The sequence below is a fragment of the Podarcis raffonei genome, chromosome 13 (genome assembly GCF_027172205.1).
Source record: "Podarcis raffonei isolate rPodRaf1 chromosome 13, rPodRaf1.pri, whole genome shotgun sequence".
In the NCBI taxonomy this organism is placed as follows: Eukaryota; Metazoa; Chordata; class Lepidosauria; order Squamata; family Lacertidae; genus Podarcis; species Podarcis raffonei.
This window is the reverse complement of record NC_070614.1, coordinates 53,710,363-53,850,601: the sequence shown is the minus strand read 5'-3', so window position 1 is coordinate 53,850,601 and position 140,239 is coordinate 53,710,363. Positions and strand designations below refer to the sequence as shown.

General features: G+C 48.7%; 4 protein-coding genes and 1 long non-coding RNA gene across 15 annotated transcripts; 2 read left to right on the top strand and 3 right to left on the bottom strand.

Moving 5' to 3' along the window:
• Positions 1-3,102: 3,102 nt before the first annotated feature.
• On the bottom strand, positions 3,103-15,926 carry EPO (erythropoietin). 2 transcript variants are annotated; one of them, XM_053361198.1, is made up of 5 exons: positions 15,746-15,926; positions 13,005-13,132; positions 10,711-10,800; positions 8,697-8,864; positions 3,103-4,946 (listed from the first exon to the last, which is right to left on the bottom strand). In XM_053361198.1, exons 1-5 carry the CDS (start codon positions 15,756-15,758, stop codon positions 4,818-4,820), a joined length of 528 nt encoding a protein of 175 aa, XP_053217173.1. In that variant the 5' UTR covers positions 15,759-15,926; the 3' UTR covers positions 3,103-4,817. The 2 variants fall into 2 exon arrangements, with proteins under 2 accessions (XP_053217173.1, XP_053217171.1); XM_053361196.1 differs by lacking the exon at positions 15,746-15,926 and having other exon boundaries at positions 13,005-13,318.
• Positions 13,058-61,143, top strand: TFR2 (transferrin receptor 2). Of its 6 annotated transcripts, none has more exons than XM_053361184.1 (21): positions 13,058-13,146; positions 14,059-14,200; positions 15,921-15,986; positions 36,141-36,200; positions 36,309-36,528; positions 40,103-40,292; positions 43,105-43,245; positions 43,319-43,430; positions 44,489-44,611; positions 46,016-46,132; positions 46,781-46,920; positions 47,841-48,013; positions 48,865-48,984; positions 50,457-50,539; positions 52,120-52,183; positions 53,756-53,823; positions 55,286-55,362; positions 56,406-56,490; positions 58,112-58,339; positions 58,429-58,569; positions 59,962-61,143. In XM_053361184.1, the coding sequence occupies exons 2-21, from the start codon at positions 14,180-14,182 to the stop codon at positions 60,202-60,204; spliced, it is 2,472 nt and encodes an 823-aa protein (XP_053217159.1). In that variant the 5' UTR covers positions 13,058-13,146; positions 14,059-14,179; the 3' UTR covers positions 60,205-61,143. The 6 variants fall into 6 exon arrangements, with proteins under 6 accessions (XP_053217159.1, XP_053217161.1, XP_053217160.1 ...); XM_053361186.1 differs by lacking the exon at positions 13,058-13,146 and adding an exon at positions 24,326-24,435 and having other exon boundaries at positions 14,170-14,200; XM_053361185.1 differs by lacking the exons at positions 13,058-13,146; positions 14,059-14,200 and adding an exon at positions 24,286-24,435 and having other exon boundaries at positions 15,922-15,986.
• A 1,860-nt stretch (positions 61,144-63,003) lies between these two features.
• LOC128400189 (phosphatidylinositol 4,5-bisphosphate 3-kinase catalytic subunit alpha isoform-like) lies at positions 63,004-95,286 on the bottom strand. Of its 4 annotated transcripts, XM_053362260.1 has the most exons (24): positions 94,871-95,286; positions 94,145-94,370; positions 93,263-93,396; positions 92,351-92,605; positions 90,490-90,652; positions 90,191-90,400; positions 89,114-89,364; positions 88,780-89,022; positions 86,835-86,920; positions 86,403-86,508; positions 85,515-85,667; positions 83,179-83,313; positions 82,045-82,169; positions 80,636-80,717; positions 79,689-79,853; positions 78,705-78,808; positions 77,268-77,439; positions 74,012-74,118; positions 73,720-73,841; positions 71,193-71,271; positions 69,564-69,734; positions 67,408-67,525; positions 66,752-66,903; positions 63,004-63,977 (listed from the first exon to the last, which is right to left on the bottom strand). In XM_053362260.1, exons 4-24 carry the CDS (start codon positions 92,537-92,539, stop codon positions 63,692-63,694), a joined length of 3,219 nt encoding a protein of 1,072 aa, XP_053218235.1. In that variant the 5' UTR covers positions 92,540-92,605; positions 93,263-93,396; positions 94,145-94,370; positions 94,871-95,286; the 3' UTR covers positions 63,004-63,691. The 4 variants fall into 4 exon arrangements, with proteins under 4 accessions (XP_053218235.1, XP_053218234.1, XP_053218237.1 ...); XM_053362259.1 differs by lacking the exon at positions 93,263-93,396; XM_053362262.1 differs by lacking the exon at positions 93,263-93,396 and having other exon boundaries at positions 74,012-74,112.
• Positions 95,287-100,550: 5,264 nt separating this feature from the next.
• Positions 100,551-102,082, top strand: LOC128400188 (uncharacterized). Its single transcript, XR_008327317.1, has 2 exons — positions 100,551-101,690; positions 101,785-102,082. It is a non-coding gene; the product is annotated as an uncharacterized LOC128400188 (long non-coding RNA).
• Positions 102,083-102,783: 701 nt separating this feature from the next.
• Positions 102,784-131,651, bottom strand: ZCWPW1 (zinc finger CW-type and PWWP domain containing 1). 2 transcript variants are annotated; one of them, XM_053362219.1, is made up of 16 exons: positions 131,572-131,651; positions 130,229-130,506; positions 126,739-126,817; positions 126,091-126,148; positions 122,852-123,000; positions 121,933-122,079; positions 120,107-120,223; positions 119,266-119,386; positions 112,119-112,194; positions 111,232-111,336; positions 109,575-109,658; positions 107,822-107,897; positions 107,623-107,720; positions 107,373-107,436; positions 104,002-104,139; positions 102,784-103,712 (listed from the first exon to the last, which is right to left on the bottom strand). In XM_053362219.1, exons 1-16 carry the CDS (start codon positions 131,594-131,596, stop codon positions 103,390-103,392), a joined length of 1,938 nt encoding a protein of 645 aa, XP_053218194.1. In that variant the 5' UTR covers positions 131,597-131,651; the 3' UTR covers positions 102,784-103,389. The 2 variants fall into 2 exon arrangements, with proteins under 2 accessions (XP_053218194.1, XP_053218195.1); XM_053362220.1 differs by having other exon boundaries at positions 126,091-126,145.
• Positions 131,652-140,239: the final 8,588 nt, after the last annotated feature.

Genomic DNA, 140,239 nt, shown 5'->3' with positions numbered 1-140,239 from the left:
CGGGTTATGTGGCCAGCATGACTAAGCTGCTTCTGGCGAACCAGAGCAGCGCATGGAAACGCCGTTGACCTTTCTGCTGGAGCGGTATCTACTTATCTACTTGCACTTTGATGTGCTTCCGAACTGCTAGGCGGACAGGAGCAGGGACCGAGCAACGGGAGCTCACCCCGTCATTGCGGGGATTCGAACCGCCAACCTTCCGATCGGCAAGTCCTAGGCTCTGTGGTTTAACCCACAGCGCTACCCGTGTCCCTCCTAGGCCGTATAGGGCAGAGTTAACCTATGGAACTCCGTGCCAAGAGAAGGCAGCAATGGCCACCGACTTTTAAAAGAGGATTGAACAAGCTCATGGAGGAGGAAAGGGCTCTGGAAGCAGAGCATATTTTCCACTGGAGCCCCTTCCTCCATGATTTTGTCCAAATTCTCGGGCGGCCCTCCCAACAGTTTGCAAAGTCCTGACTCTTGCAGACGACAGAGCCTGGCAACTCTGGAGGTGAGTTCTGTTTTCTGTTTTGCTTGGCAGCGGGGAAGCCACGTGAATTGGGGACTGGGGAAGGAGCCAGCCCATTCAGCCACCTCCACTTTGCAAGCCGTGTGTGTGTGTGCAGTCAGTGACCTCGCAGGCTCCGCGGGAAGGTCAAGGCTGGCAATCTGGGATGGCAACAAGAGCGTGGGCACGTAGCTTCTCGGTTGCTTCCAAGTCACAGGAAGTCACTGTTCCGCTTGGTTCTGCACCAGTCGGACCTTGCCTGCGAGTCGCTTGTCCAGTTCTGGGGGCCGCAGTGTAAGGAGGATGTCGACCCACTGGAAAAGGATTTGGGAGAGGGGCAACTGAGGTAGTCCGTGGCAAAGAAAGCTAGGGGAAAGGCTGAAGGAACTAGCTCAGTCGGTGGAGCATGAGACTCTTAAAACTCAGGGCTGTGAGTTCGAGTCCAGCATTGCAGGGAGTTGAACTAGATTGGCTCCCAGCACGTTTCCCAGCACAATTCAAAGTGTTGGTGTTGACCTTGAAAGCCCTAAACGGCCTCAAAGGCCCAGTAGACCTGAAGGAGCATCTCCACCCCCATCGTTCTGCCCAGACGCTGAGGTCCAGCGCCAAGGGCCTTCTGGCGGTTCCCTCCCTGCGAGAAGTGAGGTTACAGGGAACCAGGCAGAGGGCCTTCTCAGTAGTGGCGCCCGCCCTGTGGAACGCCCTCCCATCAGATGTCAAAGAGATAAACAACTACCTAACATTTAGAAGACATCTGAAGGCAGCCCTGTTCAGGGAAGTTTTTAATGTGTGACATTCTAATGTATTTTTAATCTTTGTTGGAAGCCACCCAGAGTGGCTGGGGAAACCCAGCCAGATGGGCGGGGTACAAATAATAAATTATTATTATTATTATTGATGATCCCTGTGGCCCCTTCTACAATTCAGATATGAACTGGGAATGTTTAACCTGGAGAGGAAAAGAATGATGGGGGAAGGGGGTACGAAACCAGTCTTCAAATCCCTGCTGGATTGTGCCAGTGCCCCACCTAGTCCAGAGTCCTGTTCTCACAGGGGCCAAACAATTGCCCCAGTGAGAAAACCACGAGCAGGATCCAAGCACGAGAGCCGCTCTCCCGTCCTGTGCTTTCCAGCAGCTGGCACTCAGAAAGGTAAAGGTAAAGGGACCCCTGACCATTAGGTCTAGTCGTGACCGACTCTGGGGTTGCGGCGCTCATCTCGCTTTATTGACCGAGGGAGCCGGCGTACAGCTTCCAGGTCATGTGGCCAGCAGGACTAAGCTGCTTCTGGCGAACCAGAGCAGCGCACGGAAACGCCGTTTACCTTCCCGCTGGACTGGTACCTATTTATCTACTTGCACTTTGAGGTGCTTTCGAACTGCTAGGTTGGCAGGAGCAGGGACCGAGAAACGGGAGCTCACCCCGTCATTGCGGGGATTCGAACCGCCGACCTTCTGATCGGCAAGCCCCAGGCTCTGTGGTTTAACCCACAGCACCACCCAGGTCCCTCAAAACATTACTGCCTCCCAATTGTGGAGGTGGAATGTAGCCATTGCGGCTAGTAGCATTGAGAGCTTCTCTTCCATCAAAATGTCAACAGAGAGAAGAGGACAACGGTTATTATTTTTTGTGCCCCCCCCAGAGGGTTTCAGTCACAAGAGGGTAGGTTTTGGGTGGACATTAGGAGAGAGGTTTTGATGGTAAGAGCTGCTGGGACAATGGGTTAAAATGGCTTTAAAGGGTGGTGGTTTCCCCTGGGATGGTAGTCTTCAAGCAGACTTCTTGAAGTCTCTTTTGGGGTAGTGGTGAAGCGCTGGATTTTCCTGCCCTGAGCAGGGTGGGGTTGGACTGGATGAGCTCTAGGTGCTTAATCATTTGCTTCTACTGTCCAGGCTTGTCTCTGGAAAATTTGAAGCTAATGGTGACAGAGAAAGGTGTGCCACTGGGCATATGCAGAGTGCCTTTTCCTTGCCATTGCAAATCCACAGCCGATTCTCACACGTAATTGACTTTGCAGTTGGAAGGTTATTCAAGGGCCAAGAGACGTCCTTGCAAGCCTGAATGCTCCGGTTTAGAAATTGAAACTCTAGATATTCTGGGAAGCACAACAACCTTTAATAAAGATAAAACAGAACTACTTTAAAAAAAAAAAAATCCCGTCCACCAGGAAATCTTCCTTTCCCAAACCCAGTATACAAACCAGCTGCTCTCTGAAGTCAACAAGATAAATATACAGGAAAACTGTACATGTTTAACTTAGTATCAAATATAAACTCTCATAAAGTCCCTTAGAACAAAAACTTTACATAGGTATATATCCTCTGTGGCACCGAAGCCCTTTCTCCCTCTTCTTGCAAGGAGTCGAACCTGGAGCCGTCAAATCTTCACCTTCGCTTTACAGAAATAGCGGAAGCAGCAACTTTTAACGCTTTGGAGAGGAGAGCGAAGGGACTCGCATCCACGGAGATCGTCTCAACGGTTATTACAGCAGGAATTTTGATCAGTCGGCTTCTTGGGGGGTTGGACTAGATGACCCCTGGGTCTCCTTGCATTTCTGTGATTCTAAGACTACAGGCCCCTTCAGAAATGCCCATTTCATTGAGAACTGGCAATGATTTGCTGCCCTTCCTTTGATATTCTTTGTGCCTGTGAATGTTTTGGGGTAGACACACTCTTTCGTTCCCAGTCCTTTCATATCCTGTCCTTCCTGCTGAAATCCCGTAACGTTTTACATACCACAAATGGGGGGAGGGCCTTTGGTGGCGCTACAGCCCCCCCAAATAAATAATGTGGGAAGTATCACGGAACAACTAATAAAGCTGAATAAATCAATTACTAATGCTCTGCTATTGTGTCAGGATTACAGAAGACACTTGCAAAAATAAAACAGCATCTGAAGGTGGCCCTGAAAAGATTGACACCTGCCAATCAAGTCTTTATGGCCTCCAGTGGTACAGGGTAGATAGATCTCGCTCCCCTCCAGGCGCATCAAACATTTTCGCAGTTCTTTATTTCCCAAGTTAGGTATGCTTTGAAGGACACCTGCCAGTCACCCTCACCTCTTCAGAGCATCTGGTCCCTTCTCAGATGCTCCCTGCAACTGATGCTTTGAAACCATGCAGCCCCAGCTTAACACACGTTTACTCAGAAGTAAGCCCCACTAAATTCAAGGCGTTATTGACTCCCAATTAAGTGCAGAAACGGACTGCGGCTTTCGAGAAACGACTTTCGACTCCCGCTTTCCACATTCACAGCAGAGAGCGCCCAGCAAATACCCAGACAGGACTGTGAAAAGGATGGAAGTGGAACCCCAAGGAACTTGCATGCTTTCTGACTTGCTAAGGTGCCGGCCCCCAGAAACCAGCTCTGGAAGGACACCAATATTAGCCTTGGGCCCTAGCTCAGCGTAAGGCCTCTCTTGATTTTCCTGTTTGAGGTTTCCTGGTGGCCGTGGACCTTCCTTTGCTGAAAGTGATCTCAGTTCCCCACCAAATCCTTTCATTTTGCTGCCCGCCAAACCTCCTTTCCATTCCTTCCCCATCAAACCTTTGCCTCTTCTCCATTCAACATTTCTCTCGTCCCTCCTAACCAGCCCCCACAAAAACGTACATCCTTACAGCCCAAACACAGTCCGTCACTGGGAGAGGGGGCACCGCTGGTCAACCAGCCACAGGCCCCCGCGGAGACCACCTTGTCCAAGATTTTTCTGCCGCCCACCTCCTTTGCCCCACAACAGAGGGATCGTGGGCCTTGCACCGCTCAGCTTGGGCCCCTTTGGGACAACTCAGTGTCTTGGGTTCGAAATTCTTCCCATCTTGGCTTTGCAGACTTCCTTCCTCTCCTCCGTTGCTCTCATTCTCTCTCTTTTTCTCTCCTCCTCCAAAACTGATGGTTGAAAAAGCTCCGCTTTTCTGCACCATCCTCCTCCAAGGTGGACCACCATTGCTCCCCTCAAAAACCCGGGGAGCGGCCTTGCTACCTGTTTGCAGACAAGGCACCAAACCTTCCATAAACCCAGCTCTTGTTTTCTCTTTCGGGGCAGGATCAGGAACCACAGAGGGCAGTGTGTTTGTGTGAATGTGCAGGGGTGAGTGTCACCGGCTCCTGGGCAAGCGAGTCAAAAGTTTCCCCCCCGGCTGAGAAAGGCAGTCCGCACGGAACCCGGGTGTGCACATGCATGCGTGCGTGCGTGTGGTTGACACCTGCCAATCAAACCAAGCTGTCACTCAGCGGGCAACACAGGGGCACCCATCCCCTCCGGCAGTGGGGGGTTGGGGGTGGCAGCAGCATGCGGAGTGGTATGCGTTCGTGGCGCCGGTCTCCCTCCGTCACCTGGCACAGGCCTCTGTAATGTACAGGCTGACTTTCCCCCGGATGAAACTCGAGTAAACGCTGAACAGCTTTTTCATGGTCTGGACGCTCAGGGTGCGGGTCGAGACGTCATCTTGGGGGGCTTCCTGCAAGAGACGTGTCTGTTTACTTAATGGGTATCTTTCTTTTCTTGTCTTTTTTTTGCCTTTCAGGTTTTATTTTTTATTTTCCCCCAAATACTTTTTATTGCTTTTTTGTAACAACAACAAATAAATACTCTTACATTCAAAAATCTGTATGTTTTCTTATTTACCCTGCGCCTTATTGCGCCCGGACTTCCTTCCATCCCTTCAACGGTTTTCATATCTCAAATCTTTTCTTACAGTTTCTTATTTACACTCCACCCGCATCACAAGATTTGCATTAATCCTGCTACAGTTTTTAAATTCTTACAATTACTCAACAAATTTACTCCAATCCTTTTCGAACTTTGCTTCTTTTCGGTTCCGAATCTTATAAGTCCAATTTCGCCAGTTCTAGGTATTCAAACATTTTTGTCTGCCACGCCATTAAAGTTGGGATTTCCATTTCTGAGCCACTAAGATTCTAGCGGCGGCCGTTGCGTACATGAATAGTTTGTAATCTTCCTTTTTTAATTCATCCCCTGTTATCCCTAGCAAAAAGGCTTCTGGTTTCTTTGGGAAAGTGTATTAAGGGGTATCTTTCACTGGAACAGTGTCCCCCAGCTGGCGCCCACTGGGTGCTTTGGACTACAACTCCCAGCCAGCCGGGGTGCCATAAGCATCATAAAAAAGGCCTCTAGCCAAGTCAGCCTCCCCGGGTGCCTTGGACTACCACTCCCATAATAATAATAATAATAATAATTTTTATTTATACCCCGCCCTCCCCGGCCAAGGCGGCTAACAAGCAATAATAAAAACAAGTTGAATGAATACAACTTAAAAACAAAATTAAAATACAACATTAAAATATTGAAACATCAGCATCAGCTAGGGTCAGATGGCAGCCATAGGTCGCATTCAGACCATATATTGCAACTATGATGCTGCTTTAAACAGTCATGGCTTGCCCCAAAGGATTCTGGGAGTTGTAGTTTGTTAGGGGTGCTGAGAGTTGAAAGGCCCCCTCCATTCCCCTCACAGGGCTACTATTCACAGAGCGGTTTAATCATCCCCCTTCGCAAGGGAACTTGGGGAACAACCCTCAGCACCCTGAACAAGCCATAGCTCCCAGAAATCTCTTTTTTCCCCACACGGAACTCGCCGGAAATCAGTTCTGGCACCTCTCATGTAGGCGCCATTGCCATCCTTGAGAGAAAAAGCCACAGCTCCCAGAATCCTTTGGGGGAAGCCATGACTGTTCAAACTAGTATGATAGTGTGCTCTGTGAGGGGAAGAAGGGGGTCTCCTCACAACTCTTGGCTCCCTTCACAAACGTCAGCTCCCAGAATCCTTTGGGGGAAGCCATGATTGTTCAAAGGGGCACCATGGTGCTCTCTGTGAGGGGAATAGGGGTCTCTGCTCAGGAATCTCAGCACTCTGAACAAGCCACAGCTCCCAGAATCCTTTGGGGGAAGCCATGATTGTTCAAAGGGGCATCATAGTGTGCTCTGTGAGGGGAATAAGGGGGGTCTCCTGACAACTCTCAGCTCCCTTCACAAACTTCAGCTCCCAGAATCCTTTGGGGGGAAGCCATGACTGTTTAAAGTGGTATACTGTGGTACGCTTTTGTGAGGGGAAGAGCGGCTCTCCTCACAACGTTCAGCATCTTTAACAAAGTACAGCTCCCAGAACACTTTGTGGGACGCCATGACCACTGAAAGTGGTATCACAGTGAGCTCTGTGATGGGACTAGGGGTCTCTCTTTAGGGGAAGCCATGACTGTTCAAAGGGGCATCCATCAAAAGGGCATCCATCAAAGGGCATCATAGTGCTCTCTGTGAGGGGAGATTTCCTCAGAAATCTCAGTACCTGTAACAAGCCACAGCTCCCAGAATCCTTTGGGGGAAGCCATGACTGTTCAAAGGGGCACCATAGTGCTCTCTGTGAGGAGAATAAAGGGGTCTCCTCAGAAATCTCAGCACTCTGAACCATAGCTGTCAACGTTTCACTTTTTTTAAGGGAAATTCCCTTATTCCGAATAAGATTCCTCGCAAGAAAAGGGAAAAGTTGACAGCTATGCTCTGAAGAAGCCACAGCTCCCAGAATCCTTTGAGGGAAGCCATGACTGCATAGATGTATCCAGGGCTTTTTTCCCCACATGGAACTTGCCGGAAATCAGTTCTGGCACCTCTCATGTAGGCGCCATTGCCATCCTTGAGAGAACAAGGGAGGTGTTCTTGGCGAGTTCCAGCGCCTCTTTTTTCCTAGAAAAACAGCACTATATAGTGCACTCTGTGAGGAGAATAAAGGGGTCTCCTCAGAATATCAGCACCCATAACAAGCCACAGTTCCCAGAATCCTTTGGGGGAAGCCATGATTGTTCAAAGGGGCACCATAGTCCTCTCTGTGAAGGGAATAAAGGGGTCTCCTCAGAAATCTCAGCACCCATAACAAGCCACAGCTCCCAGAATCCTTAGGGGGAAGCCATGACTGTTCAAGGTGGTATCATAGTACTTTCTGTGAGGTGAATAGGGGTCTTTCCTCAGAAATCTCAGAACTCTGGACAAGCTACAGCTCACAGTATCCTTTGAGGGAAGCCATTGTTCAAAGGGGCACTATAGTCCTATCTGTGAAGGGAATAAAGGGGTCTCCTCAGAAATCTAAGCACTCTGAAGAAGCTACAGCTCCCAGAATCCTTTGAGGGAAGCCATGATTGTTCAAAGGAGCATCATAGTGCACTCTGTGGGGAGAATAAAGGGGTTTCCTCAGAAATCTCAGCACCCATAACAAGCCACAGCTCCCAGAATCCTCTGGGGGACGCCATGACTGTTAAGTGTGGTCTCAAAGTGCACTCCGTGAGGGGAATAGGGGTTTCTCCTCACAACTCTCGCCGCCCTGCCCTGCCATTAAGGCTAGCATTTTTTCCAAACGAAACACACTTTCCCTCCCTCTTTACAAGGTCATAGGTGATCAAGGCATTTGCTGTGCATTCCCACTCCGTGAGGGAACCTGCCTTCTGGTGAGGGCGATCCAAGGGGCTTAACTTGGGCCATATTTCCAGGGTGTGAAGGGGAGCCCTTGGGATTTGCAAAAGCTGCCTCAGGAGGAGGCAGAAGGGTGGGGAAAGGAAAATTACTAGCTGATTCTGGTTGCCGCCGGAAAGGAAACTGGCCCAGGAGAGTCAGGGTTTGCTATATGCAAGGAGGTAGCAATATTTGCACCACCACGCTAGCAGAAATATTGGGGATTTTGCTCCCCTGTAGAGGAGACCAACTCTCTGCTGCTCCAGTCTAACGCTATTTCAAATTCTGCTTTTTTTTGCAAATTTTGCAGGCAAATCTGAATTTGCAGAACGGCTGCTTTGGCGATTCCGTCTCCCTTCTCCCGCTTTGTTACTAAGAAGAGTCGAACCGCCTCTACTGCGCTTCGTCCATGCGCTCCGAGGAAACTGTTTCTCTCTGTCTCTCTGCACATACTGGCTGCCAGGAGTGGAAGACTTCCTCTGCGCACGTGCAAAGTGCCTCACCACTTGGCCAACATGCGTGCTCCCGAGACAAAGCGCTGCTGAGCACACGTGCAAAGGCGTTTCTCTCGTCCTAAAAGCCACCTGGAGTTAAGGAGCAGGGCCGCGACTTGTCGTGATGCCAGCAATACAGCGGGTTGGACTAGATGACCATTGAGGGTCCCTTTTCAATTCTGTGATTCTGAGCAGGGAACTCCGGCCTCCTCGCCAACCAGCACTCCCTCCCCACAAATCTGGTGCTTCGCTCTCACCTGGGCTCCGTGGCCGCGCAAGATGTTTCGGATGCTCCGCAGGCAGCTTTCCATCACTTCCAGCTGGCGGACAAAAGGCTGCATGGCCGAATGATGCCTTTGGACTTGGCTGATGGCCCTCGAAAGGAGGGTCTGGCCTCTCCACACCTCGGACGCCTGCCTCGTCCTCTAGCAGAGCAGGGTGGGGAGAATAAGTCCATTAGTGATGTTACAGGAGTGGGCATATACGTCCCTTCCAGTTACTCTCAGTTTCTCAATTTCCCCCGTCTTAAACTGTCTACGTTTCTGCAGCAATTTAAATTTAAAAGACAAATCCCCGTGAAAGTTCATCAGTATGTGAGGGCAAATTTATTCCTAATACACACATTTTTGCAATGAATTTTCCCTAATACGGTCCTCAGTAGTAGTAGTAAATTGTTGTTGTTGTTGTTTATGCTCCACCCATCTGGCTGGGTTTCCCCAACCACTCTGGGCAGCTCACTACAGAGTAATAATAATAATAATAATAATAATAATATAATAAAAAGTGAGGGTAAAGGGCAGGTAACAAATAAATAAGAATACAGTGGTACCTCGGGTTACATACGCTTCAGGTTACATATGCTTCAGGTTACATACTCCGCTAACCCAGAAATAGTGCTTCAGGTTAAGAACTTTGCTTCAGGATGAGAACAGAAATTGTACTCCAGCAGCACGGCAGCAGCAGGAGACCCCATTAGCTAAAGTGGTGCTTCAGGTTAAGAACAGTTTCAGGTTAAGAACGGACCTCCGGAACGAATTAAGTACTTAACCGCAGGTACCACTGTAGTAATAATGCATTTTTGTGAGAGGTTTTCACCAATATGTGCATTCTTATGCCTGCTTTCCCCTAGCAGATGAGTTTTTTATTTTTGCACTCATTGGTTGGAGAATCGCATTGCAAAATTCGGAGAAGTGTGATTTTTAGGAGAATGCCTTTGTTTCAGTTCTCATATTGGTTTATTTCTCATTAAAATGCAGACAGAATTAATAATAATAATAATAATAATAATAATAATAATAATAATAATAATTTATTATTTGTACCCCGCCCATCTGGCTGGGCTTCCCCAGCCACTCTGGGTGGCTTCCAAAAAAATATTAAAATCCTCTAATACATTAAACATTAAAAGCTTCCCTAAATAGGGCTGCCTTCAGATGTCTTCTAAAAGTCTGGTAGTTGTTGTTCTCTTTGACATCTGGTGGGAGGGCGTTCCACAGGGAGGGCGCCACTACCGAGAAGGCCCTCTGCCTGGTTCCCTGTAACTTGGCTTCTCGCAGGGAGGGAACCACCAGAAGGCCCTCGGCGCTGGATCTCAGTGTCTGGGCAGAATGATGGGGGTGGAGATGCTCCTTTAGGTATACTGGGCCGAGGCCATTTAGGGCTTTAAAGGTCAGCACCAACACTTTGAATTGTGCTCGGAAACGTACTGGGAGCCAATGTAGGTCTTTCAAGACCGGTGTTATATGGTCTCGGCGGCCGCTCCCAGTCACCAGTCTAGCTGCTGCATTCTGGATTAGTTGTAGTTTCCGAGTCACCTTCAAAGGTAGCCCCACGTAGAGCGCATTGCAGTAGTCCAAGCGGGAGATAACCAGAGCATGCACCACTCTGGCTAGACATTCTGCAGGCAGATAGGGTCTCATCCTGCGCACCAGATGGAGCTGGTAAACAGCTGCCCTGGACGCAGATTTAACCTGTGCCTCCATGGACAGCTGCGAGTCCAAAATGACTCCCAGGCTGCGCACCTCGTCCTTCAGGGGCACAGTTACCCCATTCAGGACCAGGGAATCCTCCACACCTGCCCGCCTCCTGTCCCCCAAGAACGGTACTTCTGTCTTGTCAGGATTCAACCTCAATCTGTTAGCCGCCATCCAACCTCCAACCTCCAATTTAATTTCTCCCCCAGCCCTGGTGCTGAGCATGCCCCACAGTGAATTGCATCAGCCCCCCACACTGCTCTCAGCAACCCCCTTCCCTACCCCAGATCAAACTTACATTCATTTTTCTCCAGCTACGTATGTTGACTCCGGTGTCCAGCACCATGACAGGTTCAGGCAGGTTGCAGGAAGTTCTACAAAGTTCTACCTGTAAAGAAATCAGAGTCCATTCACATCTATGCTACAGATTTAAACTGCTTTGAGATGCGGTTTAGTTGGCACAAGGAATTCTGGGAGCTGTAGTTTTAAGACCCTTAGGTGAGCCCTGCAGCTGGATCAGACCAAAGGTCTGCCTCATCCTGCATCCTGTTCCCACACTGGCCCAGCTCAAACAATTGCCAACAAGAAGCCCACAAGCTTCCTGGCCCTTTGGGGCTTGCTTCCCCAGTGACTGGTATCCAGAGGGTCCTTCCTGCAGGGAAGTTATACGCCAATAGGATATTTATTTACTTCATAAAGTTCATACACCGTTTGATTGTAATGCACAAAAAATCCACCTCAAAGTGGTTTACAAAAAGGATAAAGCAATAAAAATATCAATAAGAAGAATTAACAACGATCATTTAAGACTTTCGAAAAGTTAAAATAACAGTAAAAACAGATTAAAATCTGCACTGGCTTACTAAAAAATCTGGGTAGGTTTGTCTAAACAAAAATGCTTTTAGCAGGATGCCTGCCTGGTGAGGGTAACTACCTAGTATCAATAGGCAGGGAGTTCCAGTGTGTAAAATACCCAGTTCTTACAAATGCCAAATGGGTATTATTTGCCATATTTGTCAAAATTGTCAAAAACGACACTGCCAACATGGGTCATTGTACGTCTGGATTTTCCTGGATATTTTTAGCGATTTCCACCTGGACACTGCTTCTGACTGCAGTATTCCGGCTATGTCCAGGAAATTCCAGATGTATGGCAACCTTATATTATGTGGCACGTGTAGCAGTGCCAGTTCTGCAGATCTAAGCAGTCAGGGAGGCACATTGGGGTAAGGTGATCTCACAGGTAAATTGGTCCCAGGTTGTTGTAAGGGCTTTGCATACCAAAAGCACTTGAGCTTGGCCTGGTAGATATAGAATCATAGATTCATAGAATTGAACAGTTGGGAGGGACCCTGAGGGTCATCCAGTCCAGCCCCCTGCAATGCAGGAAACTCAGCTAAAGCGTCCATGACAGGTGGCTATCTAATTTCTGCTAAAAACCTCCAAGGAAGGAGAGTCGACCACATTTCAAGGGAGTCTGTTCCACTGTTGAACAGTGCACAGATGCACCATTTAGCGTATATTTTGTCATGTATTTGTTTATTAAGAAAATATTTGTAAACTGCTTCCTTTCATAGCTGTCAAGCATCCCTTATTTGGCGGGACAGTCCCTTATCCCAGCGCCATGTCCCGCTGCTGTCCCTTATTGATGATGTCCCTTAAATAAGCTTCTGAAGGTAATGGGGCCCTTTCTATGTCCAGCTGTGCTTTGCCAACAACAAATTGTTGCTGTTTTTTTGTGTTGAATATATGCTATATGGTAATTTATGGACCTAATAGGTATCTAAAGCCATTTGCACGCAACAAAATATGTATTTTATCAAAGTATTTGTTGATCCCTTATTTTGGCTGCTGATCCCTTATTTTCGAAGCTGCTGGTCCCTTATTTTCAAATCTGTAAGTTGACAGCTATGGCTTCCTTTAGAAAACAACAGCAGCCCTCTGAGCAATGTACACAAAACAATATAAAATGATTACCAGTGCTACCCAGATAAAAACCAGCAAAATGCTTCAGAGTACTGTATGCTTGTTGAAATAAACACCCCCCTTTTTTTGGCATAGAGCTTTTTCTGATGCTATAAGTTCCCTCCCATCCTGTTCTCACAGTGGCCAAACAGATGACCCAAGCAGAGTGGACATGATGTCAGAAGTGGACATGGTGACTAGGTCCTGTTCATTTCAGCGGGTCTCCTCTGAGAGGGACACATCTTTGTTTATTTTCCAAAACCCCTTTTAAAACCATCCAGGCCGGGGTCCACCGCTGCAGTTTGTCAGAACAAATGCCATAGTTTTAACTAGTGCTTAGAGTGTCGGGCTAGGACCTGGGAGAGATCAGGGTTCAAATCCCCACTCAGCGGCCATGAAGGATGTGACTTTGGGGGGGCCAGTTGTTGCCTTCTCTCTGCCTCACCTACCTCACAGGGTTGTTGTTGTGGAGAAAACCATGAACGCGCCACCTTGAGCTGCTTGGAGAAGAAGGTGGGGTATAAATGCATTTGAATAAGCGAATGACTAAACCTTATGCCCTGTGTATGTGTGTTCAGGAAGGAAATAAAGAATGGGAAGGGAACAGAGCAAGAAAAGAGGACGTACGATTTCACTCTCAGCCTTGCTGACATCTTGGATGTACTTGTTCATGACACGCTGGTCGCACATGGGCTCGGGGGTCGTAAGGAGCACTGGGGCCAGGAATCCCAACATTAACAGGAGAGGAGTCAGCCCTGGAGAATAAAAGGTGAGGTTCCCCCTTAGATCTTTTGCAGAGCTGCTTTGCATCGTCATGCGCACATCATCCATCTGCCCATGACAACTGCAGTCATACCTTGGAAGATGAATGGAATCCGTTCCAGAAGTCCCTTCGGCTTCCAAAATGTTCGAAAACTAAATTGCGGTTTCCGATTGGCTGCAGGAAGCTCCTGTCGCCAATCAGAAGCTGCAGAAGCCCCGCCGGACGTTCGAGTTCCAAAAGAATGTTTGCAAATTGCGGCGTTTGAAAGCCAAAACGTACGAGTTCTAGGGCATTCGCAATCCAAGGTACGACTGTAGTCTAGCGGTGGTTTTGTCTGTCCACCAGCCCATCCACCCCCCCATCACCGTATCAAATATTAAAATTCAACGAAGTAAACAAAAACAAAACTATTTCCAAAATACCCATTTCCCCAGAAACCCATTAGGCTGATTATATATGTATAATAAGGCTGATTATATATGTATAATTAGGCTGATTATATATGTATAATAAATTAACTTAATCTTTGTTTTTTCCCCAATATGTTCATGTACAGTAGGAGATGTATCTTCTCCCCAATTGTTGGGTTTTAAAATTTAGCAGCAGTTATAAGATTAACACTTAATTCTCGATCACTTTCCTGGGATGAGAATAATAATAATTTATGATTTATATGCTGCCCATCTGACTGATAACATCCTTCAGATAAGCAAGCAGAAATATTTAAGGTTCTAAGAGTATATGATATCCTAACTTATCAGAAATGTTATCCTGGACGGATTTCCAAAATATTTACATTTGAGATCAGTTCCAAAAGATATGAATGTAATCCACTATTATTATTATTATCTTATTGGTGGCCTTTTTTTTTTTTGCTAATGCAACCCAAAGTGACTTGTCACAACCTTCCTTTCACAGAATCATAGAATTGCAGAGTTCAAAGAGACCCCGGGGGGTCATCTATCCCAACCCTCTGCACTGCAGAAACCACAAGCGCCAGAAATTTAATCTTGCCTGCCTCTGGAATCCCACAAGCAGGATGGAATGCAGGAAATTCCAGGTATGGCTTTTAGAGGTTTAGACAGCTCCAAATCCAGCTGTAAATCTCAGGGAGGGAAGAGACATTCTTTGGGTCCCCATCTTCCCCACCCCCTTCTGTCAGGGCTCCTGTCCTTCAATAACTGCCGGGCAGGCAGGAATATGAAATGTCCCCTCCTCTGTCATTCCTCCCCGCGCCCACAGTATACTTTTCAAGACCATCGATCTGTGCTGGGTGTGTGCGCACGGTTTCTTTCCATCAGCGTTTTGCGTTTTAGGCGAGTTGCTTAGTGATGTTTGCAATGTTGCAATTCCAAACTCCAAATTCGGCACTGCAGATCCCACTTCAAGCTCCCTTTTATCAGCTCGTGGTGTCGACAGAGCCCTTATCAGCACCTTCCACTTCTCTGTGCTTCAACTCATACAGTTTCTCTCTCTTCCACACACACGCATACCACAGTCCAGCCTGGGAATATGCATGAGATTTCCCCTACATTCTCCTGACACACAAAACAGAGAGAAATTCCCAGAGACCTCCGAGTCCCCAGAAATGTGGCTGTTCAGAAGGAAACCCACAGAGCCCCGATCTTCTACCTGGTGCGGCCAAACAGCTCAGAGTGCACTGCGTGGGTGGACCCTCGATTCAATTCTCACAGTTCTCTGCTGCAAACTGATTCATTGGCTTTTGACAAGCCTCACCTGCCCCCTAAGCTCCCCAATGCCAAAAGGGGATGCAAAGACTGGCCTGCCTGGGAGGGGTGACCTTCGGCAATGCCTGAGAAAATGCTCTGGTTTCCTCACTGCTGAGAAGTCCCCTTCCCCTGGGGCTCCTCTCTTCCAGAGGACCCAGGTGTCTCTCAAGGCTGCTGCACAAATCCTAGAGGCTCCATTTGCAACCGATCAAATAGAACAAAACCTTAGGGCTGCAATCCCAGTATCCCCTCCTTATCAGGCACCAAGTCTCCTGTGCCCCCATAAAAACACGGCTGAGTGGCTTCCAAATTGCCCTTCTTGCCAATAAAGAGGCCCAGGGCTACCTAGCCTAGGACTCCTGGGTTTCCAGAGCTCCCACTCCACCCCCGCAAGGCACCTGCCTGCTGCCACCTCCTGCCTATTATCTAACAGCCTGCCTAAGGAGGATTTCATAACCTCAGCGGACCCCTGCCTTGACTAATTTTACAACCTCCGTTTCCCAAACTTTGAGAGAGTCAAGGGACAGGGTGGGTGAAAAGTCACCCAGCAGCAAAGCATCTGCGTGGAGTGCAGAAGGTCCCTGCTTCAGTCCTCCCAGGCACCCCAGCATCAAGGAGCAGGCCATGGAGGAAAGGAGCCCCTCTCTCTACCTGAGACTGCTCCAGAGGGAGGGCAGCTATTGCTGCTGTCGCTGCTGCCAGTCAGGGCTGGGCTGTGAGAAGCAAATGGCCTGGCCTACAGCAGCTTCCTCTAGCCACCTTGCTGTGCTCAGCCAATTCCTTTGGCAGGGGCCCAACTCAATCGATTGCCGCAGCTGGCACCGTCCCCCTGACCTCCCCCTTGGCAACCGCCGGAGCGGACGGACGCTACTCACCAGGTATCCCCATAGCCAAAACTTCATGGTCCTAGAGACTAGCGGACCCCTTCTGCCCCATGGCTAGCCATGGACCGTCATTCCGGGGTGGGGGCGGGCGGCTGAGCAGGTCGACAGCGGCAGCTCCACGCGAGGGACGTCCAGCAGCTTATATTTCCCTCCTTTCTCTCTCCAGATCACGCAAATGTCCGGCTGGTTTGGCTCGGCGAAGAGGAAGAGGTCACAATCCGCACACGCCAAGGTGAGTTTGCAAAGGACCTTGTCCGAAACGGTGGCGCCCTCTTCACCTTTTGACCGGGAAGCCTAACTTTTCAAGAACTTGTTCGGCTGCTCCAGTGCCCTACTCTCTTTCTCTCTCGATATCCCAATTGCCACCTGAAGAACCTGATTTCTTCTCTTTTTGGAGGATCTGCTCCTAGCAGTGCCGGACACCGGCTTGCATTTTTGCACACACACACACAAATTCCCCACTGATGTTTGCTCGGAGGAGTGGGGGAAAGCGACCCCCTTTCCCCTTCCTCTGCAGACCCCAGATCTCGCGAAAGCTGTGCCACCGGACGCACGAGGCGCAGTTAATGTTTCATCCGCCTGATCCCTCTGCTCTCTGCCCGATGTGGCTTTTCTCCCGCTCTCTCTCTCCCCCCACCCCGACCTCCACCACGCTCCCTTCCTTCCCTGAGTGCAAGAATGTCACTGGACAGGCCAGGAGGGAGATGGACAATTTCCCTCTGCCGGCCGGAAGCCAAAGGGGGCTTTTTTCCCTTCAAGGAGGAAGGCCCATGCAGGACCAGACACGTCTGCCCCTGGCCGCAGGCCAGACACAGGTTAAGGCGTCAAGGTGGATAAGGTCACTGCCTTGGCAGGCCGCCATCCAGGGAGCCTTGGTGTGCCAAAAAAACGGCGTGAGGAGGAGCACCCCTGACTCACGTCTGGCCAGAGTGACGCTCCTCGGCTGGTGACGCCTTCTCCTCCACTGATGATGCACCTGGGTGTCCTGCCGGATCTCAGCATCCGTGGCTCTCCTCCTGCTCCAAGGCACCCCCGGCACCTGACTTTCAGCTGCCCCCTCCCCTAAAATCATAGAGTTGCCTGGGACCCCCAAGGGCCATCTATCCCAACCCCCTGCAAGGCAGGAATCGCAGCTGGCAGGTATGACCTTTGTTTAGAAACCTCCAAGGAAGGAGAGAGCCCACTAGCTTCCGAGGGAGTCCGTTCCTCTGTCAAACGCCTCTTGCCGTCAGAAAGTTCTTCCCGATGTTTAGGCGGAAGCTCCTTTCTTGTGCTTTGAATCCGTTTGTTCTTGTCCTGCCCTCCGGAGCCTTAAAAATTCTTCTATGTGAGAAGCCTTCGGAAGTGTGAAGGGGGCTATCTTATCACGTCTCAACTCTTCTCTTCTCCAAGCTAAACAGACCCAACTCCCTCTCCTAGAGAAACCAAGCTTCAGGCCTGAACTTATAGGCATAATAACCCTTTGCCCACGAGGGTGCAAACAACCCAGGCGTCCTTGCTTACACAATTTACTGCTTTCAGTCGAGCCAACTCTGTTCCTATAAAAGATGCACTTTATGCAGAGTTAGCGCATTGTCCCACTTAACCTCTTGGAACTCTGATGCTTCAAATCTGGCTCTCCAGAAACAGCTCCCCAAAGCCCCCAAAAAGCCTTTTAGGCAGAGACCCCTCAAGAATATAAGAACACAAGAAAGGCCTGCTGGATCAGGCCAATGGAGCAACTAGTCCAGCACGTCCTGTCCTCACAGGGGCCAGATGCCTATTATGGGAAACCCGTAAGCAGGATTTGACCGCAAGAGCCACTCTCCCTTCCTGTGGTTCCCAGCAACTAGAAGCATTACTGCCTCTGACCATAGAGGGCAGAGCATAGCCATCATGGCGGCTAATAGCCATCAATAGCCCTCTCTTGCTCCATGGATGTGTCTAATCCTGTCTTAAAGTTATCACTGCCTCCTGTGGGGCTGAGTTCTGCAGTTTAACTATGGGCTGCCTGAAGAAGGACTTGGTTTGGTCTGGTTTGGTTTGGTTCTGAATATCAGACCCCAAATGCCCCATAGCTGAGTTCTGGGTATTTTCTCCTGGCTCCAAAGCCCCCACATCCACCTTGCAGCTTAAGGCTCGCCACCAGTTCTCCTGCGCCCGCCAAAAAGACCTGCATGGCAGGCAGTAATCCAACAGGTGAAGCTTGCCCCCATGTTTTGCTCTCGCTCCTCTTGAAAGGTTGTTTTTTAAAAAGAAAAATCAGGCTGCATTTGCTTTCTATGCTGTATTATTGTGAGAATGTTCATTATTGCGGGAGCTTCAGATACCAATGTTTTATTTGCGGGAGGAGGGTGTTATGTGATAAGGGCACATTCCATGCTCAAGATTGAAATACTGTACTGAGTACAGTTCTGGTTGCCTCTGCAGAGCTGGAAAAGGTTCAGAAAAGGGCGTCCAAAACCATTCAGGGGAGGGGCATTTAGTGAAGCTGAATGTTGGAAGGTTCAGGACAGGGAAAAGGAAGGACTTTGTCATGTGATGTGCTCTGTTAACCTGTGGAACTCACTCCCACAGGAGGAAGCGATGGCTGCCAACTTGAATGGCTTTACAAGAGGATTAGACAAATCCGTGGAGGAGGGGGTGGGTTGTCTGTCAGTGGCTATTAGGATGGGCCAAATGGAACCTCCATAACCAGAGGCAGTAGGGCTGCAGCGCAACCACAGACACACCCATCAGATCCAGCAGGACTTTCTTACATTCTTATTAAAGAGTTGTCTGTTCTGTCCTGTTCTGCTTCACCTGATTGAAGCTGTCAAGAGCGCAGGATCCTGTCCCTGTGAACAAGGCCTGCTGCTCAGCGGAAGAGTCCAGGTTCAGCCTTCAATGGTATCTTTCAACAGAATGGGATACAACCTTGAAGAGCTGGTGCCAGTCAGTGTAGACAATACAATAGACCAAAGGCCTGACTTGGTGTACGGCATCCTCCTGTCTTGCTAGGCGGCAACCCGCTTCCATGTTTGGAATCCCTGCCCTCCAATCGCAGACATGTGGGGAGCTGTCTTGCACAGAGTCACACCCTTGGCCTATCCAGCCCAATATTGCTTGCACTGGTTGGCAGCAGTGGCTCTCCAGGGTCTCAGGTGCTGCTGGGGATTTACCCTGGGACCTTCTGCATGCCAAGCAGGTGCTCCACCACTGAGCAGCAGCGGCCCTTCCCCAGATGTGGCTTCTTACTACTGATGGAACATGGAATTGTGGAGCTGGAAGGGGACCAGAGGGTCATCTAGCCCACCCCCCTCCTGCAACGCAGGAATTGCAGCTAAAGAATCCCAGGTGTGTCCTTGTGGCACTGGAGCCGATGATCTGGACATAGGTCTCTGGGGCTGAATCCTGCCTCCTCTCCTAGCCACCTCACCTCTGCCCCAGAAGAAGCCCCCTTCCATCTTGGCATGGGACGCCCGCAGCTGCTTTTGGCTCACCCCTGGATGACGCCTGGCGCTATCTAAGCCGAAATGTCGGCCAAGCCTCTCGCCCTCGGCTCAGCTGCAAGCGCTCTGTGTTCCCTGCTATCACTGAGCAAACCCCAAAGCTGCCAAGACTAGCCTGGCATCCTTTTTTTCTGGAACCCCCATCCCATATAGAATCATAGAATTGTAGAGTTGGAAGGGACCACAGCATCATCTAGTCCAACCCCCTGGAAGGCAGGAACCTTTGGCCCAGTGTGAGGCTTCAACCCACAACCCTGAGATGATTATTATTTTTTAATAAAAATTTATTAGATTTTCCACAATAATAACAAAATCCACAAAGCAGAATGACACACAAAAACAAAGAAAAATACAGCAATGAATAAAAGAAGAAAAAAGGAACAATTAACAGATAAACAATAAGAACAAACTTAATTCTTTACAAATCCAACCTTTTAAACATCTTGGTTGACTTCCCCTACTCCCTCCCTTCTGAGTTTCCTTGTAGTTGAAAGTAACAGCTTTCCAATATCATTATTAAACTAAAACAATCTCCAATTATAGTCCATCTTATTCACAATTATTTAATTACAACTTAGTTTAATCCTAGGCCTATTTGTTTCTTTCAAGTAATTTCAAATTTTTTATATATTACAATATTTATTCAAATAGTCCTTAAATTTCCTCCAGGGCTCTTGAAACTCCTCTTCTTTCTGGTCGCGGATTCTTCCAGTCAGGTCAGCTAGCTCCGAAAAGTCCATCATCTTCACCTGCCAATCTTCCACTGTTGGTAGTTCTTGTGTTTTCCAATTTTTAGCAAGCACAACCCTGAGATTAAGAGTCTTGTGCTCTACCGACTGAGCTCTTAAGCAGAAAGGGGACAAAGGGGCATTAGCCAGGACAGGAGGGAAAGAAGGGTCTTCCTCTGGTTCAGTCTCCCCCATGTTTGGGCCTACAATTGCCCTCAGCCCCAGGCAGCACAGCTGATGGGAGTTGTAGTCCAAAACATCTGGAGGGCACCAGCTTGGAGTAGGCTGATCTCTGTGCCGCTGCTTTTCGTTGCAGACAGCGCGGAGCGATCCAGCTGCCCTTATGGGCTCCCGGAGGCTCCTTTCCTCCAGAGGGAAGTTCACATTCCTGAGCAGAGCAGAGGAGCCAGCCGCTTTCTCTCTCTGCTGAGTCATGGGATGCACGCAGAGAGTCACAGAGGGGCCAGGCCACTGGTCTGCCTTGCCTGGTACTTTGGAGCAAAAGGGCATAAGAAGAGTCTGCTGGATCAGGCCAAAGGGGGCCCAACTAATCTCCCAGGGGCCAGTGCGGCCGGAATGGTCACACTACTCTCAAGCTAGCGGCTTGTAGCTACCAGCCCTGGCTAGCCTGACCACTGATGAATCTGTCCAGTCCTCTATCTGTCCCAGCCTCCTGGGACACAGAAGAGCTTCATTTTGCCTGTCCTGGATCTTCCAAACATGGTCTCTCAGCATGGCTGATGGGGAGGCTTGCATTTCGGAAGGTAGAGGAGGTCCTCAGGACAGGACGTTCTGCCCAGCTCTGTGTTTGCACAGCACGGTTATGGGATCCGCACAGGGCACTCCCCCGAGACAAGCAGCCTTCAGACTTCAGGTGTCAGGACTAGGGAATCTATGATTAGGTCAGTTTCAGTTTCTCATCTTCCCAATCCTAAATCCACTTCTCTGTGTGTTTCGGTAGCAAATGATGGTTTATTTTTTAAATCTTCGTGAAGATTCCTCAGCATTTTGGTGCCAATTTCTCCTAGAATACACATTCTTGTGTGCTGTTTTGAGCAACAGATGCATGTCCCCTGCCATAATGCACTTTTGTACGTTATTTGCAGGACTCTATACATTTTAAGGCAAACGCTTTCCCCAGCATACACATGTTTGCACACACCATCGCAAAATTCAGAGAAGCATGGCTTTCAAAGCATAGTTGTGGTTTTGCTCCAGAAAACGCAAAGTGTTTAGTTTCTTATTTAGAGGCAAGCAAAATCAAACACCCCACCCCCACCATTCCCTAATCATAGCCACCAGCCACTTCTAGCAGCCATCTTTTAATCATGAAGCAGTGAGTTCCACAGACTGGTGGCGTACAGCGAGAAAGCGACGGATGTGTGTTTGTGAGGAGAGGCTGGGAAGCCCTTCCCTGGCCTTCTCTATATGCAAAACCACTTTTATCTGGCGAGTGAAACAAGGCTCCCCTCCACAACTAGGAAAAGGGATTCTTGAGCTGTGATCCCTGCATTGCCAGGGGTTGGACTGGATGACCCTCGCGAGCCCATTCCGACTCTAAGGTGAATAGCCTCTGCTTTTCCGAAAGCAGGTCACAGGCGCATGTGATGTGGTTAAAAAAAAATCTCTTTCATACACACACCGAGAGAAACAGGCCACAGCCAGCCAGACTGTCTGATCACACATCCCCATTGTTATGAGGCTTCCTCCTTCTAAGAGGCGATGGGAAAGCCGCTTTCATTTACTTGGCGACAAGATGCCGCCGTGCCGATTTATGGGGCCCCCAGGGACCACTTTCTGACGGCTGCAGATGCGACGGTCCGTGCCTGGGCCACCTTGCCTGGTGTGCGTACGTGCGACGAGTCCAACGCTCCGTGGGGTCGCTTCACATCACACACGCCACCGAGGAAGGGGGGCTGGTTGCAGGGGAGGTGGGGCGGAGCCGTGAATCAAGGGGGACTCGGAAGTCCTGGCTCCCAGCCCCATATCCCTGTCTAACTCCCTTCCCACTCTCTCCCACTTTGACAACCCAGGAGTCCTGGCTCCCAGTTTTTTCCCAGGCTCCTCCTGACTGAACTCAAATTGCCCAGAGCTGGAGCCTCTTACCCTGTCCACCTCCCGTTCTGTTATACCATTTACTAGTTTTCTGGAGAGGCCAAGAGTCCACCCCTCTCACACACTTCCTGCCATTAAGGCTTCACGTAGCCCTCATGGAGGAAACAGTGCTACGGTTTCAATTACGTCTTGATTGGGCCCATTTCACAGATGGCAAACCGAGGCCGAATGTCCGCGGGCAACATTGCAGGTGGAGAACTGGTGCCGAGTGTTCGCTGGCAAAGTCTGCCCAGCCAGTGCAGGTCTGGCCATATCTGTCAGAGGAGCTTTCGAACTCAGAGCCCTCCTCTGTTCCCATATTCAAGGCTGGGCCGAACCACTAGCTCTCGCAAAATGAAATAAAAATCCTTCCAGTAGCATCTTAGAGACCAAGTTTGTTACAGGTATGAGCTTTCGTGTGCATGCACACTTCTTCAGATACATCCATTTGCCCTCCAGCTGTTTTCTCTGCAGAAGTATCTTTTTCCTCTGAGAAATCAGGAATTCTGGGTCCGCCCTGTCACTGCTCTCAAGCCAGAACGAACTCCCTGCCTCAGGGGACCCAGGTGTCCTGGCTGCTAGCAGGAAACCCCTCTCTCCCCAGAGAACCCAGGAGTCCTACCTCACATCCATCCTGCACAAGTTTGGTTTGCCACTCCCCCCTCCAGACTTTTAAACAGCTGCATAACAGGCAGAAATCAGAGAGGTACAGCTTCCTTCCTCTCTAGGGGAAAAAGCTGCATTGGTTAAATTCCTGCCTGCAGAGCAGCTGTCCCCTGATCTCCCCCACCCCGCATTAGGTTTCTTTTCCTTGCAAAAGGCGCCCAGGAGAACCCAGGTGTCCTGGCCCCTCCCACCCCCCACTTGCTCCTCCGCTGCCCTCCCCACCCTGTGTGTGGCGCTGCTGGGCCCCGGCCAGAGCTCCCAATGGCTCCCGGCTCCTCATACGTGCCGGCCTGCACACGCCGAGGAAGCCTTGATCCGCCGACCCAGGCGGGCGGCTCCATCGATCCTGGCCGCGTCTCCAAACAGGGGATGAGGCCGGGCGGCGCCAGCGACGGTGACAGATCAACCAGGCCAGGCGGGAAGGGAGACCTCTGACCTTTGGCCATCGGCCTTCCCAGAGGAGCCTCCAGAGAATGGGAGCGGGGACCAGTGGTCACAGCAGGTGTGGGGAGCGGGGAGCCTCTTCCTGCCAAAGTCTCTGGCCAACTCCCGCCTTCTTCCTCCTGACTTATGGCTTTTTATTACTATTATCGGTTTATTAATTGCCTCCTGTCTCAAGGCAATTAGATAAAAAACAAAAACAAAACCCAGGTTTAAAGCCCTAACAAGCAGACGCTCGTGATGAAGGAAAACCCATGTTTATCCACCTTGATTTTCAGTTTTGCTTTTCTCAGTTTAGGAGGAGGTTGTAAAAGGATGTTTGCTGCGGTCCTGCGATGTGGGTTTGGGGTGGGGGTCGCTGTTAGCCCTCACACCCCATGAGAGCTGGAATTACTACAAATAAAAGGCTCAGCCCATCCTAAATGGCAGGCATCTGTCCACTGAGGCTTTCCTGAGCTGTGATTCCTACATTGCAGGGGCTTGGGCTGGATGATCTCTTTGGATCCCTTGCAACTCTATGATTCCACCATTATTGCTTCTCCTGGACAAGCTCCCTGAATGAATGGGCTTGGGTAACACTGAATGAGAGGCGCACGACTCCTCTCTTCAGCTCTTCCACCTGCTACATGGGGATAGTCACATTGCCAACCTTACAAGGTTGTTGTGGGAACAAAATAAACCGTAAGCACAGTATACGCTAAAGCACTATACTAGGGGTGAGCAAATTTTTTCAGCAGGGCAGGGGGCCGGTCCACCATCCCTCAGACCTTGTAGGGGGCTAGACTATATTTTGGGGGGAGAAAAAATGAATTTCTATGCCCCACAAATAACCCAGAGGTGCATTTTGAATAAAAGCACACATTCTACTCATGTAAAAACACGCTGATTCCTGGACCGTCTGCGGGCCTGATTGAGAAGGCAATTGGGCCGGATCCAGCCCCCAGGCCTTAGTTTGCCTACCCATGCACTATACACCATCTTGTTCTTAATGATTATGAGAAGAATTGTTGAACACAACACATTGCATATGCATTCTCAGGGAGCTGAGGATTGCAAAATGTTCACGCAGGAGCTGACGACCTCCGGGGGGTGGAGTAGCTTAGTTTAACTTCGATATTCTGTATGTGTGTAGAAGATTCAGGCCACTAAAAAGGAAGTCCTCCTTCGTGCAGCGCAGAGCTAAACTATGGAACTCCCCCCCCACAGGAGTCCGTGATGGCAACCAACTTAGATGGCTTCAGAAGAGGACTGGTGCATTTAATTCCCACAACAGCCTTGTGAGGTAGGCCGAGAGAGGCAGTGACTGGCCTAGGGCCATCCAGTGAGCTTCCTGACCGATACTCTAACCACTGCACCACACTGTGGCTCTCACAGTGCTGGGGTCGCAGCCCAGGGTGTAAAATAAATTGCACAGAAGGAATTCCAGCCTGTACGTCCTGCTCCGCATTCAGGACCCAGAAATGCGGCGTACGCCAGCAAGCCCTGAGACATTGTCAGTCACGTGACTTCTGAGAATACCTCCTGGAAATCTAGGAAAATGGGAAGGTGGGTTATCAAGTGTCAGGGATAACACACATACAGATCCCGGCAGGGGCGTTGCAAGGAGATGGATCTGGGAAATTGCACACAGAATTCTGGAGCGGCCAGGCCTGGTGGGAAGTCCCTGCCTCCACCAAAAGCAGGCCTTGCTGGTGCTCAGAGGACGTCTCTGGGCTAAGTGCAGCAACAGCCGAGGGTTTCTAAGCATGCACAGAGTTCCTTTCTCTTACCAGTAGAATAACAGAATTGTAGAGGACTCTAAGGGCCAGCCAGTCCCAACTTTCTGCAATGCAGGAATCCGAGCTGACTAACCACTGCCCACCTACAAACATCTAGGAATTTTTTGGTCTCTAATCCTATTTGAGTTATAGTGCCGACTTTTGAAATGTGGTGATGGCCATATTGACTGCATTCTGTTGAAATTACTCCTTAAATCTGAGCCGCCCTGGGAGGGCCTCGCGCTAAAGGATGGCCTACGTAAAATAAATAAAATCCTACAGGTAGTGGCGGTACGAAAACAGGGCCTTCTCAGCAGTTGCCCCCAGTTGTGGAATAATATGACTATGCTGGCTTGGAGCTTGTAGGAGTTGTAGTCTAAAACATATAGAGGGCACCTGGTTGGGGAAGACAGAATTAAATGGCTCAAAGCTATGATTTAGCTGTGATCTCTGCAATACAGGGGGTTGGACTAGATGACCCTCGGGGTCCCTTTGAGCTCTACAATCCTTTGAAAGCCAGGCATTCAGTCCAGCAGCCATTTCCCTCCTCACTGACCAGAATGTTTCAGACCTGGCTTCAGTTCTGTCTTTGAAATTCCCTTCCTTAAATCCTTAAGAATACACACCTTGGGCAGGCTTAGATCAGTGGAGCACCCTGCAGTCTTTTGACTTTCACAGAACTCTTTGTCAACATTGCCCCTGGATGAAGAGTTCTGTGGAGCTCGAAGGCTGGCATACACCAGCCTAACTCAGCTCGATGAAATAAACAGAGATAATTTTGCTGTGATAAACCTAGGTTCAAATTAACCTCTTTTAAACAACAACCACTTTTGGGCTCTGAGCAGCTCCCTCTCCAGACTTGGGAGATATAACAAGTGATAAAATAGGCTGTATATATACCCAGAGATGGAGTGGGAGGGAGTGAAGAGTTAAAAGAGGGTTGGGCTTACCACCCCGAGGGGGCGTGCCCTTCTTTGGCCACGCCTTCCTGGATGCCGCAAAGTCTGACAGCTTAGCCCTGGTAGTTCCTTATCTCTTCCTGCTTCTTGTGCAATGTAAACAGCTTCTCTGACCCCAGTGCCCTCATCGGGGCAGCGCTAGGGGGCGCACCGCGTTTGCCAGCCTATTCTGGGATCCTGCCTGGCACGCTGCTCGCTCTCGGAAATCAGCCAGGTCTTGCATCAGCTCCGGCAACTGCGTAGCAAATCTGACAGCGCTGTTTCCAGCGTTGAACAAGAGCCTTCTCCCCTCCTGCGGTTTCCAGCAACGAACATCTGGAGGCATCGCTGCCTGAGCCATGCTGGCAATGCACCATTGAAGGCCCTCTTCTCCAGTACAGTGGTACCTTGGGTTACATACGCTTCAGGTTACATACGGTTCAAGTTACAGACTCCGCTAACCCAGAAAGTGCTTCAGGTTAAGAACTTTGCTTCAGGATAAGAACAGAAATCGTGCTCTGGCAGCGCGGCATCAGCAGGGGGCCCCATTAGCTAAAGTGGTGCTTCAGGTTAAGAACAGTTTCAGGTTAAGTACAGACCTCCGGATCGAATTAAGTACTTAACCCGAGGTACCACTGTAGTTTGTCCTATCTTGAAAGCTTGGTGGCCTCCACTGCCTCCATATCAGGAATCACAAGACAGAGAAACCAGTAGGAGAACACTTCAGTCTCCCAGGACGTTCTATACAAGATCTCAAAGTAGCTGTCTTCTTACAAAAGAATTTCAGAAATAGACTGGAAAGAGAAGTTGCTGAATTGCAACTTATTACCAAACTTAAAACCATGGAGAAAACCTGGTCTGAATAGAGACATTGGATTCTTATCTCATTATACATGATAAAGCTATTTTTAGCCACCTCACCCCTTGCCTTTTCCTGTAAGACCAATTGCAGTCGTTAACAGTCGTCAGCAGGTTTACCACACCTATCAGCCAATCACCCATTCCCACCACCCTTCTGAGTAATATCCCTCCCCACCCTCTCACTATATATAAGGGTCTCGTGACTTCTATTTCAGTGTATCTGAAGAAGTGTGTGTGCACATGAAAACTCATACCAATAACTAACTTAGTTGGTCTCTAAGGTGCTACTGGAAGGAATTTTTTAATTTTGTTTCGACTACGGCAGACCAACACAGCTACCTACCTGTAACTGTAGTTTAACGTATGTTCTGTGTGAATAAGAACTTTCTTTTATCTGTCCTGAACCTCCCAATGTTTGGCTTCATTGGACTCCCACGAGTTCCTGTGTTTTCCATGCTGTGCATCATTTAATAGACTCCTATCATGCAGCCTCTCACTTGTCTTTTCCTCTCAGTTAAAAAGTCCCAAGCGCTGCAACCTTCTTCCTAGGCGAGTTCATCTTTCCTGTTCTGCACCCACCACTTTCTAGGTCAGGCGCAAACAGAGGAACCTTTTAACCACCATACGTGAATATGTGAATATATGTGAACGTGTGAATATGCGTGCGAGTATTTCTTGAGGGACGCGGGTGGCGCTGTGGGTTAAACCACAGAGCCTAGGGCTTGCCGATCAGAAGGTCGGCGGTTCGAATCCCTGCGACGGGGTGAGCTCCCGTTGCTCGGTCCCTGCTCCTGCCAACTTAGCAGCTCAAAAGCACGTCAAGTGCAAGTAGATAAATAGGTACCGCTCCGGCGGGAAGATAAACGGCGTTTCCGTGTGCTGCTCTGGTTCACCAGAAGTGGCTTAGTCATGCTGGCCTCATGACCCGGAAGCTGCACGCCGGCTCCCTCGGCCAGTAAAGCGAGATGAGCGCCGCAACCCCAGAGTCGGTCACGACTGAACCTAATGGTCAGGGGTCCCTTTACCTTTACCTTTATTCTTCTTGAAAACTGCTCCTGAGTTTGTTTGGTTTTTTTATAATCAAGGAAGTATATAAATTGTATGAAACATATACATAAAATCATAAATATGCCCTAAATCAGATTTCCCCAATCTGGTAGCCTCTGGTTTCCTACTGGGGCATCTGGTCAGCCACTGTGAGACCAGGACACAGGACCAGATGGGCCACCGGTCTGATCCAGCAGCCTCTTCTTATGTTCTTGGGGTTGGGAAGAGGTGTTATGGGAACAGGGACTTTGGCAAAACGTCTCACACCCAAGAGCTCCCCGGGGACCTGGGACGGGGCGAATGAAACTGAGCCACGGTGACGCGTGTTACCCTTCTGTGATAGCATGGCAGGAGGGTGAGGGTGCGTGTGCTCACCCCTCTGTCACAAGCATGTGTCTGATCCCACAAGCGTGCCCAGCACTCACGTGAATTCATACACACGAGTGTATGGTTTGGGAACTTTGGCCAGAGTTACCACGTGTGTTACCCTTATGGACACATGTTGACCCTTAACCTTACACCCACAAGACGTTCTCACAGAGAAGGAATAAAGAATGCTTGGTTTATTATGTGAAAAGAAAGTGACAGAATATATAAATGCTACTTCAGGCAGCAAAATTAGTTTGAGCAGGCAGCGAATCCTACCCCCCCCCCCACACACACCTTGATCTAAAGAGTGGAAGAATCCCCAACCATTCTCAAAACCCTACAGAAAGCGAGTGTGATAATTTTGCCACAGAACCCACATTAAGAGCCAGCCAAGAAATGAGGTATACCTGTCCTTAGAGAGAACCGTATATTGGTTCCTTGAGAAAGTTAAAACAAAATTTTTTTTCCCTTCCAGTAGCACCTTAAAGACCAACTAAGTTAGTTCTTGGTATGAGCTTTCGTGTGCATGCACACTTCTTCAGATACACTGAAGCTCATACCAAAAACTAACTCATATGAGCACACGAAAGCTCATACCAAGAACTAACTTAGTTGGTCTTTAAGGTGCTACTGGAAGGAAAAAAATTTTTTGTTTTGACTATGGCAGACCAACACGGCTACCTATCTGTAACTTGAGAAAGTTAATAATGGAGGGTCTCTTGTTGTAGTATTATTTACTCGTGCCATGATCTACAGTAATAAACCACAGGAAAAGTTCAAATTGACACACAGCTTTTCACACCTCCTGCCTCCCCCTTCCTCTTTGCCCTGCACAATCTGGCCTCCTTCCCTTATAGTTTCTTAGAAAGCATTAAAGTGTGCTGATGTGCCTTGAATGAAGACGGTTGCCTTAGCCGGGTGCTGCTCTGCCCCCTTCAGGGCAGATGGGGAATTAACATAAATGTACATTGCAAAGTCCTTACTACAGACCTAGTGATCTCAAGATGTTTTGAACAACAAATCACATCAGTCCCAGCCAGCACAGGCATATTGTCTTGGGACTGATGGCAGGTGTAGTTTGGAGGTCACTGGGCTGGGAACCCCCCCCCTTACCTGCAAGGTGAGCCTTGAGTGGCAGGATCCGTAAGGGCCGCAGACGCCGCCTCCAAGGAATGTATCGCACGCTGCTGTGTGCTGCTTGGAGGCTGGCTCTGCAGCCTCCCCACAATGTTGTCTGTTGGAGAATAGGAGGCAGTGATGGTCTCCCACCCCTGGGAAGGGAATGGTGGGGGCTGGCTTCTGGGGTAAGGTTACCAGACGTCCCCGTTTCCCGGGGACAGTCCCCAGATTTACAAATCAGTCCCCTGACAAAATCCTATCATTCCTACTGAAGTTGAAAAGTGTCCCCGGATTCATTGGAAAAAAATCTGGTGACCTCATTCTGGGGTCCCCTGGACTCCGCACCCACCCGACATAATTCAGAGTGCGGCCTTTCCCCCTCCCCCCAGCGGCAGCCCTTTGATTCCCAGTTCAGCCATTGGATAAGATTGATTTGATTCCCTGCATGTTCCCAGTGCTGAACTTCACTCACCCCTTCTTCCCTGGTGCGAGGAGAAAACAAGAAAACTAGCTTGCTCTATCTTCCATGGGACAGCCCTTTATATATATTTGAAGATGCTAACATATCTCCTCCCAGTTTCCTTTTTACGAGACTAAACATACCCAGTTCCCTCAACCATTCTTCATACAGCTTGGTTTCGAGACCCTTGGTCATCTTGGTCGCCCTCCTCTGCACACACTCCAGCTTGTCAATATCCATCTTAAATTGTGGTGCCCAGAACTGGACACAGCACTTCAGGTGTGCTCTGACCAAGGCAGAATAGAGTGATACTATGACATGTGGATTAAACCACAGAGCCTAGGACTTGCTGATCAGAAGGTCGGCGGTTCAAATCCCCGCGGCGGGGTGAGCTCCCGCCGTTCGGTCCCAGCTCCTGCCCACCTAGCAGTTCGAAAGCACCCCTAAGTGCAAGTAGATAAATAAGTACCACTCCGGCGGGAAGGTAAATGCGCTGCTCTGGTTCGCCAGAAGCGGCTTAGTCCTGCTGGCCACATGACCCGGAAGCTGTACGCCGGCTCCCTCGGCCAGTAAAGCAAGATGAGCGCCGCAACCCCAGAGTCGGCCACGACTGGACCTAATGGTCAGGGGCCCCTTTACCCTTTACCTTTATGACCTGGACACTAGACTTCTGTGGATGCAACCGAGAATAGTATTTGCCTTTTTTGCTGCTGCATCACACTGCGGACTCACGTTAAGCTTCTGGTCTACTAAGACCCTTAGATCCTTTTCACTTGGACTTTCACAAGATCCTTTTCACTTTGGAGCGTAGGAAGTTGCTTTATACTCACTCAAAACAGGGGCCCATAATCTGGCTCAGTGAGGTCAACATTTTAAAGTATCACTCAGCCCACAGTATCCATGAATTGCAGGGGTTTGGACCAGATGGTCCTTTTGGATCCCCACCAATCGATTGGTTCCATAGAAACCCTTTCCAGAGCCACAGCTATAAAACATTGTCTTTTCAAAAATGTCGCACAACCAGTGTTTGCTATTCTTGTTCAAATCCCTCGCTCACACTCTCTTGCTAGGAATGCATCTTGTATCTTTAAAGATAAGAGCCTGGCTGGATCAGGCCAATGGCCCGCCTAAGCCTGAATCCTGTTCTCACAGTTTCCAGCCAGGTGCCCATTATGGGAAAGCCGCAGGCAGGATCCGAGCAAAAACTGTCCCTGTTGTTTCCAGCAATGGACATTCAGAAGCCTCGCTGTCTTCAACTCTGGAGGTCAGAGCAGAGCCTTCGACAGCCTTATTTTCCTCTAGGAATATGTCCAGTCCTCCTCTGAAGCCAGCCAACTTGGTGGTCATTACTGCCTCCTGCGGGAGCAAGTTCCACAGGTTAACACTGTGATCTGCGTGAAGAGGGACTTTCTTTTATCCGCCCAGCACTCATCAGCATCATTAGCTTTGCGACACGGTTCCAACATGCCAATATTTGATTTAGTTGCTTGCTTCTTAACGCGGCCTTCATTCGTGTCATTAAACGTTAATAAAGGACCCACGGCCTAGGACCCACGTACCTACGGGACCGCCTCTCCTGGTACGCCCCGCGGAGGACCTTAAGGTCCACAAATGACAACATTTTGGAGGTCCCAAGTCACAAGGTGGTTAGATTGGTCTCAACTAGGGCCAGGGCCTTTTCAGTACTGGCCCCGACTTGGTGGAACACTCTGTCACAAGAGACCAGGGCCCTGCGGGACTTGACATCTTTCCGCAGGGCCTGCAAGACAGAGCTGTTCCGCCTGGCCTTTGGTTTAGACTCAGTCTGACCCTTATGTTTCCCTCCCCTTATGGTCTTGATTTATGGGCTACTTTTAAAATGAGGCTGCATTTTAAATTGCATTTTAACCTGTATTTTAATTTGGGGTTTCCCCCCCTTCCCCTACTATGTTTTTGCTGTGATTTTATTGGTGTTAGATGCCCTGAGCCCGGCTCTGGCTGGGGAGGGTGGGGTATAAATAAAATTTATTATTATTGTTATTATTATCATTATTATTATGTTGTTGTTGTTGAGTCGTTTAGTCGTGTCCGCCTCTTTGTGACCCCCTGGACCAGAGCACGCCAGGCCCTCCTGTCTTCCACTGCCTCCCGCAGTTTGGTCAAACTCATGCTGGTAACTTCCAGAACACTGTCCCAACATCTCGTCCTCCATCGTCCCCTTCTCCTTGTGCCCTCCATCTTTCCCAACATCAGGGTCTTTTCCAGGGAGTCTTCTCTTCTCAGGAGGTGGCCAAAGGATTGGAGCCTCAGCTTCAGGATCTGTCCTTCCAGTGAGCACTCAGGGCTGATTTCCTTCAGAATGGATCGGTTTGATCTTCTTGCAGTCCATGGGACTCTCAAGAGTCTCCTCCAGCACCAGAATTCAAAAGCATCCATTCTTCGGCGATCAGCCTCCTTTATGGTCCAGCTCTCACTTCCATACATCGCTACTGGGAAAATTATTATTATTATTAAAGGCAAATCTGCAAAAGGCAAAAGTGGGGAGGGGGGTCAGGGAGGTGGGGCTGCGTGGGCACACCCCAGCACATGTGCACAAGCACACTCCCACCCTCCCTGCCTCCACCCCACCCCTGGCTAGAGGGAGGTCAGACTCTGGGTTGAGTGACCTGGAAGTTTGGCCCACGAGGGACGGAGGGAGGAGGAGCAACTCAGCAAGGGAGCAAAAGAGGGGCAGGCACTGAGTTCGACAGGAGACCCAAAACGTCTCCACAAAGCCAGGCCTCCCCAAGAACCAGTGAGTCTTTGGGGTGATGGATGGATGGAGGGGAAGGGCTTTGGGCATGGAAGGGAGTGAGCGGCGGTGGGGTTCTCTGTTTGTTTCAGGGGAAGGGCTTAGGGTTAAAGGTTGGGATCTCAAACAAGTGCCACGTCAGGGGATCGCTTGGGCATACCTCACACCCAATCTCTCTCCCCCCTACTTTAATTCAGCCTTCCCCAACCTGGTGCCCCCATATGTCTATCTGTTTGTACCCCACCTTTTCCTCCTAGGAACTCAAGGTTCTCCTCCTTACCATTTGAGCCTCACAAGAGTCCCGTGACGTAGGCGAGGCTGAGCAAGACGGTGACTGGCCCCCGAGGTCTCTCAGTGTGTTTTGTGGCCGAGTGGGGGAATTTGAACCCTGATCTTTCCCAGGTCCTAGTTCAAAAGTCTAACCCAGGGGTCAGCAAACTTTTTCAGCAAGGGGCTGGTCCACTGTCCCTCAGACCTTGTGGGGGGCCGGACTATATTTTTTGGGGGGAAATAAATGAATTCCTACGCCCCACAAATAACCCGGAGATGCATTTTAAATAAAAGCACACATTCTACTCATGTAAAAACACACTGATTCCCAGATCGTCCGTGGGCTGGATTTAGAAGGCGATTGGGCTGGTTCCGGCCCCCGGGCCTTAGTTTGCCTACCCATGGTCTAACCACTGCACCACACTGTCTCTTGCTGTTTTAGGCTACAGCTCTCACCAGCTGATCTAATTTCTGTCTGGCCAGAATTCACCTACAACTTCCGGAATGGCCTTTGCCACTTTTGTGTTGGGGTGTGGGGATCCTGGGGTGAGGGAAAATAAAAAACCGGCAAATGAAGGGTTTTTATTTTTTATTCACAAGATAACTTTTACCTCCACCTTTGTGAAATCAGGTTGCAGGAGGTGGGCAGGCCCCGCAAGGAGAAAGCCTCAAAGCCCAGGAAACATCGGAGGCAGAGTCTGGAAGGTCATGGTGTAAAAGCGGGGGACCCCTCTCCCCCCAAATAAGGGGTAATTTCTGGGGGACTCAGATCCAGAACTCCTGAACTTCCTGCCTGATTGGGAGCAGGTCCCAGCTGGTTAAAGGTGCCTTAAATATCAGGATTCCTAGGTTCCCCCAAAAGGAAATAGGATTTATGGGGGTTCAATTGGCAAGGCCAAGATCCAGGACTCTTGAGTTTTGCTGGGAGGAGGCGTGAATATATGTATTTGAGGCGACAGAGCGGAATTCCTGACTCACCACATACAACAGGAGCTAATATTTAACCTGCTCTGTGTGTGTGTGAGAGAGAGAGAGAGAGAGAGAGAGAGAGAGAGAAAGAGTGCGTTCATTGGAGGAGAATGCTAGCCCCAGAGAAGCTAGGGGCTGCCCCAAAGAGAGAGGCAGGCTGGTGTAGTGGCTACAGCACTGGACTGGGACCAGGGAGACCAGGGTTCAAATCCTCCCACTAAGCCATGAAACACTCTGTAATTTAGGGTTTTTAGATGGGTGTGGGTGGCAGAGAGCTCTGTACACCACCTTCAACTCCTTGGAGGAAAAAGTGGGATACAAATAAAAAAATAAGCAAAATTGTTACCGGAAAAATCTGAGGGCTCCCTTGGACAAAAAGTAAAGACACCAACCAGGATAACTTGGAGCAAAACAGCAGCCTGTAGGCTTGGCCTTTATTGAACTGTTGCAACAGGGTGTTCCCCTCACTTGCAAGAGAGAGGAAAGACCCCGAAAAATGGTGTGCCAGGTCTTATAAAAACTTTTGAAATTCCCATCCCCTAGGTCAAGCCCACCCCCAGAAACATCCTGCATACATTACAGAAAGGAGGGGTTGAGGGAGGAGTTGGTGGTAACCTGAGTGTCTTGTCACCTGGCTAGTTCCTCCTTTCCCCCCTCCCCATGAGTCACTTCCAGGAGACAAAGGGGAGTTTGCAGTTTCCTGCCCCCAGAGGGAAGATCTGATCATTGTCCTTTGTTCCAGTCCAAGCTGAATCCACTCCCATATGCAAGTTCTTTGTGATCTTGATTGTCTTCTGTCTGGGATCATCAGGGTTGGCATAGCAACTGGGCAGGGCTCCTGTGGATGTGCTGGGATGGTGAAGGGATTATGGCTGACCAGGACCAAGTCACCCCCCTTTGATAGTCCTTGTCATATGGAGTAAAATAAAATGGAACAGTGCAAATCCGATGCATGGTTGATTTTTCTATGAATTTATAACAGAAATGTGGCGTATGTAGTGTGTGAGTGTGTGTGAAGTTTGTACAAACAGAATGATTGGGGGGGGGGTTCCTGCTACAAAATAAACTTTCCTCTCTTCTCATTGCTCCTGCTCTTCCATTTCCCTTCCTCCAAGGCAGGTCATTCTGGGTGTAGGAAGGGATGACCTGGGGTGTGTGTGTGTTAGGGGCATCCAGAAGCAGCCATAGTGGAGAATATGGCTGTAGTTCAGCGGCAGGGAGCACCCGCTTGGCATGCAGAAGGTTTCAGGTTCAACCCCTGAGGGCATCTCCAGGTAGCACTGGGAGAGAGAACCTGTCTGATAGGTATCGCTGCTGCCACTCAGTGTAGACAATATTGAGGTCGGTGGACCAAAGGCAGCTCCCGTTGTTCAGTGAGGACTACCATCTTGGCTTTATTTTAAGGAAAGAACCACTGCTCAGCAACAGAGCCTTGCATGCATAAGGTCCCACGTTCAATTTCCAATGGTATCTCTAGGTAGGACTTGGGGGGGGGGACGACCCCCTGCCTGAAACCCTGCCAGTCAGTGTGGGTGATATTGAGCTGGATGGAGCAACCCTCACCAATAGATGTATATGTGTGTGAGTGTGTGATTGTTGCTGGCATCCGTCTGTCTCCGCAGACAACGGAGAGGCGCTCCTTTGGGGGTGAAGTCAAACTGTTGAGAGGTTATACAGTGGTACCTCAGGTTACATTCGCTTCAGGTTACAGACTCCGCTAACCCAGAAATAGTGCTTCAGGTTAAGAACTTTGCTCCAGGCAGGATGAGAACAGAAATCGTGCTTCAGCGGCGCGGCGGCAGCAGGAGGCCCCATTAGCTAAAGTGGTGCCTCAGGTTAAGAACAGTTTCAGGTTAAGAACAGACCTCCGGAAGGAATTAAGTACTTAACCCGAGGTACCACTGTAGTGCCTGCTGTGGAGAGACGTGTCTTGTTGCAGCCGGGGCAGATGAAGGCGTCCGGCTGCGCTGCTGCAGATGCCCCATGCTGTCTCTTCTCCCTTCGCTCCTCCCAGCGGTCATTCCTGCTCCGGTCCGGCTGCCTGTCTCCAGCCCTGCGGTCGCCTGCAAGGGATTCCCAGACCGCAGGAGCTGATGCACCCAGCCTTCCTGTTCTAATGAAATAAGCAAATTTGACCCTGGCCCCAAGAATGGAGGAAGTGGTACGTGCGCGACAGGTGCCTCCGCCGGGCCTACTGGGTGGGCTGCCTGCCTGTGCAGGGCCTGATAAGAGTCCCCGCGGCAGCGTCCCTGATAATAAGGCCCCGTCGGTTAGTCACGTCTGCAAAACCACCCATTTCCCCCCACGTTTCTGGGAGGGAGGGATGGATGGCATGGTGGCAGTGATAATCCTGATAAGCGGCGGGTGGGGTTGGCGGAAATCTCGTTTCACGTTCTTGGAAGCTGCCCAACATCTGCCTCTCCGCAGGGCGGGAACCGCGCAGAACCGGACGGCATGGATTTCTGGAGATCCCGGCTGCGGGACGCGGTAAGGCTGCGATATTGGCCGCCCGGCTGGGTCTGAGGGCTGTGGCCTTGGTCCTGACTCCCCCTCTTTACCGACTCCCCATTTCCTTCCTCCTCACCCCCCTGCCAGAGGAACAAGAAGCTGTCTCAGGGATCCTACTCCATCTACCGCAAGATGCCCGAGGGCGACGGAGACCCCGAAGGACTGCAGATGAAGGTGGTGGAGGCTGAGGGGCCCGGGGCCGCCCGGGGCGGCGAGAAGGCAGGAGACACGGCGCAGTGCCTGTGGAAGGATCACTGGAAAGCCCTGGTCTGCCTGGTGCTCGTGGGACTCCTGGTCTTCATTGTGGGTGAGAGGAATCGGATCTGGACCCGGGGCTGAGCTCTGCCCGGGTTTCCCTTGTGCTGAGGCTCTATGTCCCTATTGCGATCATAAGGATTTGTTATATAAATATAAATAGTAAAATACAGTGGTACCTTGTGTTAAGTACTTAATTCGTTCCGGAGGTCCGTTCTTAACCTGAAACTGTTCTTAACCTGAAGCACCACTTTAGCTAATGGGGCCTCCTGCTGCTGCTGCTGCTTAACCTGAAGCACTATTTCTGGGTTAGCGGAGTCTGTAACCTGAAGCGTATCTAACCTGAGGTACCACTGTATTAGGGATTATATAGTACCATCCATGGTTGCTTTACACAAAAGGGCAGGTTCATCTCCCTGGGAACCAAGCTCCCCCTACAGTGGTACCTCGGGTTACAGACGCTTCAGGTTACAGACTCCGCTAACCCAGAAATAGTACCTTGGGTTAAGAACTTTGCTTCAGGATGAGAACAGAAATCGTGCGGCAGCAGCGGGAGGCCCCATTAGCTAAAGCGGTACCTCAGGTTAAGAACAGTTTCAGGTTAAGAACGGACCTCTGGAACGAATTAAGTTCTTAACCCGAGGTACCACTGTATTTCACTGAAGAAGCTGCCTTATACATTTCAAGAACATGGTCCCCATAAAGAAGCCTGAATACTGTAATTTTACCCCAGACAGGGGTGCAGTTCCCAGCGCCGTTAACAAACTAGAGTTCCCAGGATTCTTTGCAGGAAGCCATGTGATCGAAAGGTTGCTGGAAACCGTGAGAGGAGAGTTGCTCTTGTGTTCGAGTCCTGCTTGTGGGGGCATCTGGTTGGCCACTGTGAGAAAAAGGATGCTGGACTAAGAGGGCCACTAGCCTGATCTGTCAGGGCTCTTATGATGTTGTCACGGTCCGGTTCATGGGCGATCGAAGTCCCAGCTGGGGATGTCAGGACCGGGGGCAAGATGGCGGGGTGGGAGCAGGACCGGGGGTCCAGAAGCCAGGAGTCAGGAAGCCCAAGGGTTTGGGGGTCAAGAAGCAAGGAGTCACGAAGTCAGGGGTCCGAGGATCAAGAAGCAGGGAGTCATGAAGTCAGGGGTCCGAGGGTCAAGAAGTAGGGAGTCACGAAGTCAGGGGTCCGAGGGTCAAGAAGCAAGGAGTCACGAAGTCAGGGGTCCGAGGGTCAAGAAGCAGGGAGTCACAAAGTCAGGGGTCCGAGGGTCAAGAAGCAGGGAGTCACGAAGTCAGGGGTCCGAGGATCAAGAAGCAGGGAGTCACAAAGTCAGGGGTCCGAGGATCAAGAAGCAGGGAGTCACAAAGTCAGGGGTCCGAGGATCAAGAGGCAGGGAGTCACGAAGTCAGGGGTCCGAGGGTCAAGGAGCAGGGAGTCACGAAGTCAGGGGTCCGAGGATCAAGAAGCAGGGAGTCACAAAGTCAGGGGTCCGAGGATCAAGAAGCAGGGAGTCACGAAGTCAGGGGTCCGAGGATCAAGAAGCAGGGAGTCACGAAGTCAGGGGTCCGAGGATCAAGAAGCAAGGAGTCACGAAGTCAGGGGTCCGAGGGTCAAGGAGCAGGGAGTCACGAAGTCAGGGGTCCGAGGATCAAGAAGCAGGGAGTCACAAAGTCAGGGGTCCGAGGATCAAGAAGCAGGGAGTCACAAAGTCAGGGGTCCGAGGATCAAGAGGCAGGGAGTCACGAAGTCAGGGGTCCGAGGGTCAAGACGCAAGGAGTAAAGAAGCCAAGGTTCAAGGATCAGGAAGCGAGAAGCCAAGCGCAGCAAGGCAGGAAGCGTGTTGCTGTGGCAAAGAGCCGAAGGCAAATGCTGACCTTATATCCCTTCCTGGCTCTTGCCACCAGGTGCTGTGAGTTACCAGTTGGCCTCACCTGTGAGGCCTCTTCAGAACAAACTTAGGAAGGCCCCAGTCTTGCAAAGTCCTATTGGTCACAGGGCCTGGCTCCTGCACGCACACCTGACAGATGTCCTTATGGGGTGTATGCAGCCTGAATCATCAGAACACAAAGAGAGCCTGCTGGATCCGGCCCATGGGCCATCTGGTCCAGCATCCCTTTGTCACAGCAGCCACAGAGGCCAAGAGTCTTCTCCCCTCCTGCAACTCCTATTCAGAAGTATCTCTGCCTCCAACTGTGGAGGCAGAACATAACCATCCTGGCTAGGAGACAATGATGGTCCTTTCCTCCTCCTTGAATTTGTCTAATCCTCTTTGAGAGCTATTCTAGCTGTTGGCCATCACTGCCTGCTTCGGGAGGGAGTTCCACAGATTAACCATGTGCTGCCCAACAGACCCACTGGGCCATCCTTTCTCAACCTGTGGGTCCCCAGATGTTGTTGAAACACAACTCCCATCAACCCTAGCTAGCAAGGCCAGAGCTCAGGGATGATGGGAGTTGTAGTCCAACAACATCTGGGGACTCACAGGTTGAGAACCGCTGCACTGGGCCATCTAGCCAGACATTGACTGGCAGCACCTCTGGAAGAAATCAGACGGAGGACTTCCTATCAGCTGGGACATTCTGCATGCCAAGCAGCCACTCTACCAGCTGAGCTACACAACCCTTCCTAAGGGGTGGGGAGGTGAAGGAAGGAAGGCTATGCAACGCCTTCTCCCCCAAGGTCCATGTGGTCTCTCTCCCTCTGACTCCTCCATAGACCCCACCCATGGTTGGGTAGCTCTGCCCACCCACCACAAATCCCACTCTACCTGGCAGTGGCTCCAGGTGGCTTTCCTCCCAATTGCGGCCTCTGTGCCCTGAGCTCCACTGAGGTACAAATCCTGCCCAGAGACTCCTCTCCTGGCCATTGAGCCCTTTGCACTCAGCTATTAGACAGGCATTCTGTTCCCTTTTGAGCCAAAAAGCCCATGTCCTGGCCTGATTGGACAGGTCTCTTCTCATATTCATATATCCTCCTTGCAGGTTTTCCTCTGGGGCATCTGGTCAGCCACTGTGATAACAGGGTGCTGGACTAGGTTGGTCCCCTTTGGCCTGATCCAGTGTTCCTAGAGAGAGAGCTCTCTCATAGGACTTAAACCCAGCGGGGTTATCTGATGAAGCTGAAGAGGTCCGGGCAAAAGGAAGGAAGGCTTGGTGCACGGTTAACCTATGGAACTTACAGCCACATGAAGCACTGCTGGCTTGGGTGCATTTTGAAGGGAAACAGGTGCAGTCATTTCTGGGCGTCAACCACATTTACCTTTGCTCTGAATTTCTAGGTCCCTGTCCAAGTGCTTCCCCGCTTCCACTTTTCCCACAGAAACCTGTTCTTTACCGCTCAATGGAGCAAACAGCAATTCACAGAAAAGCTGTTTGTTCCGAGTCAGAGTTAAAGAGTGGGTTTTCCTGGGGAAACCAGTGGGGGGGGGGGAGCGCTTGGACACAGAAAGGTACATGTGGATGAGTCCTAATATAGCCAGTTTCTAATAAAGCCTCCAGGTATCCCTACATTTTAGGCTATGGGGAAACTTCCGAGTTTAAATTTGGATGATCGGTGCACCTTTTGCCCTGTGACCCTACTAACCCTCTGCTCTAAAGCCTGACTGCCCCCCTCTGTCCTCTGCTCTCCGCAGCCTTCCTCCTGGGGTACGTCTTGTCCCGAGGCTCTTCCTGCATGGTCTGCGGAGACTACCTGGCTGTGGTGAACGACGAGAGCCCCCCCGAGGCGGAAGACGGCCAGAGGGGAGCCCCGCTGTACTGGGCTGACTTGCGGGAGATGTTCCAGAAGTACCTGAATGAGGAGAAGATTGAAGGGACCATCAGGTGAGGTCCTTTCCCCTCACCCCAGAATTGTGGGAAGGACATGGAATAAATTGATGGGGGTGTCGTGGGGCCACGGGACTCCAGGGACAATGGAGTTTCCATCAGAAACAAGAGCAGGAATTACCGTATTTTTTGCTCTATAAGACTCACTTATAGGGGAAATGTGTGTGCGTCTTATGGAGCGAAGGCAGGCTGCGCAACTATCCCAGAAGCCAAGAGGGCTTGCTGCTTTCACTGCGCAGCAATCCTTCTTGCTGTTCTGGCTTCTGAGATTCAGAATATTTTTTTTCTTGTTTTCCTCCTCCAAAAACTAGGTGCGTCTTGTGGTCTGGTGCGTCTTATAGAGCGAAAAATACGGTACTGTACCACCATTTGCGCGTTTGCCCGAGTAGAAGATCGGAAACCATGCAGGCAAATAAGAGTGACAGCCGCTGTCGCTTTTTTTGCTGGTGGTGGTGGATGTTACGTAGATAATAATATTCTGGGTTGTTTACGACGTTTCCCTTCCACTGAAATGCTTTGAAGTTAATTGTGAATCACACAATTAATTACAGTGGTACCTCGGGTTAAGAACTTAATTCGTTTTGGAGGTCCGTTCTTAACCCGAAACTGTTCTTAAACTGAGGTACCACTTTAGCTTTCTTAACCTGAGGTACCACTTTAGCACGATTTCTGTTCTCATCCTGAGGCAAAGTTCTTAACCCCAGGTACTATTTCTGGGTTAGCGGAGTCTGTAACCTGAAGCGTCTGTAACCTGAAGCGTCTGTAACCTGAGGTACCACTGTACATTTGTTTCTGCCATAACATAGGTAAAGGTAAAGGACCCCTGGATGGTTAAGTCCAGTCAAAGGCGACTATGGGGTTGTGGCGCGCCTCTCGCTTTCAGGCCAAAGGAGCCGGCATTTGTCCACAGACAGCTTTCCAGGTCATGTGGCCAGCAGGACTGAACCGCTTCTGGCGCAACGGGACACCGTGATGGAAACCAGAGCGCACAGAAACGCTGTTTACCTTCCTGCCACAGCAGTATCTATTTATCTACTTGCCCTGGCATGCTTTCGAACTGCTAGGTTGGCAGGAGCTGGGACAGAGCAACGGGAGCTCACCCCGTCGCAGGGATTCGAACCGCCGACCTTCTGATCGGCAAGTCCAAGAGGCTCAGTGGTTTGGAGCACAGCGCCACCAGCGTCCCCTGCCATAGCATATAGCAAGCTGAATAACACAGTGTTACACGCCACCTCAGTCTCTTGAGTTGTGAGAGAATTGAGGGGTTCCTTCAAGCGCTTATCTAGGGTTTGGTTTCCTTGGAACGAAAGTCATCGGAGACTGTGGTGTCCTTGGGCTATGTTGTTTTATTGACACATATATACAACCTGAGCACAGGGTGGAGGGGCTCACAGCAAGAAACCCCCAAAAGATCTTGCTTTTCCATTTGTCGCAGCTCTGGGTCCAGCACAGAGCAGGCAGGTCTCTGGGTCGCCAGCTTCCAGCCTGCTTCCAAACTTAACAAACTAAAGTTCCCAGGATTCTTTTGGGGGAAGCCATGTACTTTAAATGTATGGTTTGGACGCAGCCTAGGTCCCTGTCTCTGGGTTCCTGAGCCTCTTGAACTTGCTGATCGTAAGGTCAGCGGTTCAAATCTGTGTGATGGAGTGAGCTCCTGTCACTCTGTCCTAGCTCCTGCCAACCTAGCAGTTCGAAAGCATACCAGCGCGCATAGATAAATAAGTACCACTGTGACGGGAAGGTAAACGGTGTTTCCGTGCGCTCTGGCTTCCATCACAGTCCTCCGTGCGCCAGAAGCGGTTTAGTCATGCTGGCCACATGACCTGGAAATCTGTCTGCGGACAAACTGCCTGAAAGTAGAGATGAATGTCGCACGCCATAGTCCTGTTTGACTGGACTTAGTAGTCCAGGAGTCCTTTACCTTTACCTAAAGATTTGAAAAAGGGCGGCTCAAATGATCAAGGGGGTGGTATCACCCTGCTGTGAAGAAAAGTTGCAGTGTTTTGGAACATCATCATCATCATCATCATTATTATTATTATTATTATTCTCCTCCCATCTGGCTGGGTTTCCCCAGCCACTCTGGATAGCTTACAGCATATATAAAACACATTAAAACTTCAAACAGTACAAAACCTCCAGATACTGCCTTCAGATGTCTTCTGAAAGTTATTTTAGCTTAGGTAAAAGGCGTGTAGGAAGCGACACAATAGACATTTACATATACAGTGGTACCTCAGGTTAAGTACTTAATTTGTTCTGGAGGTCCGTTCTTAACCTGAAACTGTTCTTAACCTGAAGCACCACTTTAGCTAATGGGGCCTCCCTCCTGCTGCCGTGCCGCCGGAGCACGATTTCTGTTCTCATCCTGAAGCAAAGTTCTTAACCTGAAGCACTATTTCTGGGTTAGCGGAGTCTGTAACCTGAAGCGTATGTAACCTGAAGCATATGTAACCCGAAGTACCACTGTAATATAATGCCTGGCAGGGAGAAAGCAAAGAGAGAAACGCTTTCCTTCGTCTCGTAACCCCAGAACTCATGAACAACCCCTGAAGCTGAATGTTGGGAGATTCCGGATAGATAAAAGAAGGTCCTTGTTCACACGGCGCAGAACAAGGAATATCAGGGGCAGCAACGCTCCTGACTACCAGTTGCTGGAAACCACCGGAGGGGAGAGTGTTGGTCTTGCGTTCGAATCCTGCTTGCGGGTTTCCCACAGGCACCTGGCGACTGTCAAGACAGGATTCTGGGCTTGATGGGCCACTGGCTCTGCTCTTAGGGAACATTTCTCTCCCTTCTCTCTGCGCAGAATGATGAGCGAATCCCCGCACCCGCCCGGCTCCCCTCGCCTGGACGCCCTCTCCCGCCACGTCCTCAGTGCCTTCGGCTCCTACGGCCTGGACCACAGCTGGACCGACAGCCATTATGTGGGGCTGCAGCGCCCTGACCGGTCAGTGAAGGGCCCTGGGGCGGGGTTGTTTGGCAGGGCAGCTCTTTCAGCGCCCTCTGTCCTTCTCCCGCAGCCTGCGCCCCAATTTCCTGCAGCGGGTGGACACAAATGGGGTCGTGGTGGAGAAACTGCCGCTGGAGGACCCGGAGGTCTACTGCCCCTACAGCGCTTCCGGCACCGTCACGGTATAATCATTTCTTTATTATTTATTGCATTTATACCCCCACCTTTTTCTCCAAGGGGCTCAAGGTGGCATGTCTATAATCTCCCCCCTTCCTCATTTAATCCCCACAACAACCGCGTAGGGTAGGGTAGGCTGAGAGGCAGTGATTCATCCAAGGGGATTTGAACCCTGGTCTCTCCCAGGTCATAGTCTGACGCTCTAACCAATGACTAGGCAAACTAAGGCCCGGGGGCCGGATCCAGCCCAAACTCCTTCTAAATCCGGCCCATGAATGGTCTGGGAATCAGCATGTTTTTACATGAGTAGAATGTGTGCTTTTCTTTAAAATGCATCTCTAGGTTATTTGTGAAGCATAGGAATTTGTTCATTTCCCTCCCCCAAAAATATAGTCCGGCCCCCCACAAGGTCTGAGGGACAGTGGACTGGCTCCCTGCTGAAAAAGTTTGCTGACCCCTGCTCTAACCCCTGTCCAACATTGGTGTTCCCAGTTGGTAACACTTTTTCTCTGCCTGAGATAGATAAAGGAGACAGGGCAGGTGGATAGTTTTAATCCTGCTTCTGGCTTCCAGCTGTGACCACAACCAGCAACCCTGAATATCAACACGCCTGTCAAAAAAAATGCTTCCTCTTAAAAGGGAAGGAAGTTAAAAAATACAAACATTTGGGTTTTTTTAAAAAGTATTTATACGTTGCGACCTCCAACCAATTTAAGAACGTAAGAACGTAGCAAACGCCCTGCAGGATGAGGCCAATAGCCCATCTAGTCCACCTAGCTCAGCATCCTGTTCTCACACTGCCCATAGTTTTACTCTGCACTGAATGAAGAATGACTTTGCCAGGAGGGAACCAATCTGGCTTCTCTAGGGAGGGAGTTCCAAAGTTGTCTGGCAGCAGCCACCACTGAGAAGGACCTACCCCTGCCAAGCGGGTCTGTGCAGGTAGCAGGACTGAAAGAAGGGCTTCTTCAGAAGATCTCAGGGCAGGTTCATAGGGGAGGATATGGTCCTTTGGACAAGCTGTGCCCCAGCCTTTCCTTTCCACTCCGCTGTCTGTCTGCAGGGGGGCCTGGTCTTTGCCAACTACGGGCGCCGGGAGGACTTTGCGGTGCTGAAGCAGCACGGAGTGAACCCCCAAGGCCACCTCGTCATCGTCCGGATCGGGGAGATCAGCTACGCCGAGAAGGTGAGGCTGGGATCCTGAATGTGACCCTCTGCAAAAGGGTTGAGGCCATGGGCAGGGAGAATCATCTGTGGCCCTCCAGATCTGCTTGGACTACTGTTCCCGTAGCCCAGGCAGGCAGCATGGCCAATATTCCAAGATGGCAGGAGTCTGGTCCCAGAGACCTTGGCGGGGGGCCACCTGGAAACACCAGATTTCAGGAAACGGTCCTCTGGATTGAAGGGCAAGAAGGGTGGGTGGGGAGACAGGATTCATGAGGTGTAGAATCATGAAATTGTAGAGTTGAGAAAGGCCATCTAATTGAACCCACTGGAATGCACAGCTGAAGAATCCCTGACAAATGGCCATCTGACCTCGGTTTAAAAACCTCTAACAAACGTCCGTATAGTTAAAGCTATGGTTTTCCCAGTAGTGATGTATGGAAGTGAGAGCTGGACCATAAAGAAGGCTGGCTAATCGCCGAAGAATGGATGCTTTTGAATTCTGGTGCTGGAGGAGACTCTTGAGAGTCCCATGGACTGCAAGAAGATCCAACCTCTCCATTCTTAAGGAAATCAGCCCTGAGTGCTCACTGGAAGGACAGATCGTGAAGCTGAGGCTCCAGTACTTTGGCCACCTCATGAGAAGAGAAGACTCCCTGGAAAAGACCCTGATGTTGGGAAAGATGGAGGGCACAAGGAGAAGGGGACGGCAGAGGACGAGATGGTGGGACAGTGTTCTCGAAGAGGCCAGCATGAGTTTGACCAAACTGCAGGAGGCAGTGGAAGACAGGAGAGCCTGGCATGCTCTGGTCCAGGGGGTCACGAAGAGTCGGACTTGACTAAACTACTCAACAACAACAATGAAGGGGAGTCCACCATCTTCTGAGAGAGTCTGTTCCCGATATTGAGCTGGAATTGTCTCTCTTGCCCTTTGAATCCATTGGTTCGGGCCCTGCGCTCCAGAGCAGCAGAAAGCAAGCTTGCTCCATCTTCCGTGGGACAGCCCCTTAGATACCTAAAGATGGCAATCCTATCATCTCTCAGTCTCCTCTGTTCCAGGCTAAGAATCCCCAACTCCCTCAACCGTTCCTCATCACGCTTGGCTTCCAAGGTCGCCCTCCTCTGCACACCTTCCAGCTTGTAGGGTAGACCTTTGTGGAACTGATGGAAGGGGAGGTATTGAGCGCTGATGGATACAATGGAAGGCGCAGTTTCCCTAAATATTAACACGGCTGTCAAAAAAAGATGGCTGCCTTGAAGGGAAAGGAAATGATGGCGCCGTTGTGGGGGCTTGGGAGAGGTGAATCAGAGCAACGTGGTCTGGGGGCACGGGCATCCGTTTTCTTCGATGGTCGAGAGGGATTGTTGTGTATGAAATCAAAGAGGCGCCCATTGTTCTGGAGCTCCCGGCTTCTCTTTGTCCCAGGTGGCCAACGCGGAGGCTTCGCAAGCCAAGGGAGTTCTCATCTACCCGGACCCCGCTGATGTCCCACAAGACCCCCGCAAACTGGGGCTGTCCCCAAACACAAGCATTTACGGGCATGTGAGTACAGCCTTCACTGGGACCGAGAGAGAGAGAGAGAGAGAGAGAGAGAGAGAGAGAGAGAGAAAGAAAGAGAGAGAGAGAGAGAGAGAGAGAGAGAGAGAGAGAGAGAGAGAGACAGAGAGAGATGGGTTGGGGGCTTATGTAGAGAGACCCTACCTGTGGTTCTGGACCATCTTTCCCAGCCAGGAAGCCCTAAAACAGCCCTTCATTGTTGTTCTTTTAAATGCTTTTTATTGGTGTTTCATTTAATACAAACAAACAAAATACAGTAAAATTCAACACTCATTTACCCACATTCTTTCCCCACACTGACTTCCTTCCCTCCCTTCAACAGGTTTTCTTATGTCTGTTACTTTCCCACAGTTTCTTATTGTATCCCATCCTATCTACATCGTAAGATTTATTTCAGTCCTGCCAGAGTCTTCAAATTTCTAGTTATTATTTATATGCTCCATAAATGTACTCCAATCTTTTTGGAATTTTGCTTCCTCCTGATTTCAGATTCTACAGGTCAGTTTTGCAAAAAATTCGAAAGCAGAAGCCCTCTCCCATCTCTGCTCCCCAGCAGCTAGGATACTGGGATAGACTGCTCCTCAATGTGGAGGCTCCCCTTAAGTGTTCCCAATCCTTCTCTTGCACTCGCAGGTCCATATGGGGGCCGGAGACCCCTACAGCCCCGGCTTCCCTTCATTCAACCACACCCAATTCCCTCCGATTCAGTCCTCGGGACTCCCCTCCATTCCCACACACCCAGTCAGCGCCAACGTGGCCGCCCGCCTGCTCAGGTGAGTTGGGCGCAGGGTTCCTTGAGGGGTGGGGTGTGATGGGAAGCAAATTGGAGGACATAGCTGGGGAGGGGGTGAATGCAGTCCTCTGGGGCCTCTCTACCTGGCCCTCGGCCACGCCCCTAGGCCCAGGCCACGCCCCTTCCCAGATTTGCCCCGCCCCCTGCTCAAGTGCTTTTGCTGTGAACATGCCTCTTTCCTGCCTAGGTGAAGGTTGGAATGGATTGTGGGTGTAAAGGGTTGGGGACAAAGAAATATTTGGCATGGAGTATATGGGGCATTATAGGGACGCGGGTGGCGCTGTGGGTTAAACCACAGAGCCTAGGACTTGACGATCAGAAGGTCGGCAGTTCGAATCCCCACAACGGGGTGAGCTCCCGTTGCTCGGTCCCTGCTCCTGCCAACCTAGCAGTTCGAAAGCACCTCAAAGTGCAAGTAGATAAATAGGTACCACTCTGGCGGGAAGGTAAACGGCGTTTCCGTGTGCTGCTCTGGTTTGCCAGAAGCGGCTTAGTCCTGCTGGCCACATGACCCGGAAGCTGTACGCCGGCTCCCTCGGCCAATAAAGCGAGATGAGCGCCGCAACCCCAGAGTTGGTCACGACTGGACCTAATGGTCAGGGGTCCCTTTACCTTTTTCTATGGGGCATTAGGGGAGGGGGCACTACCTCTGGTGAGGAACATGTCATGCTCCTTCTGGGGTAGTTTGGCCATCTGCCGGGGATTCCTGCATTGCTGCGGGTTGGACTGGATGGCCCCTGGGGGTCCCTTCGAACGCTACAATCCTGATTCTGTCATGGTCTCCGGACCCAGTCTGGGGTCCTGCGGGGCGCAGCATGGGCAGGGGGAGGCCAGGCGGCCAGCTGCCCCGGCCCTCCCTTGAAAGATCGGCCTGTGGATTGACAAGGGTTCTCCTCGCAGGCAGCTGACAGGCCCCACTGCCCCGCAAGCCTGGAAGGGCCGCCTTCCCGACGTCCCATACCGGCTCGGACCCGGGGGACCCGACTTCCAGCTGCAGCTGGGAGTTCAGAACCAGAAGCAGTCTGTGATGATCAACAACATCTTCGGGTGCATCGAGGGTCGATTCGAACCCGGTATGTAGTTCCCAGGTTACCCGGGCAAGAATTTTGCAGGGGGGGTGTTGGGCGCATGGGTGTTAAGGCGTAGGGTGCTCAGAACTCCCATGTTTTCCGAAAGGGGAAACTGTATTTGGGGAGGCTGAACTGCGGCTCTCACGCGAGGGGATCTTTTCTTTTTCACATGCATTTTTGCTGTTATGTACTGAGTTGAATAGGATCCGAAAGGCAGCAGTCTGATTGCCCCTAGAACAATAGGATTCAGAATGCAGCAGTCTGATTGGTCCTAGAACAATCGGATTCAGAATGCAGCAGTCTGATTGGTCCTAGAACAATCGGATTCAGAATGCAGCAGTCTGATTGGTCCTAGAACAATAGAATTCAGAATGCAGCAGTCTGATTGGTCCTAGAACAATAGGATCCAGAATGCAGCAGTCTGATTGGTCCCAGAACAATAGGGTCCAGAATGCAGCAGTCTGATTGGTCCTAGAACAATAGGATCCAGAATGCAGCAGTCTGATTGGTCCCAGAACAATAGGGTCCAGAATGCAGCAGTCTGATTGGTCCTAGAACAATAGAATTCAGAATGCAGCAGTCTGATTGGTCCTAGAACAATAGGATCCAGAATGCAGCAGTCTGATTGGTCTGCAGGAGTCCCCCAATCCAGCTCCAGGTGGAAGTGAATACGCAACCTGATTGGCCTACAGGAGAATCCCGGAATTGGCCAATCACGTGCAGCCCATTGTGTAAATAATGTATATAAAGCAGATATTTTGGGGGAACTTCCATTCCTCACTACTATGAGCTGAATAAAGAGCATGAAATCTACACTCAACTCCAAATATATTTCACATGCGTTGTTTTGCTAGATCATTATGTCATTGTGGGGGCCCAGCGGGATTCCCTGGGTCCGGGGGCCGCCCGTTCCGGAGTGGGCACAGCCATCCTGCTGGAGCTGGCCCGCACTTTCACAGCTATGGTGAGAAACGGTGAGTAGGACGGCTACAGGAGGGAGGAGCGGCAATGGGCAGTGCATGGAATAGCCATGTGGCTGTAGAAAAAGATTGCTGCCTTAAGGGGGGTGAAAGAAAATATGTGGCTTTATTGTGAATAGCATTTTATAGAGGTAGAAATAACTGTAAATATGAAAAGAGACAAAGTATTCTCTAATTTATTTCCTTGGTTATATGTATTTTCTTTTTCTTTTGTATTTTCTTTTGTTGTAAATATGTATGTTTTCTAATTTCGTACGTAATAAAAATTAAAAGAAAATATGTGGCTCTGAGGAAGGACCTGATGGGTGGATGGGGGGCGGGGGGGGGATAGAGAGGCGGCCAAGGAACCTGACTGTTACGGTTTTAAGGAAGGGTGTTTTGGAAGTAGCCAAGTAGACACCTTGGTTCAATCTCCTTACCCTACATGTGCCTACTTAACCGCTTCAAATGGGTGCCGCATAACACCACGTCTGTGAGAAATCAATCTTTTAGTGTGGCAGCAGCTACTCTACGGAACTCCCTGCCTATTAAAATCAGGCAAGCGCCTTCGCTGGGCTCTTTTTGGCTGCTGCTAGAAACATTTTTGTTTAGACCAGCTCGCCTAGACATGTAGGATGTCAATATGTGATTTGATCTCCTGGTACGCCCCACGGAGGACCTTACGGTCTACAAATAATAACACCTTGGAGATCCCAGGTCGTGGCCCCGGCTGGTGGAACGCTCTGCCACAAGAGACTAGGGCCCTGCAGGATTTGACATCTTTCCACAGGGCCTGCAAGACGGAGCTGTTCCGCCAGGCCTTTGGTCAGGGCTGGACTCCCCTTTTATTTTTGTGTAAGAATTAATATGAAAGAGGCCGGCGTCATTTTACAATCAAGCGGCGTATGGACTTTATGAAACAGACCTCACCTGGAGTCCTGTGTCCAGTTCTGGGCACCACAGTTCAAGAAGGACACTGACAAACTGGAACGTGTCCAGAGGAGGGCAACCAAAATGGTCAAAGGCCTGGAAACGATGCCTTATGAGGAACGGCTAAGGGAGCTGGGCATGTTTAGCCTGGAGAAGAGGAGGTTAAGGGGTGATATGATAGCCATGTTCAAATATATAAAAGGATGCCACATAGAGGGGGGAGAAAGGTTGTTTTCTGCTGCTCCAGAGAAGCGGACACGGAGCAATGGATCCAAACTACAAGAAAGAAGATTCCACCTAAACATTAGGAAGAACTTCCTGACAGTAAGAGCTGTTTGACAGTGGCATTTGCTGCCAAGGAGTGTGGTGGAGTCTCCTTCTTTGGAGGTCTTTAAGCAGAGGCTTGACAACCATATGTCAGGAGTGCTCTGATGGTGTTTCCTGCTTGGCAGGGGGTTGGACTCCATGGCCCTTGTGGTCTCTTCCAACTCTAGGATTCTATGATTCTATGAAATAATAAGTGAATCTCCATCCCTATTCCTCCTCAACCACCTTAGGATTCCAGCTCCGGAGAAGTTTACTCTTTGCCAGTTGGGATGCTGGTGATTTTGGCAGCGTGGGCTCCACCGAGTGGCTTGAGGTGAGCAGGACACTTGAATGAACTGGGCCTTTTAACCAGAAAAGGGGTGCAGGCGCCTGGGGTGGGGGGGCCGTATCGGATGGATTTCCCCCCTAAATTGATTTTTGAATCCTGAATTTATTGTTATTCACCTTTTACGCTGTATTTTATGCTGTTTTTTGTTGCATCAATTAAGTGTTTTGAATTTGTTGCTAGCCGCCCTGAGCCCGGTTTTCTGAATAGGGAAGGGCAGGGTATACATAAAAATTTATTATTTTTATTATTCAGAAATCTTGCACATAGCACACTGCAATGGAACGTGGCTGGAATAAAGGTCCAATAATTCACATTTTTAAAATTCTGGGAAGCTTTTCCTTTTGAGCCTGGAGAACGGTAGAGGGGATCTCTCAGCTGGGCTCAGCCAGACTTTCTTTAGTGCTGTGCTTTCCAGGTTCCGAATTGGCGGTAAAATGCGCTTTTTCCCCAGGGAAAGCGACAAAAAAAATTAAAAACCCACTTTGAATGGGAGCTTTAAAACCTGGACCTTTGGCTGGAAATGCGGCATGAAAGGAAGTCTGGACAAGCCCCCCCCACCTTCCCAACCCAGTTCAGGGGTGGGCTCTGATGTCCCAGCTAAGATCCCTTCCTGTCATAGAAGGAAGAATGGCAAGCAATAATAATAATAAATTTTTATTTATATCCCACCCTCCCCAGCCGAAGCCGGGCTCAGGGCGGCTAACAACAATAAAATAATACAATATTCTAAAATCATTTCATTATAAAGTTAATTCAAATTAAATTGATGGCAACCATTGGGCTAGAGTTCTATGAGGATTGCCAAAGGAGGGAGTCAGGCTGTGCCTTGGCCAAAGGCCTGGTGGAACAGCTCCGTCTTGCAGGCCCTGCGGAAAGATGTCAAGTCCTGCAGGGCCCTAGTCTCTTGGGACAGAGCGTTCCACCAGATCGGGGCCATGGCTGAAAAGGCCCTGGCCCTAGTTAAGACCAATCTAACCTCCCTGTGGCCTGGGACCTCCAAGATGTTATTGTTTGCAGACCATAAGTTCCTCCATGGGATGTACCAGGAGAGGCGGTCCTGTAGGTACGAGGGTCCTAGGCCATATAGGGCTTTAAAGGTCAAAACCAGCACCTTGAACCTGACCCTGTACTCCACCGGGAGCCAGTGCAGCTGGTATAGCAATGGGTGAATGTGATCCCAGGGCAAGGACCCCGTAAGGAGTCTCACCGCAGCTTTCTGCACCCGCTGGAGTTTCTGGGTCAGTCTCAAGGGCAGCCCCACGTAGAGCGAGTTACAATAATCCAGTCTGGAGGTGACCGTCACGTGGATCACAGTGGCCAGATCAGGGCAAGAGAGGTAAGGCGCCAACTGCTTAGCTTGGCGGAGATGGAAACATGCTGCCTTTGTTATAGCTGCAATCTGTGCCTCCATGGAAAGGGAGGTGTCATTCTTCACAGAATCATAGAGTTGGAATGCGCCCCCCCCCTCCCCAATGCCTTGTCCCTCTTGTGGCTGAGTGGTCTTATTCACAAGTCCCTCCGAGCCCAAGCCCACCTCTGTTAAATCCTGCTCCTTTCTTTCCCAGGGCTATCTGACGATGCTGCACCTTAAGGCCGCTGCCTATATCAGCCTGGACAATGTAGTCCTGGGTGAGTGGGGAAAGGAGGGGGCGTTGTGGGAAGGAATCCAGCAGCATCCGTAACACCATCATACAAGTCCATGGCACGTTTGGAATAACTGTGTACAGTTCCGGTCGCCTCACCTTAAAAGGGATGTTACAGAAAGGTAGCCATGTTGGTCTGCCATAGTCAAAACAAAAAATTTTTTTTCCTTCCAGTAGCACCTTAAAGACCAACTAAGTTAGTTCTTTGTATGAGCTTTCATGTGCATGCACACTTCTTCAGATACACTTGGAGTTTAGGAAACATTGTTCTAAATCTGCCATAAAGATGTTGGCATACTGTGGGGCCATGCGGGTGCCCATTGCTGTGCCGCTGATCTGAAGGAACAGGTCATCACCGAATTTGAAGTTGTTGTGGGTAAGGACAAATTGGCAGAGTTTGGTGGCAGAGTTTGGTGGCAAGTGTATCTGAAGAAGTGTGCATGCACACGAAAGCTCATACCAAGAACTAACTTAGTTGGTCTTTAAGGTGCTACTGGAAGGAAAAAAAATTTTTGTTCTTAAAAGGGATGTTGCAGAGTTGGGAGAAGTTCAGAAAAGGGTGACCAAAACAGTCAAGGGCAGGGGTAGGCAAACTAAGGCCCGTGGGCTGGATGCGGCCCAATTGCCTTCTCAATCCGGCCCGTGGACAGTCGGGGAATCAGTGTGTTTTTACATGAATAGAATGTGTGCTTTTATTTCACATGCATCTCTGGGTTATTTGTGGGGACTGCCTGGTGTTTTTACATGAGTAGAATGTGTGCTTTTATTTAAAATGCATCTCTGGGTTATTTGTGGGGCCTGCCTGGTGTTTTTACATGAGTGGAATGTGTGCTTTTATTTAAAATGCATCTCTGGGTTATTTGTGGGGCCTGCCTGGTGTTTTTACATGAGTGGAATGTGTGCTTTTATTTAAAATGCATCTCTGGGTTATTTGTAGGCACAGAAATTCGTTTATTCCCCCCCAAAAAAGTATAGTCCAGCCCCCCACAAGGTGTGAGTGACAGTGGACCGGCCCCCTGCTGAAAAAGTTTGCTGACCCCTGGGTTAGACTTCTGAACTAGGATCTGGGAAAGATCAGGATTCAAATCCCCCCACTTGACCATGAAACACACTGAGAGACCTTGGGGGCCAGTCATCCTCTCGCTCAGCCCACCACATGATCTGAGGGACGGTGGACTGGTCCATGGCTGAAAAAGGTTGCTGACCCCTGGTCAAGGGTAAGGGAAAATTCCCCCATGAGGAAATGTCCTGGAGTCCCTGGACTTTTCTCTAAACGAGATCACTGACTGAGGCCCATCTAGCTCAGTAATGCCTACTCAGACTGGCAGCAGCGACTCTCCAGGGTTTGAGGCAGGGCTCTGCTACCTGGAGACGCCAACCCTGGACTGAGCCTGGGCAGGAGCTACTGCTGGGCTACGAAGGAGCAGAGAGGATCTGGCCTTTTGCAAGAGAGGATTTGAAGAAAGGAGAAGGGGGCCGGGGAGATAAGAGGGGCAGAGATGTGGGGAGGAGAGTCCTGATGCCGTGCTCAGCCTCTGTCTTCTCTCCCACCCTCCAGGAGACGACAAATTCTTCGCCAAGACCAGCCCTGCACTTGTCGGCCTCATCGAAAGCATCATTAAGCAGGTAAGACCAGCTCCCCCCCACCCTGCCAGGACTCTGGGGTCTGAAGCAGCTGGATCTGGGGGGAGGGGGCTCCAGGGTTCCCAGGGAGGGGGGCAGGATGGGGGGCACGGCAGATGAGTTATGGGGTGCCTGGGATGGGAAGGTGGTAGGGAGCCTAGACTCCTAGGTTTTCCAAACAGTGGTTCAAGATTTATAAAGTAGCACGGTGGACATCCAGTGGAGTTGAGCGTTGGAAGATTCGGGGCAGGTAAAAGGAAGTCCTTCTGCGAGATTAATTGGAAGTCCGTTTTAAATTCCTTCTCTATAAGTTTTATAATTGTGTTCAGTATCAGGAGTATATATAATTATATTAATCTTCTTGCATCTTATCGTGTGCGGTTTTGTTTGATTTTTCTGTTATTTTTTGTTTAATTGTATGTTTGTGTACTTGTATGTACATCTGTTTTCTCATAAATGTAAAAATAAAGATGTATTTTTTAAAAAGGAAGTCCTTCTGCATGCAGCACAGAGTTAGACTGTGGAACTCCCTCCCACAGGATTTGAAAGAGGATTGGGCAAATGCATGGAGTATCAATGGCTACTAGCCAGGATAGCTGTGCTGTGCCTTCAAGGACACGATGCTTCTGAATCCCAGTTGCTGGAAACCACAAGAGAGAAGAGGTCTCTTGTGCTCGGATCCTGCCTGCAGGCTTCCCATAAAGGGCACCTGGACGGCCCTGTAAGAATAGGATGCTGGGCTGGCTGGGCTGTTGGCCTGATCCAGCAGGGCTTGTCTTACGTTCTTAGTTACCATATTTTTCGCTCCATAAGACACACTTTTTTCTTCCTAAAAAGTAAGGGGAAATGTCTGTGCGTCTTATGTGTGGTCCCTGGAGCCGAATTGCCCAGGGGCAAAAAGCAGATCGTGCTCTTCTTTTTGAAAGAGGGAAGTGGGTGTTGAAACAAAGCCGCTGATCGGGGAGAGAGATAAGGGGCACTAGAGATAAAGGAGGCTGCCTGGGAGGGGGGAGGTAAGGACAGCAAACTTGCAAAGGGGGAAACAGGAAGACTAAAGCAATAAGGAGAGAAATTAGAAGAAAAGGAGGAGCAAAAAACCGCTCCAGCTACGGAAAAGACACTAAGGCAAACCAGAGGGAAGGGAGTGTTGAAAGGAAGCAGCTGATCAGTGGGATCGGGAGAGAGATAAGGGGAGAGGTAAAATCCCATGGATCCTCAGGATTTTTACATTGGGTCACCCCAAATTCACCATCAGATCACATGTCTGTGGCCACAGCATGAACCACAAAAATCTTACATCCACTGTTTCGTTCAGAATATTATTTCTTTTCTTGTTTTCCTCTAAAAACTAGGTGCGTCTTATGGTCAGGTGTGTCTTATGGAGCGAAAAATTTTCTAAGTTACAGGTTCAGAGGGAGGCAGGGTTGACCCTTTGCCTCCTGGTCTCTTTCTCTCTCTCCTGCAGGTGGACAGCCCCAGCCGCAGTGGGCAAAGCATCTTTGGCCAGGTGACCGAACAGGGTCAGCGCTGGGAGACGGAGGTGTAAGAGCTCACAGTCTTGGTCTTTGACTTCCCCTTCCAACCCTTCTTGCTATTTATTTATTTATTTACTTACTTACTTATTGCATTGATACCTCACATTTTCCTCCATAATGCTCAAGATGACTTATGTCATGTAATCCTCACAGCAGCCCTGTAAGGTAAGTCAAGCTGAGAGTGAGGGATTGGCCCCTTAGGTCACACTCAGTGAGCTTCATAGCCTAGAGGGGGAATTCGAACCCAGGTCTGCGCCTCCAGCTGCTCCTCTGAGCTTCTTTTCAGCTGAGCCAGGGCTGAGCCCTGATATCTGTCTCAACAGTTGGGTCTATGTTATGTACTGAGTTGAATAGGATCCAGAATGCAGCAGTCTGATTGGTCCTAGAACAATAGGATCCAGAACGCAGCAGTCTGATTGGTCCTAGAACAATAGGATCCAGAACGCAGCAGTCTGATTGGTCCTAGAACAATAGGATCCAGAATACAGCAGTCTGATTGGTCCTAGAACAATAGGGTCCAGAATGCAGCAGTCTGATTGGTCCACAGGAGCCACCCAATCCAGCTCCAGGTGGAAGTGAATCCACAACCAGATTGGCCTACAGGAGAATCCCGGAATTAGCCAATCACGTGGGGCCCATTGTGTAAATAATGTATATAAAGCAGACATTCTGGAGGAATTCCATTCCTCCTCACCACTATGAGCTGAATAAAGAGCATGAAACCCACTCTCGACTCCCAGTATATTTCAGTCTAGCATCTAGAAAGCTGCAAGTAATGATTATTTAAAAAGAGAAAGTTGGTGCCTCTGAGCATATACCGAATAACCGAACCCGCCCAACCCCACCACCAAGTTTTGACTTTGTATGAGCCACGCTGAGAGCGGAATAACAATTTGGCTGTCAAAAAAAAGATGGCTGCCTTAAAGGAGATGGGAGCAATGCACAAAGAGGGGTACTACATCTCCATACAATATACCGTATCCCTTTATTCCCCTTCTACTCTTATTTACTCTTTTAACAGCTTTATTCTTATGCTCTCCTTTATGTCAGAATCCGCCCCCTTCCCATGGACAGCAGCGCCTTCGCCTTCACCTCCTTTGGGGGGGTCCCTGCTGTGGAATTCTCCTTCGCTGAGGTGAGAGCCCCAACCCGTTTTGTCTCAGTCCAGCGTTCACCTTAGTGGGGAGGAACAATTGGCTGCTTGGGAACTTGGAGGGAACACTGTGGTGTGGAAGGAAATGGCGAGCATTACAGTAATAATCCCTTTTCATACTCACGGAAACCCAATGAATCTGAATGTTGGAAGATTTGGGACCGATAAAAGAATCTTCAGAAAAGTTACGGGATTTCAGCAGGAAATGCAAATTGGAAACGAAGCCCCAAAACGTCCACAGTTACAAACAGCGTTGAAAGCAGAGTTGTGGTCTAACCGCCCCATTAACATTGTGAGCACAAGTTGTCATGAATGCGGAATAAAAAGGATTTCTAAAAATAGGGAGGCGAGGTGATACGGAACACGGTTCTTCTTATTCCTTACTGCCACTGACTGCGCATTTGCAAGAGCAATCTCATCACCCTCTTATGCCCCTAGACCAGCGGTTCTCAACCTGTGGGTCCCCAGATGTTATTGGACTACAACTCCCATCATCCCTGAGCTCTGGCCTTGCTAGCTGTTAGAATCATAGAATCATAGAGTTGGAAGAGACCACAAGGGCCATCGAGTCCAACCCCCTGCCAAGCAGGAAACACCATCAGAGCACTCCTGACATATGGTTGTCAAGCCTCTGCTTAAAGACCTCCAAAGGAGGAGACTCCACCACACTCCTTGGCAGCAAATTCCACTGTCAAACAGCTCTTACTGTCAGGAAGTTCTTCCTAATGTTTAGGTGGAATCTTCTTTCTTGTAGTTTGGATCCATTGCTCCGTGTCCGCTTCTCTGGAGCAGCAGAAAACAACCTTTCTCCCTCCTCTATGTGACATCCTTTTCTATATTTGAACATGGCTATCATATCACCCCTTAGCCTCCTCTTCTCCAGGCTAAACATGCCCAGCTCCCTTAGCCGTTCCTCATAAGGCATCGTTTCCAGGCCTTTGACCATTTTGGTTGCCCTCCTCTGGACACGTTCCAGTTTGTCAGTGTCCTTCTTGAACTGTGGTGCCCAGAACTGGACACAGGACTCCAGGTGAGGTCTGACCAGAGCAGAATACAGTTTCTGTTCTTATCACTGTGCAGCTGCGTGGAGTCGCAGGACTCTGTTTACATTCCAGAGACCTTCAAGTCTCATGGGAAAGGGAGACGGGATGTGACGTTAGTGGTTTCCTGTTTCCTTTGTTCAGTTGCTCTCTGCTTTCATAGAGAGAGGGTGTCCTTTCTGTTCTGCGTAGCTTAGAAATAAAACTCTTTACGGTGTAGCCAAACCTCTTGTCTCTTCCCTGTGCTGGGAACCCTGCTGGATAGAACGTGCTTGAGGCCTTATCAAAGTCTCAGGTCATTAAATATGTCGGAGGTGATTTCAAAGGCTCGGCTCGGAGGAAGATGAGGCCCTATCGGCTTGGCCAAGCGGACTTCCGACACTAGCTAGGGATGATGGGAGTTGTAGTTCAACATCATCTGGGGACCCACAGGTTGAGAAAGGCTGCGGACACACACGTACCTCCCCACAAACAGTAGCCTCCCCCCCCCCCGTTACCCCAGTCCTCCACTTCCTGGAGCTTCGCCGGCACCCCTCGACCTCCGTGTGGTTCTCTGCCCGCAGGACTCCCGCCGCTACCCGTTCCTCAACACCATGGCGGACACTTACGACAACCTCAACCGGGCTCTCTACGGGCGCCTGCCGGCCGTGGCCAAGACAGTGGCAGAGGTGGTGGGGCACTTGCTCATCAAGCTGACGCACGACCACCTCCTGCCCCTCGACTACTGGTGCTACGGGGACGTCCTCTTGGAGCACATCGCTCGCTTCAACGAATACACGGCGCTGCTGAAGGTAAAGCCTGCCTTGCGCCCCTCCCCGGAAAAACAAACAAACCACCCCGTCTTTTCAAAGGCTTCAACCTCCCCGCTTGCTTCCGCCAGAGCCGAGGCCTGACCCTGCAATGGATGTACTCGGCCAGAGGTGATTACATGCGCGCAGCGGACAAGCTACGCAAGGACATCTACAGCTCCGAGGAGCAGAACGAGAGGCTCCTGCGCATGTATAACGTCCGCATAATGCGGGTGAGGCGAGGCAGAGGCGTGGGGCGGACGGCGAGGGGGCTGCTATTTGTCCTAATCGCTCCCCCACCCACCCCGATAGAATGGATATTCCCTGTGTAAAGGAGGTAAAGGGACCCCTGACCACTAGGTCCAGTCGTGACCGACTCTGGGGTTGCGGCGCTCATCTCGCGTTGTTGGCCAAGGGAGCCGGCGTACAGCTTCCGGGTCATGTGGCCAGCAGGACTAAGCCGCTTCTGGCGAACCAGAGCAGCGCACGGAAACGCCTTTTACCTTCCCGCTGGAGAGGTACCTATTGATCTACTTGCACTTTGACGTGCTTTCGAACTGCTAGGTTGGCAGGAGCAGGGACCGAGCAACGGGAGCTCACCCCGTTGTGGGGATTCGAACCGCAACCTTCTGATTGGCAATTCCTAGACTCTGTGGTTTAACCCACAGCGCCACCTGCATCCCTTTATTCCCTGCGTATGGCCCATGATAGAGAAAGGAAGGGAAAGCCCTAGGACCCAGGTCTCACCGTCTGGCCCTCGGATCTCTCTTGGGGCCACCACTCCCCATCCCTAGCCATGCTTTTGCCCCTCCTTGAGTGTTCCTGCCTGGCTAAGATGTGTCCCTGAGCTCGCCTGGATGGCATGTCTGTAGAAACCGTACGAGTTGCTGTTCTGCCCCTGGCGCTGCACATGTCCCCTGGAAGGTTGCGCAGAAGGGAATGCGGCCCTCAGCCTGAAAATGATTCCTGGCACAATTGCTTCCCTTTCTTTCTTGCCACCAGGGTGGTTTGCGGGAAGCTCCCTTTGTGTGGGATTGCAGTTTTAGTTATTAGTTATTATTAGTTATTAGTTAACCTGGGGAAGGGACGCGGGTGGCGCTGTGGGTTAAACCACAGAGCCTAGGACTTGCCGATCAGAAGGTCGGCGGTTCGAATCCCCGCAATGACGGAGTGAGCTCCTGTTGCTCGGTCCCTGCTCCTGCCAACCTAGCAGTTCGAAAGCACGTCAAAAGTGCAAGTAGATAAATAGGTACCGCTCTGGTGGGAAGGTAAAGGGCGTTTCCGTGTGCTGCTCTGGTTCGCCAGAAGCGGCTTAGTCCTGCTGGCCACATGACCCGGAAGCTGTACGCCGGCTCCCTCAGCCAGTAAAGCGAGATGAGCACCGCAGCCCCAGAGTCGGCCACAACCGGACCTAATGGTCAGGGGTCCCTTTACCTTTACCTAGTTAACCTGGAATTAAAGGAGCAGCCTTTTGCAGAGGATGCTTCCATGCCCTCTGTCCTTCCTCCCCGATTCACCAGCTCCTGCCCAGTACAGACAGGGTTCTGCTAGTTTTTTTGGGGGGGGCAGTGCTGTGGACTTTGGGTATCTTTGCTCCACTTACGGCTCCCCCTCTCTGCCCCCAGGTGGAATTCTACTTCCTCTCCCAGTACGTGGCGGTGACGGAGACCCCTTTCCGGCACATCTTGCACGGCCGGGGGGGCCATACCGTCAAGGCCCTGCTGGAGCACGTCAGCCTCTTGCGGGAGGCCCCCCAGAGCTTCGACGAGGTCCTCTTCCGCCGCCAGCTGGCATTCGTCACTTGGACGCTCCAGGGGGCGGCCAATGCCCTGAGCGGAGACGTCTGGAACATCGACAACAATTTCTAAACATCAAAACATGTAAAAAAAAGGGGGGACCCTCTCATTCCTGGAGCTGAAACAAACTTTTTGAATGCATTTCCAAAAAGTGAAAAAAATGTAATCTGAGCCATGAAATCCCCACCCCTGAAGAACTGTCTAGAATCCACCAGCATCCGTAATTGGGAACGTTGCAACAGACTTCAGTTATGCAGAAAGCGCATTTTAATTTGGGCCAGCGGATTCTAGTCCTGCGCAGCCAAAATTTGTTTCAGCTCTACCTCCTTTTATTCTCCTCTCCGCTGGAATCATAGAATTAGAGTTGGGGGGACGCTGAGGGTCATCTAATCCAACCCCCTCCTGCAATGCAGGAATCACAGCTTGATCTTCTCCTTGCCTGTTCTGAATTTATCGGTGGCAAAGGCTCACTATAAATTGCCCACATCCTGCCACACGAGTGGAGAGCAGGCTGTGGTTGTGTTTCCCTGACTTAATTGCCTCCTTTCCCCTCCCTTCTCCTCCTCCTAATTTATCAGCAGCAGTGTCTGCTATAAATTGAATTGATTTATTGCTATGTAATAGAGCGAAATCCTGCGCTTCACATTCACCCTTTACCCGGCACCTGTTTTAATTGTTCCCCGTATTCCGGTTTGTTCAGTGCCCCTTAGCTGACTCCCAGCTCCCTCGCTTCAATATTTATCAGTTGCACTGATGACTATGTCAGCCTTTCCCAACTTGGCGCCCGCCAGATGTTTGGCACTACAACTCCCATCAGCGCTGCCAGTGCGATGCCGAGCCTGGTGGGAGTTGTAGTCCAAAACATCTGCTTAAGAGCGCTGGGTTTCCTGAAGGCTGCCATAAATGTTTATTGCTATGCGATACGATGGAAACGCGCCCTACCTCATGAATAAGAACCAAAGCCTTGTTAATTTATCAGTGGCAAAGATCACTATAAATTATTTCTTGTTACGTTTGCATGGTTCTTTGTCCGGCGACTTTCTTGTCCAGCTCATCAAGTGGACAAACACACGGATGGAATTGAGTCGTACAATTGTAGAATTGCTCATCTAGTCCAACTGCAGGAATCCCTGTTTGATGACAGGCAGGAACAGGATCAGAGGCGAGTTTGAAAATGGGACAAGTGTTACTTTATGGTCGTTATTCTGAGATACCAAGAGCAGTTTTTAGGAATCTCGGTGTCCCTCAACCACCGATTCCTGACAAATACCGTGTCATTAGCAGCTCATTGCATTTCTCCAGGGATCCCGGAATCCCACCCACCAGAAATAAGCAGCCCTCTGTCACTATGAGAAAAAGCTGAGCTTTTCCTGATCTTGCCAAGTCTCTTGTTCAGCCTTTGCAAACCCGCATTTTAAGACTACAACTCCCATCAGCTCCAGCCTATTTGTGAATTTAGAGGCTAGTTATCCCACTATACCTGTTGCCAAGGGGAGCGGGGAGGAACCAGGCTGGACCCTCCTGCGTCTGAGAAGATTTAATGGGCTGTTTTTGGGGGCTCAGCACTAAATTTTATACTGCCTGCTCATAGTTACAGAGCAAAGTGTGGTGAGTTTAAGTTAGCAGCCCTGATGCCTATTCACCCAAGGAGGTTTTGGGGGAAGTGGGCTAGGAGAGGGTGTCAGGGCCCCTAGATGGCACGACTGTCTTTTTGGAGACCCCCCCCCACAAAGCTGAAGAAACAGAGGGGGCAGGAGCTGGAGTCAAGGGGGTGGGCATGTTGCAAAAGTGTGTGTAAAGTTGTGCAGTGCCATCAGGGTGGGTGAGAAATAGTACGAAACACGTTTTCCTTCGGCACTAAGTACATTTTCTGTTGCCACTTACCCACACCATCAGCGAAAGAGAGCAAAATTCTCCAGATTGCGCTTTTAGAAGATGGCGCTCAAAAAGAGTTCTTCAAGCTTCTTTTTCCCGCTGTCCTTGCAGGGTCAGTGCTTCCTTCTCAAACGCACAAACACGCCAACACATTCGTGCTCTTGGTCTGCCTGTCCTGCTGACACAGTATTTGCCGACCAGGGGCCCTCCAGATAATTTGGACTACAACTCCCATCAGCCCCAGACAGCACGTGCTCCGGACATCATTTGTGGTGCGGAGAGAGGTGGTTTTCCTGCCCCCCCCCTCATAATAGTAGTAATAATAATAATAATTTATTATTTATACCCCGTTCCATCTGGCTGGGTTTCCCCAGCCACTCTGGGCGGCTTCCAACCGAATATTAAAAACAATACAGCATCAAACATTAAGAACATCCCTAAATAGGGCTGCCTTCCGTTGTCTTTTAAAAGTAAAATAGTTGCTTATTGCCTTGACATCTGACGGGAGGGTGTTCCACAGGGCAGGCGCCACCACCAAAAAGGCCCTGTGCCTAGTTCCCTGTAACCTCACTTCTCGAAGGGAGAGAACCGCCAGAAGGCCCTCGGCGCTGGACCCAGGTGTCCGGGGTGGAGATGCTCCTTCAGGTCTACTGGGCCTTTGAGGCCATTTAGGGCTTTCAAGGTCAGCACCAACACTTTGAATTGTGCTTGGAAACGTACTGGGAGTCAATGTAGGTCTTTCAAGACCAGTGTTATATGGTCTCGGCGGCCGCTCCCAGTCACCAGTCCAGCTGCCGCATTCTGGATTAATTGCAGATTAACTTGGGGGTCGTGCCGTGAGATCGACAGGCAGGAGGTTCGGGGCAGACAGAAAGAACTGCGTCCTCCTTTGCACAGAATTAACCCAATGAACTGCTTCACACAAGCCAATTCCTAAAGCCTTTGTAATCCAAGTTGGAATCACTGCTATTCTCGTTCGCCATTTCCAACCAATACTCTCTTTTTCAAAATTTTATTTGAAAAAAAAAGAGAGAAAATAACCATATTTTTTTTTTGTTTCCTTTCCAACCCTGGACATTTTTGTTTTTTCAAGTATTGCCACTTTCTGCCCATTTCCCCCACAGCAAAACCCCCTCCCCTCGACCCCCCTCCCCTCTCCACCTCCCTCTGCCCGCTTTCTGCCAAGCAGGGGGAGAGAAGGGCAGTGGGGGCAATTCAAGTATAAACCTGCCTGGAGGGCAGAGCGGAAGGGCGTCTCCTGTTTTAGCCCCCAATGTGAAATGTGGGGAAGAGAATTTCAAATTGGGTGAAAGGGTGGGGGGAAACACACATATACACACTTCCGGGAGGGGAAAGGGTCCGTTTCCATGCCTGCCTCCCTCCTACCTGCAGAAGGCAACTGGTCCCTGCTTCCTGCCCCCCAACCTTTCTCAACCTCAAGACCCCTTACCCCCAGTGCAGGGGGCTGGGCGACCCTCTCCCCTCCCTCGCGTCCTGCAAGGCACACCAGCGCTCCTGGATCCTCTCCCTGCCGGTCCCGAGAGGGGATCAGGAACCCGGTTGCCCGAGTTCACACGGGGCTCCCCGCCCCCTTGCCTTGGTAGCCCGTCGGCGCTCCCAGATCCTCTCCCTGCTGCTCTGGAGGGCCGGCGTTTCCTCTCTCCCCGGTGGCGGAGGGTCCTTGTCAGTCGTGGCCGGCCTCGCTGAGGGGCATGTGGCGGATGGTGTGGAAGATCCAGTCCATCTTGGTGGTCCAGCCGCCGTGGTGGGCCTCGTTCATCTGCTTGGTGAAGTACTCCAGCGCCTCCTGCTCCGACTTGTCCAGCGCCAGGGTCTTGCGCAGGTAGGCCACGTCGTCAAAGGACTGCAGCTCCGGCATCCCCGAGCCCAGCATCATGGAGAAGAGGTTGATGAGCAGGTTGGCGTGCTGGCGGATGGTCAGGTAGGCCTTGTAGCACATCTCCTGGAACCTGGGAGGGAGAAGCGGAGGGAGGAGGGACTTGACATGTGGGGAGATGCAGGGCAGATGAGACTTCATCGTGCAACTGTGGAACTCCCTGCCACTGGAGGCAATGATGGTTACTGACTTAAAGGTAAAGGGACCCCTGACCATCTTTCCCAGCCAAGAAGCCCTAAAACAGCCCTTCGTTCTTGTTTTTTTAAATGCTTTTTATTGGTGTTTCATTTAATAAAGGTAAAGGGACCCCTGACCATTAGGTCCAGTCGTAGCCGACTCTGGGGTTGCGGCGCTCATCTCGCTTTACTGGCTGAGGGAGCCGGCGTACAGCTTCCGGGTCATGTGGCCAGCAGGACTAAGCCATTTCTGGTGAACCAGACCAGTGCACAGAAACACCATTTACCTTCCCGCCGGAGTGGTACCTATTTATCTACTGGCACTTTTGTGCTTTCGAATTGCTAGGTTGGCAGGAGCAGGGACCGAGCAACGGGAGCTCACCCCGTCATTGCGGGGATTCGAACCGCCGACCTTCTGATCGGCAAGTCCCAGGCTCTGGTTTAACCCACAGCGCCACCCGCGTCCCAGTGACTGACTTACATGGCTTTAAAAGAGGGTTAGACTAATTCATGGAGGAGGAGGAGGCTAGTGATGGCCTCTAGGCAGGATGCCTCCACTGTTGGAGGCAGAATGCTTTGGAATATTTCTGAAGTTTGCGTGTACACATGTGAGTCTAGCACAGAGCTTTCCGAACTCTTCATGTTCGCGACACACTTTTTAGACGGGCATCATTTCGCGACACAGTGATTCAGTTTTACTAGCAAAGCGGAGGTCAAACTAACCCCTTTCCAGCCCCGGGGGGAGCGCAGGGAGCATTTGCGAGACACACCTACGCACTGCAGCAGACACACTAACATGGCGCAACACCCAGTTCAGAAAGCTCTGCTCTAGTGTGTTGTTCAAGATTCATTTGGAATTAAAAGATGTGATCTTTGAACGTTCTCTCAAATGTAGATTGGAACTTACAGCTTTTCCCTCTAGGTATTAAAAAAATGTAAGAGATGATCTGTGCTGCCATAAAACTTAGGGAACAAGCTGTACTACTAAAAGGATTAAGGTTTTAAATGATAATTTTAGGTTATATTTTAGTGATCAAGATGTATATATATATACACAGTGGTACCTCGGGTTAAGTACTTAATTCGTTCCGGAGGTCCGTTCTTAACCTGAAACTGTTCTTAACCTGAAGCACCACTTTAGCTAATGGGGCCTCCTGCTGCTGCCGCGCCGCCGGAGCACGGTTTCTGTTCTCATCCTGAAGCAAAGTTCTTAACCCAAGGCACTATTTCTGGGTTAGCTGAGTCTGTAACCTGAAGTGTCTGTAACCTGAAGCATATGTAACCCAAGGTACCACTGTGTGTGTGTGTGTGTGTGTGTGTGTGTGTGTGTAATATTTAAATATATTAAATATAGCTATGTTTAACTGTCGCTATATCTGAATTGTCTCTGTTGCACCCAATTGCAATTCAATGTATCCCTGTTGTGCTTTACGATTTTCCTGATATTGTAAGTGACCCGGAACTGGTCTGCGACCGTAATAATAAAATTCATTCATTCATCTGTGCTGTTAACCACAATGGCTATCTTCACAATGGCTATCAGAGGCAGGATAGCTCTAGGAATCACAAGCAGGGAGAGTGTCCCTGTGGCTGTGAGGTCCCGAATGCGGGCTTCCCTTTGGGGAATCTGGCTGGCCACTGCAAGAACAGGATGCTGGACTGGATGGGGTCCCTTGGGCCTGATCCAGCAGCCAGCCTCTTGCATTCTCAGATCAAGTGTATGAGCGTGCAAGGGGGAAAGTAGAAGGGAGGAGCAAACGGGGGAGGAAAACCAGTGTTTGCTGCAAAGGCGGGTGGGTGTGTCATTTGAAGTGTGAAGTCCCAGTTCATGGTGTGTGTGGCTCCTGTACACAGCTGAACGCTACAGAAGCGATGCCATTCTTGAAAAGGGGGGTGAATTGGGGGAGGAAGACAGGCGTGCCTGGTGTGCTCTGGTCCAGGGGGTCACGAAGAGTCGGACACGACTAAACAACAAACAATTGGGTGAGGGAGTCCTTGTCTCTGTGGTTTGGGGGAAGGGAGTGTGGGGAAGCCAGATTCCTGGATTTTGAGTGATGCTGTGGGCGAAGGATGCCTAGTTTGTGTTGTTTTCGGGTGGTGGGGAAGTGAAGGGTTTCCCAGCAAGTTATCAGGAGACCATAACTTTCAACCTTCCTTTTTTTTGCGGGAAATTCCCTTATTCCAGCACCGTTTTCCGCTGCTTTCCGCTGTTAGATATCCCGTAGACCATCCCCGGGACAGGTGAGGCTGCTGATCCCTTATTTTCAAGGCTGCTGATTGTCAACTTTCAAATCTGAAAGTTGACAGCTATGCAGGAGACGTTTGGCCTTACAAATAAAGCTGTACTCGATGGATGAAAGGATATATGATGTCTGACATGACTGAGAATCGGGGAGCCAGAGACGGAGAACTTTAAAGCGTTAAAATCGAGATGTGGAAGTATGGAAACAACGAGGAGAGGCAGGGTTGAGATTTGGAGCTACGCTTTAAGGTCCAGACTCTGGGAAGTCCCAAAAAATTAATTATAATTTGGATGATAATTTGGTCTTTTTTTATTTTAATTGGATTATGATTTGATATGTTAATTGGATGCTTTTTATTGGAAAATTAATAAAAATGATTTAACCCAAATAAAAAAGAGACGTGTGGCCGAAGGCTCCCCACCTCCTACCTCTCGAACTCTTTGGTCTTGGTACATTCCTGCACCCCTTTGCTGATGACGATGAGGAAGTCCTGAGTGAGGACGAAGGGGACTCGCTCCCGCTTGTAGCCAAACTTCTTCTTCTTGTGGTCCAGGAAATGGCCAAAGTCAATGTGGAACAGCTGGTGGAGAAGGCAGCGAGGTGGCACAGAAAGAGAGAGAGAGAGAGAGAAAGAAAGAAAGAAAGAAAGAAAGAAAGAAAGAAAGAAAGAAAGAAGGGGAGGAATTTTTCACTCTTGCTTGTCTTCCTGGGACGAAGGCCGTGGGTGAGAGGGAAGTGTGCGCATTTGTGTAATAATAATAATAATAATAATAATAATAATAATAATAATTATTATTATTATTATTATTATTATTATTAATAATAATACCCTGCCCATCTGGCTGGGTTTCCCCAGCCACTCTGGGCGGCTTCCAACAGACTATTCAAATACAATAGTCTATTAAACATTAAAAGCTTCCCTAAACAGGGCTGCCTTCAGATGTCTCCTAAAAGTCTGGTAGTTGTTCTTCTCTTTGACATCTGGTGGGAGGGCGTTCCACAGGGCGGGCGCCACCACCGAGAAGGCCTTCTGCCTGGTTCCCTGTAACTTGGCTTCTCGCAGCGAGTACAGAAAACCACTCACCTGCCCATCGTCCTTAACCATGATGTTGCTGTTGTGGCGGTCCCCGATGCCCAGGATGAAGGTGGCGACGCAGTAACCGGCGCAGGAACGTGTGAAGAGGTCAATGGCAGCGTCATAGCTGGATCCAGAAAAAGGGGAAACGTTAGCACGAAGGGCCTTGCTGAACTCTGCACACACCAGGGTTAGAAGCATGGGAAGCCACCTTACACTGAGTAAGACCATTGGTCTGTCCTGTTCAGTGTTGTCTACCCTGACTGGCACCTGTGGCTCTCCAGGGAATCCTTTTTTTTTTAAATAATAATATTTTATTAAGTTTAACAATAGAGAAATAGGACAATAAGAACACAAAAAAATATAAAACACAACAATACAAACTTTCACAATACATAAAATACAAACATTTAACAAGAGAAAAAAAAGAACAATCAACACACAAAAAATAGAATAAGAAAAACACGAATCACTCTTTTCTAATTATTCATCTTCAATTAACTTATTTTCCTGACTTCCTCACGCCTCCCTTTTTTATATCCCTTTTTAACAATTAGTTCAGCAAATTCGTATCCTACTACTTTATCCTTATATATTTTACCTCCCAAATTTCAAATTTTTATCTCTTATTACTAGAACCCCTTCATTTTATTTCAATGTCATCAGCATTCATACATTTTACAATACTTCTGTAAATAAATTTTAAATTTCCTCCAATCTTCCACCAACTCTTCTCCCTGGTCTCGGATTCTGCCAGTCATCTCAGCCATTTCCATATAGTCGATTACTTGCATCTGCCATTCTTCCAAGGTGGGTGGCTCTCAGGGAATCCTTCCCAGCCCTATGCGGAGATGCCAGGGATGGAAGCTACAACCTTCTGCGCGCAGAAGCTATGAGCTACGGCAGCCCTTCTTCCTCATCGCCTCACCCCAGTCTCTGCAGCAGACCCCATAACTCCTCTGGTATCCATGCCTCATGCCTCTCGTGGATCCCAAAGCCCTTTTAGCAAATTCTCCCCACAACTCCTGGAATGTTGACAACTTTGTCCTGTGCCATCAAACCTCCCCGTCCTTCCCTTCCCAGAGGGGGAGCAAGACCCACAAAACCCCCCACTTCTTCCTGACCCACAGCTGGCCGCTGCCGCCACCCTGCTGGTTGCTGGTTTGTTTGTGGGCCCGATTCCTGGTGCTCACGTTTAAAGCCCAAAGTGACTCAGGCCCCCAAAAGCTGAAAGGCACCCCCCCTCCTTCCCTGCAGACCCTCTCAAGTGTTAATATCAGCAGAGCGGGCTCTCTTGGTAGTTCTAGGTAAAGGTAAAGGGACCCCTGACCATTAGGTCCAGTCGTGACCGACTCTGGGGTTGCGCGCTTATCTCGCTCTATAGACCGAGGGAGCTGGCGTTTGTCCGCAGACAGCTTCTGGGTCATGTGACCAGCATGACTAAGCCGCTTCTGGCGAACCAGAGCAGCGCACGGAAACACCGTTTACCTTCCCGCTGGAGCGGTACCTATTTATCTACTTGCACTTTGACGTGCTTTCGAACTGCTAGGTGGGCAGGAGCAGGGACCGAGCAATGGGAGCTCACCCCGTCGTGGGGATTCAAACCGCCGACCTTCTGATCGGCAAGCCCTAGGCTCTGTGGTTTAACCCACAGCGCCACCCACGTCCCTTCTTGGCCCAGAATTTTTGGCCCAGAATGAAGGAAGCTGCCTTTATACTGTGCCATACCATGGTGGGGGGGTAATCTACCTCAATATTGTCCACCCTGACTGGCAGCAGCGGCGCTCCAGAGTTTCAGAAAGGGAGCCTGTCTCAGCCCTACCTGGAAATGCCATTGGGGGTTGAACCTGGGACCTTCTGCATGCCAAGCAGGTGCTCTGGCACGGAGCTACGGCCAGGCATTCTCTGCGGTGAGCCCTCGTCTGTGGAACTCCCTCCCCACAGGGAGGCAGCTGGCACCTTCGCTGGACAGCTTTCCTGAATACGCACCGTTTGGCCCAGGCCTTCACCATGCAAGATGCGCATATTTTTAGGACCCACTTGAAAAGTGGCTGTCATTTGGTTGGAACTGAGTTTAGTGCTGCATCTTAAAAAATGGCTGCAACCCACCCTGGGACCCCGTGGTGAGGGGCAGGTAGGGAATGGAGCAAATAACAGTGACTGACCCCTCTCCCTTGTTCTTGTCCTTCAGCCAGTGGTGCAGAGCGTTGCTGTTGAACTGCAGCGCCCCCTTGAGGCCGCCCTTGCACTGGATCTGCATGATGGTGTGGGAGCTCTTGACCACCTCGATGAGGCCCACGCAGTCCCCGATGGAGAGGCAGCCGTAGGGCAGCATCCTGCAAAGGAGCGGGAGGAAGACAAAAGACTGAGATGGCTTGGGGGGGAAACAGGGGATTAGGCATACAGTGGTACCTCGGGTTACATACGCTTCAGGTGACAGATGCTTCAGGTTACAGACTTCACTAACCCAGAAATAGTACCAGTTACAGAAAGGTAGCCGTGTTGGTCTGCCATAGTCAAAACAAAAAAAAAAATTCCTTCCAGTAGCACCTTAAAGACCAACTAAGTTAGTTCTTGGTATGAGCTTTTGTGTGCATGCACACTTCTTCAGATACACTGAAACAGAAGTTGCCAGATCCTTCTATATAGTGAGAAGGTGGGGAGGGGTATTACTCAGAAGGGTGGTGGGAATGGGTGATTGGCAGATAGCTGTGATGAGCCTGTTGACGACTCTTATCGACTGCAATAGGTCTTACAGGAAAAAGCAAAGGAATTTCAGAAATAGACTGGAAAGAGAAGCTGCTGAATTGCAACTCATTACCAAACTTAAAACCATGGAGAGACCTGGTCTGAACAAAGACATCAGATTCTTATCTCATTATACATGACAAAGCCATTTTTCACCTTCTCACCCCTTGCTTTTCCCTGTAAGACCTATTGCAGTCGTTAAGAGTCGTCAACAGGCTCATCACAGCTATCTGCCAATCACCCATTCCCACCACCCTTCTGAGGAATACCCCTCCCCACCTTCTCACTATATAGAGGGATCTGGCAACTTCTGTTTCAGTGTATCTGAAGAAGTGTGCATGCACACGAAAGCTCATACCCAGAACTAACTTAGTTGGTCTTTAAGGTGCTACTGGAAGGAAAAAAAAATTTGTCCAGAAATAGTACCTCGGGTTAAGAATTTTGCTTCAGGATGAGAACAGAAATTGTGTGGTGGCGGCAGCGGGAGGCCCCATTAGCTAAAGTGGTGCTTCAGGTTAAGAACAGTTTCATGTTAAGAACGGACCTCTGGAACGAATTAAGTTCTTAACCCGAGGTACCACTGTAGTCATGGAAGGTCAGGAAGTTTAAATGGAGCCTCCAGGTTTAGGGACAGCCTACCTCTAAGGGACACAGGTGGCGCTGTGGGTTAAACCACAGAGCCTAGGGCTTGCCGATCAGAAGGTCGGCAGTTCGAATCCCTGCGACGGGAATTATTTCATACCCACCCACAGCCCCAATGGTTGCTGTTTTGATAAGGATTTCTCGCTGGACCCCTTCTTGGTGGCAGGGAGGGTGCAGCTGTTTATAGTCTGGCACCCCGACTTTATTTAAAACCAACCCATGAAAAGTCTGCAACCTCGCCTCTGAAAACAGCACTTCTGGAACACACCTAGACACTTCTGGACTTGGGGCAGTGTGTGTGTTCTCCAGCAAAAGAGAATTCACTTGTTTTCAAAGCAAAGGTCCAAACGAGGATGAAAGAGCAGGCAAAAGTCCCACCCCACGACACGTTGCCTTAACGCTACCTGAGATCCAGTCCTTGGTTCTGCCACATGCTCTCCATGATCCGGATGATCTGCAGAGTCAACATATCTTGCCGGAGGTCTGGGGAATTACAGAAGAGATGATTAAAATAAAGAGGTGACTGGAGTGGTCAGGAGTGAGTTGTCCCCTGGTGGGCTGAGAGGCTGGGTGTGTGGGTGTGAGATTCAGTGCTGATGCGGGGAGAAAAAATAGCCGAGAAGAGAGAGGAAGTCATGGGTCCTAGTGTGTCTCTTAGGTTCTTATTTTTGTGTATATTATGTACCGTATTTTTCGTAGTTTTTAGAGGAGGAAAACAAGAAAAAAAATATTCTGAACGAAACAGTGGATGTATGATTTTTGTGGTGCAGGCTGTAGCCATGGACATGCTATGTGATCTGATGGTGAATTTGGGGTGACCCAATGCAAAAATCCTGAGGATCCATGGGCTTTTACCTCCCCCCCTCCCAGGCAGCCTCCTTTATCTCTAGCGTCCCTTATCTCCCTCCCCGATCGCTTTCCAATCAGCTGCTTCCTTTCAACACCCCCTTCCCTCTTTCAAAAAAAAGAGCATGATCTGCTTTTTTCCCCTGGGCAATTCGGCTCCAGGGACCACACATTCACTCCATAAGAGGCACAGACATTTCCCCTTACTTTTTAGGAAGAAAAAAGTGCATCTTATGGAGCAGAAAAACGGTATATGTATATTTGTGTATATCAATTTTGAGTGTTATTTTTGAGCTTTGCGAAGCTTGGGAAGCAGTACCACAGAGGGGTCTTTCCTTGGGTGGGTGAGAGTCTTGGGTAGGAGGTAGCAACCTGGATGAGAGTCAGATGGCTGTCTGGGCTGGGCCTTGGCAAGAAAGAAAGGCGTGTGAAGAGGGAACGGATGCCTGACTCTTAAGAGTCTTCCCTCCCCCCCAAAAAAAGTGCTTTTTGCTTTGTGGGGATTTTATTGTTCTCGTTATTACTGTAGTTTTCCAGTTTCGTCGACGGTTTCCTATACAGTTTGCAAACTGCTTAGAGACCGTTTGGGCATCAAACCGGGTATAAATGTATGAAATAAATAAATAAAATGCCAAAACTTGCACTGGAAGTAACTCTCTGCCACTGGGTGTTACCTGATGGTTTGGGGGTTTTTTAAGGATATATAAACAGATGGAGAAAAGATCTGCCTAAGTGCCTGGCTGCAAGACGTTGTGGGCAGTGGAATCACATCTGGTAATGGATTTTCCCATCATGCTCCATACAAGCCCCTCTGGGGGAATAACTGAATGGGTGCAATCTGAAGGAGCAAAGGGGTTCAGGAACCTTGGGCCTAAGGGCTGAATGTGTCCCTCCAAACCGCTCTTATCTGCCCTCTCCCAACTCCCTCATTGCTCCTTGTTTGCCCCCAAGTATTTCTGCCTGGAAAGGCTGGGCTGGATGAATCCCAGGCTGGAATTAAGATTGCAGGAAAACTATCAACAACCTCAGATATGCAGATGACACAACCTTGATAGCAGAAAGTGAGGAGGAATTAAAGAACCTTTTAATGAGGGTGAAAGAGGAGAGCGCAAAATATGGTCTGAAGCTCAACATCAAAAAAACGAAGATCATGGCCACTGGGCCCATCACCTCCTGGCAAATAGAAGGGGAAGAAATGGAGGCAGTGAGAGATTTTACTCTCTTGGGCTCCATGTTCACCGCAGATGGTGACAGCAGTCACGAAATTAAAAGACGTCTGCTCCTTGGGAGAAAAGCAATGACAAACCTAGACAGCATCTTAAAAAGCAGAGACGTCAACTTGCCAACAAAGGTCCGTATAGTTAAAGCCATGGTTTTCCCAGTAGTGATGTATGGAAGTGAGAGCTGGACCATAAAGAAGGCTGATGGCCGAAGAATTGATGCTTTTGAATTCTGGTGCTGGAGGAGACTCTGGAGAGTCCCATGGACTGCAAGAAGATCAAACCTCTCCATTCTGAAGGAAATCAGCCCTGAGTGCTCACTGGAAGGACAGATCCTGAAGCTGAGGCTCCAAGACTTTGGCCACCTCAGGAGAAGAGAAGACTCCCTGGAAAAGACCCTGATGCTGGGAAAGATGGAGGGCGCAAGGAGAAGGGGGCGACGGAGGACGAGATGGTGGGACAGTGTTCTCGAAGCTACCAGCATGAGTTTGAACAAACTGCGGGAGGCAGTGGAAGACAGGAGGGCCTGGCGTGCTCTGGTCCAGGGGGTCACAAAGAGGCGGACACGACTAAACGACTAAACAACAACAATTTCTGCCTGGCTGGATGTGACACTGAACTCTAGCAATGCCTCTGGATTGCCTGGATGGAGGATAGAGAGGGGTGTGTGAGTTTGTGTAGAAACAAGTCCATGGTATGAAGGTAAAATTTACATTGATTGCTCCACCCACTTTTGCCTCTGGCCCCCTCCACAACTTGCATGTGGCCCTCGGGATGAAAAGGGTTCCCCGCCCCTCTGCTGCAAGCAATGCTCCTGGCTCTTCTCTCTCCCCCTCATCCATCCCTGAGCTCCCTTCCCACTCACCATCTCCATTTTTAAAAATGATCTCGTGGTTTGTGAAGAGCAGCTCGGACATGATGTCGGGATTCTCCCAGTTCAGCCACAAGGGGCGCTTGGCCGAAGACATGATCCGGCACTCGTCCAACCTGGAGAAGAGGGAACATCTGGTCACAGCTGTGTGCTCGGAGGCTGCTTTGAGCTGCCCCCCCTGCCACCAGCCCTCTTCCAGGGGACCCAGGAGTCCGGGTCCCTTTCCTGCCCCCTCCTTCCCAACCCCCGCTGCTTCAAATGGCCGAAACCTTTCCCTTGGTCTCACCGGAGGTTGCCCAGCTGGTGCACTGGGTTGAGGGGACAGATGAAGCCCTGAAGCGCCTCCATGTAATCTGGCCTCCTCATCTGCTCCACCAGGAACTTCATCTGCATCTTGGGAGGAGGGCGAGGAGGAGAGCAGGGACAGAGAGAGGAAGAGAAAAGAGCCCCTGAGCTTCTGCAAAGCGTCTCCGTACACAGCTGCAGTTAAGCCCAGCCACTCACACATGACGGGAAGTGGCTCTGCTTCCACGCAGGCCTGAGCCTCAGAACCTCTTCCGTTTGGAAAATTAACCACAGCCGAGCTTTCTTAAACGGGGAGCTGGGTTAATCTGCTGCAGCAAAAACAGGTCTTGTGGCACCTTAAAGACTAAGAACACGAAAACAGCCCTGCTGGATGAGGCCTGTGGCCCATGCAGTCCAGCATCCTGTTTCTCATAGTGGCCACCCAGATGCCCCAGTGGGAAACCCACAATAGGTATGGGCACTTTTCTACAGCAATAGTACCGTATTTTTCGCTCTATAAGACACACTTTTCCCCTCCTAAGAAAGTAAGGGGAAATGTGTGTGCGCCTTGTGGAGCGAATGCAGGCAGGAGGCTCTGCTCGGCGCTCCCTTTAAAGAGCCGCGTGGAGCGTGTGTGTGGCTCTTGGGGGCTTTTCCCCGAGGAGGAGAAGGGCTGCCCTTCGCCCTCCTCGGGGAAAGCCCCCAAGAGCCGCACACACGCTCTTTAAAGGGAGTGCGGCTCTTGGGGGAGCCTTCATCCCGCTGCCCGGGAGAGGCTGCGTGCGGCTATCCCATAAGCCAGGATAGCAAGAGGGATCGCTGCCCCTAAGAGCTGCGCTCCCTTTAAAGAGCGTGCGGCTCTTGCGGGAGGTGGGGGAAACTAGGTGCGTCTTATGGTCAGGTACGTCTTATGGAGCGAAAAATACGGTGTATTATGTGTTTATGTTTTGTTGATGGAACAAATACCTTTTTGGCCCTTCTCCACAGTTCTGCTCCAGCAGAAGCCCAGGATGGTGGCAGCAAGACAGCTGTGTTCATGAGGTTCCTATTGGGCCTGCTGTGGGACAATTGTCACCCCCTGCCCTTTTCTAACCTGCGCCCATTAGGGAGGATTGTGTGTAGCAAGTGAAAAGGGAAGACTTAGCTCTACATTTAAGCATTTAAGGTTCCCAACCCTAATCTGCGGGTTGCCATCTGACTGGATTTTATTCTGATCCTGATCTGATTTTAGGATGCATTTTAATTGATGGCCTGATTTTATGTTAATGTGTTATACACTTGATGTTAGCCGCTCTGAGCCCGGTTTTGGCTGGGGAGAGCGGGGTATAAATTATTATTATTATTATTATTATTATTATTATTATTATTATTACAAGCAGGACCTGAGCACACAAGCAATTCTCCTGTCCTGCTGTTTCCAGAAACTGGTATTCAGAAGCTTCGCTGCCTCCAACTGAAGAGGCACAGCATAGCTGCTCTGGTTAAAAGAGGTAAAGGGACCCCTGACCATTAGGTTCAGTCGTGGCCGACTCTGGGGTTGCGGCGCTCATCTCGCTTTATTGGCCGAGGGAGCCAGCGTACAGCTTCCAGGTCATGTAGCCAGCATGACTAAGCTGCTTCTGGCAAACAAGAGCAGCACACGGAAACGCCATTTACCTTCCCGCTGGAGTGGTACCTATTTATCTTGCACTTTGGTGTGCTTTCAAACTGCTATGTTGGCAGGAGCAGGGACTGAGCAACGGGAGCTCACCCCGTCACGGGGATTCGAACCTCCAACCTTCTGATCAGCAAGTCCTAGGCTCTGTGGTTTAACCCACAGCGCCACCCGCGTCCCACTACCCTGATTAGTAATAATAATAATAATAATTTTTTATTTATACCCCGCCCTCCCCAGCCAAGGCCGGGCTCAGAGCGGCTTACAAGCAATAATAAAAACAAGAAGAATGATTACAACTTAAAAACAAAAATAAAATACAACATTAAAATAATGGAACATTAAAATATTAAAATGTAGCCTCATTGCAGGAGGAGAAGGAAAAGAAAAAAGAAAGAGAGGGAAGGAATCAAATTGGCTCCAAGCCAAAGGCCAGGCGGAACAACTCTGTGTTACAGGCCCTGGGGAAAGAAATCAGATCCTGCAGGGCCCTGGTCTCATGAGGCAGAGCGTTCCACCAGGCCAGAGCCAGAGTTGAAAAGGCCCTGGCTCTGGTTGAAGCTAATCTAACTTCCTTAGAGCTTGGGACCACTAGGGTGTTGCTATTTATGGACCTTGAGGCTCTCCGTGGGGCAGACCGGGAGAGGCGGTCCCGTAGGTACGAGGGTCCAAGGCCGTGAGGGTCTCATGTGGCCAGCATGACTAAGCCGCTTCTGGCGAACCAGAGCAACGCACGGAAACGCCGTTTCCCTTCCCGCCGGAGCGGTACCTACTTATCTACTTGCACTTTGACGTGCTTTCGAACTGCTAGGTGGGCAGGAGCAGGGACCGAGCAACGGGAGCTCACCCCGTCACGGGGATTCGAACCGCTAACTTTCTGATCAGCAAGTCCTAGGCTCTGTGGTTTAACCCACAGCGCCACCCGCGTCCCACTACCCTGATTAGTAGCCATCGATAGCCCTCACCTCCTTCATGAATTTGTCCAATCCCCTTTCAAAGCTATCTTAGTTGGTGGCCAACCTGCTCTTGAAGGCGCTGCAGGAAGGCCTTTTCTTTGATCTGCCCTGAATCTTCCAACATCGGCCTATTATTACAACAGTATTACAGCAAATATTGTTGCAGTTTAAGATTTCCTGGTTTCTTTTGAGTCCTGGGGTTTTCTCCTTGGTTTGCCTACTCAGGATCATAGCTGTCAACTTTTCCCTTTTCTTGCAAGGAATCCTATTCGGAATAAGGGAATTTCCCTGAAAAAAAGGGAAACGTTGACAGCTATGCTCAGAATAGAGGAGAGCAGTCTGGCCCAGGGCTTGAGTTACAGCAGGGAAGGCTTTTAGGACGCCCTCCGTGGCTTTTGTGACAGCCTCTTTAGGCAGTTTTTAGAAGGCTGCAGGCAGGTGGAGCAGGGTTATTTGGCCAAAAGTGGGGCATGAGGTTTGTAGATTTCATTGCACCCGCCCTCCTCCACCTTCTCCCCCAGAACGCAAGCCCTGGACTTAACCCCTCTGAATGAGTGTGTGTGTTGGGCTCCGTTGGGCTTTCTCGTTGTGGAGGCAATGAGCAGCAGCGCAGCTTGGAGGGGAACTTGGGGGTCCAAGGCAGGTACCTTCTGCGTCTCATCCTTCTTCTCTTGCTTGAGGATGTCGGTGAGGTTGATGAGTTTCTCCATGGCCTCCACCTGCCTGTTCAGGTGCTTGAGGTACATCCCGCAGCCCCGGCAAAAGGCCTCCAGCATCAGCCCAAAGCGCTGAGAGACGGGCTTGCTGTGCATCTCTGACCTGCGGGAGGCAACAAAGTTCCGACTCAGAGCCCGTTACCCGCAACCCAGCCCATTCTGAAAGCCCCACGCCAGCTGGATTCCTGGGACCGTCGCACTGAAACGGGACTCCCTTGCAAGGCTCTCCTTCCTTGGAAGGCCATCAGCCATGGAATATTTAGTTGTGGTTCCTGCATTGCAGGGGGTTGGACAACCATACAATTCTATGTACGTTTCCGAGCACAATTCAAAATGTCGGTGCTGACCTTTAAAGCCCTAAACGGCCTCAATCCAGTATACCTGAAGGAGCGTCTCCACCCCCATCATTCTGCCCAGACACTGAGGTCCAGCTCCGAGGGCCTTCTGGCATTTCCCTCCCTGCGAGAAACCAAGTTACAGGGAACCAGGCAGAGGGCCTTCTTGGTGGTGGCGCCCGCCCTGTGGAACGCCCTCCCATCAGATGTCAAAGAGAAAAACAACTACTTTTAGAAGACATCTGAAGGCAGCCCTGTTTAGGGAAGCTTTTAATGTTTAATAGGTTATTGTATTTTAATATTCCGTTGGAAGCCGCCCAGAGTGGCTGGGGAAACCCAGCCAGATGGGCAGGGTATAAATATATTATTATTATTATTATTATTATTATTATTATTATTATTATTATTATATGTTTTACGACTGGGGAGGGATAGTAGATCAATGGAACTACAGTACCCTCCTACAGCACATTGCTACTGGGGAGTCTGCTGGAACCATCAAGTGTCTCCACCTGCCTTGGATATTGTTGCTGCTGCGATTTAATTTTTTATTTTATTGGTAGGCATTGCTTCAATGTTTCTTTGCCCTATTGATTGATATTAATGCGACTGTTTCCTGCTTGGCAGAGGGTTGGACTCGATGGCCCTTGTGGTCTATTCCAACTCTATGATTCTATGATTCTTGTTTAAACTGCATTCTGCTTTGAAACCATTAACACAGCATCTCGAAATGTTGCTGACGTTTATTCTGCACGTAGCTGTGAGCTGCTTTGAGCAGGGCTCTAACACGGAAAAGCAGCATGCGTGCAAATGAGCTGACGATGGTGACGATAATGGTGACAGCACACAAGTGGGAGCTGCGATGAAATGTATTGTTTTGATGCTTTAAATGCATGGTGTGTACGCAGTGTAGACAAAGGTCCTGCCCCAAGTCCTGAGGGCCGACCTATACACTTGCTAACTTCCTTCTCAGCTCCGCTTCTATTAACCCCACCACACCCATCAGTTCCACATCTTTCACCCTGACACTTACTTGAGATGCCAGAAGTAAAAATGTCCAATCCGCTGGTTGGTCAGGGCTTTCATGGTCAGGAAGCGAGCCAAGGGGTTGTCCAGGTACTGCTCATACTTGAGAACCTTCAAGGGGGAGAGTCAAAGGTGTCAAAGGGGGGGGGTGTGTGTGCTTATTTCTAGCTTGTGGGTGCCGTGCCATGCAAAAGAGAAAGAGCCACGGAAGGTGTGCAGCTTGCCCTGTCGCCATGCTGGTCGTGCCAGGACAAAAAGCGCACAAGAGGCAGAAATCCCCATTGTTGAATCCCTGCACGGCCATGCTAGCTAGGGCTGGTGGGAGTTGAGGTCCAAAGCGCCTAGAGGGCACAAGGTTGGCAAAGTCTAATTGAGTTTATCAACTCATGTCCCTCTTTCTGTTTAGCATGCATTCAAGGCGAACTTACGAGGAATAGAATAATAATTTTAAAAAGCCAACCATGGTCAATGAAATATACTCAGAGTCGAGAGTGGATTTCATGCTCTTTATTCAGCTCATAGTGGTGAGGAGGAATGGAAGTTCCCCCAGAATGTCTGCTTTATATACATTATTTACACAATGGGCCCCACGTGATTGGCTAATTCCGGGATTCACCTGTAGGCCAATCAGGTTGCGGATTCACTTCCACCTGGAGCTGGATTGGGTGGCTCCTGAGGACCAATCAGACTGCTGCATTCTGAATCCTATTGTTCTAGGACCACTCAGACTGCTGCATTCTGGACCCTATTGTTCTAGGACCACTCAGACTGCTGCATTCTGGACCCTATTGTTCTAGGACCACTCAGACTGCTGCATTCTGGACCCTATTGTTCTAGGACCACTCAGACTGCTGCATTCTGGACCCTATTGTTCTAGGACCAATCAGACTGCTGCATTCTGAATCCTATTGTTCTAGGACCAATCAGACTGCTGCCTTTCGGATCCTATTCAACTCAGTACATAACAGTCAATAACACCAGAGTTGGTTACCTGCACCAGCTGGATGAGATACTGGGAAAGCTTGTCGTCCGTGAGGCCCTTCACAAGGCATTTCAGAGCAAACTCCCTCACCACCGGATCTGGGAAATTGCAATCGAGGAGTTCCATGGAGAGCTCAGGTTTAATCAGCGGCCATTCCCGGAGGAGGCAGTACATCTGCAGAGGGAGAAGGAAGAGGCAGGTTGGGAATTACAAGGGAAATGATTTGCAGGAAATCATCACAGGGAACCAGGCAGAGGGCCTACTCGGTGGTGGCACCTGCCATGTGGAATGCTCTCCCACCAGATGTCAAAGAGAAAAATAACTACCAAACTTTTAGAAGACATCTGAAGGCAGCCCTGTTTAGGGAAGCTTTTAATGCTTAATAGGTTATTGTATTTTAGTGTTTTGTTGGAAGCCGCCCAGAGTGGCTGGGGAAACCCAGCCAGATGGGCGGGGCATACCGTATTTTTTGCACCATAACACTCACTTTTTTCCTCCTAGAAAGTAAGGGGAAATGTCTGTGCGTGTTATGGAGCGAATGCCTGCGGGTGGCGGGGGGATCTGCTGCAGTCGTGAGCAGAGGATCCATGGTTCCCCTTCCTTCCCTCCTCCGTGGTTACAAAGCATGGATCCACATGGATCCTCAGGATTTTTGCATTGGGCTACTCCAAACTCACTGTCAGATCACATGTCTGTGGCCACAGCATGAACCACAAAAATCATATATCCACTATTTCAGTTAGAATATTTTTTTTCTTGTTTTCCTCCTCTAAAAACTACATGCGTGTTATGGTCTGTTGCGTGTTATAGAGCGAAAAATACGGTAAATAAATTATTATTATTATTATTATTATTATTATTATTATTATTATTATTATTCAATCCCAGCCAGGAGCTTTGAGGGGGAAGGTGGCCCGTGTCTCTGATGAGACACCCAAGAAAGCTCTCAGTCTCACCTGAGCCACCTCGTCCCGCGAATTCCACTTGACAGACAGCAGTAATTTAGGGAGGGTCTCCGGGATGTTGACACAGTAGTGCCTGGAAGGGAAAAAAAGAATCATAGGGCTGTAGAGTCAGAAGGGGGCTAAAGGATCATTTAGTCCAACCCCCTACAGTAGAGTGTGGACGCGGGTGGCGCTGTGGGTTAAAGCCTCAGCGCCTAGGACTTGACAATCGAAAGGTCGGCGGTTCGAATCCCCGCGGCGGGGTGCGCTCCCGTCGTTCGGTCCCAGCGCCTGCCAAGCTAGCAGTTCAAAAGCACCTCCGCGTGCAAGTAGATAAATAGGGACCGCTTACTAGCGGGAAGGTAAACGGCGTTCCGTATGCGGCTCTGGCTCGCCAGATGCAGCTTTGTCACGCTGGCCACGTGACCCGGAAGTGTCTGCAGACAGCGCTGGCTCCCGGCCTATAGAGTGAGATGAGCGCACAACCCTAGAGTCTGGCAAGACTGGCCCGTACGGGCAGGGGTACCTTTACCTTTACCTTACCTACAGTAGAGTAATCACAGCTAAAGAACCCCTGAGGGATAGACAGGACCCAGACCTCCTGTTCTCACTGCTCACAAACCCAGGAGTCCTGCCCCATATCCCATCTGCTGCACTAACCCACTGGAACTAATTCTGCTAACAGGTGCAGCCTTAATGCAGGCCTGCATTTACAATATACGATATCTTCATTGTCCTTGTCCCATACAGAACAATGAAACTGAAAATCTACATAAAACATTCAAAACCCCCTAAAAATTCTGAAACCCCATTTTAAAATACAATATACTATAGAGACTCCTTATGCTGCGTTTAGAACCAGAATTGCATTTGCGTAGAGACCGTTTCTCAGGCGGCTAATCCTGGTCTTTATAACCGTGTACCTTCTTCCAGAAGGCAGAAGCTGAAAGAGATCATTTCTGGGGTGCGCACTATCCTGCGCTATCTCTGCCGCTTTCTTATGGCACCTGGAAGTGTACATTTGATCCAAGGTGGGAAGAGGGCACCCAATTATTCTCTCCGCAGTCTTTACAACCCTGGACAGCATTGCTTTTTCCCTGACCGTGCAGCTCCCAAACCACACACACAGACCACAAGTTAATACACTCTCCACAGTACAATGGTAAAATGCCATCAACAGCTCCTTTGAGAGATTGTTTTTACGGAGGATTCTCAGAAAATATAACCTCTGCTGTGCTCTCTTCCTCAGAGGCGGGCACCCATCGCCTTAAGATGGTCCAGTGTCATTTATTCTTTGTTTAAACAAATAAGTCACCCCTCCCTTTGAATGTGCAAAGCTCATCTAGCAGGGAGGTGGAGAAATCTGGCAGGAGGCCCTTCCCCACTACAGAGATCACCCAGGATCCCCAGCGCCCACCCACCGGTGTCGCCACAGGAAGTCCTTCTCTTGCTCCGTGATCTCCGAAAGGGGGTCTCGGTTGCAGATGCTTCTCAGCTGCTCCAGTTCACTCTCATCCAGGGAGCTGTCCCGGGCCAGGCGGTTGCTCTGGACAAAGGAGGCAACAGAAGCAGAAGGTTATCGCCCTGGTTCAGAACCCCCAGTTTGGCTCCTTCTCATCCCTCCCTCTCTCTATCACTTGGCCGGCCAGTCCCTCCCAGATCAGAGATGTGTAGCCTCAGATTTGCTTCCTATGCAGTGGAACAATCCCTGGCAAGTTAACAAACCGAGCTGCATAACCGAGGCCTTGTATCCACGTGTCCTACATTTGGTTTCCCTGCCAGGCGCTTCAGCTAAATATATATAGATCTACTCTCTTGACTAGGAAAGGTTTCACTATGGAAACGAGGGAACTTTTCTCTCTCGTTTCTCTTGCAGCATTGTTTTTCTTTTTATCTGACAAGAAGAAGAAGAAGCCTTAATGTGTTTCCCAGCCTTCCCCAACCTGGTGCCCTCCAGACCGGTGGTTTCCAAACTAGCCTTGGCCCTATAAAAGCTCACCCCCCCTTGCCCTCTACCCTACAAAAGGCACTATTCAGTATTGCGGTTTGCACAACCTCCTAAGGGAGATAATGACACCGTAAAATTCAAAACAGTAACAATGAATTGCACATTTATTCAAAATCCAGTTAAAAACATGTAGCTTAATTAATTCAGCAAAATGGATGAGCTTGATCCGGCGATACCAGCTTTTCAGACCCTGTAGTCATTTCCACCTCCAGCGCCCTCCTGCTGCCCACGTGCCTCCTAGTGCCTAAGTAACGCCCCCCCCAAGGGGCACTACTGCCCACTGTTCTGGATGCTGAGGACTACAACTCCCATCAGCCCTAGACTGTGGCTGATGGGAGTTGTAGTCCAACAACATTCAGACGGCACTCAATTGTGTCCTGTGGTATTGCCTTGTCTTCTCACCCCAAGCCTGGGAAAGTGAGTGCTATGGAACAGGGAAACCTATCTGAGTAAGCCCCTTTCTTTCTGCCCACGAGAGCCATTTCTCCCCCCAACAGACGCCTCTGTTTCACGCAGCAAAGTCCTACGATGGAGTTGGGTCTCTTACCAGTCCCACCATACAGTAGTTGAGCCCAAGCTCCCGGGACATGGCCCAGTTGGCGTGCTCCTCTATCTCGGTGGCGTCAGCAAATTTGACGGTGTGGCTGTACCAAGTGAATTCCAGCTCAAGGCATGGGGTCTCCTACAGAGGGGAAAGCAAAGGCGATGAGGTCGCAAGTGTGTAAGAATCTAAGGATAGCCTGCTGGATCAGGCCCATGGCCCTTCTAGCCCAGCATCCTGTTCTCTCAGTGGCCACGCAGATGCCCCAAAGGGAAAACCAAAAGCCTCCTCTAAGGCCATCCAAGTTGGTGGCCATGGCTGCCTCCGGTGCCTCCATAATTTTAACTATGTGCTGCGTGAAGGCCTTCTTTTATCCGTCCTGAATCTTACAGATGTAGGGCAAGTACAGGGTCCTCTTTAATGTTTCCAGGATGAAAAGTTGCAGGATTTTAGCAGGAAGTTACGGGGGGACCTGTGCCAATTGGCAACGAAGGTGTTCATTAACTCGGAAACCTTTTGCGGAAGCAAATGGTATTGAAAGCGAGTTTGTGTATAACTACCCTGACACCATGATGAGCACAAGTGAATGCAGAAAAAAAATGATAACTTTGGATAGCAGGTTTTATAAGAAGCTAGTAAAGGAATGTTTCTGCATACATATGTACTCTTATGGAGAACAAATTGAAGGTGTTGTTATGTACTGAGTTGAATAGGATCCAAAATGCAGCAGTATGATTGGTCTGCAGGAGCCACCCAATCCAGCTCCAGATGGAAGTGAATCCACAACCTGATTGGCCTACAGGAGAATTCCGGAATTAGCCAATCACGTGCAGCCCATTGTGTAAATAAGGTATATAAAGCAGGTACTTTGAGGGGAGTTTCATTCCTCCTCACCACTATGAGATGAATAAAGAGCATGAAATCCACTTTCGACTCTGAGTATATTTCAGATGTGGTGCACTATATCTTATATTATTATTTATAAATCCACCAAGGGTTCTGTTTAGAGCTTATCCACACTTCCTCTGCTCTTTCCAGGCATGGTCTGTGCTTTAAAGCTCCTTGTCTGAGCACCGATTTTCTGCCCCAGAGCTTTCCCTGAGAAAACCCACCCTTTAAAGCTTAATCGGAGCCAACAACGATCCGTGGAAAACACAAATCGACTATTGTTCCGATTGAGCGCTAAAGAGTGGGTTTTTGAAAGGGCAAAAGAAACCCAAAAACTCTCCGACACAAAGCTTTTAAGCCTGGAAAAAGCGGGAGAAGCCTTTATTCTCCCTTTTCAGACTTTCTTGGAAGGCCAACCAGATGGTTTTAAGATAAGGTGGCTGCAGGCTGATGCAGAAACAGGCATGAGTTAAAGGCCACTTTATTTGCACTAGCTGCAAAAAAGATAAAGAGAGGCCTTTCTCACTCAGATCAGAGCTACACGTTAAGGGAAGCTTTTAACCCAATGGAGCATTTTAAATCCATCTTATTTGTATTCTAATTGGATTGGTGATGTGTGTTTTGCACATACAGTGGTACCTCGCAAGACGAAATTAATTCGTTCCGCGAGTTTTTTCTTCTTGCGAGTTTTTTGTCTTGCGAAGCACGGTTTCCCATAGGAATGCATTGAAAATCAATTAATGCGTTCCTATGGAAACCGCTTGCCGGGCTGGCGGTGCGGAGAAGGGCTTTTCTCCCCACCGCAAGCCTTCAGGACAGGTCTGGGAACAGAGGGGAAGGCGCGCTGCGCTTCTCCTCTGTTCCCGGAGCTTGCGGGGCTTGCGGTGAGGAGAAGGGCTTTCCTCCCCACCGCCAACATTCAGAACAGCATTCTGAATGTTGGCGGTGGGAAGGAAAAACCCTCCTCCCACCGCAAGTCTTCAGGACAGGTCCGGGAACAGAGGGGAAGGTGCGTTGCGCTTCTCCTCTGTCCCTGGACCTGTTCTGAAGGCTGGCGGTCCACCGCCAGCCTTCAGGACAGCCATCCGAAAGCTGGCGCGGGGAGAAGGGCTCTCCGCCCCACCGCCAGCCTTCGGAGGAGGTCCGAGGACAGTGGGGAAGACACGCTGTGCTTCCCCGCTGTCCCCAGAGATTTCCCTATGGGCTTTTGTCTTGCGAAGGAAGCCCATAGGGAAATTTGTCTGGCGAAGCACCTCGAAAAACGGAAAACTCTTTCTTCTTGCGAGTTTTCCATCTTGTGAGGCATTCGTCTTGCGAGGTACCACTGTACGTGTTTTATGTCCATATTGTAATGGCCCCTGGCTACAAACAGTGATAAAACCTAACTTGGACAAAAAGCAATGCAGCAGCAACAACAACAACAACAGTATTGTAAAGCTGACCAGCAGACTCACTTTATTGGGGTTTGAGCCCCCCACTCCGATGGGGTTCAGCAAATCCTCCAGGCCATGGGGAACAGGCCAAAGGTTCAGAGCCATTTTCCCAGCCACCAGTGTGTCTTTGTAATCAAAGAGGTTGACGTTGCCCCAGGCCAGGGGGCAGTGCTCCTGTTAGGCAAGGGGGCAGAGAGAACATGGGGGGCTGAGTCAGAGCGCAGAAGGAGTGCCTCCGTCCCTTAAGCTAGCGGACCCTCAAACAGCAGTCTTTTTTAGACTGGGGACCCACCTTTAACCCAAACATGTATTTGGAGAACCACTTTGTTACAGAAGGGGGGGGGCATGTCTTCTTCACCTTCTTCTTCGCTACAATATATCCATTTATTCCCAATTCTCAATGTCAAAAGGGACTAAAAAAATCAACGTGCCAATTTGCTCAATTTCTCTAGGACTCTATGACACCTCCCCTGTCCTCCATAATCCCTCAAGTAAGGTGCTCTGCCAAGCCTTTCCTCCGGGCAATGCCAGGTGGCAGACTATGCGTACATGGACCATTGTCTTCCCATCACCGGCACTCAGGAAGCGCTTATCTGCGCATATCTCCAGCTCTGCATATTCCCCCCTCCCTCCTCCATATGTTAATCCGGTGTAACCCAACCTCTCCTTAATGTATTCATGATGTAACTGGGATGTATTTTGCACTGTATTCTGGGACATGGAGGGAGTTTCAAAAGTTCATGTCACCCCTTTCTGAATGTCTGAAACCCTGGAGAGCCACTGCCTGTCATTGTTATATTTAATATTGAGCTGAATGGACTAATGCTCTGACTCAGGACGAACCAGCTTTCTACAGGTCTCAGCTGACCCTTGAATTAAACCACGGGGAAATCCCAAATCCTGGCTCACCTCCTTGGCCCCTTTCCGGCCTTTCACTGAGCAGATGGAAACGCAGAGTCGGGCAGCCCGGGGCAAGTCGGTGAGATAGATGTCGTAGGACAGCCACTCGTTCCACCTGGCAGTGAGGAAGAGGGGGAGTGGGGTGTCAGTACAGAGGGGCTGCAGAGGAAACTCACCCCCGCCACCCTCTTCATGGCGCCGGATCCCCTCGTCCCCATACTTTTCTCCTTCCCCCGCCAGAGAAGGGCAGTTTAAGCTTTGCATGCAAAAAGGGGTCCCAGGTCGAATCCTCAATGGCATCTCTAGGCAGGATTGGGAAAGACCCCCCCTGCCTGAAATTCTGAAAGCCAAGGATCTCAATGAAGGGCGTTCTGAGCGAGGTGGACCCCCAACGCCCTGGGTCAGTGTAAGGCAGTTCCCCGCTAGTTATGCCACAGTTACCGAGGGTTGGAACACGGAACGCGCTGCGTGTTGACGTTGTCGCAAAGGGGTTCCCCGCCATGAAAGATCCCCGTCCGGACGTAGATCTGGAAAGGGATTCGATGGATTCAAGTTACAAGAAAAGCGATTCCGACTAAACACTGGGAAGAACTTTCTGGCGGTATGAGCTGTTTGACTCTACAGACGGTCATTTACCCTCGCTAGATTCAACGTGCTGCCACCCGCCTTATTGCAGGGCAGATTTGAGGGTAAACCATACGTGGAATGAGTCTGCCCCTTCAGCTTGGTGGAGGTAGAAACTGTCTCTCATGTCTTGTTATGCTGCCGTTTCTACGGGGATATACGCTCGGTATTTATCACTCCTGTTCTACAAAAATCTCCAAATGAGTCCAAACTTTAATGTCTAAAACTCCTGGAAGAAGACAAGGATCTAGAGATCACGCTCAGGGTGGCCAAATTCTGTGCGACTGCCATAAAACTTAGGGAACAAGCTGTACTACCAAAATGATTAAGGTTTTAAATGACAATTTTAGGTTATATTTTAGTGATCAAGATTTAATATATACCGTATTTTTTGCACCATAACACTCACTTTTTTCCTCCTAAAAAGTAAGGGGAAATGTCTGTGCGTGTTATGGAGGGAATGCCTACGGGTGGCATGCCTACAGATTTAAAAACTACGTGCATGTTATGGTCGGGTGCGTGTTATAGAGTGAAAAATACGGTATTTTTAAATCGCTATATCTGAATTGTCTCTGTTATACCCAATTGCAATTCAATGTATTCCTGTTGTGTTTTATGATTTTCCTGATATTGTAAGTGAGCTGGAACTAGTCTGTGACAGTAATAATAAAATTCAATTCAATAGAGCTGTTTGACTCTGGAATGGACTCTCCTTCCTTAGAGGTTTTTAAGCAGAGGTTGGGTGGCTATCTGAATCAGGGATGCTTCAGCTGAGATTCCAGAATTGCAGGGGTTTGGACTAGGTGACTCTCAAGGTCCCTTCCAACTCTACAATTCTTTGATTCTATGAGTCCTAAGAGGAAGAGAGGAAAGAGTTGGGGGGGGGGTCTCCTGCTCTTAACACCACTGGCCCCTTCCTCTCCAAGGAGCCACCCTCCCACAGAATAAATTTAGCAAAATTTGCCACCCTTTGTTTTGCTTTGTATATAAATGCAACAAAATGGAAAATGTAAATAGGGAGTCACAAACTTGACATGAGCCAATAGTGTGACGCGGCAGCTAAAAAAGCCAATGCAATTCTGGGCTGCATCAATAGGAGTGTAGCATCTAGATCAAGGGAAGTAATAGTGCCGCTGTATTCTGCTCTGGTCAGACCTCACCTGGAGTACTGTGTCCAGTTCAAGAAGGACACTGAGAAACTGGAACGTGTCCAGAGGAGGGCAACCAAAATGGTCAAAGGCCTGGAAACGATGCCTTATGAGGAACGGCTAAGGGAGCTGGGCATGTTTAGCCTGGAGAAGAGGAGGTTAAGGGGTGATATGATAGCCATGTTCAAATATATAAAAGGATGTCACATAGAGGAGGAAGAAAGGTTGTTTTCTGCTGCTCCAGAGAAGCGGACACGGAGCAATGGATCCAAACTACAAGAAAGAAGATTCCACCTAAACATTCGGAAGAACTTCCTGACAGTAAGAGCTGTTTGACAGTGGAATTTGCTGCCAAGGAGTGTGGTGGAGTCTCCTTCTTTGGAGGTCTTTAAGCAGAGGCTTGACAACCATATGTCAGGAGTGCTCTGATGGTGTTTCCTGCTTGGCAGGGGGTTGGACTCGATGGCCTTTGTGGTCTCTTCCAACTCTAGGATTCTATGATTCTATGAGTCGGTCTGTGCAATGCGAGTTGTATGGCCCCCTACTCCCTCCCTGGGGAGTTGTATGGCCCCCTACTCCCTCCCTGGCTTCCCTCGCTCCGTTCCCCCCACAACCTTATCGATATCCCGGATGTTGACGTTGACGTAGGTGGCGCACAGAATCTTGATGCGCAGGAGGCTGTTGATGGACCAGAGCGACTTGGTGGGGACATCTCCGTTGACGTGGGCAGAGGTGGCCGAGCGGCGGGCGTAGGAGGGCAGCACAAAGACGTTGGCCGGCAGCTGGCTGTAGAGGCTCTCTTTGCTCATGAGCATTAGGTGGGGCAGGCGGCCGATGGTGATGCAGTTCCTCATGTACTGGGGGGGGAGCAGGGAGAGGGGAGGCAGTGAGTGGCGTGGGGTGTGGAAGGGAGGGAGGCAGGGCTGTGGGCAGGAAGGGCCACCTCACCTTGTACTGGCTGAGCGGGTATTTCTCCAGCAAGTACTCGTCGCAGCCGCACACCTTGAGGAGGTACTTCCCCTGGTACTCCTGCACGCACAGGCGCAGCTGCTCCGGCGACAGGTGCATGCTCCGCGTCTTCTTCCGGATGGCCTCGGCGATCACCTGCTCCGGAAGCGCGTCGTGGGGGGTCTTGAGGGTGTATTTCTGTTTGTCGTTGTTTGGAGACACAATAACCCAAATGGTAACTATGATCCGACCTTCAGGAGACGGAAGGAGGGTGGGGGGGAAAAGCAGGACAAGGAACTGTCATTCGGGTGAGCTGGTATGGTGCGGCGGAGAAAGAGAGAGAGAGAGAGTGCATGGTCAGCGTGGCCGGGGTGAGGGGAGGCGGGGGGGGAGAGGGAATGCGAGGACCCTCTGGTGAAGTCACTAGCTCTCAGCCTGGCCTACTCTACAGTGGGGTTACCAGACATCCCCGGTTCCCGGGGACAGTCCCCGGATTTGCAAACTTGTCCCTGGACAAATCCCATCCTTGGATTTGTCCCTGGACAAATCCCATCCCCAGACTTGCAAATCTGTCCCCGGGAAACGTGACAGCAGCAGCCTCAGCAGCCCGGAGCCAGTCTGGTAGCACAGTTGGCTCTGGCGGGCTCCAGGAGCTGCTTGCTGCCGTGGCGCCTGCCATTTTTCCTCGCCGAAAGTCCCCATATGATGTGTCTTGTGCGCAACGCATCACAAGGGACATCCGGTGAGGAAAAATGGACCCCAGGCATATCCTTGCTCTCATAACAGAACTTCCGTTCTCACAAATACTAACAGCAGAAACAGATCACAAAGACCTGAACCTACAATGGTCCAAAATGGCTTTGAAGGGAAGCCATCAGGAAATTAATCTAATTGGGTTCACTCAGGGGGAAAGTGGTATCTCTCCTCCGGCCACATTTCTCCTTTCCCCAGATTTTAGAAACACACAACGATGCCTCTTCGCCAAAACATTTCGCCCCTCCATCGTAAAAATTAAATGCATGCTATAGAAACACACCCAATTCCTGTCCCTCTGCCCCTAATAAAGCCCCTGTTTACCTTTGTCCAGTTTGCTGTACACGTGTTTGGGCAACTCTGGGCTGGATTCCACATTGGGGGGGTAGACATACAGAGCCTGACTCGGGGGCCCCGCAGATCCCCGGGTCTCCACGGCTTCGCGGCAAACCGACAGGATGTTCCGCCGAAATTCCTGCACCTCGGGGTCCTTGACCAGCTCGAATTCGCAGATGGGCATCCCGATCGCAAACCCTGGGAGCAAAGTAGGGACACTTGACCATCAAGCATTCTGGCTACCACTCGACTGCCCCCCCCCTTGTCTAGTTTGGCCTCGGACTCACCAATTTCCCTGTTGAGGATCTTTTCCTCCCGGTTTCCCACCGGCTCAATGACCTTCAGGATGGGCTGGAAGAGACGGAGGTCGCAAAGGCGCCGGGACTCGTCAAAGAATTCTTCCCTCTCGGCTTCCTGCGTCACCCCTACGAAGATGTAGGAAGATTCCTCCTGGGTAGGGAAGCAAAAGGAGACACTGAACACCTCCCAGAGACCCATCTTCCCATGCACTAGACTTCCCTAACCCAATCGTTTCCCAGATACATCGTCGGGGGTTAGACTAGATGGCCCTTGGGGGGTCCCTTCCAACTCTACAATTCTGTGATTGTATGATTCTGCCATTCTATGTCTTCCTTCCTTCTTTGCTCATAGTGCTACAGTGCAGGGTCGCCCAATGGTATTGATGTGGGGATAGGTTCAGGAAGAGCAGAAGGAAGTAACTTGGTCACACAGAACGCACCACTGGCTTACAGAACTCATTGCCACAAGGTGTGGCAATGGGCTTAAAAGGCAAAGGGAACCCTGACCATTAGGTCCAGTCGTGACCGACTCTGGGGTTGCGGCGCTCATCTCGCTTTATTGGCCGAGGGAGCCGGCGTACAGCTTCCGGGTCATGTGGCCAGCAGGACTAAGCCGCTTCTGGCGAACCAGAGCAGCGCACGGAAACGCCGTTTACCTTCCCGCTGGAGTGGTACCTATTTATCTACTTGCAGTTTGACGTGCTTTCGAACTGCTAGGTTGGCAGGAGCAGGGACCGAGCAACGGTATAACTTCAAAAGGAAACTGATGGACGATATAGGAAAACATGGAATCCTTGGTCCATCTAGCTCAGTCTTGTCTACACTGAGTGGCAGAAGAGTCTCTCCCAGCCTTCGCTTATAACTTGAATCCGTTGGTTCGGGTCCTGCCCTCCAGAGCAGCGGAAAACAATCTTGCTCCATCTTCCATGTGACAACCCTTCAGGTATTTAGAGATGGCTATCCTATCATCTCTCAGTCTTCTCCCTTCTAAACACACCCAGCTCCCTCAACCGTTCCTCATCAGGCTTGGTTTCCAGACCCTTGATCATCTTGGTCACCCTCCTCTGCACACCTTCCAGCTTGTCAATATTGTTCTTAAACTGAGGTGCCCAGAATTGCATACAGCACTCCCGGTGTGTTCTGACCAAGGCAGAATAGAGTGAAACTATTACTTCACTAAGGTCCGTCTAGTTAAAGCTCTGGTTTTCCCAGTAGTGATGTATGGAAGTGAGAGCTGGACCATCAAGAAGGCTGATCGCCGAAGAACGGATGCTTTTGAATTCTGGTGCTGGAGGAGACTCTTGAGAGTCCCATGGACTGCAAGAAGATCAAACCTCTCCATTCTGAAGGAAATCAGCCCTGAGTGCTCACTGCAAGGACAGATCCTGAAGCTGAGGCTCCAAGACTTTGGCCTCCTCAGGAGAAGAGAAGACTCCCTGGAAAAGACCCTGATGTTGGGAAAGATGGAGGGCACAAGGAGAAGGGGACGGCAGAGGACGAGGTGGTGGGACAGTGTTCTCGAAGCTACCAGCATGAGTTTGACCAAACTGCGGGAGGCAGTGGAAGACAGGAGTGCCTGGCGTGCTCTGGTCCAGGGGGTCACGAAGAGGCGGACACGACTAAACAACAACAACAATTACTTCACTTGGACACTGGACTTCTGTTGATGCCACCTAGAATTGCATCAGCCTTTTTTGCTGCTGCATCACACTGGGAACTCATTTTAATGTTGTGGTCTACTAAGCCAGAGGTCCTTGCTCCTGGCTCGCTAAATCCCTCTCCTGCAGAGCGGGCTGAAGCTTTCCCTCTCCCGGCCTCCCGTTTCCTTAGCTGCCCAGGGTCTGCTCACCTGCAGCAAGTGGAAAAGGGGATATTTCCTGGCCTCCTTGAAAAGGTCGTGCTTGATGCCCAGGAGCGTGGCTTCGCGCAGGCACTCCAGCGTGACGATCATGCCATTGGGGAGGCAGCAGTCCACCATGATCCGCGGGGGCATGAGGTGGAGCCCCCACAGCTCCCCGGACGAGGGGCGCGGCGGCATGGCTGCGAAGGGGGAGGAGGAGCTCGACACGGTGCTGGAGTCAGGAGGCTAAAGCATCTTGTCCACCTGGAGATGGGGAAGACACACACTCAGAGAGAGGAGGGTTAGGATTGGCTGGCTCCTCCCCAGTGGGAGGCTGGGCTTCACATGCCCCACCCACTGACACACCCCTCCCCTTGCTATTGGCCACCCAAGATTATATAGATGCAGCCCCATGAAAGAGGGTTTCAGCCTGTAAGTTCTCTGCCTACTGCACTGAAAAGATGGCACCTTGAGGATTCACCGTTTGACTCAGATGGTAAGCCTTTCCCCAGTTTGGGGAACTGATCCGGACCACGCACCCACCTACTCTTGCCTGACAACACCAACAAACAGACTCACAGGTTTCCAGAGCCAACAAGGTTCATGACTTCCGGCAAAGCCTTGGCTAGAAGGAAGTCTCAGTGTTTTGTTTTAGCAGCACGGACTGCGGTGGATGGCAAATCTGTCATGGATGCTTTAGCTGAGATTTCTGCATTGCAGGGGGTTGGACTAAATGATCCTTGGGAACTCTGCAATTCTATGAGTCTCTCTCTCTCTCTCTCTCTCTCTCTCTCTCTCTCTCTCTCTCTCTCTCACACACACACACACACACACACACACACACGATGCTGGACTAAAACAAAAAGAAACTGCCTAATCTATCAGCGCTTTATGCATCCGTTCAAATGTGCAATACTCAACCTTCCTTAGAAGATATTTTACAGAGGTTGGTTGGCCATTCGTCAGATTCTTTAGCCATGATTTCTGCATTGCAGGGGGCCGAGCTAGATGCCCCTTCCTTAGGTTCTCTTCCTCTACAATTCTATGATTCTGTGCTAGCAAGGTAATACCACAGGTTTGTTTATTAAAATGCGCAACCTCTGGGAGGACATATTAAAAAAATAATACGTGTTTTAAAATTCAGCCAGGTTAAAATTTGACCCTGAGAAGATTAACTCCCTGCCACAACTTAAATAAACAAATCCCTGCAATGCTCCCGGAAAAGGTTCAGAGCGGGACTTTGGTGAATCTCCACAAGGAGATTCTGTTGTTGTGAAGTGGCAAAGGTGGGCAACGTTGCTTTGGAGACCTCCAGCCCAAGCTACTTTGCTCTACAACTCTCTTCAGCCTTCCCAGGTGCAGGGTGGGAGTTGCAGCCCAAAGCAGCTGGGGGGCACCAGGTTGGAGAAAGCAAGAATATCTGCTTTCTTGCACAACTCATTCCCAAGAGGTTTGCATATGATAAATCTCTCCCCCTCACACAACTGTGTTCCATAGCATTACACACACAAATATACATATAAACACACAGACACATTCGACGTTACATTATACAAAGACAGTGACACTTTAGGAGAATGCTGCTACGAAAATTCTGCACCGTCCAGTTCTCCGAGAGCAAATCTGATCATTCAGCTTTCCAGACAATTAAAAAAAGAACCCCCCACAAACCCCAAGCCCGGTCAATAGCCATCAAACCCATTTCCCCCCCCCAGGTCCATGGAGGTGAGTCTTTTAAGCGCATCCCTTCCAAGGATCCTGCCAACCCTCCATGTGCGTCATCACCCCCTCCAGGCTGCTTACTCTAGAGCAACGAGTAGGAAATCGGTGGGGTTGAGGGTTTGCAGGGTTCTTTTTTCTCCCCCTTGTGCAAATGTGGGGTGGTTTTTTTTCCGTGTGTGTGTGTGTAAGGATCCAACAGTTTCCTTAGGAATGCATTGCAAGGCTTCCGTTGTCGGCTGGTCTGAGCCTCATGGCTGTCTCTCTTCTATGCCAGCCAACCATTTTCCTCCCTTCCTGCAGTCAAAAACTGTTGCAAAAAATAAAAAAATAAATAGAATTAATCATAATCAAAGAGACTCTAAGGGAAGGAAGGAAGGCTCTTGAGTAGGGGGGGGAAAGAGAATGAATATTTCCCCCCATCATATCTGAAACATCTAAATGTGTATCTGAAACATCTGGTGGGGTGAGACACCCCCACCCTTCCAAGAGTGACCCCCCCTCCAGCCCCCATAAACTGAAGGAAACGGTTCTGTGTCCAGGAAGTGGGGTGCCGCTGTTGTGGATGGGTTTGACGCATGCTTTGGCAAAGGGGGGGGGGTTTGGATATTTCCTAGTGAAGGCAGGAAAATAAAACCCGAGCCCTCCTTGCTTTTGCCAGCTGGAGTCCCCAAAGGAACGAAGCAGGTAGCCCCCATCAATATATTCCTTTTCCTCCCCCCCTCCTCCCCCCCCCCGCCGCCGGCAACTTGGTCTACGTTATCCCCACCACTGGAAAAGGGGGTTTTGTAACAAAAGAAAGCGACTTACGTGTCTCCGGATCCTTGAATCAGAAGAGAAGGCAAGGTTAGGTCTTGGTTTTGAAGGATGCAGAGGCTCTTCCTCCTTCCCTAGCCCACCCCCCCCCCCACCGCGAAAGATCCTTCTCCCTCCCCTACTGCTGTGACCATCGGGTCCCATTCCTCTCTTCCCCGCCTCCCCCTTTCCAGCGGCCAGAGAGAGGTTTTGCAAGCCGCGTATCCGGCATGGAAAAGCACGGATTTCCGTTGGATCCGGGGTTTCTCACACAGCTGGGAGGGGAACGGGGGAAAGGGAGAGAGAATTGGTTATCTAAAATATATATATTTTTAAACCCACCTCTTGCAACACCCGAATTCCAGCGGCAAAGAGGGGGCATCTACCCCCCCCATCCAACACCCCCATTCATCCCAATGTCAGCGAGGAAGGGACACACTTGGGGAGATGGTGTGTGTGTGTTTATTCCCCCCTCCTCTTTCTTTCCAGGAAAGGTGTGGGGGGGGGAATGAATGAGAGAGAAAAAGGATGACTGCAATTTTTAAAACCTGCCCTAAAGATAGGAAAATGTGGGGAGAGGGGAGAGAGCAAGGAGAAAATGGAATCATCGCCGCTTGCGTAAATTGATACAGACATTTGCACAAAAGGGACTGGGTTGTGGCGGTGGGGTGTTTGTGTGCGATTCCGCAGTATGTTTTGAGATACTAATTTGGGAGTCGCGTGCAAAGCTCAGACGGGGAGAGCTTTCCTGGGACGTTCGTTGGTATGGCATCCTTTGTCAACCTCCAGATGTGCAGGACCACCATTCCCACCAGCCCCAGCACATCTGGAGGGCACCAGGTTGGCAAACGCAGCCATCTCTTGCCATTCCAGCATCATTCATCAGGTCTAATCCCAGACAAGATCAAATCCGCCTTCATTCCCCTGGAGCAGCCTTGGACGGTTGCTACCTCTCAGACTCACCTACCACCCAGGGGGTTGTGATGGTGACATGAGGGGGGTGAACTTGAGATGTCCACAAGGACCAGAACCTCCAGGTGCTTCTTATATGATCCGGCATTCCTTTATTACATAGACAGCAGAAGGACAATTTTCAAGACAACTCTGGTCACAAGCCTGGAAAATCTGTAACGACACTTAAGAATCAGATAATGCTAATGTTCTTTACTTGGGCTTTGACGCGCAACTGTACTCATTCTAAGTGCTTTTCATTTTACAGGTTTTCTTTTTCATCTTTCAATGTTCATCTGTTGTTATAGCTTTGTTCTCTCTGTTTTGCATGCATTATAAAATGATTTTGGTGTATTTTTTTTACAGAAACAAAAGAAAAGTGCTAATTTCTAACACTGTTTCAGGAGGCAGCTCTTCCTGGAGATGCTGTTGGGAATGCTCTGCCACCTAGCTGTGGCCTTTCCCTGCAAGTTTTGCAGCTGTGGTTGTAAAGATGTGGCAGGCACCAGGCCGTGGTGGCTGGTGCCCATTGAGGCTAGTAGGGTGGGAGGCAGGGAGCCCAACAGTAGGTGGCGCTAGAGCCAATGACAGCCCAAACTACCCCCTTAAAAAGTAAAGGTAAAGGGACCCCTGACCATTAGGCCCAGTTGTGGACGACTCTGGGGTTGCGGCGCTCATCTCGCTTTATTGGCCGAGGGAGCCGGCATACAGCTTCCAGGTCATGCGGCCAGCAGGACTAAGCCACTTCTGGCGAACCAGAGCAGCGCACGGAAACGCCGTTTACCTTCCCGCTGGAGTGGTACCTATTTATCTACTTGTACTTTGACGTGCTTTCGAACTGCTAGGTTGGTAGGAGCAGGGACTGAGCAATGGGAGCTCACCCCGTCGCGGGGATTCAAACTGCCGACCTTCTGATCAGCAATTCCAAGGCTCAGTGGTTTAACCCACAGCGCCACCTGCGTCAACTACGCCCTTGCTGGGTGTAAATAAGAAGGCAGGCAGGCAGGTTGGGGCAGGCTGAGGTTAGTGGGGCAGTGCTCCCTTGGCCTGAATGGGACCCCAGCCCTGGGCATAACCCTTATATTCCAAAGCAAAGGAGAAAAGGGATGGGAGCATTGGTTTAACCTCAGCATTGTAGTATAAACACCAACAACTGGGAAACACTGGCCTGCAAACGCTCCAGTTGGAAAACAGCCTTTACCAAAGGTGTCGTGGGCTTTGAAGACACTCGAACTCAGGACGCAAGGGAGAAATGTGCTAGCAGGAAGGCACGCTTGGCAAATCCACACCGTGATGGACTCCCACCCGGAAAGCAATGTCCCCACTGTGGAAAAACGTGTGGGTCCAGAATTGGCCTCCACAGTCACTTATGGACTCATTGTTAAAACCGTGTTTATGGAAGACAATATTACTCAGCTACGAGTGATCGCCAAAGAAGAAAAAGGATGATGATGATGATGATGATGATGATGTTAACTCTCCCTTGTCTGCTACTGGCCCTTGCACTTGAACTGCATATGTGTTTCATTCTGCTCCAGCCAACCCACGCAGGCCCCAATTGGTTCTCCTCTTAGAGCAGCCTCCCTGTCAACATGGTGCCTGCCAGATGTTTTGGATGGCAACTCCCAGCAATCACACACTGGTGTTTGATGGGAGTTGTCCAAACCAGCTGGAGGGCACCAGGTTGGAGAAGGCTGCAATCAAGGCATGTGGGGGGGGGGAATGTGCAGCATAAAGCTGGATGTGTCTAAGGAGGATATTGGCAAGCTGGAAGGCGTGCGGAGGAGAAGCCTGGAGAAGAGGAGACTGAGAGGTGAGCCATCTGTAGGGCTGTGACATGGATGACGGAGCAAGCTTGCCTTCCGCTGCTCTGGAGGGGAAGACCCAGAACAATGGATTCAAATGACAAGAAAGGAGTTTCCGACTAAACATTAGGAGGAACTTCCTGGCAGTAAGAGCCGTTCAGCACTGGAAGGGGTTCCCTCAAAAGTTGGTGGACTCTCCTCCACTGGAGGTTTTTCAACAGAGGTTGGATGGCCATCTGCCAGCGATTCCTTAGCAGTGATTCTTGCATTGCAGGACGTTGGATTACTAGATGGTTCCTTCCAATGCAACAGATCTAAGATTCTAAGGTGAACAGTGGTACCTCGGGTTAAAAACTTAATTCGTTCTGGGGGTCCGTTCTTAACCTGAAACTGTTCTTAACCTGAGGCACCACTTAGCTAATGGGGCCTCCCGCTGCTACTGCATGATCTCTGTTCTCATCCTGAAGCAAAGTTTTTAAACCTAGGTACTATTTCTGGGTTAGCGGAGTCTGTATGTAATCCGAGGTACCACTCTATTATTGTTTTCAATGATGTCACAAGCTGCTGCAAGTATTTTTAAAGGAAGTAAGGCACCTCCTCGTTTTTAGCCCGGTGCCGCTCTTGTCTGACCTCCTACTGACCATAGCAAGCAAGCACAAAATAAGAAGTCCCTTTCTGCAGGTCTTGTTTGACCCGACATCCTGCGTGTTCACCTGAAGTGGCCAATTAAAAAGGTAAAGGTAAAGGGACCCCTGACCACTAGGTCCAGTCGTGGCCGACTCTGGGGTTGCGGCGCTCATCTCGCTTTACTGGCTGAGGGAGCCAACGTTTGTCTGCAGACAGTTTTTCCCAGTCATGTGGCCAGCAAGACTAAGCCGCTTCTGGCGAACCAGAGCAGCGCACGGAAACGCCGTTTACCTTCCCGCCGGAGCGGTTCCTATTTATCTACTTGCACTTTGACATGCTTTCGAACTGCTAGGTTGGCAGGAGCAGGGACTGAGCAACGGGAGCTCAGTCCGTCGCGGGGATTCAAACCGCCGACTTTAGCTAATGGGGCCTCCTGCTGCCGCCACGCTGCCGGAGCCCGATTTCTGTTCTCATCCTGAAGCAAAGTTCTTAACCTGAAGCTCTATTTCTGGGTTAGCTGAGTCTTTAACCCGAAGCGTATGTAACCTGAGGTACTACTGTATTCAGAAGCATACTGTCTTGAATCCATCTCATTGCTGATTTTCTGATCTCTTAAGACATTTTTCTTCGCCTGGTCTGGCCCTTGCTTGATTTTGTCTCCCTCTCCATAATTTAGGCATCAGCCTGCTGGTTTTGGATTGTGCGGTGATGTTTCAAATTTTGTTTCAGTCCCAGTTTCTTGTTGCCATGATGGGTGCTTTGGTTTGAAGTGGAAAAGGTGGGGAATAACTTTTTTAAATTAAAAAAAACACAAATAAAGACAGAAGTCCAGGTCTGTCTGAATACCTGACATTAATAAATAAATCCTTATGCACAAGACCAGTGCTCATTACCATATGGAAAAGAAAATGGGGGGGAGAAGCGGAATGCTGCAGGGATGGTCTGGCCTCATTCAAGGCAGCCGGCCACAAAAACAAGCATTTCTCAACATCTAGACCAGGGCATCTGTCTGGAACACACAAGTGGCTGGAGCCAAACGCTGAGTCACCCCCTAAAAATGCTGCATGAACTTCAAGCTATTGGGTTAAAAAAAATTTGAAGAGAAAAGAGAGAAAAAGAAATATCCTTCCCCCCCAACCCCTCCCCCCCCGCCAAAAATCAGGGCCTGCCTTTTTTCCCTTTCACAAATCGAAAGAATCCTTTTTGTTCTTTACGAATAAAACGCCTCAGCAATTTATCCAAGATATTTGACATAGTTAAAGGAAAGAGGGGAGACGGAGGAACATGAATAGAAGGGGGGGGAGGAGAGAAGGCAGGTCCTGTTAGCTAAATATTTTGGGTGTCTCTTTTGTAGAAGTCACTTTCAAGTTCTTGCCTCCTAGCCAAAAAAGCATGTTGTGCCCAGTCATGTATATTAAATCAGTGTGAGAATCCCATGCCAACTTCCTATTTCTGAGCCATGGCATGCGTGGGATGGGAAGCCAGGAAGTGGCTCCTCTTCCCCCTTTCTATTCCTGTCTCTCTGTCATAGGTGACCTTGGGCAAGACGCCACTTCCCTCAGCACTGTGCTTTGCGTCTTCCTCTCCCAGCGTCTCAGACGAAAGCCTTCAAGGGCACGAAGAGACAAAGGGGTGGATGGAGGCAGCAAAGAGCTGACGGCTCCTCCTCGGGTCAAAGAAACTTAGCCACTCTCCTCCAGGAGCCACTGGGCGGGCAAGAAGCAAGAGTCCAGAGACAGGAAGCCACGCCAAAGAAAGACTTGAGCGGCGGCCCGCCCACCTGCCGTTCATCTGTCATTCTGTCCCACAACACAGGCACACCCTGAAACGTGAAATGGCACTCCAGGCCACAACCAATTTAACCGAAAGGCACTGATAAACTAATCCAGAGAGATTATACGCTGTGGGGGCAGGGATCTTAATTATGCTCCATGCACCGTGTAATCTCCACCAAGAAAAAATACCCAAAGTCTGCAAAACAGCAGGAAAGTCACATTCCCTGATCTGAATAAATTATGCAAATTAAGCGAGCGGCTTAGTTTTTCCATACTTTTAGCCAACGTCAGTGAGACATTTTCAAATGGTCTGATTATCCCCTTTCCTTCTCTTTTTATAAGGAATACTCAAGGAAGGGAGAGTGGAAAGACATGGAGAAACTCGGAAGGTGTTCTCGAAAGCAATAATGATAATAATAATAATAATAACAACAACAACAATAATAATTTATTATTTATACCCCGCCCATCTGGCTGGGTTTCCCCAGCCACTCTGGGCGGCTTCCCAAAAAAACATTAAAATACTGTACTACATCAAACATTAAAAGCCTCCCTAAACAGGGCCGCCTTCAGATGTCTTCTAAAAGTCAGATAGTGGTTTATTTCCTTGACATCTGGTGGGAGGGCGTTCCACAGGGCGGGTGCCACCACCGAGAAGGCCCTCTGCCTGGTTCCCTGTAACTTGGCTTCTCGCAGTGAGGGAACCGCCAGAAGGCCCTTGGAGCTGGACCTCAGTGTCCGGGTAGAACGATGGGGGTAGAGACGCACTGGACCGAGGCCGTTTAGGGCTTTCAGGGTCAGCACCAACACTTTGAATTGTGCTCGGAAACGTATTGGGAGCCAATATAGATCTTTCAAGACCGGTGTTATATGGTCTCGGTGGCCGCTCCCAGTCACCAATCTAGCTGCTGCATTCTGGATTAGTTGTAGTTTCCGGGTCACCTTCAAAGGTAGCCCCACACAGAAACAAACCCCAAGCTGAATCAGGGTGCCTTGGGAGTGTTTTGGTGCTTCCATGAGGAGGGATCTCTATGAGGCCCCCGCAAGCTGAAGTAGGGAACTCTCCCTCCCTCTGAAACCTTGTGGTGCTTTGCTTGCTCAGTCACAACATACAAACCCTGCTCTTTTTTGCAAAAAGCAAAACCAAGCTTACAGAATACACCCTTGGTTGAGAGGGAAGAATCGTCCAAGGTGTCTGACAGGACTAACTTTTAATCAGAGGCAACTATTTTATCAGGAATCCCCAGTTACAGTGCTTTTTACGGAAGGACGCTGACTCAAATGTTTGTCTCACGTGCTCACTGCTCTTTGGCTAGTTCTGCCTCTCCCGAGTTCTCAGGTCTACTCCAGCAGGGCCTTCCTTAAATTCCAATCGTTGGGTAAAAGGAGAGTAAATGAAGGAGTTACTTATGCAGTAAAACTGACCTAGATATGGCTCACCAGCTACATGTACCTGGACCATTAAACCACACTTGGATTCTGGAATTTTCTATCAGCTGTTAAGTGACAGTTAGAAGCAGGTGGAGTTCTGAATCTTGGCACATGGCTGGTGCCACCCCACTGTGAAGCTATAGAGGTGTGAAGCTATTAACACACTGATTGTTCCTTCCAACCCTTCCTCTCTACTAGCTAGAATGATGTTCCGTGAATTCAGAGAATAGAGGATTCCATTTAATGGTAAATTCCATTGCTGAACAAGCTGCTTTTATTTTTAAATTAATTTTTGGCGTTACTGCTATTACCACTGTATTTCTATTGCCTTTTATCTTAGCCTCCCTCCCAAGAACTTAAGTCGATCATTGTTCTCCTGTATTTTATCTCCACAGCAAACCTGCGAGGTAGTCTGAATCAAGGTCGCCCAGTGAACTACAGGGCTGAATGGCAATTTGTGTCTGGGCTTCCTACAGCCGGGCTGGTTCCAGACCACACTCTGACCACTCTACCACATTGCTCTGAGCTCTATAAATGCATACATGGGAAGAGAACGAAGGGGAAATTGAAGAATATGTCTATACGGTGCATATCTCAAGGAAACTATAGTTTCTAATTATCCTCCACCCTTTCCTACAGCCCAGAGTTTCTCTCTTTTGATTTCTTACAGCAAAGTTAAAAGAACAAATCCACCAAACGACAGGTAGAAGAACAACAATGCAATGCACACGTCAGTGTACTTTGGTGTAACTCAGCTATCTTTCATGCACTGAGCTTGAATGAGGCAGGGAGACAAGCAGGCTAATGGATCTGAAAGAAGCATATAGGGCTGACATGAACACATTAGATAGCTGTTCAGTGAGCCACGTGAGAAGTGACAGAACAAGATTTTTTTAAGATTGGCAGGGAAACCTGTGACCAAATATTGTGGGATGACCTCAGCCCCTGCTGAAGGCTAATGGTGAGGAATGACGGGAACTGTGTTCCTACAGCACTGAGAAAGCCATGGGTTCCCCAGCCCTGGTCTGCTGTCCGTGTGCCATTGTACCTTGAATAAAACTTTAATAAGATCAGGCTGGTGCTCAGAAGTTAAACACAAAGCTTTCTGATACAAACTTGTTAGTGCCTTTGTTGCAGACAACAGCCTATCATTCCATAGTCTATGTTTGTGTGAATGAGTGGCTTTAATTATTCCTCCCAACTGGAGTAGCTGTGTGTGTGTGTGTGTGTGTGTGTGTGTGTGTGTGTGTGTGTGTGTTGTACATTTTATCAGTCTCCGTACAAGTGTGCAACCATGCTTCTAGCATTTATGATATCGGTAAAACAGGAGGACACTCGGTTAGATCCAAAACCAGATTTTAATAGAGCTTTGCTGAATTGTAATTATAAACAATCGGGGGAAATGTTGTACATCTTGAAACACAGACAAAATCTTTTGTAACCTTCCAAATGGGTGGAAAACAACTCCTAAATTTCGATTGCCATTCCACCTGGTTTCTCTTTTGCACTAAGTTCTAAACAAGTCAATCAGATTTATTAAAGGGTGAATTTACTTTCCTTGTCTTGTTTATAGCTGTGATTCCAGTTGCCTGTTTAACTAAGGAACGGGAAAGGGGGATTTTCACAGCCCTGTTTAAAAACAAGCTGTCACAAACTTCCTAGGTGGATTAAACTCAAGAATCAAAGCTGCAAGAACCTTTTCCCCACATCCTCTGCTATGCTTAGTATGTCTCTTTTCCATCAGTGCTCTCAAACTCACGACTATCTGTAGTAAGATCTAGCAGCCGTCCCCAACCTGGTGCCCTCCAGATATTCTGACTGGGGCTGATGGGAGTTGTAGTCCACAACAGCTAGAAGGCACCAAGCTGGGTGGGGAAGGCTTATCTAGATGAAGAAATTATCCACCCTTTACACTTGAGGTCAGGACACACCCCTTTCTGAAAGGCTACTCTTCAAACAAGACCAATGAAAATTCATCAGAAGAGTAAATCTTCTCCTCAGCCAAGACAGCCATCTCCTGGCTGCTGAAGGTTTCATCTTCTTCTTTCTCCTGGGCCACGGCTTCACTTGACTCCTCAAGGCCCACAACACCCCTGTTCAACATCAGTTCACTTTCTGCCACTGGGGAGACATCAGCCTTGCTCATACTGTCTTCCTTGCTTGGATAACTGGAGGGCATTAAGGGAGGGCTGCTGCCGTATCTGCAAGAGCTGAGCTGCTCAGCTGCGGCACTCTTAGACCATGGAGCAGCGAACGAGCTCTTAGAACCTTGAGAGGAACACAAAAGCCAGTGAAGATCTCCCCAGAGAGTTATCCTGCACGAGGAGAACAATATCCTCTCCCGTATCTAAGGGCGTAGAACAACCCGTCTCGCCAGAGCAAAACAGTCCCTTCTACCGCCTTCCTTTGCTGGGTGCTAAACAGAATGTCAGACGACTATTGAACTGTAACAAACAGGCTTCACAACTTGGGATTTCATTCCCAGTTGTGCTTCTGGGCTGACATAGCAGCAAACATTCTAGGTTTCTCACATACAGAGCAAGGAGCTCTCTCTTACCTTTTTGAGCATCACAACGTGCCTTCGTTTGGACAGATCCTTTTGGAACAGCAGCAGCTTTGGGGACTGCCATCTCTTCCCTGCTCCTCTTTGACAAAAGTGGGGTACCTTCAGTTGATGACTTGCTTTTTTTTGCCCCTGTGTGAACAAGTTGTATACAGTGGTACCTCGGGTTAAGTACTTAATTCGTTCCGGAGGTCCGTACTAAACCTGAAACTGTTCTTAACCTGAAGCACTACTTTAGCTAATGGGGCCTCCTGCTGCTGCTGCCGTGCCACCGGAGCACGATTTCTGTTCTCATCCTGAAGCAGAGTTCTTAACCTGAAGCACTATTTCTGGGTTAGCGGAGTCTGTAAGCTGAAGTGTATGTAACCCAAGGTACCACTGTATATGCTACTTTCCTTCTTCTTTTTGATTGATTTAAGGTTAACCTGGGACCCCTACAGATATCCTTTTTATTGAGTATGCACCATGCTCATGATGTTGTGGGGCGGTTACAAACCAGCAGATTTTCAATGCTGCTTGTGCCTGCAAGAAGTTTGAGGGAGGTCACACTTCTTTGTTTGCAACTGGTGTATGCCCCATACCTTCCTGCTAAAATCCTATAACTTTTCATAACATTTCAAGGTTCCGGCAGGTATGTGCCCGACTACATGCCCTATGGATCTCTGCTTTTCAAGGCAGGTGAAAACAAGCTGTGGGGTCTTGATCGGGTGGGTCCAAGATGCAGTGAATGTTTCACTGTGTGAGGGAGAGGTGCCTGCCCCTTTAAAGGGGGGGTGACAGTGCTGCCACTACTAAAGAAGCTGGTTATGGACCCAATTAACAACTATCAGTTGGTCACAAATATCCCCATTTTAGGGAAGGCGATAGAGAGGGTTGTGGCAAACATTCCTGGATGAGACTGATCACTTAGATCCATCCCAGTCTGGGCTCAGACCTGGGTTCAAGACCGAATCAGTCTTGATTGCCCTGATGGATGACCTTTATAGAGAAAAGAACAGGGAGAGTGCAACCCTGCTCAATCTCTCAGCAGTTTTTGATACCATTGACCACGGTATCCTTCTGGGCTGACTCTGTGGGATGGGAACTGGTGGCACTGTGCCACAGTGCCTCTCTTCCTACCCTGCAGGATCATGCCCCAAGTGGAGAGAATGCTCTTTGGGGGCCCTGGTGCTTACCCTGTGAAGTGCCAAAGGGCACCTCTTACCCCCCAATGCTACACAACACCTATTTGAAGCCACGGGGAGTAGTCATTAGGACGCGTGGTGCAAGGTGTCATCTTTATACTGATGACACTGAGCTCTGTTTCTCCATTACATCTGAGTCAGGAGACGCTTGCAAGCCCTGGACCGGTGCCTGGATGCAGTGGTGGACTGGATGCAGGCCAACAAGCTGACCTTGACACTTAGAAATACAGGGGCCTTGTGGGTGGATGGCTCCTGTGTCCAGGGTAAAGGTCAACTGCCTGTTCTAGACAGGGTAAGATTCCCCCCAAAGGATTTGGTTCGCAGCTTGGAGGTATTCCTGAATCCATCTTTGTGATTAGAGGCCCAAGTGACCTCTGTGGCTAGGAGTGCCTTCCACCAGTTTTTGTTGGTATGCCGGCGGCAACCACTACTGGACTAAGAAAGCCTGACCCCAGGAGTTCATGCACTGATAACCCCAAAGACGTGATTACTGCAATATGTTTTACATGGGGCTGCCCTTCTATATGGTCCAGAACAGCCTTTCTCAACCTTGGGTCCCCAGTTGTTGTTGGACTACAACTCCCACCATCCCTAGCTAGCAGGACCAGCGGTCAGGGATGATGGGAGTTGTAGTATAACAACATCTGGAGACTCAAGGCTGAGAAAGGCTGGTCCAGAAGATGCAGCTAGCGCAGAATGTGGTGGCCAGACTGCTCACAGGAGCAGACTACTGACAGCATACCATTCTACTGCTGAGTAGACTGCACTGGTTAGCAATTTGCCAGAGGGCTGGGTTCAAGGTAAAGGTAAAGGTACCCCTGCCCGTACGGGCCAGTCTTGCCAGACTCTAGGGTTGCGCGCTCATCTCACTCTAGAGGCCGGGAGCCAGCGCTGTCCGCAGACACTTCCGGGTCACGTGGCCAGCGTGACAAGCTGCATCTGGTGAGCCAGCGCAGCACACGGAACGCCGTTTACCTTCCCGCTGGTAAGCAGTCCCTATTTATCTACTTGCACCCGGAGGTGCTTTCAAACTGCTAGGTTGGCAGGCGCTGGGACCGAACGACGGGAGCGCACCCCGCCACGGGGATTCGAACCGCCGCCCATGCGATCGGCAAGTCCTAGGCGCTGAGGTTTTACCCACAGCGCCACCCGCGTCCTGGGTTCAAGGTATTTGTGTTAATTCCCAAAGCCCTAAATAGCTTGGACCTAAAGTACCCTAAGGACCACCTGGTTCCTTATGCTACGTCTCAATCACAGAGGCCTTCTGATGGGCACTTTTGGAGGCCCCACATGCCCCTGAAGTTCTGGTGGCCTTACCAGGGACCGAGCCCTGTGAAACTCCCTGCCCGGTGGAAGACCTCGCTAGTAGAGGTTCATCAGGAGTCATTCCTGTTTGTTTTCAGATGTCTTCTAAAAACTGTATTACCATGGTATCTCAGTTTAATAACAGTCTGGTTTGGTTTACAAACTCCACAAACCCAGAAATAGTGTCTTGGTTTGAGAACTTTACCTCGGTATAAGAACGGAATCTGAATGGTGGAAGGGCACCAGTGGCGGGACACCTCGTTAGGGAAAGTGCACCTTGGTTTAAGAACGGTTTTGGTTTAAGAATGGACTTCCAGAGTGGATTAAGTTCGTAAACCGAGGTACCACTGTATTTAAATGGGCCTTTCAAGCCTCAGATTCTTTGCCAACCAGCTTTTACTGATGTGCCTGACATTTTAAAATAGTTTTTACTGCAGTGTTGTTTTTTCGGGTTGTATACCACCTTGTGATTTGTATCTCTCTCTCTCTCTCTTTTTACAAAAGTGCAGTTTCTAAATATTTGCATACATAATAAATAAATAGTAAACACAAATGTTCTGGGGTGGCTGTTGCCCTGTTTTTGTTTTACTATAGCACAAAAGTTGCCCCTGCAGATGGGAACAACCTGGTAGCATTGGGGAAGCACAGAAGAACAATTAATAAAGTGGAAACTGTAGTCTTGATTGCATCAACGACATGTTGCAGAATACACCCTGCCCCCCCCCAAAAAAACCCACACACCAGTTTGTAAGAGCCCCAAATTGATCCTGCCAGTAGCCTACACTAGCTTTCACTCACAGTTATGGCACATAGCTTAAAAGAGAAGAGAGGCCTGAGGTTGAGGTTGCTGGGGAGGGTGACTTGTCAAAACCTCACCTTCTATGTTGGTTTTCTTTTTGAAATCTCCATCAGATTTCATCACTGGTGTCTCAGGCAGAAGCTAGGAGAGAGATACTGTTTGTTAATGTTAACAGAGAGAACATGATAGACCTACTAAAACTTCACTAGACCAATAACATCACAATGGACTGTTAGGAAAATATATGACGGGGCTGTCTGTAGCAGCCAGATTGTTAAAAGCAGGGAGATGCCCAAACATTTCCAATAGTGCAAAGACTGAACCAACCTTTTCTTGGCTCTTGTTTGATGCTGATACATTTTTCTTCCCACCCTTTGGTTCTCGGATCCTCTTGGCAGGAGGCTTACAGGTAACGTGTACATGATCTACAATGCAAAAAGGAACAAAGAGTGCAGGGTGCGGGGTCTGTTTTTCAGCTCGCCTGACAATATTCTGACTTCTGACCCCAACCTGCATGTCATGGTACCTTTCAAGTCTCTGTTGTTTTTAGGTGACTCTCTCCCGCTGAATCGGCTATAGAATCCAAATATCCTTATTCTCTCCTGGTGCGGTGAAAGAGAAGAGTAGGTGTTATAGTACTGATATGCTTCAATTAGTACCCAATTTCTAATAGGAGAGAAAGGCTGGGGCTCCCGGCTGCCATGCCTTTTGCCCTGGAGGTCAGTTGCCCCAGATCTAAATGTATGGCAACTTAAGAGGACAGGCTATCTCTGCATGGCCTCAGAACCACTCTCTTCTTGTGCCACAGACTCCAAACCACAGCCTTGGCATTATAAACTAGCCCTGCTCAACTAGAAGCCCCAGTTGGCTTAAGCTAGGATTTTCTTCCCCACACATAATATATTCATGGCTAGGACCCAAACCAATGGATTCAAGTTACAAGAAAGGAGATTCCAACTAAACTTTAGGAAGAACAGTGGAACAGACTCCCATGGTGGACTCTCCTTCCTTGGAGGTTTTGAAGCAGAGGTTGGATGGCCATCTGACATGTATGATCTAGTTGAGATTCCTGCATTGCAGGGGGTTGGACTAGATGACCGTTGGGGTACCTTCCAACTATACAGTTCTATGATTCTATGCATCTGAGTGCATTTCTTCCTTGCTATTGGATCTGGGTTGGACTGGGTTAAGAACATGCATGCAGATTAGTGATCCAGACCCAGGACAAAACTATTAGCCCCTGCTGTATAGTGGTCTTATCCAAGGAGAAAGGGTGCAAAACCAACAGTGGAGCTAGACCACTTCCTCATTTAATAGCAGCAGTTCACCTTGTGTGGCCGCACATTTTATACCATGGCAGATTTTAGGTGAGGAAAGAAAAGGCTCACAAGGGGATTCTAAAAGTTAAAACGAAACAAAAAAATTGTGCAAGCAGTGGTATTGCGCTTCCTCCACTCATTCAAAACGGGATTCACAGAATACACCATCGTGCAACACCCACAGATGTGAACGGGGAGCTGTGCATTAGCACAAGGGCTTGTGAGGATGCTATTCAGCTGCTGCAAGTTGCTAGTGATGATAGAAAATGAAATGAAAGAACGAAAGGAAGTCCTCTCCCCTTGTTGTTCCCCCACACAAACATTAGTCACAGGGAACATAAAATGACTAATTAAGGAGCAATGTACCAAGAATCCCACAACAGAAAACAATGACGGACCAAAGCTGGAAGGGAGAAGCTTTTTAATTCTTTTTTTTTAAAAATCAGTGGCTCTAAAGACCCACAATAACCTTTGCTACCCCACAGCAGACAGGATGGTGCTGAAATCTGAGTGAGCTCCAGCTGCTCAATCCCTCACTTGCCTCCAAGGTTCCCAATGGGCCTTGCTGCCTAGTAGGCAGAGGTTAGAGGGCAACACCAGGGAAGATCAAGTATGATGGCAGGAAATGCATCCTTAAGAATCTCATGTTATTTCTATTTCTGATAAAAGACTAGAATGGGATTTTCCATTGCAAGAATGTTTTGTAAGTTGCTTTGATAGCTCTTCTTGGCTGTAAAGTGGGATATTCTAAATAAGTCAAGAAGATTTCCATTTCATTCCATACAAAAATTGCTACACAGATCATGGCTGAGAAAATAAAGGAAAACAGAAGATATTGGGCCCCAATGATCTGCCAATAACATCCTCTGCAAAAAGCGTGAAAGCAAAGGATGCAATTATTCCAGAGAGAAATCAACCTAGGTTTATGGGGGGGGGTCATGGAACCTGCCTGTGTCACACCTGAATGCTTAATTGCTCTGCTTCGTTTGCCATCTTCACAGCAGCTTCAAAATCCCTCTTGTCACCTTTGTTCTTTAGCTTGGCCTCAAAAAGAAAATACAGAACATAGCTATGATTTAAGAAGTGAGGGAGAAAGGGACTGTGCGTGGGTGCTGCTTCTTAACATCAATGGGGTGTCTGCTAAACACTTATCCCATGTGTGTACTGTCACTCCCAAAGCTTTTCTCCTCTGTGCTTGGGAAAGGGGGCTGCGGGGAAGTAAGAAACAGATGAGGGGAAAATTCTGCATTCCTTATCTGCATGCCACTTTTGCTCCTCTTTCTACATGTCTGGGGCAAATCTGAGTTTAAATACATAGATCTGCCACTACTGCATCTAAATTGACCCTCCTAGAGCTACAATTCCCAAGGCGCCTTGGGGGAAGTCATGATAGCTGGACAGCTCTGAAATTAATCCAAGTTCATTGTGCAGCTGGGGCCTAATCAGGCAGCTGTCTTTCCAAATTGCAGGGCTGGATTGCAGATGGAGGGAAAGGGGGACGGGGACAAAGTTCTCCTCTGATTTTAAGATTAAGAAGCTTGCAGAAATCACACACCAGGTTTGCTAGCAGATTTTGGCAGCCTGCAGACAACCTGTTTATTGAGCTCTCGTTTTGATTTGTTTGCAAGGAGGATATACAATGCCGTATCAAGCAACTGTTACCCCATAATTTCCAGTACATTTTCCTGTCATTTTCCTTACTGCATAACATCTGCTTTTTTTGAGGGGGAAGCAGGTTTCTTGCACAAGAGTGCCAATTCCACTTTAATCGTGCAAAGTGAAGTACTTCACACGGCACATAATTAAACTATAGAACTCGCTCCTACAGGAGGCAGGGATGGCCACCAACTTGGATGGCTTTAAAAGAGGATCAGACAAATTCATGAAGGAGAGGGCTATATTGATGGTTACTGACCATGATGGTTATGCTTTAATAATAATAATAATAATAATAATAATATTTATACCCCACTCTCCCCAGCCAAGACCGGGCTCAGGGCGGCTAACACCAGGTATAAAAACAATTGATTAAAATACAACTTAAAAACAAGATTAAAACACAACTTAAAAACAAGATTAAAATACAACATTAAAATGCAGCCTCATTTCAGTAGAAACTCAAATCAAAAACTTTTTGGGGATGAAAACGTCAAATCTTCACCAAGGCCAACTATCCAGACTAGTCCTACGTGGGCCAGAAAAAAGGCAGAGGACTTTGCCCCCACAGTTGGAGGCAGCAATCTTTCTGAATACTGGTTGCTAGAAACCACAGGAGGGGAAGAGGGATCTTGTGCTAGAATCCTGCTTGTGGGTTTCCCATTGGTACATCTGATTGAAAACTCTGAGAACAGCATCCTGGATTAGATGGGCCATATTGCCTTGATCCAGAAGGCTCTTCTTAGGTTCTTATGCCCGAATGGTCTGGATCCCACCCGCAAAAGAGCAAGCATCGGGAAGTCTTCACTTTTCCCAGCTATTGTCTGTAACTTCGTCCAGATCATGCTCCCTTTCAAAAGGCACCTCCTGTTCATTGGATCCTCTTAGAACCCATAACCTCATGGAGACTGGGACACCTCGTTTTGTGAACAAGCCACCATTAGCAAAAAGCCCCACTTACCGCACCATTTCCCTTTGCATAAGATTCCTCAAAGTTCCTCAGCATGGAGGCAGAGATCCAAGCCCGGGTCACAGAGCTACCCAAGAAGGTCACATGGTACTTGCACTGAAATGGGATGGAAACCGAGAGCATGTCAGTTGTGGTGGGTGGCCATGCCTGTGAGAGACTGAAGGGAGGTGAGAACAGGTGACCCCACCTAGGCCCAAAGTCACCCCAGGCCTCAATAATCACCCCAGGCCTCAAAAATCCACAGCTACAGCTTTTCTGTGGATTCTCACAAGATGCTGGTACATAGGCAAAATGTTACTTTTATCAGCTCGAGAAGGCTTCAAAAGGCTAATGAATAGGCTCTATTCAAAACAAGCCTAAGAACTGACTTTGATCTCATTCAGTTGCAACATCTTGAACACTCTGAAACCCCTTGGCTTCTCACCCCCCCCCCCTTTTCCAAAGATAGGAGCTTTCTGTTCATGCTCAGGAACCTCAACATGGGGCAGGACTCCTGAGGGAGGAGAAAGGGGAGGCAACTGGAAGGGGAATATATGCTCTGTGCAAATGACTGTGAACCCGTGCTTGTTTTGTGAGTTATCACGCTTGCTCCTTCTACCAGTTCATGGATGGTAGAAATAAAGCTTTTTCTCTGAAACTATTCCTTGAGTGTCTGTTGACTCCCATTTTCCCTTTCCTGGGCGCAATATTTTTCCCACCCGAGGGCAAAGCCTCATAAGGCTACAAGACAGCATGTGAACACATCTCAGATAAGGACTAATGTGGGTAAGAACCTTTCAGCTGGAGCTGAGTAGTAATTGACTTAGGGATAAAGTCAGGTTTATCCCACCAACATGAAAGCACAATATAATATAAAATAAATATACATAATACTTAACAGGAAGTGAATCTGCCTGAGAAGAGAACAGGAAGTACTCTCCAATGTCTGGATCAGCCTCTATAATCCCAGGCCACCTATAAACACATGGTTGGAAAAGAGCGAAAGACACTGTAGTGAAGACACCGCCAGGCCAACCCTAGCTTCTGCTAGAGGACTGGAAAATGTTTTGAAGCCCCATTAAAAAAAGTAAACAACTTCTTCCATATGGCCCACATGACCCCAAAAGAGCTTTTGAAGACCTCAAATGCCAATTTGTTCATCTTTTAACTAACAAGTGTTACTATTAAAATCAGGCTCCTTTGGGAGGACCGGTTTTTTTTACCTTTTACCCTTCTGAGAGGACTGGAAGATAAGATATGCAATACCAATTTCGATCCAAAAGTAAATTGGTGGAAAGTTATTTTGAAGGCTTAAAATGTTAAGCATACAGGTCGTATATTATAGAAGAAGAAGCCTTGCTAAGGAGCAATCAGCATGGCTTCTGCAGGGAAGCCATTCAGTTTTCACACAGAATAGTGGTACCTCAGGTTACATACACTCCAGGTTACAGACTCCGCTAACCCAGAAATAGTACCTTGGGTTAAGAACTTTGCTCCAGGATGAGAACAGAAATCGTTCTCCGGCGATAGCGGGAGGCCCCATTAGCTAAAGTGGTGCTTCAGGTTAAGAACAGTTTCAGGTTAAGAACGGACCTCCAGAACGAATTAAGTACTTAACCCGAGGTTCCACTGAACTTGCCTGAGGAAGAGCAGAGGTCTTAGCATCCATTGCATCCCTATGTCTGGACCTGGCACTCTGCATGCACTGAGAGCAAAGGTCTGAACCAGGAGTTTGCTGTTCTCATAGAGGCTCTCATGGAGGTGTGGGACCAGGGCTCTAAGCTGCATGCAGAGGCCTCCCAAATCTCTTGCATCTTCAGTGCAAGGAAAGTGGTGAATCTGGACATACAGCTATCATGGAGGAGGCAGGACTAGCAAGTGCATCCCTTTTCTCTCATCACACCTGCAAAGGGCTAGTGTCAACAAAGGAGATGAGTACAGTGACCTCATACAGTGGTTCCTTCTGCAGTAGTCTGTCTCTCTACAATTGTCATCCTTCGCTCACATACTTTTTATGGAGCAGTCAGTTGTTGCATACCAGGATTTTTCTGTGTTGCTCTCCCTTGTTTTCTCAGACATGGTTTGTGGTGCTGTATATTGTTTTCGCAATAAAACATCATTGTGGTGTCTCTCTGACCTGTGTGGGTCAAGTGCTATTGAGGCTTTTCAGGGATTCTGTGCCTTTAATTAAATGCTTCCTGTCTGCAAGTTCAGCCTGTTTTATTGCTTCCTGATTAGTGGGGGATTAGTGAGGAACAGCCTATTAATTGCCTCCTCTCAATAGCCTTTCTTAATTGCTCCAATGCTAGTTTCTGGTAGGGCGTGGGGAGACTTTGATTACCCAGCTCCATTGGTTTTTCTTTTGATAGCTAAAATTTGACACTGAGGAAAACAAAAAGAGGCAATTCCAGGAGCAATTAGTGGTTAGATTGTCAGGCTGCTTTTTATTTATTTTAAGCATTTATAAATCCACTTTCTAGGCAAAAAGGCTCCCAATGTGCCTTGCAAAAACCAGGAGTAAATCCTAAAAAGACATGATACATGAGGAAAACTGTATGGGATTGAGGAAGACTACAAGTGGCAGGACCTGGATTCAAATTGCCACTTAGTCACTGGGTGACCGAAATGTCTCAGTCTAACCTACCTTACAAGGTTGTTGTGAGGATAGCACAAACAGTACTCATTAATGATTCCTCATCACCCTGGAAAAAAATGACAAGTGGGGTGCCGCAGGGTTCTGTCCTGGGGCTGTTGTTGTTAACATCTTTATGGATGAAGGAATTGAAGGGATGCTCATCAAATTTGCAGATGACACCAAACTGGGAGGGGTAGCTAATGCCACAGAAGACAGAATCAGAATTCAAAATGACCTTAACAGATTGGAGAACTGGGCGCTAGCTAACAAAATGAATTTCAATAGGGACAAATGTAAGGTTCTGCACTTAGGCAGGAAGAACCAGATGCAGAAATATAGGATTGGGGACACCTGGCTTACTAGCAGTATATGTGAAAAGGATCTAGGGGTCTTGGTGGACCACAAGCTGAACATGAGGCAACAGTGTGATGCAGCAGCAAAAAAAAAAGCTAATGCTATTATAGGCTGCATCAACAGAAGTACAGTGTCCAGATCAAGGGAAGTAATAGTACCACTCTATTCTGCCTTTCATGGATCACTGCCTTGCCGTGGCGAAGGGGCTTGAAGAACTCAGAGAAGCTATGAACTACGCCGAGCAGGGCACACAAGATGAACAGGTCATAGTGGAGAGTTTTGACCAAACGTGATCCACCTGGAGGAGGAACCGGCAAGCCACTCCAGTATCCTTGCCAAGAAAACTCCATGGACAAAGACAACAGGCATATAAAAGTTATGACGCTGGAAGATGAGCCCCTCAGGTCGGAAGGCGTCCAACATGCTACTGGGGAAGAGCGGAGGGCAAGTACAAGTAGATCCAGAGCTGATGAAGCGGCTGGGCCAAAGCCGAAAGGACGCTCAGTTGCGGATATGCCTGGAAGCGAAAGGAAAGTCCAATGCTGTAAAGAAAAATATTGCATAGGAACCTGGAATGTAAGAACCATGAACCTGGGTAAGTTGGAGGTGGTCAAAAATGAGATGGCAAGAATAAATATTGACATCCTGGGCATCAGTGAACTAAAATGGACGGGAATGGGCGAATTCAGTTCGGATGACCATCACATCTACTACTGTGGGCAAGAAACCCGTAAAAGAAATGGAGTGGCCCTCATAGTCAACAAAAGAGTGGCAAAAGCTGTACTGGGATGCAATCTCAAAAATGATAGAATGATCTCGATACGAATCCAAGGCAGACCTTTTAACATCACAGTAATCCAAGTTTATGCACCAACCACTGGTGCTGAAGAAACTGAAATAGACCAATTCTATGAAGACTTACAAGACCTTCTAGAAGTGACACCAAAGAAGGATGTTCTTCTCATTATAGGGGATTGGAATGCTAAAGTAGGGAATCAAGAGATAAAAGGAACAACTGGCAAGTTTGGCCTTGGAGATCAAAACGAAGCAGGGCAAAGGCTAATAGAGTTCTGTCAAGAGAACAAGCTGGTCATCACAAACACGCTTTTCCAACAACACAAGAGACGACTCTACACATGGACATCACCAGATGGGCAGTATCGAAATCAGATTGATTATATTCTCTGCAGCCAAAGATGGAGAAGCTCTATACAGTCAGCAAAAACAAGACCTGGAGCTGACTGTGGCTCAGATCATCAGCTTCTTATAGCAAAATTCAAGCTTAAACTGAAGAAAGTAGGAAAAACCACTGGGCCGGTAAGATACAATCTAAGTCAAATCCCTTATGAGTACACAGTGGAAGTGACGAACAGGTTTAAGGATTTAGATTTGGTGGACAGAGTGCCTGAAGAACTATGGATGGAGGCTCGTAACATTGTACAGGAGGCAGCAACGAAAACCATCCCAATGAAAAGGAAATGCAAGAAAGCAAAGTGGCTGTCCAACGAGGCCTTACAAATAGCGGAGGAGAGAAGGCAAGCAAAATGCGAGGGAGATAGTGAAAGATACAGGAAATTGAATGCAGATTTCCAAAGAATAGCAAGGAGAGACAAGAAGGCCTTCTTAAACGAGCAATGCAAACAAATAGAGGAAAACAACAGAATAGGAAGAACCAGAGATCTGTTCAAGAAAATTGGAGATATGAAAGGAACATTTCATACAAAGATTACCATAATAAAGGACAAAAGTGGTAAGGACCTAACAGAAGCAGAAGACATCAAGAAGAGGTGGCAAGAATACACAGAGGAACTATACCAGAAAGATATGGATGTCTCGTACACCCCAGGTAGTGTGGTTGCTGACCTTGAGCCAGACATCCTGGAAAGTGAAGTCAAATGGGCCTTAGAAAGCACTGCAAATAACAAGGCCAGTGGAAGTGATGGTATTCCAGCTGAACTATTTAAAATTTTAAAAGATGATGCTGTTAAGGTGCTACACTCAATATGCCAGCAAATTTGGAAAACTCAGCAGTGGCCAGAAGATTGGAGAAGATCAGTCTACATCCCAATCCCAAAGAAGGGCAGTGCCAAAGAATGCTCCAACTACCGCACAATTGCACTCATTTCACACGCTAGCAAGGTTATGCTTAAAATTCTACAAGGAAGGCTCAAGCAGTATGTGGACCGAGAACTCCCAGAAGTGCAAGCTGGATTTAGAAGAGGCAGAGGAACCAGAGACCAAATTGCAAACATGCGCTGGATTATGGAGAAAGCTAGAGAGTTCCAGAAAGACATCTACTTCTGCTTCATTGACTATGCAAAAGCCTTTGACTGTGTCGACCACAGCAAACTATGGCAAGTTCTTAAAGAAATGGGAGTGCCTGATCACCTCATCTGTCTCCTGAGAAATCTCTATGTGGGACAAGAAGCTACAGTTAGAACTGGATATGGAACAACTGATTGGTTCAAAATTGGGAAAGGCGTACGACAAGGCTGTATTTTGTCTCCCTGCTTATTTAATTTATACGCAGAATACATCATGCGAAAGGCTGGGCTGGATGAATCCCAAGCTGGAATTAAGATTGCTGGAAGAAATATCAACAACCTCAGATATGCAGATGACACAACCTTGATGGCAGAAAGTGAGGAGGAATTAAAGAACCTTTTAATGAGGGTGAAAGAGGAGAGCGCAAAATATGGTCTGAGGCTCAACATCAAAAAAACGAAGATCATGGCCACTGGTCCCATCACCTCCTGGCAAATAGAAGGGGAAGAAATGGAGGCAGTGAGAGATTTTACTTTCTTGGGCTCCATGATCACTGCAGATGGTGACAGCAGCCACGAAATTAAAAGACGCCTGCTTCTTGGGAGAAGGGCAATGACAGGCCTAGACAGCATCTTGAGAAGTAGAGACATCACCTTGCCAACAAAGGTCCGTATAGTTAAAGCCATGGTTTTCCCAGTAGTGATGTATGGAAGTGAGAGCTGGACCATAAAGAAGGCTGATCGCCGAAGAATTGATGCTTTTGAATTATGGTGCTGGAGAAGACTCTTGAGAGTCCCATGGACTGCAAGAAGATCAAACGCATCCATTCTTAATGAAATCAGCCCTGAGTGCTCACTGGAAGGACAGATCGTGAAGCTGAGGCTCCAGTACTTTGGCCACCTCATGAGAAGAGAAGACTCCCTGGAGAAGACACTGATGCTGGGAAAGATGGAGGGCACAAGGAGAAGGGGGCGACAGAGGATGAGATGGTTGGATAGTGTTCTCGAAGCCACAAACATGAGTCTGACCAAACTGCGGGAGGTAGTGGAGGACAGAGGTGCCTGGCGTGCTCTGGTCCATGGGGTCACGAAGAGTCGGACACGACTAAACGACTAAACAACAACAACAACATTCTGCCTTAGTCAGACCACACCTGGAACACTGTGTCCAATTCTGGGCACCACAATTTAAGAAGGATGTTGACAAGTTGGAATGTGTGCAGAGGAGGGCAACCAAGATGATCAAGGGTCTGGAAATTAAACCTTATAAGGAGCGCTTGAAGGAGCTGAGTAAGTTTAGCCTGGAAAAGAGGAGACTGAGGAGATATGAAAGCCATTTTCAAATATCTTAAGGGTTGTCACATGGAGGATGGAGCAAGCTTGTTTTCTCCTGCTCTGGAGGGTAGGACTCGAACCAATGGCTTCAAGTTGCAAGAAAGGAGATTCTGACTAAACATTCGGAAAAACTTTCTGACAGTAAGAGCTGTTCAGCAGCGGAACAGACTCCCACGAGGGGTGGTGGACTCTCCTTCCTTGGAGGTTTTTAAACAGAGGTTGGATGGCCATCAGTCATGGACGCTTTAGCTGAGACTCCTGCATCGCAGGGGGTTGGGCTGGATGAACCTTGGGGTCCCTTCCAATTCTAAGATTCTATAAAGCCCAGAGATGCACTGGGCATGTAAGTAAAGCTGTGTTTCTGGGGAGCTCCCCTTTCTGCGGCTTAGAGGCCCCATTCTTGGCCAGTTTTTCTGTCAAAAGACTGCAGCTGCTGTACTGGCAAGGGTGCTCAGAAAGATTGGCTATTTTGGCTAAGCCTTTCAAGGAGGGTCAGCAGCTGAAAAAACTGCAGGGATCAAGACACATATAACTGAGGTTTTTAAGGAGCTGAGATTTAAGTAGCAGAGCAAAACTGGGGTTTTTACTCTGAGAAACCTGGGCAGGTGTATTTTTGCCTTGGAGTGTGTGTGGGGGGGTGCGTTGGTTAACTAGTGCTGGGACTATTGTTTTGTGCTCCAAGCCTGACGATAAGTTGGCAATGGAAAACTGGTTTGTTTAGCACGGTGTAGTGTGCTGCCCACACAATCAATATTTTCTTGCATTGCACTGCACAATATCCTGAAGCCCGTTTTTTTTAAAAATAAACCCTGCTGTGTTTATGGCTCCCTCTTTCTAATTTGGCACTCTCATTTGTTTCAATGGGACTTGCATCCTTGTAACACATGTTGAGGATCTCTGCCTATGTTAAGGGCAAAGGGGGACCTTATCATTATTATTATTTCAATTTATATACCATTCTTTACCGAAAGATCTCAGGGCAGTGTACAACATTAGAAACACTTTATAAAACATCCCATGATAAAAACATAGTAACAAGCATGATAGTTTGTTGTGGGATGGGAGCTGCCGCTCATCTATGCAGGTGTCTCCCAGCATCTACATAACTTCATCAGCATCAAAATGCCAGCCCATATTTCTTCCCACTTAATCCACAGAAAATCAAGTGTTATAAAACAGCCTGTTTGCAGTATCCGAGGCTGCGTACACACTATGCCTTTAAAATACATTTGAAGCACATTTCCCCCACTCAAAGAATTCTGGGCACTGTAGTTTGTTAAAGGGTGATTTCAGGAACTGTAACTCTGAAGAGAAAAGTACAGGGCCCAGAATTCTCTAAGGGAAATAATGTGCTTTGAATGTGCTTTAAAGTTACAGTGTGTACGCAGCCTCTATGACTCATTTGTGATATCAGACCTCTGCCTAGAAGCACCCGAGAGTTGTGTGTTCCTTCCCTACCATGGGTATCCATATTGCTTGGCCCACACGATTGACCCAGGAATATAAACAGCATAGACCACCTCGTTTTCAGACCCTGACCATGTTTCCTCTGGAATGCTGCAGCTGTTGTGCTCGGGATCTGCAACGGAAAATAAATAGCGCGCTGAAAAGAATCTGGGAAGTCTGTGTAATTGAAATAAATGCATTTTCTCTACCCCGGCTCCTTTTCACTTCTCCCTCCCCTTTACTGAATACAAGTCCCTTTGGGGCAGGGACCCTTCCTTTTGTACTGCTGCATAAGGTACAATACATAGTGACAGCAGCAAAACAAAATAACTCATAGAGAAGGCACCAAAAGCAACCCATTGCAGTGACTGAAGAGGTTCTAGACTCCCACAAGACGCCTTTGTTTTGAAAGGGTAGATTTTATAATGGTCAAGAGCATGTGATGATGGTGATGCCTTATAATCTCATGTTCACTGGGTCAGACTGATACTCCAGTCTTCCCAAACCTGGTGCCTTCCAAATGTTGGAGCTTGAACTCTTTATCAGCCCAGGGCTGATGGGACCTGTTGTCCAAGTCTGGTCTGTTCTGACTGGCAGCAGTCCTCTAGCTTCTCAAGTAGTATTTCCCTTCACCTGATTTATGGACTATAACTTTCCGGACTGACCATGCTGGCTGGGACTGATGGGAGCTGAAGCTTAAAAACATCTGGAGAGCCACAGGTTGCCCAGGCAGACAGGGGTTCTGCGGGACACTGAGCGGTCACAATTTTTTGTATTTAACTGAGGAAAGGAGAGGCCACCAAATGTCTGTCAGCCCCTGCAAGAAAAGGCTTGCCTTTCCCTTCTGTTTTACCTGGGTTCTGGCTACATGTCCAGTCCTCAGACAGAACCGATGGGTCTATGTCACTGCTAAGCCGCCTCCACTTCTCACAGGTTGGATAAGAGCACTGGACCCATGCCATGCACCAGCCTAGAGTGGTGAAAAGGGGGGAAATCATGAAACAGCAGACTTCAGCTTTATGGAACATGCTTGGAGGTGCAGGTGGAGTAGATGAGCATCACTCAGGCTAACTTTAAGTGTGTGGATTCTTCTGTTAGAGGGGATTAAAGCAATCTGTCTTAATATGAATTGTAGCTATGTTATGGGCTACCATATGAAGATATGTGTTCCTATCTTCTGAGGAGACTGGGGCTTTCAACTCTTCAGATGTGGGTCCATCTATGGTTGTTCCTTGGGGCTTCCACAAGCCAAGGTACTCAGGGATTCTGAAATGCAGGATGCTTCAGCTGTGCCCAAGACAACCACAGAAAAGTAAGTGACACAACACTTGCTGTCATGTACAATGTCGTGGCCTAATTAACGCCACTCCAAAGTATCAACAATGATCTACAGCCCATTTAGACAATGGCACTTCCTTCTCATGTGCCTTGGGTGGTAAGCCTGTCCTTGCTGAACACCAGTCAAAACGTTCACCTGCTCATTGTTGAATGCGATAGATGCTGTCACCTGCCAACAATGTCTTTTTCCAATGTACACAGAACAATAACAACACAAATGCAAACAGCCAGAAGGGCTGGATATTAAAGAAAACTGAAGGAGGGTGGAGAGAGAGAGAAAGCTGGTATGATGTTAAAGCCACAATGACCAATTGCATACTTTATGGCTGCAACACCATGCCAAATTCTCTCTCTCACACACCCGCCCCCGCTGTTTTCCTCAACATCCAGCCTGATGGATGTTTAAGTTCTGGAGATCTTAAAAGTGCTCATGATTTTCTGACATTTTCGTTGTCCTACTTTGGATTTAGTTTCTCCTGTGGACCAATATCTATGCTTCCCCCCTTCTATACACAGGATAGGCAACCTCCATGCAAAATAATAAATTGACTCAAATCTGACATCCAAGACAGCTACAACTCAGAAACCAGTGGGACAGAGGTCTTGAATCTCCCGAGGCACTCTGCAGCTGTCCAAAATATCATTATTCAACAAAGGACCTTGAAAGGGAGACTTCAGGATGAAACTGCTGAACTAGAAATCAGGAGAATGGCTTCCTCTCCCACTACAGGTGGTAAAACAACATCACAAAGTGATCTTTGTGCTAATGTCACCTATTAGTACTGCTGCTGTGAATGGCGGTTGCTGTGCTCATCTTACCTTCATTTACGGTTGGCTTAAAAGCATTGTCACAAAGCCTTATATTCCACAGCCCTCTGGACGGCTGTCTACACCCCCCTCCCCCCCTCCAATACTCCCAACTATATGGGTCTGCCAATTTCATGCAGGTGAAGTCTAGCCAAGAAAGAAAGTTACTGCCATCATAGTCTTTATGGTGCCACAAGACCCTTGGCAGTTTCCCCATAATTAATGGAACAACAGCAGCTCTGCAGCCTCCTTTGTAGGTGTTCTGTGGTGCAATGCACTTCATTTTATTATTTTTAAGCAGTGGGCTACTCAGCTCACTTTCTTGTTCTTACAGCAATTTATTTAAGGTTGCATCAATCCCCGCCAAACGTCCAGGGCTTTCCCCTGTGGACTGTGCACAAAAAAACGGCAGGAGCACTGCAGCCCACCAGAGCTCCGAAGCCAGCCTGGCTGATCTGCCTTTGATCCCCCATCCCCATTTGTCCACCATCCTCCCTAAAAACCCTCTGGAGCAGCAGGAAGGGTTCAGCTCACTGCAGCCACTTCCTCCTCGGTCTGCCTCCTCCTCCTCCTGCATTTCCTCTTGGTCAACTCGGACGTGGGCGTTGCCCTGAACTTTCTTCTTGGGCGCACCTTTCCGGTTTTCCTTACGCCCTCCATTGTCTCCTCCTGATTTCTCATCTGCCAGGAGACAAAGAGAAACAAGTTGTTGTGCGCACCCGTGTTTGCCTCTTTGCAAAAACACCGGGAGAGGGGTGGTGGGGTGGCAGCAGCAGCGGAGCTGGTGAGTGCGGGGAGGAAACTGTGAGCTGCCTAGCAGTCAAGAGCAGCAACTTGTTTTGAAACACTGGAAATAATGTGGATCTCTGCCCTACACAGGGCTTGTGGTCCCTCTCCCTAGGGCTGCACTGGTACTGAGTCACTTCCCTTTGCCAGGCTTCCCACCCACCCGGACACGTTTGGCCCATGGCCAATGGCACCTGCTGCTCCCATCTTGCACAGCCCCCATTCATTTCAACTGAGGTTTATCCCTGGTGTGTTTTGCTCAGTGCTTGTTCATGCAAGAGACTTAGGCTATGTACACATTAGGGGTTTAAAACATAGCAAGGTAGTTTCTGCCACTGTGGTTCAAAGAGAGGGCAAGGGTGTCTTCGCCTGATGCACATTACCTGTTTGGTTTTTTCATGCCTGCATTCCCTCCCCACAAAACTCCTACCCACAAAACTGTCATCTGAGCATGCTCAGTGGCTGACTCAAGCATACATACCTCTGCTTAACTGCAAAATGAACGTGGCTTTCCTTTTCAAATCGGATGGAAGATAGTTTGAACAACAGGGTTTATCAAGAAACCACAGGATATGAATTGTGCCAAAGCCATGTGTACATGGTTTCAAACACTAGCAGTGGGAGCGTACTAGAGCCAGAGTAAACAGTAATATGTACATAGGCTTACTTTTCTCCTGTCCGTCCTTATTCACAGAATGTGTTCTGTGATTCTTTTTTTTTAGCAGATGCCGCTTCTGATCCATTTCTGAAACAATCACCTCACTTTTCTTTCCAAAGACCATGTCCTCCGCAGCTGGAGAGACCCCCAAAACCTTCCTGAAGAAAAGAGCACAAGCACACAGTTAGGGCCTACTTCAGCAGGGTGGAATATTGAAAACTAGTCTGCTTGGGGACATTGATTACAAGTTGCACTGATATGTTTCCAGCAGGGGTGAGCAAATCTCAGTTTCTCATTTCTCCAGTGGGAAGATCAGTTGTCCATGTTTTTGTGAATTTTTTAAGTTCTCATGAAAAGTCATCGGCATTTTAGTGCTAATTTTTCCAAATATACCTATGCTTGTATAAAATTTTGACCAATAATTTTGCAGACCAATTTTCCCTAACTGCAGTGGCGTAGCGTGGGTTGTCAGCACCTGGGGCAAGGCAAGTAATTTGCGCCCCCTAACCCGTGGATTTGCCCTAACCCCCAGATGTTGCGCCCGGTGCGGCCGGCCCCCCTGCACCCCCCACGCTACGCCACTGCCTAACTGTAATACCTTTGTATGCTATTTACACTAATATGCACACGTTTGAGCATACTTTAACCTACTATGTACATTTTTGAATGCATTACTTGGCTTGAAGAACCGTACTTCAAAATTCAGAGAAATGTGAATTTCGAGGGGTAGCTGGGGCTTTGTTCTCGTAGTGTTTCAGAAAGGGCAAATTAGGTTCACCTTAAAATGAAAACTGAGTTTGAATATCTCCCCCATCCCTAGAGGAAGGAACAATGTCGCTCACCACCACCACTATGAACCAGGTCATAACATGCTTCAGCCTAATAAACATGGAGATGAGTGCACTCTCCTCATCCAAGGGGAAGTGATGCTGTGTGAAGGTTTCCCTGAACTTTACATCACTCACAAGAAACATAAGGGACCTTCTTTCAGCCCCAAAGTTGCTTTTTAAGAGAATAAGTTTAACTCTTCCCCTGCCACTGTTTCCCGACTCTAATTGTCTACCCCGTGTATCTAAAAGGCACGATTAGCTACATTTAGAGCCCCCTTGATGCAGAGAGGAAGTTGCTTTGGGCAGAGAAAAGATGTATGCAGAAAGGGTTAAGTGCCACATCCCTTCTGCAGAAGACACACCTCTTTACCTTGGCCAGAGCCATGGCTGGGGTTTGCCCTGGTGACCCCTGCAGAGGGGTGACAGCTCCCAGCTTGTATGCATGTGTATGCTAATACGTGTATGTGTGTGTGTGTGCACATGCAGGCCAGCCAAACTGGCGTCTTTGACCCTGGTGAAAGAAAGCCTAGTTACACCCCTGCCTTGGTCTCTGTGACACTTGAGATATATATTTTCAAGACTTACCCTAAACCTGTGACCTTAATTGGTTTGAAACTGTTTTTAACTGAATTTTAAGTTGCCCTGGAACCTTATAGTAACATCCTCCCATTGGAGGTGTTCTTTAACAATATTCTAAGAAGGGCGCCTGGGAACACCAACTAAAACTAAACTCTGCTACATAGACATTTCCTGTACTTGGGCACCACCTTGAGGCCAAAGCATGATTTTCACATGCCTGGAGATTCCTGCGTTGCATTTCTAAATAATATTGCCCAGGTAGGCAGTCTTGCGGCTTTTTTTACGCAACTGAGGCTTAAATCAGCTTTTGCTTTCATTAGTGTGCAAACGTGAATGAAAATCCCACACTGATAGCAGTCATTTCTTTCACATTATGTCCTTCAATAGATAACATTCACACACAACTTACACAGAACACTCCCATAAATTGAAATAGGCTGTATGAGGGAGTATCAGAGCAAGTTTAGCCATTTGCAATATTAAACTGCTGGTAGAGATCTATGATTTTTTTATTAATTTAGGTCAGCCTTCCTGGTGCCCTCCAGATGCTTTGGACTACAACTCCACATAGCTGTACTGGCTGGGGCTGGTGTGCCCTCACGGGAACACAACACCAAGATTTGTTTACTGCCTCCTTCACATTTCTTCCCTCTGGTAAGAGATAATTTCCCTTGCCCTCTTAATAAAACCATACCATCCAAGCTCTCAGATTTACCTGTGATGTTACAAGACGCTCATTATCATTCCTATGTTGCTTTTTAGCTGGAAAATCGACACACATTTCTTATCTAATTCATACTGACTAACTAAAGTTCCCAGCTATCTTTGTTTTCCGGCAGGGGCCCTACGCCTTTCACAGTAGCACAACAAAGCAGGCAACCTATTTCCTCCATCGCCAGAGCTGCATGTTGTGAACTGCTCCACCTGCTGAATTCCTGCTTGTCACATATCTGCTAAAGACATAGGTGGGGAAAGGCTCAACAAACCTGCTTTACAATGTCAGGTGCATAAATCTGATAGCCTTTGTGAAAGATAGGGGGAATACAGGCCTGATTTGTCCACCCAGGAATGGGGAATGTCAGGTTTAGAAGTCAAGTGCAACACTACAGGCATTTCTGTCTGGGTCTTGGAACTCTCCTCAGGCCACACACCCTTCACCGGCCCCGCTTGAGTGTTTGTGCTTGACTGGAATTTGTTCCTGACCACTGATAATGCCCTTTGTGTTATGTATTGAAGTTCTCACCCTGGGCCAACAGGGGGATACTGTAGATAGTTCAGGTCCACATATGCAAATAAGGGATTGAAAGTGATGTTCAGTGACTGGATAGTTACAGAAAGTGTTACAGTTGCGTTGTAGTGGAGCTCTATATAAGCAGGCTGGCTGAACCCTTCAGTTCAGTTCTGTTCTGACCTGTGAATAAACAAGAGCTGTTAACTTAACACTTTGCTTGCCTGGATGGAGGATAGAGAAGGGTGTGAGAGTATGTGTAGAAACTGTACAAAGGTAAAATCTACATCCATTGCCCTGCCTGCTTTTGCCTCTGGCACTGTCCACCACTGTCAGGTACACACACACACACACCCTGCCACAGTAGGTTCTCTAGGAGGCAATGTGGCGCTCGGGTTGAAAAAGGTTCCCTGGGCCCTGCTTTAGGGTCTCCTTGCTTGCACTTTGGGTTCCGGTCAGCTCCTTCCCTGCAGTAGCGAAGAACAAGCCCACAACGTTCAAGGTGCAAGTTACAGAAATTGTTTTTGAGGAACAGCTTGGGAATGCCTCTGGGAACGTGAAGAGCGCCCCGCCTTCAGCAGCGAGGCCAAATATGCCGCCGTACAACTCACCTTCCCAGATCTTGTTTCTCAGTAGGCTTTGCCGAAATGGTTCTCTTCGCAGAGTCTTCTGGAAATAAAAAAGCAAAACAGCTTTAAACAGCTAAGCCCTGAAGGACTATGAGTTCATAAAATAGTTTGATGTTGGCTTGCGCGATAATCACTGCCAGCTCCCAAACATTATCTTCCAAAGTTGACAGGCTTCCAAAGTTTCAGCCATTAACAGAGCTTCTCAGATGTAAGTCTGACTGAATTCAAGGGGGTTACTTCCAGGTAAGTAGGAATATGATTGCAACTGTAGTGGCACAACTCATGGCAGACGGCAAAGCAAGTACTCCAAGAGTTTAAGCAGCATCTAGTTGCGGGAACCAAGGGGGGGAAGCCAGTTTCAGTTCTCCGTCTCTAGCCTCCTTCATTCCTGCTTTCTGTTAACACAATATTATGTTGCTGCTGTGGGGAGGGGTCATTCAGAGGGCCTTTTGGGGGACTAAACACCCCTTGTCCGTTCCATCCTTGCCCCTCAAGGGAACCATACGATAAAACCAACTGAAATTAAGACCAAGTGTTTGTGTGTGAAGTGCCTCAGATTTTAGTGGCCATGTCTATGTTACAGCAACATCTTTCTGCGCTTGTGTTTCTCCCCCACCCCAACCAGCATACCCATACACTCCTGCAAAGGCTTCTGAAGCACACTCTGGACAATCTCCTCGAACTGTGCATCGGTGAGGCCACCTTCTTCCTGCCAAAAGATGAGCAAATGTAACAACAATACCACGCCCTGCATAGAAAGCATAGGCCCCCGGCTAGCATTGGCAGAGGGGCTGCTTTTAAAACAGCTTTGAAACATCGGCTGGTCCAAAATGCAGCGGCCAGGCTTTTATTTGGTCCTCAATAATCAGAACGTATTTGTCTCTGGATTCATTCTACGTAGTTCTTTATTACTGCTCTGTATTCAAGGTCGTTTGCTAGTGTAAAGCCTTAAACCAAGGGTCATTTATGTATCTTATGCATAGCTGCAGTCACTATAAAATACCCATTCCACAAAAGAAAAACTGCCAGTTCTCAGAAACCTCCTCTGAAAAAAGCATGAGGCAGAACACTGACATACACACACCAAATAAAAAAATAAAAAGCAGGCAAAAAAGCAGGCAACACTAAAACCAAACAAGCAACCCCCCCCAACAAACATAAACAAAGCAACCCCCTCAAAAAACAAAGAAAATTACAGGCAAAATACCCACAACTGCAAACTGCTTAGAATCAAGTAGAATAAAACTTTTGTGAATAAATAAATGTAATATTTTTGGTTGGACTAGATGACCCTTGCGGAAGGTCCATTCCAGGACAACATTTCTATGTTTAAATGTGAAGCCCAGAAACATTCTGGGGGAAGGGCAGGTTGTCTACAGTATGTGCCTGCTCTTTGTTTTCCAGCCCAGCCCAACCCATGGTGGTTAAAAAAATGTTTTTTTAAAAAAAAAAAACAATGTTTGAGGGCACCATGGCTCCATGTTGGGAAACCCTACCCTAAATGGTCTTGGACCCAGTTACCACATGGACCACCTGCTCCCGGGTCAACCTGCCCCACTTTAAAACCTGCCTTGCAGGCTCTGCTTCCCAGGAAATGAGCATGAGGGACCTGGCTGGGGCTTTGGAATGACTTCCCTGTGGTCATTCACCCGGCTCTCCCTCCATTGTCTTCCAGACAGAAATGGAAAACATTTTTAGTCAAACCAGTTTTGAATCGCTAGCTTTAGCCCTGTTTTTTAATTATTTTAGTTGAACATTTTAAATAGTTTTTAATGTGTCTTAATATTTAATATTATGTATTATTTATACAGGGACATGGGTGGTGCTGTGGGTTAAACCACAGAGCCTAGGACTTGCCGATCAGAAGGCCGGCGGTTCAAATCCCCGTGACGGGGTGAGCTCCCGTTGCTCGGTCCCTGCTCCTGCCAACCTAGCAGTTCAAAAGCACGTCAAACTGCAAGTAGATAAATAGGTACCGCTCCAGCGGGAAGGTAAATGCCTTTTCCGTGCGCTGCTCTGGTTTGCCAGAAGCGGCTTAGTCCTGCTGGCCACATGACCCGGAAGCTGTACGCCGGCTCCCTCGGCCAATAAAGTGAGATGAGCTCCGCAACCCCAGAGTCGTCTGCGACTGGACCTAATGGTCAGGGGTCCCTTGACCTTTACTATTATTTATATAGGTGGGTTTTGGCCTTGTTTGTTAACTAGTCTGAGTATTTACTGGTGGAAGAATGGTAAGCAAGCACCTGATGGTCATAACCATAGCACTCTTCTGTCCCAGAAATACGGAGCTGCAAAATGAGGCCTGTATAATGAGATTCCTTCAGTGCAAGATTTTGCACCTTCCCTCAGAGAGGTTTAGCTTGCTTCCTGCGGGAACAGTTTTCATAGAATCATAGAATATCAGAGCTGGAAGCCATCCCAAGGGCCATCTAGTCCAACCCCCTGCAATACAAGAATTTATCTAATTGTTTCCCACAGCACCACTCGCTCATTGCCTGAAGTTATTTCCACACATTTTAATTCACATCTGGGTGGTGCTCTTGCCTTTCATGAGTATAGCTTAAGGCCTGCTAAAGGGGAGCTATTGAACTTCGGAAGAAATTTGCATAAAAAATAAAGTTAGCAAGGCCCACGTTACTAACTGCCAAAGAAAATCATAACCTCTGGCAAGCTATTCCCCAACTGAAAAAGAGAGAGGGGAGGAATATAAATTTCATGTGGGCTTTAAAGGCTGGATCCACATTGATCTCTAAAAACACTATTACAGTGGTACCTCTAGATACGAACGGGATCCGTTCCGGAGCCCCGTTCGCATCTAGAAGTAAACGTAACGAGCGACGGCACATCTGCGCATGCACATGTTGCTTTTCGCCACTTCTGCACATGATGTCATTTTGAGCATCTGCGCATGCGCAAGTGGCGAAACCCAGAAGTAACGCGCTCCATTACTTCCGGGTTGCTGAGGAGCGCAACTTGAACGCGCTCAAGTCGAAGCGTATTCAACCTGAGGTGTGACTGTAAAAACAACATTAAATATTGTTATATATCGCTCAATGTATTTTTCCATTGCCAGCAGTTTGCAGCTCTGCAGCTCCCACTGGTGTCAAATTTTTATAACTCATATTTAATGTTATAACTGACCAGTGTAGATTAGTCCTAAGTCTACACCTCCTCAGAGAAAGGGATGCCTCTGTTGTTGACTGCAAACACCACATTTCCCAAGTTTTCTCAACAGCAGAAAACTCTGAGCTAGGAAAAAGGTCCCTGAAGCAGTGTGTCTCTAACGTATGTTGAGTACATCCCAGCAACACAAAGTATCATCACGGTGCCCTGGCGGTACAGACGTAAATGTGACTCATTCATAGCTTAGTCCGAGCCAAAATTTAACAAGCTTTCAACCATTGCCAGGGATCAACCCTGGGGCGTGTGGAAGAATAAAGATGAGGGTGCTTCTGAACATACGCAGAGTGGTCTTTCCCTCAATCATGGCAGGCCCTCTATCCACAGGCCAAGCAACCCTCAACTTAAGTATCCTCTGAAAACGAGGGCAAAACTTTTAGTGGCTTCTGTGGGGTGGGATGTTAACTATTTTAAAATAGTTGTTATCTACCAAGAGTTTCCAAGGAGAGAGCTCTGAAGATTTGACTTGGAAAAATCCTCCCTTGAGGGAGCAAACCTATATAATAAATAGGTAAAGGTAAAGGGACCCCTGACCATTAGGTCCAGTCGTGGCCGACTCTGGGGTTGCGGCGCTCATCTCGCTTTATTGGCCGAGGGAGCCAGCGTACAGCTTCCGGGTCATGTGGCCAGCATGACTAAGCCGCTTCTGGCGAGCCAGAGCAGCGCACAAAAACACCGTTTACCTTCCCACCGGAGCGGTACCTGTTTATCTACTTGCACTTTGACGTGCTTTCGAACTGCTAGGTTGGCAGGAGCAGGGACCGAGCAACGGGAGCTCACCCCGTGGCGGGGATTCAAACCGCCGACCTTCTGATCGGCAAGTCCTAGGCTCTGTGGTTTAACCCACAGCGCCACCCCCGTCCTATAGCGGTATATAAATATAAATAGTGGTATATAAATTCAATAAATAATGATAATCATCTGCATTTCCGCCACCTACATTTCTGGCCATGCCTGGATCCTTCTTGCAGTCTTCTTCCTTTACAGTCCTAGCAGGAGGGCTCCCTTTCTTCCTCTTATCTTGAGCTTTCGTTATTTTGATGGGCTTGGCTGCAATTCTGTCACGTGGGGCATGGGCATGGTGCAGAGGAGCAGGAATGCCTTTAGTTTCAGCACCTTCCTGTTTGTCCTGGAGCTCTAGCAGTTCCCCTTTTGCAAAGAGCTCATGAGGTTTAGCTACTGGGGGAGCAAACGTTCTTTTGGGCACTTTCCCAGCTTCTGAAGTTGCAGAAAACACATCATGTTGTTTAGCACATGATAACATATGGCTAGTAACATAGTAACATCACAGAACGCATTTTGCTGCCTGAGACAGAAAATCCCAAGGTCTTCCTCAACCTGTCAAGTCTCCAGCTGTGCAGGCTGGAGCTGATGGGAGGTGGTGTCAAAAACATCTGGAAGGCACTGCTCAAGCCTTCTAAATCCTGTTCTAGTCTTTTTTTAAAAAATGGTTTGTTTTTTTAAAAAATAGTTGTTGTTTTTTTAAAAAAAGGACGGTTACTGCTGCCATCCTTTTATTTTAATGCTCCAGAATATGAGCAAACTTCTGCATCGGAAGACTGTGGTGTGAGTTCATACTCCCTCTCAAAGCAGAGAATACCGTATTTTTTGCTCTATAAGATTCACTTTTTCCCTCCTAAATAGTAAGGGGAAATGTGTGTGCATCTTATGGAGCGAATGCAGGCTGCGCAGCTATCCCAGAAGCCAGAACGGCAAGAGGGATTGCTGCTTTCACTGCGCAGCGATCCCACTTGCTGTTCTGGCTTCTGAGATTCAGAATATTTTTTTTTCTTGTTTTCCTCCTCCAAAAACTGGGGGGGTCTTGTGGTCTGGTGCGTCTTATAGAGGGAAAAATACAGTGACCTTTGTCCATCTCATACCCCTACTTTTGACAAGAGTGAAATTGACAGTTTTCGGCTTTGGCATCATTTGGGAAACAAAACCACAATTTTAACTGGAAAACACAATCTTCTTCTGTCTAGTGCTTAAGTGCACATCTAGTGACACATGTTGCTGCTGCTGCTGCCGCCACCACTACATGCGGACACACACACACACACACCTTTCCCTCCCCTGGAAGGATAAAATGGAGCAGTTTTTGCAATTTATTTAAGAGCTTGCAGAAAGTGGTGGTGGTAAAGAGCCGGGGGGGTGTGCTTTTTGTAGCACTGTGTGGAGCAGGAGCAGCCCCCCCGTGCACTACTTGCGCCTGAGAAACAGGCCCACACCACACAGTACAGTACTTCCTTTAAAATAAATAAATGGAGCACACACTGATCTTACCGCCTTTATTGTTCTGACTTGTCATTATGTATCAGCGGTGTGTCTACACCGGGAGGTGTGCGTTTTTCGTCTAACTTGAGGAACGAGAGAGAAGGGGAAGGAAGAGAAAGCAATAAAAATACATGATTAGCTGTTTTTCTTTTTAAAGAGTTGTTATGTTCTTTGAGAAGATAAAAGACGGGGGACGGCCCCAGGATTTCCCTGCATTTCCTAAACCCTGCCTTCAGATAGGAATCCCAACTGCGTAATCTAAACACAGTTAAAATCCGTGAGCTGTTCTCAATGCAGGCAAAGCATTATTTACAGAATTGTGTGTGTGTGTGTGTGTAGTGTGCTGTTCAATATTAATTTGGAATTAAACAGTGTGATCTTCGAACGTTCTCTCAAATGTAAATTGGACCTTATAGCTTTCCTCCATAGGTACAACTGATTTTTTTAAAAAAACAGAGAGGATCTATGCTGTTAATGGGACGCGGGTGGCGCTGTGGGTTAAACCACAGAGCCTAGGACTTGCCGATCAGAAGGTCGGCGGTTCGAATCCCCGCGACGGGGTGAGCTCCCGTTGCTCAGTCCCTGCTCCTGCCAACCTAGCAGTTCGAAAGCACGTCAAAGTGCAAGTAGATAAATAGCTACCGCCCCGGCAGAAAGGTAAACGGCGTTTCTGTGTGCTGCTCTGGTTCGCCAGAAGCGGCTTAGTCCTGCTGGCTACATGACCCGGAAGCTGGACGCCGGCTCCCTCGGCCAATAAAGCGAGATGAGCGCCGCAACCCCAGAGTCGGTCACGACTGGACCTAATGGTCGGGGGTCCCTTTACCCTTTACCTTTATGCTGTTAATAATGATGGCTATGTTCTACCTCCACTGTCTAAGGATACCTTTGAACACCCGTTACTGAGATTCACAAGTGGGGAGAACACAGCTGTGTTCAAATCCTGCTTGCAGGTTTCCCATAATGGGCACCTGTCTGGCGACTGTGAGAAAAGGATGCTGGACAGATGGACCTTTGGCCTGATCCAGCAGCCGGGCTCTTTTTACATTCTTACATTCATTATTGCACTGCACAGCAACCAAAAACCAATTGGTAAGGTATTCAGATTCACTGCAGAGGTACCACCTGTTGATTTCTGCCTACTGTGAAAAAGGCAGAGACCATGGGCGTAGCCAAGGGGGGACAGGGAGGGGCAGCTGCCCCGCTAAATCAATAAAAAATCAATAAAAATTTACCGTATTTTTTGCTCTATAAGACTCACTTTTTCCCTCCTAAAAAGTAAGGGAAAATGTGTGTGTGTCTTATGGAGCGAATGCAGGCTGCGCAGCTATCCCAGAAGCCAGAATAGCAAGAGGGATCGCTGCTTTCACTGCGCAGCGATCCCTCTTGCTGTTCTGGCTTCTGAAATTCAGAATATTTTTTTACTTGTTTTCCTCCTCCAAAAACTAGGTGCGTCTTATAGAGCGAAAAATATGGTAGTTGACAAATGGCCTCTCTCCATTAAAATGGCGCCAGTGCTGCCTCGTTCCTGTCAAAAAAAATACAGGACACAACAAGGTCCCGGAAGCAGAGTGAATACTGCTGGTCAGGTGGTCAGAAACTTCTTAGCAGGAAAAAGAAGGAAGTGTTGGTTTTATTTATTTAATACGACCATCAGCCCTGCCTTTTAATTTATTATTTAAAAATCAAAGTGGATGCTGTGGAAGTTTGAGTAGTATTTCATGGGTTAAAACGGAGTGAGGAATCTCCAGAATCCCAGACTACCCCTGCACTTTTAACTTCGTGATCTGACTTCCTATCTCAGACACAGACTTATTTTACAATTTCCTTCTCACACTTCTCTCTTGGACTTCAAAATGAGAGGTCATCTATCCTCTGAGAAAACAAAAGAGCAAGCAAAGGAGCTAATTTTTCTATCCAAGATAGGTATTTCCTACAGTAAACACTGTAGTTTTCTTACCTACGTTATTTTCTATGTACGTGATTACAAGTAAAATCTACTCTTCGCTAGTTTAAACGCTGCTCACTCTGCACACCAAAAATGTTTCAGTAGCTGACTGACCAGTCACAATTCCAAATTAATATTGAACAGCACACTACACACACACACACACAATTAGAAACAAAACTGTAACCACGATCTGTGCTGCTTTACAACAGTTACATGCGCCAGGCTGGTTTAGATTCTTCTATGCGATCTCAAATAATAAGTTCAACCCTCTTGTACGGTGAGTTCAAGGGACTGTGACCTTTCAGGAACATAGCAGAGGTGCAAAGGAGTCCTTGTCTTTAAGAACAGTGGAAGACCACTGCTGGCTCAGACCAAAGGCCTGTTTAATCCAGCTGTTATGAATAAAATGCACATAGATATTCACAACACAGGTTTCTGCCTACTAGAGTAGCCAGCCGGAAGCCCAGGAGCAGAGCAGGGAGGCAATAGCTGTCTCACTATCTCTCCTGAGCAACTGATATTCCCCTGGGCGGCATTGCTGCCTCTGAGTCTCCATATAACACAATGAGTCTCTTCTTCGCATTCTGAGGAGCACAGAACCAGAAAGCAGGAAAAGTTGCCAGGTGAGGCAACTAGCTCTGAGCACTTCCCAGTGCCTTGGGCGTTCTCTGCCTTCCCAGCAATCATATCGTGAGGTTTTTGTTTTCTTTTTCTTTAAAAAAGACAGGTTTCTAGTTCTCATGAGGCGGAAGTAACTGGTGAATAATAAGACCCCTGTTACCACTTGCATGGGGGCTGAAACAAGGCTTTCTACACCAAATATATTTCCGCGTAAGAAATCTAAGTTTAACAGTTGTGCTTTCCTTCCCAGGAGCAAAAGCAAAGAAAGATGTGGGAATATTGACCCCAGCAGAAAAGTTCTCACAAAACCCATTCGCATCGTCCGCGTGACTTTACCCTCAAACAACACAAATCTCAGCGCTTCCTCCCTGTATATTGAGGTTTACGCTGTAACAAGCATAATCCAATGAATTGCAGGGGGCTTGGGCTCCAAAACACTCCACTCACGATTGTTAACTACAGTATTTGTTTCAGCGTTTTGAGGTGGGTATATCAGTCACCACTTTCTGCTATGTCCTCTTCCGTGCCCACTACTTCCTCAGTGCTTTCATTTAGTTTCTGGCTGTGCTTGGAATTACTGTACTGTTCCGTGTATAAGACGGGGAAAAGGGGGGTAGTCTTATACACGGGGGCAATTCTCCCCCATTTTCTTAATTTTGAGTCCCCCAAAATAGGGGGTGTCTTATACACGGAAAAAATACGGTTTTTTTCTGCACTCTCTTTCCCCCAAAAAGAGAGGGAAATCTGTGTGCGTGCCCTGTTGGTACTTAATCAGCAATACAGAATCAACTAACTCAACTATGGGCTCATCCCAGGATTTTAGTTGGAGGGGCAGGACTTTTGTTGGGGTGGGCAGAACCTCAGTTAGCTATGTATTTTTATTGATTTGGGAGGGCAGCTGCCCTTCCCTGCCCCCTCTTGGCTTGTCCACATCTCCCCTTATCTCATGTCTAGAAAGCACAGGCCTGAGAGGCATTCCGCCACTTTCCCCAGGAAGGTAAAAGGTAAAGGGACCCCTGACCATTAGGTCCAGTCGTGGCTGACTCTGGGGTTGCGGCACTCATCTCGCTTTGCTGGCCGAGGGAGCCGGCGTACAGCTTCCGGGTCATGTGGCCAGCAGGACTAAGCCGCTTCTGGCGAACCAGAGCAGCGCACGGAACCCCGTTTACCTTCCCGCCGGAGTGGTACCTATTTATCTACTTGCACTTTGACATGCTTTCAAACTGCTAGGTTGGCAGGAGCTGGGACGGAGCAACGGGAGCTTACCCCGTTGCGGGGATTTGAACCACCGACCTTCTGATCGGCAAGTCGCAGGCTCTGTGGTTTAACCCACAGCGCCACCCGCGTCCCTTCCCCAGGAAAGCCCACTCTTTATCGCTGAATCGGATCAAATGTCAATTCCATGGAAAGCCCAATTGGTGTTTGTTCCGATTCATAGAAATCAAAGAACTGTAGAGTTGGAAGGGACCCCCGGGGGTCATCTAGTTCAAGGGACCCCTGGGGGGTCATCTAGTTCAACCCCCTGCAATGCAGGAATCTCAGCTAAAGCATCCATGACAGATGGTTATCCAGCCTCTGCTTAAAAACCTCCAAGGAAGGAGGGTCCACTACCTCCAGAGGGAGACCATTCCACTGTTGAATGGCTCTTACAGTCAGAAAGTTATTCCTGGTGTTTAAATCACAATCTCCCTTTCTGTAACTTGAAACCAGGCTTCCCCTGGGGGAAGAGGCAGAACAAGCGGAAGTGTGAAGGAGCCCAAAGTAGGAACGCCTCTTGGTAATGAATGGGGAAGAGCAAAGTTGCTCCCCAAATTCAAATGCACGCTGGTGTGGACTACTCAAATCTAATTCAAATGAGAAGGGGAGTGGAATCAGGAGCTAAACAACAATAGAAATTGAATCAAAGAATTGCAGAGTTGAAAGGGACCCTGAGGATCACCACTGCATAGGCCTTTGGTGCAATTCAGCAGGGCTCTTTATGCAATTATGTTCTTAAACCATATGCAAATCTAGCTTCTTTTACGAGTTACAGAGAAACATGTAATTGCAAGATCTGGTAACGTAGTATGGATCCAGCTAGCCTGCAATTCAATGAAAGCCAGAGAAACAAATATTAGCCATTTAAATTTTGTGAGGGGGGGGGTGGAACTGAAAGACTCTGCGGTTTCAGAACAAGCAGGAGCTTGTTTTTATAGCTGGTGTGTCTGGGAGTTATGATGTGAAATGTGTTTTCTCTCACACTTTTCTTTTTTAACCACATGTGCCGGTCCCATCTTTCAATCGCATATTTGGATTTGCTTAAAAGGGACTTCTATCCATTCATTGCGATCATAAATGTGGGGTTGTGTTTATTTCCTTCTCTGATTACACAACTCTCAAGAAAGTGGGATTGAGAGTTCAGTAATTTTTTTTTACAGAGCTAGAATTTCATCACAGCCCTGCCACCCAAACCCTCAAATCTTGATATTGTAAGAAAATAATAATAATAATAATAATAATAATAATAATAATAATAATTAAACTTTAGCTACAGACTCAGTGGCGGAAATACAAAATGACCTGAATACATCTCTTGTGTCTAAAATCTTGAGCTCTTTAGCCAACTATTTTATAAGGATCTAAAAACGACTGCCGAAAAAAGCCGCAATCCAACATCAAGTTATCCAGTGCCTTTAAATCCATTCAATTAAATGGGTTTAATGAATGGTTGTTAAAGGTAGAGTTCTAATGCATGCTTACTTGAGAGTAAGCCTCACTGACCAACAGGGCTTTACTTCCCTATAGGATTGCATGGCAGGTTTTAACAAGGATGTTGGCTGCTTTTGGGAATCCTTTGGGCCACAACTTGGGCACCCAATAAACTCTTAAATATACTGGGCAGGATTCAGGTAAAATTAAGCACATTCAGATCTGAAGAGTGTCTCCAGGGGAGAGATGATCTGCCCACAGACATGCATGGCTTGATGGAGATTGTAAATAAGCCCTTTCTAAAAATTCTGATGAAACTTTAACTGTTGGAGGATGTGGCAGTGCTGGCCGTATCTATAGGGATCATCTTCTCCCCTAGGAATCTACCCACACTAACTTAGATCCGCTTGGATCCCTGCCCCTCGCCCGCCATCTTTGAAGATTAGGCATGTGGTGGTTACCAGGCAAAAGCTGCCCTCCAATATTATCACTACAACTGTTTTACCGCCATTTTATTTTATTTTAAATTATATTTTACTGGTATTTGCTGCTAGATCTCCCCGTTTTAGCCGATTGCCGGTTTTTTACAGATGTTTAGAACTTGTTTCACTTGTGTTTATGTTTTTTGTGGGGGGTTTTTAATTGTCCATAAGCACTTTTTTCTCTTTTGGAAGGAAGCTGGGATGAAGTAACCTGAAATCAATACATTCCCCCCCCCCCAGTGGGAGAAGTTGAAGCATGAGCTGAAGGGTCGCAAGAAAATAAACGGAAATGGGAAAAGTGCAAATGTCGGCAGGATTGTACTCTCAAAGGATAAACCTAAATTCTCTTCTGTTTTAAGACACCATTTTGGTGCCTTTGAGCCAAATTTTGATGCCCTTTTTCGCATAATACACAAGATAACATCAAATTTCACTTAGAATCATGTAGATAGATAGATCCATTGGATCCCTTTTTAAGCTGGCAAGTGAGTTTAAGGCTCAAAACACATAAAGCTTCTGGCAGGCAACGTTCAGTTTTGAAGTAAACATTAATTATCCCAACTAAGTATAATTCATTCACGGCAGAAGCCCCTTTCTGAAAGGCTCTGTTCTGATATCTGCAGCACTGGTAATTATTACTATTTCTGCTGCCTGCCGCCACTATTATTTTCGGCTCACACGAAGCACCCAGGAGCCGCTGAGGAGAATTTCAAGAGGTAAAATAAACCTCATTTATTGCTTGTTGCTTGTCAAAATCTGGGGGCCATCAGGTGTCAAGGAAATAAACAACTATCTGACTTTTAGAAGACATCTGAAGGCAGCTCTGTTTAGGGAAGCTTTTAATGTTTAATAGGTTATTGTATTTTAGTGTTTTGTTGGAAATCACCTAGAGTGGCTGGGGAAACCCAGCCAGATGGGCACAGTATAAATAAAAAAAAAAATATTATTATTGTTTGATTCTGTTTTTAATATTTTGCTGGGAACCGCCCAGAGGGGCTGGGGAAACCCAGTCAGAGGGGCACGGTATAAATAATAAATTATTATTATTATTATTATTATTATTATTATTATTATTATTATTATTTGTGGATGCTGAGGTGCTGCCTTTTTCCTCACATATACCTATCAGGAAAAGGCGCTCTCCTCCCCTCAGCGAGGTATTTTATTCTATTCATTTATTCCCCGCAAAATGAGTCTTCTTATATATAATCAGAGGCCTTTGGTTGCTGCTTTCCCCCCCCCCCTTAACTCAAACTGTAGCGCTTTTCCTCCCTTTTAATTTCCTCACCAGAAACTCAAGGTTACTGACTGAGGGGAAGCGCTTAAGATTTTCAGGTTAGAATTTTGCCGCCTTTTCCTCCCCGCCCCTTCCCCCCCAATGCCTCCCCGGTCGCTCTCGCGCATGCGCCGAAACGAAAAAAAAAACCTCCGCTGGGCGCGCGCGCGCGCCTCACCCTAACCAACCCCCGCTCCAGCGAGCGGGGCGCGAGGAAGCCGAACTGCGCACGCGCCGCAGCCCAACCCGGGTCACGTCGCTGGGAGAAGTTGCAACTGCGGTAATGCGAAGGGAGGACTCGGCTCGCCCTCAAGGAAGAAGACATCGGTCTTCGCGCATGCTCAGATTCGTCGGGTGGGGGACGGGAAGAGCCCGGCGACGCCATCCATCGCGCATGCGCAGTGGGAGGCGCTGCTGAAAATAAACCCACGTTGCTTTGCTCTCCTTCCTGCAGCGAAGGCTTTTTTTTTCATTTCCGTGCCATTTATTTATTTATTGCATTGAGCAATAAATATAAGGAGCTTAAGGGGGCATGTACATGGTGCCCCCCCATTTTGTCCCTCACAACAACCCCGTGAGGTAGACAGGCTCATAGTGAGGCCGCCCCAGTGAACTTAATGGGGATTTTTTTATTTTTTTTTTTATTATTATTATTATTATTATTTGAACCCAGGCCTCCCCAGCCAAGACCGGGCTCAGGGCAGCTAACACCAAGTATAAAAACAATTGATTAAAATACAACTTAAAAACAGAATTAAAATGCAGCCTCGTTTCAGTAGAAACTCAAATCAAAAAATTTAGGGGATGAAAACGTCAAATCTTCACCAAGGCCAACTATCCAGACTGGATTATTATTATTTTTTATTATTAGTATTTGAACCCAGGCCTCTTCCAGGTCAGAAGGCAACCAGGGTAACAGCTGCAGCACCACTGGCTTACTTGGGAGTAATAACAATAACAACAATAATAATAATAATAAATTTTATTTATTCCCCGCCCTCCCCAGCCAAGACCGGGCTCAGGGCAGCTAAAACCAAGTATAAAAACGATTGATTAATATACAACTTAAAAACAACATTAAAATGCAGCCTCGTTTCAGTAGAAACTCAAATCAAAAAATTTAGGGGATGAAAACGTCAAATCCTCACCAAGGCCAACTATCCAGACTGGATTATTATTATTTTTTATTATTAGTATTTGAACCCAGGCCTCTTCCAGGTCAGAAGGTAACCAGGGTAACAGCTGCAGCACCACTGGCTTACTTGGGAGTAATAACAATAACAATAATAATAATAATAAATTTTATTTATTCCCCGCCCTCCCCAGCCAAGACCGGGCTCAGGGCAGCTAAAACCAAGTATAAAAACGATTGATTAATATACAACTGAAAAACAACATTAAAATGCAGCCTCGTTTCAGTAGAAACTCAAATCAAAAACTTTTTGAGGGATGAAAACGTCAAGTCTTCACCAAGGCCAACTATCCAGACTGGTGGGCCAGAAAAAAGCCAGGGAAGTCCCCAAATAGGAGTTCCATCACAGAAGGAAAAAGGAAAGAGTGAGAGGGAATCAAGTTGATTCCAAGCCAAAGGCCAGGCGGAAGAACTCTGTCTTACAGGCCCTGTGAAAAGAAATCAGATCCTAAGTAAAACTCCCTGGACTT

What these genes read in the sequence shown, in the direction of transcription:
- EPO (XM_053361196.1), bottom strand. Translation starts at nt 13,208, where the DNA reads ATGGATGATGTGCGCATGACGATGCAAAGCAGCTCTGCAAAAGATCTA. An exon ending in GCAAGGCTGAGAGTGAAATC is followed by an intron (nt 10,801 to 13,004) that starts GTACGTCCTCTT and finishes ATTTCTTTACAG; the next exon opens with GTAGAACTTTGTAGAACTTC. An exon ending in TGCGCGGCCACGGAGCCCAG is followed by an intron (nt 4,947 to 8,696) that starts GTGAGAGCGAAG and finishes CGTCTCTTGCAG; the next exon opens with GAAGCCCCCCAAGATGACGT.
- TFR2 (XM_053361184.1), top strand. Translation starts at nt 14,180, where the DNA reads ATGGAATGCAGGAAATTCCAG. An exon ending in GGGCTGCAGCGCCCTGACCG is followed by an intron (nt 43,246 to 43,318) that starts GTCAGTGAAGGG and finishes CTTCTCCCGCAG; the next exon opens with CCTGCGCCCCAATTTCCTGC. An exon ending in CGAGGGTCGATTCGAACCCG is followed by an intron (nt 48,014 to 48,864) that starts GTATGTAGTTCC and finishes TTGTTTTGCTAG; the next exon opens with ATCATTATGTCATTGTGGGG.
- LOC128400189 (XM_053362260.1), bottom strand. Translation starts at nt 92,539, where the DNA reads ATGCCGCCGCGCCCCTCGTCCGGGGAGCTGTGGGGGCTCCACCTCATG. An exon ending in TTTTACTTCTGGCATCTCAA is followed by an intron (nt 77,440 to 78,704) that starts GTAAGTGTCAGG and finishes TGCCTCCCGCAG; the next exon opens with GTCAGAGATGCACAGCAAGC. An exon ending in AACCAAGGACTGGATCTCAG is followed by an intron (nt 69,735 to 71,192) that starts GTAGCGTTAAGG and finishes GCTCCTTTGCAG; the next exon opens with GATGCTGCCCTACGGCTGCC.
- ZCWPW1 (XM_053362219.1), bottom strand. Translation starts at nt 131,596, where the DNA reads ATGACAAGTCAGAACAATAAAGGCG. An exon ending in GCCTTTGCAGGAGTGTATGG is followed by an intron (nt 126,149 to 126,738) that starts GTATGCTGGTTG and finishes TTTTATTTCCAG; the next exon opens with AAGACTCTGCGAAGAGAACC. An exon ending in CCGAGGAGGAAGTGGCTGCA is followed by an intron (nt 120,224 to 121,932) that starts GTGAGCTGAACC and finishes TCACCACTCTAG; the next exon opens with GCTGGTGCATGGCATGGGTC.